The sequence below is a fragment of the Chiloscyllium plagiosum genome, chromosome 11 (genome assembly GCF_004010195.1).
Source record: "Chiloscyllium plagiosum isolate BGI_BamShark_2017 chromosome 11, ASM401019v2, whole genome shotgun sequence".
Taxonomy (NCBI): Eukaryota; Metazoa; Chordata; class Chondrichthyes; order Orectolobiformes; family Hemiscylliidae; genus Chiloscyllium; species Chiloscyllium plagiosum.
Window position 1 is genome coordinate 76,914,285 of NC_057720.1, and position 144,179 is coordinate 77,058,463.

The 144,179-nt window shown below is 39.7% G+C and overlaps 3 protein-coding genes across 16 annotated transcripts in view; 1 reads left to right on the forward strand and 2 right to left on the reverse strand.

Annotated features, from left to right (window-relative positions):
- The first annotated feature begins 1,212 nt into the window (after positions 1–1,212).
- Positions 1,213–84,820, forward strand: prrc2c (proline-rich coiled-coil 2C). 9 transcript variants are annotated; one of them, XM_043699861.1, is made up of 37 exons: positions 1,216–1,376; positions 10,521–10,586; positions 13,910–14,083; positions 15,271–15,445; positions 17,587–17,726; positions 20,548–20,664; positions 27,998–28,230; positions 29,853–29,914; positions 30,997–31,130; positions 31,212–31,299; positions 32,231–32,423; positions 33,234–33,320; positions 33,477–34,164; positions 36,906–37,078; positions 40,246–40,537; positions 41,206–41,416; positions 41,953–44,175; positions 44,425–44,442; positions 47,752–47,957; positions 50,649–50,803; positions 51,675–52,080; positions 53,080–53,165; positions 55,464–55,700; positions 60,046–60,297; positions 65,990–66,082; positions 73,046–73,232; positions 73,810–74,013; positions 74,925–75,046; positions 75,789–75,925; positions 77,573–77,807; positions 77,917–78,018; positions 78,658–78,768; positions 79,213–79,428; positions 79,610–79,713; positions 80,844–80,967; positions 82,379–82,612; positions 83,437–84,820. In XM_043699861.1, exons 3-37 carry the CDS (start codon positions 13,969–13,971, stop codon positions 83,704–83,706), a joined length of 8,430 nt encoding a protein of 2,809 aa, XP_043555796.1. In that variant the 5' UTR covers positions 1,216–1,376; positions 10,521–10,586; positions 13,910–13,968; the 3' UTR covers positions 83,707–84,820. The 9 variants fall into 9 exon arrangements, with proteins under 9 accessions (XP_043555802.1, XP_043555796.1, XP_043555803.1 ...); XM_043699868.1 differs by having other exon boundaries at positions 84,374–84,820; XM_043699864.1 differs by having other exon boundaries at positions 1,217–1,376; positions 47,797–47,957.
- A 92-nt stretch (positions 84,821–84,912) lies between these two features.
- myoc (myocilin) lies at positions 84,913–92,725 on the reverse strand. 3 transcript variants are annotated; one of them, XM_043699873.1, is made up of 4 exons: positions 92,121–92,725; positions 91,110–91,166; positions 90,808–90,933; positions 84,913–87,536 (listed from the first exon to the last, which is right to left on the reverse strand). In XM_043699873.1, exons 1-4 carry the CDS (start codon positions 92,542–92,544, stop codon positions 86,749–86,751), a joined length of 1,395 nt encoding a protein of 464 aa, XP_043555808.1. In that variant the 5' UTR covers positions 92,545–92,725; the 3' UTR covers positions 84,913–86,748. The 3 variants fall into 3 exon arrangements, with proteins under 3 accessions (XP_043555808.1, XP_043555807.1, XP_043555806.1); XM_043699872.1 differs by having other exon boundaries at positions 84,913–87,533; positions 92,115–92,724; XM_043699871.1 differs by having other exon boundaries at positions 92,115–92,724.
- A 28,772-nt stretch (positions 92,726–121,497) lies between these two features.
- The window catches only part of vamp4 (vesicle-associated membrane protein 4), a 58,106-nt gene continuing 35,424 nt past the window's right edge, over positions 121,498–144,179 (reverse strand). For 3 of the 4 annotated variants that reach the window (XM_043699876.1, XM_043699875.1, XM_043699874.1), the window contains exons 5-8: positions 138,536–138,636; positions 134,028–134,107; positions 126,916–126,967; positions 121,498–126,324 (exon numbers count right to left, since the gene is read on the reverse strand). In XM_043699876.1, the coding sequence (XP_043555811.1) occupies positions 126,296–126,324; positions 126,916–126,967; positions 134,028–134,107; positions 138,536–138,636 (262 nt within the window). In that variant the 3' untranslated portion in view covers positions 121,498–126,295. The remainder of the gene's footprint in view (positions 126,325–126,915; positions 126,968–134,027; positions 134,108–138,535; positions 138,637–144,179) is intronic. The other variant, XM_043699877.1, reaches the window with a different exon arrangement.

Here is a 144,179-nt window from a genome sequence, read left to right on the forward strand (position 1 = left end):
TACACTTGTGGGAGAATCTAGCATTACGGGTAGTAGGTTAAAAATAAGGGGGCAAGCATTTCAAACAGGGATGAGGAAATAGTTTTTCTCTGAGGATTAAGAGGCTTTGGAATTCCCTTCCTCAAAAGGCAATGGATGTGAAATCTTTAAATATTTTAAGGCAGGAGTAGTTAGATTCTTGATTACCAAGGGGATGAAGGATTATCGGGGATATGCAGGAATGTAGAGCTGAGATTAAAATGAGATCAGCCATGATCTTATTGAATGGTACAGCAGCCTCAAAAGGCCGAGTGGTCTACTGTTGTTCCTTGTTCACTTGTTAGAAAGTATGTACTTTCTAATGAAAGATTTCCAAAATGTAACTCTTTGAAAAGATTCTGCACCGACCTGCTGACCATGTCTACCACTTTCTCTTTTTATTTCAGATTTTCGGCACCTGTAATTTTTTTTTCCTTTTGATAATAGGTCCTCTCTTCAAAAAAGGGGTCCCAACAATAAAGATCAATTAAGAAGTGATAACCCACTTGCAAACCAATCAGCACTCTCTTTCAAGCAGTGTATCTTGTTGCTCCTTCATACTCTTGTGATTGATCAGTTGAGCGCAAGGCCAAAAGCTTTAACAAAGTGTGGTTAACAAAACACTATTTAAGAAAGCTAATTATTGTAATTTTCTGCGGAAACAAACGTTGATTGGGAGAGAGAATGGCATCACTCATCAGAGCTGACTTTGAAACTTCCTCCCTCTCACCTGCAGGGACAGTAACAGGAACCTCATCGAGAGCCGTGCGCGTTGACGTCACTAGAGCGCTGCGGTGTTGACCCAGCGGGCTGACGTTCTACTTCCGATCAGTGTTGGAGCGATGGGGGTGGGGGATGGGCTTTGACGTCATACACCGTCCCTTTCTGGGATCGTCGACTGCAGGGCGCGCTGACTTATACTTCCGGCTAGCGTGGGTGGGAGTTGAGGGGGGGCGAAAACGGGTTGCACAATGACGTCAGAGCGTGTTGACGTTTAGTCCCGACCAGCGTGCGTGGGTTGGGATGGGGGCGCGGCGCATCGACGTCATACGCCGTTGCCCCCCCACCCCCAACCAAGGCCTGGGCAGACGGACGCAGAGCGAGCTGACGTAAACGCGCTGTCCTCTGGCGGACGTCTCTCTTTGCGAGTCGCAGTAGCGTCTGATTGGTTGGCTGGAGGAAGAGGAGGTCGCAGCCGCCGACTGAGTGACAGCTTCTTGATCGCGAAGTCCGGCCCTTCTGAACACCGGCCCGAGCCACATCCGGCTTCTTCGCCGACACATTTTCTTCAAGCAGCGCTCTGCTGTTCGACGGAGAGAAACCCAGCAAAGCGGGACGATCCAGGGGCACGCCGAGTGGTAAGTGGGCAAGTGTACTGGGGGGGTCGGGCCTCGGGCCTGACAAGCCGGCTCTTTAACGGCGATCTCTCCCCCCCCCCATCCCCTCCCCCCCCCCCCCTTTCCTTGTTTTACCCTAATGTCTACCCTGGGTAACTCTGTGAGCCCGGGGCTGCCCTTTCCCTGGCGGTGACGGGGAGCGGGGAGTATGACAGAAGGCCCGGAGGTTGCCGCACTGCAGCTTTGCCTTGTCTGTAAGGCCTCTCCATCCGAGCCGATCCCTCCCGACTCCGCGCCGAGGCCTTGCTTCGCCTTCCGCCGGGGATCCTTGTGCCTTTGTTCCCCAGCCCCTGTGTTTTCTCTCTGTTGCGCGTCCGTTTTCAGCCTCCCGCAAGGGGGGGGAAAAAAGCCATCTGGCTGGTGAATCCGAAAGGGCATTTCAGGTTACATCATCTGTGTGTGGGGGTTGGGGGTTTGGGGGGGGGGGGGGGGGGGAGAAAAGCGAGGAAAGGAGGGAGAAGGATTTCCTTCCTTTTCTTTTCTATCTGGTTCCTTCTCCTCCCTACCTTTCTCCCTCTCCTCTCTCTCTCTCTCTCTCTCCATTCCGCTCCCCCCCCCAATCCGCAAGACTGCAGCAATGCAGCAGAGTTTGGGATTGATTTTTTAGCAGTGAGTTTTATAATCCATATCTGGACGAAAGGCTTGGGTTTCGACTTCGCGAGCCGCTCAGTTTTTATTTTAACGTTCCCGTCGTTTTGAGGATGCCTTTGTTCCCCCCCTCCCCCGAGGGGAGGTATAATTACGGAAGAGGAAGCGCGATTATGTTGGGCCTTCTCCAGAAGGGTGCAGCGTGCAAATATGGTTGTTAAGTTTGGTGAGCGTTGGATGAGCAAGATGTGCTGTACAACTGCATGAGTAAGCGGATATAACTTCCTTTTCAAAAAAAAAACCCCAACAAAACCGGGGCAAAGCACAGTCAGTATTTATATCCAGTTTTACACCAGTGGTTGCTATTAATTGTTCCAGTGACCACCGTTTTAAAATATTCCGTAACATGATTGTGCCGTACTTCGCAATATTCTCCGAATCAGAAGTGCAAAAGCATGCTTGTGTAAATATTTTAGATTATGGGCTTTTGTTTTCAACACAAAATATTTTTAAACTTTCGGTGCTTTGACAGCCCTGAAACAATATCTTAGCTTCAGAACTTTAGTTTCCATTGCTTCATATATTTTTGTCACCACAATGGATGTGATTTCTTATCCCTTTTTCAAGAAAAGTTCAACCTCTAGTCAAACGTCTGTATCTATATATTGTAAAAATAAAGGTTGGTATAAATAAAAATCCTGGAATAGCCCAGGATTTCCTTCTGATTGCTGTTCGGTTACTATTGCTGAAAATTATGTAAATAAGCATCGGATGAGTACAGAATCTCACACCATTATGATGTTTTCCTGGTTGAGTGGCTTCGCTGTCTAGGGGCACAATAGCTATTCATTGCATGAAGTCTTTTTAAAGGTTCGGTTATCAACAGTAATTCCATTTTTTCTGGTCCTTGCCAAGCAGTGTTTAATATTCACTATTGAGAATTTAATTTCTCCTTTTAATATCGTTGTTCCGGTATCTGTGTCTTAACAATTACCCCTGAAGAAATTCATAACCTCTGCTGCTTTCTTCTTGAACAAATTTTGAGTGACAGACCCTTGTGCTGACTGAACAAATATTATAATTTTAAACACTTAGAACATAAGCTGATGCTGAAGGATACCATTTGGCCCATTGTACCTGGACGGTTATTTGCAAGAATTACAGCTCTGCAAACACTTTTTCCTTTTCGAGACTTTATTTGATTCCCTTTTAAAAGGCAATGTAACTTAGGTTAGATCTCCTGTAAACACAGTTTTTTAGTTTCTTTAGGTTCTTGGGTTACAGTCAATCCCAACATCCCAAAAAACCATAACCGAGCCAACGTATTCATTGTCATTTTCTTGCATTTGATATCGAATGTACAAATTCAAAATCTGTTTAATTTCTATACGCAAATTTCTTTTAAAGATCACATATACCTAGTGATAATCTCTTTTACTCACTTTATTTTCCCAATTAGAAAAATATCCATTTACTTTAACCTTGGCCCAAAGCTATCTCTCAATCAATGCTAATGCTTCACCTTTGATACCCTGGCATGATTCTTAGCAGTCACTTTCTTCTGTGGTGCTTTTGGATGACCACGTACCATACCAACTGTACTTATTTTGACTCTAGGAGTCAGTGTATGCTATCCAGTCTGTAAAGTCTTTTCAACCATTTAATTTGACCATGATGATCTGTACCTGTTACTTGTAAGCCATTGTTCCACATCTATGATACTCTTGCCTTACAAAATTTTATTACTTATTGTCTAAAATTGCAATTCATGCATGGTCCATAACTTTAAGGAGAGTGTTCCAGAATTCCACCAATCTTTTCCAAAGAATGATCTAGCATAGAAGGAAGCATTTGGTTCATTGTGTCCCTTTTTATGGTGCTGCTCTAGTTTTGAGGATATTGGAATATTATGCTTAATAACTTAATAATTGTGTTCATAAAGCACCTATAACACTTCAAAGGATTTCAAAAGGTGCTTTGTGAACACAGTTTAAAATTTTGGATCCCCAAGATGCCAGATTTGGTGGAGCACAGATTTTTAAAGACTTGTAGGACTGGAGTAGATCATAGACATAGAGATAATGAGCCCATGAGCAGATTCAAAAGCAATAATGAGAATTTTATCAGATTTGAGATGACTAATTTGTGAACTGGGGAAATAGAATTTGGTACAAGTTAATATGAACCCAGCTTATCCAATACTCTGCTTCGCTTATGTAGGCTGGAAGGTGATGGTCATCTCAGACAGTTTTGGAATAGATAATTAGGGTTGCGAATGAAGGTTTCCATAACAGGAGAGCTGCAGCAGAAACAGAAATTGGTAGTCTCACTGAAGTGAAAGGCGCTTCCTGCAGCTAGAAGCTCAACTCAGTTATGATTAGTTGGCCTGGGAGAGGTTTGTGATGGCATTTAAAACAATGATGTTAATCCTGAAGGTTTTGGATAGAACCTCTGTTCTCCCGACAAACAAAATGAAAAGTAAGAGTCAGGTAAGGTGCTGGCGAGATGACATCGTATTCCACACTTCGGCTGGTTTTGCATTGCAAGTGATAAACGCAGAAGTTGCAACAGCCAGAAATAGTTCCTTGGGGATCTTCAGTAGCAGTGAAAATTTAGGAGTTTCTGTCGTTGTGGATTGAAGAGGTAAGATTGTGAGCATGCCTATACAGTTCAATCTGTGTTCAAGATTGTGAGAAATTTCAGAAGTCGTAGTTTTCTAAGGTCATGGTCTGAAACCTGTGTGTGGAATGATATAATAACATTTTGGGGGAAGGGGACCCCATTTTCAGAGTCATAAAGATGTACAGCATGGAAACAGACCCTTCGGTCCAGCTCATCCATGCCGACCAGTTAACCCAATCTAGTTCCACCTGTCAGCACCTGGCCCATATCCGTTCAAACCCTTCCTATTCATATACCCATCCAGAAGCCTTTTCAAATGTTGCAATTGTATTAGCTTTCACCACTTCCTTTGGCAGCTCATTCTGTACATGTACCACCCTCTGAGTGAAAAAGTTGCCTCTTAGGTCTCTTTTATATCTTTCCCCTCTCACCCTAAATCTATGCCCTCTAGTTCTGGACTCCCCCACCCCAGGGAAAAGACTTTGTCTATTTACCCTATCCATGCCCCTCGTGATTTTATAAACCTCTATAAGGTCATCCCTCAACCTCTGACGCTCCAGGGAAAACAGCCCTGGCCCAACTCTGGCAACATCCTTGTAAATCTTTTCTGAGCCCTTTCAAGTTTCACAACATCTTTCCGATAGGAAGAAGACCAGAATTGCATGTGATATTCCAACGGTGGTCTAACCAATGTCCGGTACAGCCGCAACATGACCTCCCAATTCCTGTACTCAATACTCTGACCAATAAAGGAAAGCATAACAAATGCTGCCTTCACTATCCTATCGACCTGTGACTCCACTTTCAAGGAGCTTTGGACCTGCATTCCAAGGTCTCTTTGTTCAGCAACACTCTCTCGAGGACCTTACCATTAAGTGTATAAGTCCTGCTAAGATTTGCTTTCCTAAAATGCAGCACCTCACATTTATCTAAATAAAACTCCATCAGCCACTTCTCAGCCCATTGGCCCAGGGCAACAAAACATTCAAAGAACTTAAAAGGGAGGTTGTGGATATGGTGATTAGTTCACAGTGAGAGAGGGATCAAGCTATTTTTTTTTGTTAGGAGAGGTCTCAGTGGAATTGCAGGGGTGAGAGGCAGCATTTAAGAAGAGAACACACAAACATTTAATTAAGGGCAGGAGGGAAAGCTGCATGATCAGTTTAATGAGAATAGATTGAAAGAGCAAGAACCTAGATAATAATGTGAGCTCAGAGCTCAGACAGGTAGAACAGAATTTAGAGATATGCATGAAGTTAGGGATCATGCAAATAAAGTTTAAAAATCACACACACCAGGTTACAATCCAACAGGTTTAATTGGAAGCACACTGGCTTTTGGAGTACCACAACCACCTGATGAAGGAGCAGCACTCCGAAAGCTAGTGCGTCCAATTAAACCTGTTGGACCATAACCTGGTGTTGTGTGATTTTTAACTTTGTGCACCCCAGTCCATCACCGGCGTCTCCAAATCATGCAAATAAAGGTTCTTTTTGCATTCCACTTTATTCATGAGAATAAACAATAGCAGGGCCCAATGGTGTTCCATGTAGTCCAGCCAAACCTGACGGTGAGAGTCGGCCATTGGTGACTGTGGACTTGAAGTTGATATTCCTTCGGCCTGTGGGAACTAGGAATGAGAATATGTGGGAAATGACTATAGTGAGGGTATGAAGCCTGATTGAGTAGATCAGTAGCTGCAGCAATGTTCTAATGAATACTGTGCTGCAGGTGGTGAGGGAGGTAAAAACAATGCAGCTGGAAATTGAAAAGAAAACAATTTTAAGTCGCCCATTTGAGGGATTTTAACAGAGCGGCATTGGGATGAAGAACGGGAAGAGGGTAAAAAGAAATCATTCTGTCTGAGTTTGATATTGACGGACATGTAATTACAGCATGAAAAGGGTGGCATGTAAAAATGTCTGAAATTATATGGAGGGAGAGATCTTGAGATGGGCATTGAAGTCAGGAGAGAGGACGATGAATTTAAACTGCCACAGGATGGCCCCAAATGCGCTATATAAATGCCAGGTGTCTGTCTTTTTTTGCTCGGCCCCCCACCCCCCCGTTCTCTGCCCATCCTCTGGTGCCCTCCTCCTCTGGTGGCACGCCCTCTGTTCTGCCCTCCTCTGGCACACCAACCCCTCCCCAGCCCTCTTCTGGCACCCCCACTATCTAGTTTCATATGTGTATTTGACCCATGTCTGGCCAGGTACCAACTACTATAAGTCTAAGTGATGAGGTGATAGATAAGAATGTCTCTCAAAATTATTTATCTCTATCTGTTCACATCATGTACCCAATTCATATGGCGGGCCACCCCCTCTGCCCTTCTCTGGCACCCGCCCTCCTCTAGCGCTCACCTCCTCCTCTGGCACCCCAACCCATTGTCTGGTGCCCCCCACCTTTCTCCTCGTCTGGTGGCTCCTCCTCACCCCCCCCCCTCCCCCAACCTTCCTCTGCCGCCTTCCTAACCTGCAATCTCTGCGGCCTGATCTCTCCCCCCCCCCCAGTCTGCCCTCTCACCTGAATGTTCTGCCTCATTAATTATCTTTTGCACCTACTTGAATGTAGTTTTTTTTTTGTTGTACATTTTGACTTTGTTCAACTCAACTGTAAGAATCATTTTGGAATCTGACACCTCTTGCCCCTTACTTTTTTTATCCTTGCTCTGTTTCTCCATTCTCCCTATCTAGTTTCATATGTGTATTTGACCCATGTCTGGCCAGGTACCAAGTACTATAAGTCTAAGTGATGAGGTGATAGATAAGAATGTCTCTCAAAATTATTTATCTCTATCTGTTCACATCATGTACCCAATGCACTGCACCATGTGACAATTTTCAACAATTGGGACTCCAGAACTTGAACCAATAGCTCTGTTTTTCCCTCTAACTCACAGTACGTGCTGTGTTAATATAGTATGTGTTAATATCTACAGGAAAATTAAGTTACTTTGTAAAAATCCAGGTGATGAAGCATAGAACTTAAACCCATCCTTAGTGCTTTTTTTATCATTTATTTGTGGATAAACATTTCTACAGCCGTAGACTGTGCAACCCAATCATCATAGTTTTGTCTCTTCCTTTTTGTAAAAGTAGTTAGTTCTCACAAACTGAAAGCAATTAAAAATGCCTTCCTTTAGCTGTATTCCCAAAACTTGAGTTTTCACATCAGCTATATGTTACACATCAGCCGTCACTTAATTCAAGCATGACATCTAAGTCACTAGATGATCTGTGGTTCTAGGAAATGACTTATATTAATTATAGAACAGGTTTTATAAAATTATATACAGTATGAGGTTCTTTCCATAAATTGTATTTTTACAAACATCGCCTGCGTATTTCTAATTAGAATGTTGCCAATCCCACAGCCCAACAGTAATTCTCATTTTATCAGCATGATAAAAACACAACTCTTATTTTATTTAATTTGAAAAGGTTAGACAATGTTAAGTAATTTGACCAGAAAAAGTTCTATTCTGCAAATTAGAAAGTTCATGTATGTATTTATCGAAGTTCACTTCAGATAAGTATAAAATATTTTCCTGCTGCGTTTTTAAATGTAATAAAAATCTCAAAGGTATTTGTAGTGCGCAATGAAACATTGTTGTTAAAATCATTTCATTTATCTAAACAACTTTGTGAAGTTCCATTAAATTAGAACTATTTGAAATATAAGAACCAGGAGTAGGCAATCTAGTCCTTTGCACCTACTCTGCCACTCGATAAGGTCATGGCTAGTGGGCTCAGACCCACGTACCCGTGCTCCCACCATATCCCTTAATTTTTTTTGTTAAACAACTACCTTAGCTTTAATTATATAAGCAGAAAGCTCAATAACTTAAAACAGTCTATCATTTTGCAGTTGCTGATGACATGAAACATTAAAATTGTAAGAGTCTACCTTGCAAAGTGCTTTGGATCAACGCACGGGCAAAGAATGAAACAGAATTCTAATTTCAGGATGGTTTTCTGTTAAAGAGGAAATGGGCAAAATTAACTACCATCTAATTCAGCTAGCAATGATGCAAAGGTGTATTTAAATCTTAACCTTTTGGTTTCAAATCCTAGTCTGGGATCAGTGACCTTTTTGTAGCCTAAATAATCTTTCTAAGCATGTCTCTCAAAGTTTTCATTTTAATACAAAAATTTGGCATTTCCAAACCATGTACAGGATGATTGGCAAGTTACACTCTTCAATTTATGTATCAATAGAAAAGTTAAAATAATAATCTGTTTTGTCCTTTTAATATAATTGTCAGTAAAGTTATCTTTTAAAAGAATAATTTTTTTCATTATTTGTTCTTGTATTTACAAAAGCCTATCATTCAGTCAGAATAATTTATGATCATATCATTGAAATCCAATGATTACCATTATGTTACCTGTCCTCAAACTAAAAGCATTATCAATACCGTGCTCTGGCAATAGTGCTGAAACAAGTTCATTTTTTAAAAAAAATTCATTAAAATAATTTGCGACCACAGCATAGAGCATCAGGATTCACATTTTATCAGCATGATTAAAACTCAATTCTTATTTGTTTAATCTTTTCAACTTAAATAAGTATTAAGTAATTTAACTAGAAAAAGTTGAACTGCAAATGACTTGCTGAAGAGTCCCAGGTTGCAGACCCATGTCCTAATCATTTAAATGATGCTCTAACCCTTCTTCATTGTAGATATGCTAAGATATTCTGAAATGGAATTAAATTTCTTCTTTTAATATAAGTTTGTTTAACATATGGTGTTGCACTTCAAATGCTGGAAAGCCTTTTTGTAAGAAACTTTACAATATATTTTCATTACCACATTTAAAATTGAAACCTGATATCTATTTCAACTGTTTTTGCTAAACTCTTTTTGTGTCATTTGAACAAGGGTGGTACTCTTGAAACCCCTGAAGCTCGAGTGTTTTGATTGATATTTCAGCGGATTAAGGGGAACTGATGGGTAGAAAGTAACTTCAGTGGTGGCCCCCCAGTGCTTAACTCCACAAAATCCAAAAAATTAAGAGTAGAGCCTTTTCAGAAAGACGTCAAATACCACTACATGAACAGGTGCTGAAAGTTTAATATTGTGTTCTGTAAATGGCAATTGATGCTGATCAGTTATTAATTTTTTTAAAAAGCTCATGAATTTGTATTACCCAAAGAAATTAAGAAGATGGTTCAAGAGTGGGTATATGGAGTTAGGTCATACATCAGCCATAACTTCATGCGAGGGCAAAACAAATCTGAGGGGTTAAATGTTCTGCTCCTATTCATAACTGAATAGGTACATCAAGGGAGAAAAATAAATCATATTTAAAAACAAACTAAATTGTCACAACATTAACCTTGAAGTACTGACAGATGACAGAGGTTGTTAGTTGGCCATAGAACCCAAATTAATATGCATGTCTTTCAGTGGACTGTTGTATCATGAATGTTGCTATGCAAGTTTGTTTCGAGAACATGAATAATTTGTAAGGAGGTGGACTGCAATATCTTCCATCAGGTGTTGTTATCTTTTTTTCAGCAGACTTAATGTCTTTTGTCATTAGTAACTAAAAGATTCTGAAGCAGAGCTAGATTATTTTGTCACAAGCAAAATACTGTCAGCAGTAACTGGGTGCATTACTAAAGATATAATCCTTTTCAAGCAAGACCAAGCTGTTTTGATTCCGATATTCTGAATGATAATTCCTTGCTGGCTGGCTTATTTTTACTGGGTAAATTGTTACCTGGACATATGTGGCTTCACTGGACTGGTTATGGACTTTAGCCACATAGAAAACAAATATAACTGGATCATAGGAATGCAAGTAGCCAAGCTTTGGAATAGCTTGTATTGGTGGGTCTGAATATAGATATGGTATGGGAAAAAAACACTCTAATTGTCATTTACAGATTGTGATTAAGACTTGCGACCTTGAGCGAGAGACAGAAAAGAAATACTTTTCTAGTAGATTACAGGTAATTATCAAATATCACGTAAGTTTTATTTCAGCTATATATCAAGGTATTTTCTCAACATGCAGATGTACAAAATGTTTGGATACATTAAATATTACCATTGATTATGATCATCTAAATTAGGAGCAGAAATAGACCTTCCCCCTTTATGCAGAGCTGCATATAAGCTAGATTTTCCTTATTTAGATCGTAAGCAGCTGCATCACACCCATTGTCAAAATACTGTAAAAAATATTGGCCAGATTTTATGGACACTGGGAAAACTAAGATGCTTGCAACTGACTTCCAAATCGTCTGCAAAATGCTCTAAATACTGGGCTGTCTATTTCATTTTTTCTGAAATTAAAAGTTAAAGTTAAATTGAATTCGTTGTCAGATCAAGAAGATTTTCAGACAAGATTATAAGATACTACCATACATGTTTTTCATAACATATTGAGCTTTTCTGTTTTCAGCCTAAAATCGGCATTACAAAAATGTTCTCAGACAACAGAGGCTACTCAGTTGTACTTATGACTTACATCATAAAAACCTAGTTACACCTCATTAACAGGATGTGCCTCTTTAAGGACCTCAAATTGATTACATCCTTCAAAGGCTACATAAGAAATGGGAAGCAAAGGGAGGCCATTCATTGCACCAAACTTGCTTTGCTATTCAGTAAGATCATAGCTATGTGGACTGGCTGAGCTTCACTTTCCTTCCTGCCCCATTTCACCCTTAACTCTTTGGTGATCAACAAATAATCTTGCTCAATCTCGAATTTGCTCAATTACCTAGCCTTACTACTCCTAACAATCTTTTGAGAAGAAGTTCTTCCTTACCTCCATCTTGAATAGGAGACTTCTGAATTTAAAGTGTTCTCCCCCCGCCCCCCAGTTAGTTTTAGATTCTTCCAAAGAAAGTACAGTCAAGCCCCCTCATAATAAGCTCATCTTTGACTCTTCTAAACTCCAGTGAGCGTAAGCCCACCTGTTCAACCTTTTCTCATCGTATGGTGCATTCATTCCAAGAATCAAGCCTTGGTGAATCTTCTCTGAACTTCTATTGGTTAATTTATTCCTCCTTAAGATCAAAAGTGCAAAGTACTCCAGAAACAATGTCAAAAATGCCCTCTACAATTATATTTAATTTTCCCAACTGTTTTGCAATAAAGGTCAATTTCTGATTTGCTTTCCTGATTATTCTGTCAGCATGCTAAACTTTAGTGACCCATGTGCAAGAGCACTTAGATTCTCTATTACAGCTTTCTGTATTCTCACCATTTAAAAAATCTGCAATTTAAACATATTTCAACAATTTTTGAAGCTGTTAAATTCTCATACTCTCTTCAGGTTCTTTGTAATTGTGTTAACTTGCTATCCTGTCAATGTGAAACTGGATGCGGGGGAAATCTCAACTCCGTCTCTTGGTTACTTTTTGATATACATGACATTTTAACATAGGCTAATTTGCTTCAGTCACTTCTGGTCCTGATGCTTATTTTGGATTAAGCACATGTATGTAGTTTGAAGCTATTATTAAGTATTTCTTCTGACAAATCATTTAGAGTCATGGAGATATACAGTACGGAAACAGACCCTTCAGTCCAACTCATCCATGGTGCCCAGATATCCTAACCGAATCTAGTCCCATTTGCCAGCACTTGGCCCATATCCCCCTTAAACCCTTGCTATTCATATACCCATCCAGATGCCTTTTAAATGCTGCAATTGTACCAGCCTCCTCCACTTTGGCAGCTCATTCCATATATGCGCCACACTCTGCATGAAATAGTTGCCCTTGGGTCTCTTTTATAACTTGCCCATCTCACACTAAACCTATTTACCCAATTCATGCCCCTCATAATTTTAAAACCTCTAAGGTCACCCCTCAGCCTCCGCTCCAGAGAAAACAGCCCCAGCCTATTCAACCTCTCCCCATAGCTCAAATCCTCCAACCCTGGCAACATCCTTGTAAATCTTTTCTGCACCCTTTCAAGTTTCACAACATCCTTACAATAGGAAGGAGACCAGAATTGCACACAATATTCCCAACCCCATACTCCATACTCTGACTTATTGAGAGAGTTGCATGCCTGTTGTCCACAGCTGATTTTAATTTTTGTTCATAATGTACAAGGGTACCAACAAATGATAATGAAAAGCCTTCTCATTTAACCACCAATGCCCATAAATGAATATGAAACAGAGCAAGAAAGACTTTCAGAAATATGAAACTGCTTGATTAATGGAGAAGGGAGTGTTCCTTGGCTGGTTCCATATGACTTAATTTATTCTGTTGACATTCAAGGTTTTGTACAGTTGTTTTGGGTTCCTCACTCCCCTCATTCCACCCCTAATTGCTCTCCTGACATCCTTCGTTCCAAATGCAACACCTTCCACCCCAAACCCCACCTCACCATCAGCACCAGGAAATCATTCCCTCTAGGCAATGAATCATGCATTTGGCAGTGTCTCAGAACAAGAATCTGCCATGTGTGAACATGCTTGTGTTATCACAGTTGCAGTACTGGAGATGCTGCAGCTGAGCTCATATTTCTACGCTAATCCTTGACTTGAAACTCCCAGTGAAACAGTGGTACTGTTTGGTGAGGACAGAGTTGGATGTGGCTGTGATTCATCCTGTGTTGAGCAACCTGACATGAGTACTAAATTGATGCCACTGAACCAACATTGTTGCAGTATCCCTCAATTATTGTCAAATGTGCTGCGTGTTCTTGACGTAGCAAAACAAGTACAACTTTAAGTCTTAGAAATGCCTTGTTATTGAACTGTATGAATCACCTGTCAAACTTCAGGATTGACTGTTTTTCTCCATGTATCATGTATATGGAAGTATATCTGCATTTGTGTGGTGTTAAAATAAGAGTGAAAAAAGTTTCAATGGAAGTGAAGACTTTAAGTTTGTTCATAATGTATAAGGGGTACCAACAAATGATGAAAAGCCTTCTCATTTAACCATCAGTGCCACAAATGAGTATGAAGCAGAGAAGGAAAGATTTTCAAAAATACAAAACTGCTTGATGAGCGAAGGGAGTATTCCTTGAATCATCTGGCTGGTTCCATGTTGACTGAAATAATCTTTCTAATTTGTAGTTGGTTTGGCAAGTATAATTTCTCCTCTATTCCTGATGAAGGGCTTTTGCCCGAAACGTCGGTTTTCCTGCTCATTTGCTGCCTGACCTGCTGTGCTTTTCCAGCACTACTGTAATCTAGACCCTGGTTTCCAGCATCTGCAGTCCTTGTTTTTAAACAAGTATAATTTCTCATTAAGTGAGAGAAAGGAATTGGCTTATCATTTCTGGCATTGCTTCCTTGCAGGAGGTGGCTGGTTCTGAGGGTGATCCGAGCTGTGCCAAACTAGATGAATTTCCATTGAAATGTCAGAGAGGTCAGGCCAGAGCACAAAGGTAAAGGATGGGAAAACCAAGTATGCAACACTTAACCTGTTTAACACGTACAAGGGGAAATCAATAGAGACTCAGAAAAATTCAGGTGAGTTTATTTTAGCTTGAGTAAGTTATTTCATCATTATGACCATCAATATTGTTGCACCCTTTGCCTTGGCGTTTTCCTGGAATTTTGAGTGGACAGTCGAACTACTTCCTTACCTCCTTGGTGCTGAAGATCTAGATTACATTGTTATTTTTCTCTCTTGCGTGCACACCACATGTACACATCTCACTTTTCTCTTCCAGAAGAGCTGTTTTCTTGGTGCCACACCAGAATTAGAGAGTGTACACATTGTGATGTGAATTCTTAACATTTCTATAATTAGTATATTGTAGCAGTGGCATGATTTTTGTTGTTGTAACATAAAACTGTCCACATAAGTTTGGGGATTGGCCAAGTACCTGAAAACACTGGACCATTATGCTACTTCTATTCTGATACGAATATAAGAAATAAATGTAAGTTGTTGCAAGGCAAGAACTATGTGCACATATTAGCAATTTTGAAAAAAAAGCAACAACCAACATTTTTAAGACCGAGTCCTAGAACTATACGACATGGAAACGAACCTCTTGGTCCAACTCCTTCATGCTGACCAGATTTCTTTAAGTTATCTAGTCCCTCTTGTCAGCATTTGGCCCACATCTCTCTAAAGCCTTCCTGGACGGGTTGGACCGAAGGGTCTGTTTCCATGCTGTACATCTCTATGACTCTATTCATGTACCCATCCAGATGCCTTTTAAATGTTGTAATTGTACAGGCACCACCACTTCCTTTGGCATCTCATTCCATGCACGTGCCATGCTCTGCATGAAAAAGTTTACCCGTAGATCCCTTTTATATCTGTCCCTCTCACCTTAAATCAATGCCCTCTAGTTTTAGACTCCCCCCACCCTGGGGATAGGACTGTAGCTATTTACCTGATCTATGCCCTCATGATTTTATAAGCCACAGTCAACTTTTGAAAGTTCTTGCCTAATACCATCAAAATTGTCCTTCCTCTAATTTAGAACTTTAACTTTTAGATCTGGTCTATCCTTTTACTCCAGACAGTGACGGCAAGTTCTTGATAAAAGATTGCACCCATGTTAACAGTTATTTGTGATGCTGAGAAATTGAGAAGGAAGTCCTGTTACATTAGAAACATGGCTGCAATTGTCAAGGAAATCTGTACTGCAAAATGCAAGTCCTTCATCTTTTGGCTCTTAATATTTAGTTATTGTCCTCAGTTGCAGCACGACATGGATTACAGAGCCTGGGCAAAGTGGCCAGCTCGCGGCGCATACCACCACCTGCAAATCTTCCAAGCCTCAAAGCGGAGAACAAGGGAAATGATCCTAATGTGAATATTATACCAAAGGATGGGTCAGGATGGGTCACCAAATCTGAACAACAAGAGGAAAGGTAGGTCTGCAATAAAGATGTCTTCATAGAATCATATTGCACTCAGTATGCACAGGTTAAAATGAATGTACATCTAATTGCAGCTTGCAAAGTACACTACTTTAGTTAATAAACAAAGTTAATGTTTTTATGTTATGAATATGGTTGTTTGCTGTCAAGAACACTAATTGGTGTAGCATCCGTTGAGGCTAGGACATTGTCATCTCAAGAGGATATATTACAGAGGTCAATTATTTTCTTTCCCTGAGGAAAATGTCTTTCTTTTAAAAAGGTTGAATTTTACAAAGTGTTATGTATTCTTCAAATTCCTGACATTACAGCATTGTCATATGAGAAATTTGAAACTCTTGATTTTATTTAAAGAATTGTTATCTTATTATCTCATTTCCGAGAACTCTGTGGGAAGCTAGAGAAGTAATTGCTGGGCCTCTTGCTGAGATATTTGTATCATCGATAGTCACAGGTGAGGTGCCAGAAGACTGGAGGTTGGCAAACGTGGCGCCACTGTTTAAGAAAGGCGGTAAAGACAAGCCAGGGAACTATAGAGCGGTGAGCCTGACCTTGGTGGTGGGCAAGTTGTTGGAGGGAATCCTGAGGGACAGGATGTACATGTATTTGGAAAGGCAAGGACTGATTAGGGATAGTCAACATGGCTTTGTGTGTGGGAAATCATGTCTCACAAACTTGATTGAATTTTTTGAAGAAGTAACAAAGAAGATTGATGAGGGCAGAGCAGTAGATGTGATCAAAATGGACTTCAGTCAGGCGTTCGACAGGGTTCCCCCTGGGAGACTGATTAGCAAGATTAGATCTCATGGAATACAGGGAGAACTAGCCATTTGGATACAGTACTGGCTCAAAGGTAGAAGACAGAGGGTGGTGGTGGAGGGTTGTTTTTCAGACTGGAGGCCTGTGACCAGTGGAGTGCCACAAGGATCAGTGCTGGGCCCTCTACTTTTTGTCATTTACATAAATGATTTGGATGTGAGCACAAGAGGTACAGTTAGTAAGTTTGCAGATGATACCAAAATTGGCGGCGTAGTGGACAGCGAAGAGGGTTACCTCAGATTACAACAGGATCTGGATCAGATGGGCCAATGGGTTGAGAAGTGGCAGATGGATTCAGATAAATGCAAAGTGCTGCATTTTGGGAAAGCAAATCTTAGCAGGACTTATACACTTAATGGTAAGGTCCTAGGGAGTGTTGCTGAACAAAGAGACCTTGGAGTGCAAGTTCATACTTCCTTGAAAGTGGAGTCACAGGTGGATAGGATAGTGAAGAAGGTGTTTGGTATGCTTTCCTTTATTGGTCAGAGTATTGAGTACAGGAGTTGGGAGGTCATGTTGCAGCTGTATAGGACATTGGTTAGGCCACTGTTGGAATATTGTGTGCAGTTCTGGTCTCCTTCCTATCGGAAGGATGTTGTGAAACTTGAAAAGGTTCAGCAAAGATTTACAAGGATGTTGCCAGGGTTGGAGGATCTGAGCTACAGGGAGAGGCTGAACAGGCTGGGGCTGTTTTCCCTGGAGCGTCGAAGGCTGAGGGGTGACCTTATAAAGGTTTACAAAATTATGAGGGCATAGATAGGATAAATAGACAAAGTCTTTTCCCAGGGGTCGGGGAGTCCATAACTAGAGGGCATAGGTTTAGGGTGAGAGGGGAAAGATATAAAAGGGACCTAAGGAGCAACCTTTTTACGCAGAGGGTGGTACGTGTATGGAATGAACTGCCAGAGGATGTGGTGGAGGCTGGTACACTTGCGACATTTAAGAGGCATTTGGATGGGTATATGAATAGGAAGGGTTTGGGGGGATATGGGCCGGGTGCTAGCAGGTGGGACTAGATTGGGTTGGGATATCTGCTTGGCATGGACCGGTTGGGCCGAAGGGTCTGTTTCCATGCTGTACATCTCTATGACTCTATGATAATTAAATGATTGACAGGTTTTCATTTATGATGGATAGCATTGAAGTTTTCAAACTTCTTGCGCTAAAAGATGGTTTTAAATAAGACAGTTAAGGAAATAGTTATAAGAGTGACCCAAATTAGTATACTTGCTGCTAAATGTCTTGCTTTTGGTAGAAAAGACTGAAACTGTGTGTTCCTGTAAAGGGACTAATAATAGAAATTGTGATTTCAGTAACAGTACTACTGAAGCCCAAGTACAAGAATCCCAGCCACCCAGTTCAGAATCCCCGGCCCCAAGCACCCAGGAGGTACCAACTCCAGTTGTGAAATCCTGGGCCCAGACTAATAACAAGCACACTGGCCAAGGAGATGGTAAGCATCTACAAACTCGAATGAGCCAAGATCTGACTTTGGTCCTCGGAAGCTATATTTGTTGTAATGTATATGGTATTTGAGTAATATTAGGAGATTGATGAATGAGTATTTGTGTTGAACTTTCAAAGTTTGCGTGCTTGGAGAGGGGCAATCTTTTTCTCAAGTCCCATCCAACTAATCGGTCCAGTTTTCGTCAGAATCATTCTTCAGTCAATCACTGGCACGCACAATAACAAGTGGTATCAACTTTTTAAATTTTTTTTCCCTTTTGCATCCCTAACACTACAGTGGAGGATGTCTGATCTTCACTGTCAAATAGGCCATCCTACCTGGATCACTACATTAACCCTCCTTCAGATTATTGCCACTTAAATTTCTCTTAATTTATTTGACGTTGCGAAACAGGTTCCATGTATGAAATGGTGACGGAAGTAGAACCTTAATTGGCCTGTTGCACAAGAATAAAAATGCAAAATTTTCACTTCCTTGAAACCACCCTTGTAAAGTACCCTTATAACTTTTTGTTACCCAAGCACAGGATGTTGAGGAAGTTAAAGTCTGGCACATCTGTGGATAGAGAGTGAGTGAAGATTCCAAGTCTGGTATGACTTCACAACTGAATGATGTTGGAAAGTAGATTCCCTTATGTTTTTGACAGAGGCAGATGAGTAAGAGATCAGGTAGTTTAGAGGCCCACTGTAATGGACAAAGATTTTGTTTATCATGGAGAATGGAAAAATGTAAAAATGGTGTAAATTAAGGTGTGAAAGGGAGAGATTGGTCCTTTCTACGAAGTACAAAGTAAACAAGACACAAACACAACATGGCTGAGAAGAAAAGGATATACAATAAATGGAGAACATGCATATTTGGATAGTTTCTGAGATTGTTCAATTCAGTATTGATACCTGAAGGCTGTAAGAGTGCCTAAGTAGAAAATGAGATATTGTTCCTTGTGCTTGTGTTATACTTCATTGGAACATTGCAACAGGCCAAAGATACAAATGTTTTGGCTTTGTGATCTACCGTTCCACATCATTCTCCTGTTTCTGAAAAGGATGGCATTGATCTTCTACAGATCTTGTCAACTAATTCATGCCGCCTGCAATTTTGGGTTTGATTTTAAACTGATCATTGCTTCAAATTCAGTCTTAACTAATTGAATGCGTATAAAATATGCATGCATGTAATTTAGGTCATATCTGTCTTGCAATCAAAACTGACCAATAAAATTTGCTAATCTTTGTTTCACTCTTTAATAACTATTATAATTCTACTCTTACTTTTGGACCCTCTGCCCTTTTCAACTTGTCTCACTCTAAGTTCTGCTGATACTTACCATGTCTCAGTGCACTCACTTCTGAGTCATAAGGTTTTGAATTCAAGTACCGCTACTGTGATTTGAGTGCAGAAGTCTGAGCTGGTCTAATACTGAGGGAGTTCCATGGTGAATCTACGCCAATAGTTATCTCTTGGATCAATTGCAAAATACATTGCCGGTCATCATGTTGCTATTTATGAGAGCTTACGTGCAAATTGGCTGGAGGATTAACTACTTTACAATAGGGACTACATTTCAAAAGTACTTTCATTGACTGTAAAGCAATCATGATAAGCAGTATACTAATGTAAATAGAAATGTGTTGCTACACAATTCAAGGTTTCTTTTTAAAATCTTGACTCCAGATTTCGCCTTGTTAACAGCATGACGAACACCTTATGACATCCTCAGTGACTGCCATTACACCTAAAGGAGACTGCTCTTTTTTAGTTCCATTCATGCTCTTGCACAGCAAGCTATATCTCCAGCAAAGACTTCTAATTACATTTCTATTATGTGTTCTTCTCTGGAAATTAAGTTTCCATCCTTGGCAGCATGCAAAATAATCAGACCTGCAAATGATGTATTATCAGGTGTATGAAACTTTTCATATACTGTGTTGACAGTGCTTACTTAGTCTGATCAGAATTGTCAGCAATTTAATAGCTGATTCTTTTCTGTCAGACTTGCAATGTTTGTCATTGGAAGAAATTAAAATTACATCATTTCAGGTCCTGATGTTAGTGGAACACTTTTTTGCTCCTGGTTTTACCCACTTCCCTAATTGACCACTTTTACTCATCCAAGCAGTTCATAATCAGTGACCAATTCAGTCTTGAGTGGGAGATACAAACTATATTTTGCTCCCTATCTAGAGTCCATCTGCCACCTAAATCCTGTTGTAGCAGAAATCCTTATTCATATGTTTCTTATCCAATCCTGACTTCCAAAACATCTCAGAAAAACACCAAATTGTACTGGATTTTTCTATTTGTGTGCTCTTCCTCTCGCTCCTCACTTTGTCCTTTGTAACTTCTGCTGCTCCCTGTCTTCCAGTGTTACAGATTGCATTATGTAACCTCTCTGGTCTGCAAATCAATTGTTCAGAAACACCTGCTGTCTGATTTATATTTGAGCAAATGTGGAGCTTGAATATAGTCCAGTACTTGGCAGAAACATGGAAAATATGGTGTTTAGATAAACGTTACTGTAATATTTTAAACACCTTTTTTTTTGTTTCATTGTCAATGTCTGTATCTGTGGTGTGTTCTGGTTCTGTCACGTAGTTAGGCATTCTCATTCCATAATGCGGGGATACTTTGGTCTCAAGCATTCTGGACTGGAAATCTTACAGATTTTACTAATTTACAAATCCTTTGACCTCAGCGCATGACTTCTATTGTCCTTGCCTTCTGAATTTGGAAATCAGCGGAAATAAATGTAGAAATATATGATCAGGGATATTTATTCAGTTACTTTTAATCTGTTTCATTTCAGGAATCCAGTGTTTAAACAGTCACTTCCAGCATGAGTTCCCTAGCCTGCAGGCAGCCGGAGATCAAAAGGAATTGCCAGATGAGGCTGTTGGACCTGGACCTAACTTGCGTCCACCAAGTAGGTGTTCCGTTTAACATTTTTTTTAAGCTACATTACCATTTCTTGAGTCTTTCATTTGCAACTTTCCATCATCTTGGTTTCTTTCAGACAATTGTAGTAGCATTATCTCATGTACTAGATATTAATATGGAGCGGTCATAAATTTTGATAGCTATTGCTATTGGCTGGATATATTAAACTGTTGAAACTTAATTAAATTCTTATTACTAGTATTGGACCAAAATTAAAGAGCAGTGTCATTGTGAGAACAAATAGAAAAATGCCATTGAGGCTCACCAATCTACCTTCACATTGAGCTAGCTCATCAAATCTTTGTGTAACAATATTTACTTGTATTTGATCCATATTCCTTGGTAATGTTGCCTAAGGTTCACTAGGTTGATTCTGGAGTTGAGGGGATTGGTTTACGAGGAGAGACTGTGTAGATTGGGATTATATTCATTGGAATTCAGAAGAATTGGTGGGGGGGAGGGGGAAGCAGGATCTTATAGAAACATATAAAATTATGAAGGGAATAGATAATGTAGAAGTAGAGAGGATGTTTCCAGTGGTGGGTGAAATTAGGACTAGAGGGCATAGCCTCAAGATTAGAGGGAGCCGATTTAGGACTGAATTGAGAAAGAACTTCACCCAGAGAGTTGTTAATCTATGGAATTCATTGCCTATAGTGAAGTAGTTGACGCTACTTCAGTAAACGTTTTAAAGCTAAGGTAGGCATGTTTTTGAATAATAGAGGAATTAAGGAATACAGTGAGAGCAAGGGTGAGTAGATCTGAGTCCATGAAAAGATCAGTCGTGATCTTATTGAATGGCAGAGCAGGCTCGAGTGCTGGATGGCATACTCCTGCTCCTAGTTCTTATATAAATAATTTATTGCATGGGGTCTGGAGTATCAGAGCAGAGATACTTAGCTACAACTATATAGGGATTTCATGAGATTATGTTTGGAGCACTGACCACACTAAGGAAGGAGACCTTGGAAGCAGTACAATGGATTATTTGGTTCCTAGGATAAGACAGTTTCTTATGATAGAATGTGTAAATTGAGCTCATTCCTTTGAGCTTGGAAGAATGATGTAATCTTATTGTAATATGAGATTCGTAAGAGGTTTGATAGAATAGGCACTGAAAGGTCATTTCTCCTGGCTGGAGAACAGAGCCACAATCTCTGAATAAGAGGTTGATCGTTTAGGGATTTGTTTTCAGAGTTTCATTGCCATACTAGGTAACGTCAGTGAACCTCTGGATGAAACATTGGTTTCTATTTGCATTTAAGTTTCCTTGGGCTGGTGAAGTCATTTCCTGTTCTTTTTCTCAGGGGGTGATACATGGGATCCAAGTCAGTCTGTTTGTTGATAGAGTTCTGGTTGGAATGCCGTGCTTCTAGGAATTCTTGTGCGTGTCTCTGTTTGGCTTGTCCTTGGGTGGATGTATTGTCAACAACAAAACCTACAGACAAACCAACAGAACACCCATGGGATCTCCGATATCAGGGTTCTTAGCAGAGACAGTGATGCAGAGACTCAACAAACAACTCTGCCAACCATCCAACGCAAACTTTGGGTCCACTACATGGGTGATGCCTTTATCGTCACTAAACAAAACAAATTAGAGGAAACCTTCAAGACCATCAATAACACCCTTACTGGCATAAAATTCACTAAAGTGGAGGAAAACCACAACAAACTGCCATTCCAGATGTTGCAGTAGAGCGAACAGCCAATGGGAAACTTCAAACCAGCATCTAAAGGAAACAATACATACTGACCAAATACTCAACTACAGAAGCAATCATCCCAACACCCAAGAATGAAGTTGCATTAGAACATTATCTCAATGAGCCACCACACACTGCAGCACGGAAGAGCAACGAAGAGCAGAAGAAAATCACCTATACAGTGTATTCAAAAAGAATGGGTACCCAATGAACACAGTCTGCCGATTTCTCAGCAACAAACCCCCAACAAGCAGGCAAAATGCGTCCAGAAACCCTAGCCACTCTCCCCTACATCAAAGACATCTCAGAAATGACTGTCTGACTACTCAGACCCCTTGACATCGTGGTAGCGTACAACCCCACCAACACAAAAAAAAGCAGCTTAATGAACTTGAAAGACCCTGTACAGAAAACAAGCAAAATTGATGTTATTTCCAAAATACTTTGCAAGAACTTGGACAAACAGGCAGAAAACTAGCCACAAAAAAAATGACCCACTCTCACTAGTATCCTTACATACAGATGAGGAAGGATACCACTTTGACTGGGATGACACATCTATCCTAGGAGAAGCCAAACAGACACGAACGAGAATTTCAAGAAGCATGGCATTCTAACTACGCCCTGAGGTGAAGAACTGGAAATGGCATCACCACAGGAAATGACGTCACCAACTCAAGGAAATCTAAACCCATAAATAGAAAGGGGGCCATACCACCAGTGTTTCATCCGGAGGCTCACTGATGGCAGAAAGGTTTAAACAGTGTAGGAGTGGTCCACGAAATGGCTGATGAAATTCAACATGAGCAAATGCAAGGTCTTGCACTTTGGAAAAAATAATACAGGCACGGATTATTTTCTAAATGGTGAGAAAATTCATAAAGCTAAAGTACAAAGGGATGTGGGAGTGCTAGCCCAGGATTCTCTAAAGATTAACTTGCAGGTTGGGTCCATGATTAAGAAAGAGAATGTAATGTTGTCATTTATCTTAAGGGGGTTGGAATATAAAAGCAGTGATGCGCTTCTGGGACTTTATAAAGCTCAGGATACTGAGACCAATTTTGGGCCTCACATTTCAAGAAGGGCATACTGGTGCAGGAGTGTGTCCAGAGGAGATTCACACGGCTGACTCCTGGAGTGTTAGGCTGAGGATTCTGGGATTGTATTCATTTGTGTTTAGAAGTTTGAGGGGAGATCTAATAGAAACTTAGAAGATAATGCATGGCTTAGCAAGGGTGGATACTGGGAAGTTGTTTCCATTGGGCAGGGAGACTAGGACCCGTGGGCACAGCCTTAGAATTAGAGGGGGTTAGTTTACAACAGAAATGAGACATTTCTTCAGCTGCAGAGTGGTGGGCAGCGGAAGCCAGGACATTTAATGTCTTCAAGGCAGAGATTGATAAATTCTTGATCTTGCAAGGAATTAAGGGCTATGGGGAGAGTGCAGGTAAGTGGAGTTGAAATGTCTTATCAGCCAAGATTAACTGGTGGAGCAGACTCTGGGCTGAATGGCCTTCCTTCCACTCCTATGTCTTGTGGTCTAATGGTTGCTTCGTATGGTGACAAAACATCTGAAAATGAACCTTCCAGCTCAGCGAGCAAATCTACATCCAGAACCTCAACCTCAGCTACAAATCTTTTCAAGACACATTGATTGTTTATGCTGAGGTGAAAAATTTCTTAACTCAGAGGATTGTGAATTTTTGGAATGCTTTACCCAAATGGGTGTGGATGCTCCATCATTAAGTATGACCAAGGTTGTGACTGATCTTTGATCTTGAGAGTCGAGGTACAGGGAGTTGTTCAGAAACTGGAGTGAAGTAGATCATCAATCATGATCATACTGAATGGTAGAGTAGGCTCAAGAGACTGTATTGGCTATTCATAGAGTCATAGAGATGTACAGCATGGAACCAGACCCTTCGTTGTCTTGTATTCTAATGAAAGTTTTTGACTTGTATCTGGAAAATCTGTTGCCCACAGCAATATGACAGAGTTTTAAATTTCATCAGCTCTTGTGTAGCAAAGCACTTGCTAGATTTTCTCCTGAATGGCCTAGTTCTAATTTTATAGTTGTTCCCATTGTTCTTTTCTTCATCAGTAGAAAAGGATTCTTTTTCTGATGTTATGGAGACATGAATTCAGGAATCCCACCTAAGCCTGTGTCGAGGTGGTCTTATGGTACAGTGGGTACCATCTCTTTCTCTAAGCCAGAAGCTCTGGGTTCAAGTCCTATGCCAGGTCTTGCCCATTGGAGGTGTGTTCAGAGAACTTTAGGTATTAAGTTGCAATCATTTCCAATGTACGTGATTGGTGGGTGGTAAGAGCAGGAGAGATGCTTGGTTTACCTTATGATGGCCAGAAACTTTGGCCTCGACCTATCAGTATTCATGGTTCCAGGCTACAACATTGAAAAAGTATATCTGGTCAATGTAATCTGAAATCCCACAACCACCACAGCAAACTTTAGATTTCACCTTCCCTAATTTTAGCCATTAACGTTGCTGTATTTGCATCTTCTAAGACATAACTTATGGGTCTCAGTCACTATCTCATTCACCCATAATTCCCCGATTGTAAGTCAAGAACAATTCTTAAATTGCAAAAGTAAAATATCGTGCAAGCTGCAATTTTGAAATAAAACAGAAAAAGTTGGAAATACTCAATGTCGGGCAACATCTGTGGAGAAAGTTGTCATTTCAAGTTTGTGATCTTTCATCAGTTCTGACCAGTGGCCAGTAACGTAAAATATTACAAAACACAAAACATAACTTTGTTTCACTCTTAATCCTTAGGATTTTGTTTTCGGTCATTAATTGCTGTAAGCTTAGCTCCGAATTATAGATTAAAGTTTCAAAAGAAAAGCATGGGAAAGCATGGACATTGTTCAGCATTGATAATGTGGCTGAAATCCATTATTTTGGTAATGAGAGAAAAGTACTTTTCTACTATTGATAGTGATGGAAGAAAATAATCAAAACAACTGCTTGTATCTAAATCTATGTGCATTGAAAGGTAATTTTCTTTATGAATAGTCTGTTGCTATACTCCTGACCTTTTCCTCTGTTTATAAGTGTCGATTATATGGGCATATTGTGGCATCAGATGTGAGGAAAAATGCAAATTTAAGGCCTGGTGCTCAATGAAAGGTTTTGACCTCCATTTGTCCTTCACCTCTTTGCTCCATTTACTAATACGAACAGCACCATATTTTAAGTTTTATCTTTATGACAGGTGCTTAGAAATCTTAAGACACAGTGAGGGCTGTATCGTTGGAAAGAGAATCTGTTAGGAAATGAGTGCTTGTCACAACTGGGTAGGGGAACATGTCATGAGAGTAACTATTGTGCAAAGGAATCGTTGCATGAGAAAAGTTAGTGAAGCAGGGCATTTATCCAAGGGTCAAGAAGAAGAGCTTTGCACCAGACCCTGTAAGAACTTTGACTTAACCTGGTAAAGACCAAGCAAATGTTCATTTGCATTAAAGTTTGTTTAGATTTGAGACTGAGTAAGCATACTTTCATAGTAACTTGCAAGGCCATATCGTGTACCCAATAAAGATTTTTGAATTGGAGTTTGTCAGAATGCCACCTGGTCGCCTAATTTTGAACACATTAACATGTGAAGTAGCAATTATTTTGTGTAGGGTTACATGGAAATTATACCACAAAACAAGTCATTCTGCTAAACTGGTATATGTTGATGTTTGTACTCCATGCAGGGACTCCTCTGAGATTACTTTATCTCACCCGAATAGTGCATTTTTCACACTCCATGATGACTGGAGTGAGGTCTCACAAGAAGCAATATTGGGCCAAATGCTTTCCTTATGAGCTTTAATGCAGCTGTATAAATTTGCAGTTTATGAATGACGCAAAGTATGGCAACTAGAGTAGAATGGGCATCTGTTGTCTGGTGCTCGAAATAAAGAGGTGTAATTGTATTGAAATACACACAGTTCAGAAATGGGACTCCACAGTTTAGATGCTGCAAAACTGTTTCACCTGAACTAGCTGCCATGGTCTTGTCCTAATGGGTTGGATATTTGGATCTGAGATAAGGTATTTTTACATCATTGCAACTCTTTGTACATCCTCAGTTCTTGATGGTAGTGAATTTCAATGAGTGTAGTCATGATTAAGACTAATTAGTCTTTTGGTTATGAAAAGAATCTAGACATGGGTTAAGGTGAGAAAATGGAGGTAAAGTTCAGTCATGATCTTATTGAGTGGTGGACTAGACTGGAGAGGCCAAATGATAATGGCTTATGCCCAAAACGTCGATTCTCCTGTTCCTTGGATGCTGCCTGACCTGCTGCGCTTTTCCAGCAACACATTTTCAGCTCTGATCTCCAGCATCTGCAGACCTCACTTTCTCCTCAAATTATAATCATCTCCACCTATTTCTTATGTCTTGTATAATTTATATTGAGTAAAATAATGTTCTCTTTGGGCAGAGACAGACTGGTGGAAGGAGCAGACCCTTGACCAATACATTTAGTGTGAATACATGAATTGATGTGCTTCAGGATAAACGACATTGAGAAACTTAATTGGTTAACATTTTCGTGGTGCAGGCTTTCACTGAAGCATTATCACCAGTTATGAAATCTATTTAATAGCAAGAGGAAGAAGTAGTCTTATCACTTGAATTGTGAATGTTCTCACTGGAGAAGAGGAAATTGGTTTTGTGAAAGAGCACCTTGACAGTACGTGTAGAATTGTGATGACAATAAAAGCAAAACAGGGGTCACTAATGCATACCATGCAGGACTGTTTCATCTGGTCTGGAAGATGAAGACGAAAATGTTAACCAATTAAGTTTCTCAATGTCGTTTATCCTGAAGCACATCAATTCATGTATTCACACTAAATGTATGTACATTTAAAACCAGTATACAAGAGCATTGTTTTAAAAAGGGAGGTGCTAATCTAGCTGCCTTGAGGCATTGATGTTAAAAAGTGTTGACCAGTTCAAATTAGATACTGCAATGGCCTTTGACCTTGAAACATTACCATAGACTCCAGGGTTGTAGGCCAAAAGCTGCCAAGTGGGATTATTACTGTCAGATCTTTGATCAGACGGACATGGTGTGCCAAATCACTACCACCTGTGCTGTAAACATCTGAGTCAATGCGTATAATAAGCTTTGTTTTGGTGTTCAGACCAGTAGAGTTGTGGGTTTATTCCATTTTGGATTTCCAGACTTATCAACCTTTAACAAAAACTTAATGCTCCCTAACCACAGCATGCCATGAATTGGGGTTCTGCTCTGGGGCGGTAACGTTTAATCTTCATCTCATTGAACAGCCTCTATAATCTTAAATGAGATGGTTTTGGAAGGACCTGAGCAACAAAAATATTTGAATTTAATCATTTGGATGAAGCCATCAGAACAGTTAAGATAATTAAATATTAGGGAGAGAGAGAATCTATATTGATTTTCCAAATGAATCCAGATATATGCCAATATACATTTTGAACCTGAAAAGCAGTAGGCAAGTAACATTTATGTTTTGGATGGCATATCCAGTGGGGATCATATGCTGCTACTGAGTGATCCAGCAGGAAACTCTAATATATAAATGTGTTAATCTTTATTGCACTCTACAGATGTTACTAGTTGGCGAGATGGAGGGAAATCTCTTCCCATAATGCCTGGATGTCTGGATCAAGATGGCAAGCCTTGTAATTTAGAAGATGGAGGGACTGGTACATCAGAACTGGGTGACAAAGCTATTGACAAACGGGATGGACGGGAAAAGGCAACATTACCACTCTCTAAGATAAATGGACAGCTGATTATTCCACCTGCACCACAATTTAGAGGATTAATGCCACCTTATGTAAGTATTGGTCTTTTTTAGTTGTTTGATAGTACAGACCTTGAGTATTGCTGAAAAGCTATGACTGCCAAATTGTTAAATGTCACACCATGTAGATGTCTGATTAGCTTAACAGATGATCCTGAGAATGAGTGAAACCAATTTTAAAATAGGTGGAGAGCTAAGGTGTTCTTTCTGTTGAGAACGATACCCATGTGTACAGTTGCTAGTGCAATCAAGTGCTCCATACTATGAGCCCAACTGATAATCCTAATTTGGCTGTCAGTATAAGCTATTGCACAATCAGGTTTATGTTACAAATGTTGTCCAATTGTGAAATAACATCGAGTATTAGATACTTGTGTATTTTGTGTGGGCTGGTTGGGTATAGGTGCTGTAAAACAAAGGATGCTGGAAACCAGAAAGCAAAAACAAATTGCTGGAGAAACTCAGCAGGTCTGGGAGCATTTGTGGAGATTTCAAGTCCAATGTTCTGTTTTTTCAAGGGTCAGTCACTGGACTCCACATTTGAGTCTTTCTGTCCACAGATTTCTCCAGCACTTTCTGTATTTGTTTGGGTACAGTTGGTCCCTTGTTGTGAATGGCTGAAAGGATGTGCTATTTGACATAATCTGCCAAAATTTGAACCGTCCATCCTATGTACCTTGTGTCGCATCGATCCTGCCTGCTTTAAACTTTAATCAAAGTTTTACAATTAACTGTCAGTCATCATAACTAGCTAGCACTTTCTCTGTGGCAGTCTTCTTTATCAATATGTTAGCTGTTGACCTATATCAACTTGTCATCTCTTGTCCCCACCTCCTTCATGCGTGCCCCATCCCCACAGCCTCCTTTCAGGTGGTGTACAAAAAGCAGTAAGAAAAATGAGCATTATTTTAGTGTTTCAAGGATGAATTTTGTTCAGGATATGAGGATTAACAACCTTTTCAAAAAGGGACATGACATCATTTCGGTCATCTACCTGAATAGGTGGCATTGCTCCTCTAGAAGCTAGCATTTCTGTCTCAGAGGGAGTATTGATGCTGAAGTAGGCTTATTTTTAAAGTGATATTTGGAAAATGAATATAATTGATGGGCAGCTGATAAGGCAGAATGGTTTGATCAGTTATCTGAAGAAACCATCCTCTGCAGAGTGGTTATGATCAAATTACTGTTAATAAATGTCTACCAAGTTAGCGTATTATTCAGTCAATTATCTGTCTTGAGACTATGTTGAATCTAATACAAAAGGTGAATCTCTTAATAATTTGCCTTGAATGACACGTAACGGTAACCCATATCCTTAAACGTCAGCTCAGCCTTGGGATTCTGCATACCATGTGCGCACGCAAACAACTCCACCACTACTTCCCATTTAGCCTCATGTGAACGTTTTGAGGTTGGGTGACGTCTGATTAACTTTCTGTTAAATACCGTGGCATATTTTACCAAATTTGCGAGGCGTTGGGTAAATGCAACTCATTTTTGAAGTCTACATTTAAACCTGTGTGTGTTACTGAAGTGCATCTGAACTAGTGAATTTATGAAGGGAAGTGAAATGGAATTTGTGAAGAAAATAATTTGTCTATTCTAATTTATAAATTAAAATAGTGGATCAATTTTTTTTTTCTCTCAACTTTTAGATGTCTAACTCCTCTAAAATGCAAATACCACATCGTCTATCATATCCCGCACCAAATATCAAGTATGTATGCTATAAGATATGATTATTTATGCTTAAGTGATGTATACTGCTGTTTGCTCAGGTCTCTCGCATTGTTTACAAAATAACTTTATGCTTTCATGGGTTGATGTAGGTTTTCTGCTTTTGGAAATTTTTTTTGTCAGTTAATTTAATGCAAACATCTATATTGCCTTATTGTACACAACTGAGCTAAAAACAAATAGAACAGAGGGCAGGAAGCATTGGTCTGGGTTTTCATGAGAAAGGGTGGTCTCATGCAGGTGCCATTCTGACTCTTTATTTGAAAGAAGGGAGCTCTGCAGTTTTGAGGTAGGATTCTGCTCATGGTTTCTTCAGAAATACAGAGCTGTACTTTCATTCTGACAGCTTTGTGCACCATAAGAGCTTTCAGAGGAAGGTAGACTGTCCTCTTTTTTTTCCATCAGTCACCTGCGATATTTTGAAAATTTAAAGATTGCAGGTGTGAAGTGTCAGTTCAGGGTTTGGAGTACTACAAGTGTTCTGGGGGAGGTGTCTTTGGAGATATAAGTGTAGGAGCTATATAATAATTACTACTAAGGAGGTGCACCATGTATCTAATAGATTACTTTTCCCTGAGTGATTATTTTACGTAATTTCATCAGAACTATCCAAAGTTTCTGATTTAAATGGAAACATTCAGAGGGATCCGAGCATAGTATAACCTCCCAGTGGAAAGTTTGATTTTCTGGGCAATCCCTTCAGAGTGCACTATGATGGGAGATTCACAGGATCACCTTGTGTGACTCACATGTTAGTCTGGCCCTGAGAAATGGTAATTGTTTAATTTCCAGGTTGCATGCAGCTGAATAGCCACACAACCCTTTATGTAGGATTCTTGATAGATCTTAAATTTTACTTTTGTTTTTAGTATTTGAAACATTTCTACAGCTTTTCTCTCTTCCATACCCTGCTACCCTTTGCACTTATGAGTTTTCATTTGCATTGTATGTTATTGATTTAAGTTACTGTAGGACACCTAAACGTTGTCTTCTTCATCAGATGTTGTTCCTCAGTCTGGATATTCTAACTTTTTTCTCTCCATTTTTTCCAATATTGGTTAGGAACCAAAGTAGTTCCTTAAGACAACAGCAATCTCAATGGTGTCAAGACCTTCATGAGCGACCCTCCATTATTAGTGCAAATGAATTGAAGGAACTTGATAATCTGGACACAGAAAATGATGATGGCTGGGCAGGTAACATGGAAAAATGTTGCAGTTCAATTTTCAGCTGAGGCTTGAATGAAATCATTCAGTTCAATGTTTCTTGCATTTCAGGAGCACAGTCTGAGGTGGATTATACAGAGAAACTAAATTTTAGTGATGAGGATGAGGGAACATCCACGCAGAAAGATGATGAAATCTGGTATGGTTTAATTTCTAATTGTTGTGTAATTTCTAAAGCCGCAAATTTGTTTGCTAGATATTGACTTGCCTTGTAATAAGAATTACAACATTTTAAAGAAGTTATTCCACCTTTCCAATATATCTAAAAGGCAGCCATTAAAATCTAAAATTCTAACCTTTGTTTAAAGTTCAAATTTGGCTACTTTTGCTGATGTTCTCCTGATCTGAAAAGCAATAGCTTGGGCAACAGGAGCAGGAATTCAGTCCCACTGCAGGATATGGTGTAGATCTGCCTGTTAGTTAATTGTTCAAGATTTCTTGCGACAATTCTACTAGTATACATACATATCTGCTTGTTTGTTTCCTTATTTGTTTGCTTCCTTCCCTGTCTGTTTGATTGAGCAGGTTTCATAAAATGAAACCATTTTTATTGTTAGAGTTGAGAGTTCAGGTCGAGCAGTTGGTACTTTACAAGGTGTATCACTCACTCAAAACATCATTAATAAAATTAGAACATTGGTGGGTGCTATTCGGGTTGTCTTGCCCATGTTTGACCTGTTTTCATGGGCCTGAAGTTGACGCTGAGGGCTCTTGACTTTCCATTACTCTGCCATATCTTCTGCAAATGGGATAAGGTATACTGTAGATGTGGCACATAAGGCAACTTCATTTATCCACTGAAATTGGCTAACTTTCAGTTCAGCATTTTAATTTGGAAATGTTTTTTCCTTCTATTTTTCCATGCAGAATGATGTAGTTGAGCTGCTTTGGAGTTACTTGTTCAAAATTTATCTTGGCTGAAAATCAAAATGCTGTTACTAGTTTCTGAAATTACAACAGATGCACAGTTGGAGGGGAATGGATGGGCATAACAACTAATCCGTGATTAAGTATGTTGTGATCTCATGTTTTTGAGAGTGCTGCTGTTCACTGTTTTAATTTGTTTTCAGTGATGACCGGGATGAACAAGTCAGCAGAGCTGAACAGCTTGGAGCAAAAACTCCAGAGAGTTCTAATGACCAGAAAGAAATCAATGAGTGTCCTGGAAATAAAACTTCTTCAAATGAGAGTCCAACGATGCAGGCAGCCTCACTGTCACCAACCAAGATCGCTTCCATCAGAAGCCTCCAGACTGATCGTCAGGTAGACTTTCAATTTAGATCTCATGACAATGTGACACCTTTGATATATAAATAATAATATCCACATTGGAAAGAAAAACTTGGATTTGCACAGTGCCTTTCAGAGTTTTGTAGCATCCCACTTCATTGGGCATAACGTTTATTGAAGTAGCAGCTACATGTCCTTGACTTGTGCATTTTTTATTTCTTTAGGTGTGTTTCCTCCTCTTTCCACTCGTTTAATGGCATAAAACATTCTTTTTGAAAATCATGTTAAATGTTAAACTCCAGTACTGTTAGTCTGTACTTATAAAATTAACCTCATAGTTTTGACTTTGTTACTTGAGTTATTCTGTACATTTCTGTTTGAAATTTCACGTCACTCTTTATCATAAATAAATCTTTCAGTATGAAAATTTAAAAAGCGTGCTATTCTGAATCAAAAATAATTCATATGCCTGTTTTGAATACAGACTGCCAAAGGTGCCCTGAATTTAGATTGTAAATAATATTGTATTATTTACTCTCTAATACTGAAGACAAGACTAAAAGATTTTGGTGACTGAGTGTATATTCCTAATTTTTCCTTTCAGATAAATGGAAAGTTTGGGTAAAACTATGTAACTGACATGCATGGTCTCATTTGTAATTGTTTAATTTCTGATAAAAGTATTCTAATTTTGGTCCTAAATGTCACCTCAGTTCTGATAAAACACCTGACTTATGGTTCTGTTCACCTATGTCTAAGTATTTGGATCATTGACAAGTTAAATTGTTCTGATCTTCGGGTGTAAAAATTTAGATTAAAGACTGATATTTGTTTACACTTTAGGAAGCAGGACGGACAGCAGTGCAAGCTGTGGTACGTGAATTGCGTGGACTAGGGAATACGCCTGTCAATCAGAAACCAGCTCCCCAGGTATTTTGAAAACAAAAAAAGTAATGCGTTTAGTATTAAAATTATGTTAATATTGTGTCATATCTATATTTAGCATAGTGAGATCTTTTGGTATCAAGTCAGTTTTAGGAATTTGGTTTAAAAACTCCTTCGTTATGCTTTTCAATTAAATCACAGCATCCGCCACCTCCAGCTCGTCAGATTGGACCTGCAAAATATGCCCCTACCAAACCTTTATTACCAAGCGATGGTGATGAAGCTTGGAGACAAAGGAGGAAACCGTCAATGTCTGAAGTTTCTGCAGCAGTTGAAAGAGCTAGAAAACGACGTGAGGAAGAGGAACGACGAATGGAGGAGCAACGTTTGGCAGCCTGTGCAGCAAAACTGAAGAAACTTGATGAAAAATATGGAACTCTTTCAAAAGACCGAAAGGAAAATGCAAAGGAGAAGGATAAGATTAAAAGAATTGAAAGAGAAGGTACCAAGGACATTGAGAAGGAAAATACAAAGGACAATGAGAATGACAAAGTTAAAAAGAAAGAAAGTGAAAATGAAAATCAGAAATTGAAAGAAACTGAAAAACAACAGGAGAAAGAGCAAGAACAGGAAAAAATTATAGAACAGCCAAAGGAGAAGGACCATGAGAAAGAGCATGAAAACAAAGAGCAGGAGGAGCAACAAGGACAAGAGGAGAAGATAGAAAAGGAAAATGCACAAGAACTAGAGCAGGCACAAGAGCAAGAAGAGGAATGGGAAAAGGAAGAAGAGAATGAAATGGAAAGGGAGACTGAGCAGAGGCAGGAGGAACCTCAGAGCGAATCTGATGACATCAGAGGCCAGGAAGAGGATTTGAAAAAAACAGAGGGTAAGAGCAATATTAAAACTGATGTAGATACTTAATTCATGGAAAGTAATTTTAAGGAAAGCTGAATTATTATCTACAGTGTTTAGATTCTCACTTCGTGCTTTATTTTAACCAAAGTTTAATTTTAGTTCACTGCTGATGTATCATCAACTTGATGCACAGGAGTAACCTAAAGCTTAACAGTAATGCAAATTCAAAAGTTTTAAATTAATTGAAACTTAAAAGACAAAGGATAAGACAGTCTTGCATTCTGAGAACTAATTTGTTTCTGCATGTGCATCTTATCCTTGTCATCCATGGGGAATCAGGGCACATACGATAAATAAGCTAAACTTTCCAGTTGGAGGATTTCTGGTTAGAAACTATGTTAACAAGCATTGACTCAAATATTGGGATAGAGTGCAATCCAGACCTATAAAACTGCAGATGATAACAGATGGGAATCCCCTATATAACCTGATGGACTCAGAAGTACTGCACGATCTGTTGGAACCTGTTAATGGATGAGTCTGGGGTGGACCTCGCCAGTTTGTGGATCCATGTATAACTATGATCAAGAATGATGAGTACAAAGATTTGTTTAGTTTCATGCATTTTTTGGCCTTGAATATTTTCATATTTGTTTGGATTATGCATTTGGTGCAGTCAAATATTATTGATTTGGAATTAATTCTCAATAGTTGATATACCTGTTGTATTGTGTATTCAAGAGACTGTGATAGTTTATGGATTTTGTGAAGAGAAATCTCATAATCTGGCGTATTTTAGGTTATTTTGAGATGCCATTAAGGATCACGGCGCACAGTGGTTAGCGCTGCTACCTCGCATCGCCAGAGACCCGGGTTCAATTCCCGCCTCAGGCGACTCTCTGTGTGGAGTTTGCACATTCTCCCTGTGTCTGCGTGGGTTTCCTCCGGGTGCTCCAGTTTCCTCCCACAATCCAAAAATGTGCATGTTAGGTGAATTGGCCACGCTAAATTGCCCGTAGTTTTAGGTGAAGGGGTAAATGTTGGAGAATGGGTCTGGGTGGGTTACGCTTCGGCGGGTCGGTGTGGACTTGTTGGGCCGAAGGGCCTGTTTCCACACTGTAAGTAATCTAATCTAATCTAATCACCTATTACATAAAAATGTAACTGGAACTTAATCATCATATCTTCTCTATGTTCTGTTTCTTACTCATGCACCCATCTACATTGGGCTTTATTTAGTTATCTGTTTATATATAGGATGCCGTGAAAGTGTGCATTGGCCATCCAAGAATGATGGTCATGGTGCATTGGAAGCTTCAGGTTTGCTTCGCTCCTGCTTGAAAACTTATTGAGTATAGGTCTGGATTGCATTCTATCCCAATATTTGAGTCAATGCTTGTTAACGCACTTTCTGACTAGAAATCCTCCAACTGGAAAGTTTAGCTTATTTATTGTATGTTTTTGTGCAATCATGCTACATGATGCTTTATTTTATCTCTTCTGTTCATTTTCTAGGTTTGTTTGAGTTAATTTCTGGACTTCTATTCTTCACTTGCATAATAATGAATCACCATCATTGTCATTTCTTGCCAGTTTTGGGCCTCTTGCTCACCCTCATTTTAAATCCTCAGAATTGTTGCTCCACAATGCTTTCAGCTGCCTCGTCCCTAACTCTCTTGCTAAACACCTCTGCCTCCTTGCCTGTCTTTCTATAAGACATTTGTTAAAATCTAGCTTTTTAATCAGACATTTGGTTCATTCTTTTTTAAAATAGAAAGCAGTATCCTCTTTCAGAGATTACAGAACTCTGAAGTACAGAAAGGCCTCTGTATGCAGGTGCAGAAATTGATGAGAATTTATTGCAAAGGAAATAAAACAGAAGAGGTTTTTTATATCTATACAAGGCACTACTGAACACTGTAGCTTTAGTCTCCTTATTTGAAAGCATAATTGCTTTAGAGCAGTTCACAGAAGGTTTGCTTGACTCATTTCCTGAGCATATGAACAAAGATTGAGTAGGTTAAACCTTTATCTGTTAGAGTTTGAAAAAATGAGAGGTGTTCTTACTGAAGCGTAAACTTGATGCGGTGAATGCTGCATGGATGTTTTCCCTAATGAGGGAGATAAAACTAGTTTAAATGTAGAGGTCTCCTTTTAAATTCTAATATCTTTCTGGTTTGGTGTCACTATTTGTTTGATAATATTTCTATGAGGTGCCTTGCATGATTCAGTCTTAAAAATATTACACATGTTCAAGTTATTGTTGGATCAGAGATTTTAAATGTCTGTGAAATCTTTGTTTCTTGCTGTGTGGTGTCCATGTTGCTTGGACATATGGGCAGTTCTTTGGGCAATTTGCCTTTCAGAAACTCCTCAGCAAAGGCTGCCAGGAATCTGGAATTGACTCAGTGGTACAATATTTAGTAGTACCAACACTTTTTGTAATTAGGCACTTCAGAATTTACTTCAAGCGCCACAATAATTCTGTTCACTTTCAATGGAGGGTTTTATCTTCCCTTGACATTCTATTATATAAGATTACTATGCATTCGAAATTGTGAAGGAATCTAATTGCTTGCTTTTCTGCAGCCTCCTGAAACAGAGTGTGGTGTTCTAATCGCCATCCACTGAGTCAAGTTCATTTTTTTCTAGTCTAAGTTAATATTCTGAACTTGTCTGTCCATATGAATATGGTTAGTTTTCATATTGAGGCCTAGTATTGATCCTACAATGCACAAACTAAACATCAACATTACGTTGCTATATTGGCAGATGATATTTCTCCACCTAATGATCAACTGGACAGTGCTTTAAATGAGAAGGAGATTATTCCAACATCAAATGATACTGATGGTGATTTGGGGTCCCAAACACGACCTGCTGTTCCCACAGGTTATTCAAAGCAGTTTCAGAAGTCATTACCACCTCGATTCCAACGTCAACAGGTAAGAAGTGAATTGGCATTTTGGGAGAAAAATATGTGGGTCAACTCTGATCCAACTAGGGTCAAGCTCTTCTAGATCTAGTAAAATGTTGATTTAATTCATGACCTGAGTGTAGAAGATCCCAGGGGAAACTGTGACTATGGCATGGTAAAATTTAGAATTCAGTGAGAGAGAAACATGAGTTGTTAGCATCTGTGCTTAGCTTAAATAAGGGTAATTATAAAGGATCAAAAGGCAGAACTGGATGAAGTGGACTGACAAAGAGTTTAGCAGATCAGCCTGTTGATGAGCAAGCATGGAAAGAAGTAACCACGGATAATAGTGAAATTGAGGATTGTATCAAATTGAAAGAAAATAAAACGGCATTGGTAAGCCAGAGAATTGAGAGTTTTAAACCAACAAAAGATGACCAAAACTTTAGAGGAAAGTTGACTTTCAGGATGAGCTAGCAAATAAGATATAAATAGACAGAACTTGCTTAAATATATAAAAATGAAAAGAGAGGGCAAAGTGAACCTTGAGGCTTAGGAAATAGTAGTGGGGAGCCAGGAAATGGCAAGGAAGTTGAATAAAATTTTCATTTTTCATAGCTGAGCACACTAATACCATTCCAAAATTATGAAAAAGTCAAGGAACAAATGACAAGCTAACAGTAAAAATATATAGTCACTATGAAAGGGGATGCACTGTAATCTTCCAAGAAAGTTTAGGTCCTAGAAAAGTCCTATAGGATAGGGCAACTATAACAGTGTATTACCTTTATTCAAAAATTGAAGGAATCAAGGAAATAGGTAGCTATATGCCAGTTAGCTAAAGTCGGTGAAAATGTTAGTGTCCATCATATAAAGGATGCATTGGCAGAGCATTTAGAAATGCATACGTAGGATCAGCAGGCTGCATAAAGGTGAAATCATGCCTGACAAATCTGTTGCAATTCTTTCCTGGAGGTGAGAACCTGGAGAGAGAAAAGGGAACCCGTAGGTGTAATACGTTTGGATTTTCAGAAGGCGTTTAAGGTACCCCAAATGAGGCTACTTAGAGCTCATGGCGTAAGCATGCATAGAGGATTGGCTAACAGAAGGCAAAATCAGGATAAGAGGGGCACTTTCAAGATAACCTGTAATCAGTGGAGTGCAATGCCATCGGGCCATTGCTGTGGCCACATTTAGTTACAATATGAATGAGCGACCTGGAGAGGAAAGTGAATGTATTGTCTCAGTTTGTGGATGAGACAAAAGTTCATGGAAGCAAGTGATGAGAATGACAGAGTTTACAGTGGGATACAGACAGGTTAACTTAGTGGATAGAAACTTAGCAGCTGGAATATAATTTGGGGAAAGGTGACAATGTGCATTTTGGTAGAAAGAATAGAGGGAAGGAATATTATTTCAGTCAGTCAAGAAAGAATGCTGTGAGACAGGTGGATTTGGGGGTACTCATCCATGAATCACAAATAAGAGTAGAAGTTCAGCAAGTAATAGGGAAGGCAAATGGGATGTTGACAATTTATTTCTGAGGGAATGGGGTTTGAAATAGAGAAGTCTTTTGAAACTATGCAAAAACTAGTGAGACAATGCCTAGATTACTGTGAATAGTTTTGGTCCCTCTACCTAGGGAAAGGAATTAGAGGCAGTCCAGAGTGGCTTCACTTGATTGACCTTTGGTATTAAAGGATTTTTCCTATGAGGAGAGATTGAGTAGATTGAGTCTGTACTTATTGGTGTTTAGAAGAACATGAAATGTGATAGTCTTTGGAGGTTTGACAGGGTAGATGCTGAACATTTGTTTCTGCTTGTGGCACAGTTTAGGACCAGAGGGCATAATCTCAAGGCAGGCAAAACTATCTGAGTATTGAATCGGGGGAATTCTTTACTGCAGAGGACGGTAGAGGCAAGGTCATTAATTACATTCAAGGCTGAGATAGTCTACTTTTAATCAGTAAGGATTCTGGAGAAAAGGCAGGAAAGTGGAGTTGTTCACACAATCAACACTGATCTCATTGAATAGTATCGCAGATGTAATGGACTGAAGAGCCTTTATCATCATCTTAAGGTCTGATGGATTAAAAGATTGCTGAATTAGTACGAAGGTGGATCTCACAGCAGGCAACATTATTTTAATTTTTTTTAATGTTGTTAGTCACCTGTTAAATCAAGGGCTTACTAGTGCCATGCATTAGTTACTCTGTTGCCATTGTGATCCAGAAGTGGAAATTATGTCTGACAAGTAAGTCTCAGTTTGACTTTGAATCCTGGAGCTGTAACTCATTCCTTTTAGCTTTGCTTGTTACATTTTCTGTCACTGTCACCATGTCGTCTCTTCTCTCCTTTTCCCCCTACTCCAGTCTGACAGTTAGATACACCATTGTTCTGCCATGCTCACATTCATGACTTGGAGGTGCTGGTGTTGGACTGGTGTGGATAAAGTTAAAAATCAACACCAGGTGATAATGCAACAGGTTTATTTGGAAGCACTAGCTTTTACAGCGCCGCTGCTTCATCAGCTCGTTGTGGAGGTTAAGATCATGCCCACAGAATTATAGCCAAAGGAGTCCAGTATTATGGAGATGTGATACAGCAAACAATCTTAGATTCTTCTTAGAATTCTCACATTCAGATGATTGTAATCTGAAGATAGCCCCGACCTCCACCCCCAGCCCAGCATAAATGCTGCCCCCTCCACGCTTCACTTTGGCTGTGATAAAGAGTCATCTGGACGCAGTGTTAGCTTGCTTCCTTTCTATGAATGCTGCCTGACATTTTGTAATCCCCAGCATATTTCGTTCCCAGTAAAGATGCCAGCGTCTGCAGTAATTTGCCCCTCCTTTCTATATGTTTGTTTATGCTTCGGTGACTATTTTATGCCTGTCTGAGTTCATAAAATTGTACACCTTGAAATAGGCAAGTTTGAAGTAAGCATTTCAAGTTGACTAATAAGGATACCTATTTTTATGAAATGGCAAATTCTCGCCTGCCCTTAAGTTTTGATAGCACCACCAAAATGAAAATGATGTGGAAGTGCTGGTGTTAGACTGGGGTGGACAAAGTTTAAAATCACAACATCAGGTCAATATGTATTTTTATAAGTGTTTGTTGCAACTAAATTACTATTAACATATTATAACCATTGTTGCATTAAAGTGTTTTAATTAAGTTTGCTCTTTTTAGGAACAGATGATGAAGCAACAACAATGGCAACAGCAACCATCAGGTGTTCATCAGCAACAAACACAGTCTCAAACTCCAGCCCAACCTCAACCTCAAGCTCAGCCTCAGCCTTCTGGAGCTCCTGTGCCACCTCCACAGCACAGGCCCTTGTACCAGACTCCATTAGCCCCACCTCATCACCAACATTTAGCTTCTATGGGATTTGATCCACGTTGGATTATGATGCAGTCGTACATGGATCCACGAATGATGTCTGGAAGGCCACCAATGGACATGACACAAATGCACCCTGGTTAGTAATTTATAGGTAGCAGTTTTTTTTTGTCACCTTTGTTTTCTCCAAGTGCTCTGAGGTAAAGCTCAGCAAGAGTATCTTTGGAGTTGAATGTTAATCTTAACAAATGCACAGCTATTATTTTAGGTGTTCACTACTAATCGCTTAATACTAACTGTAGAGAATTGGAATGTTCACAGCACAAAAAGAGGTCATTTACCCATTGTTCCAGCTCTCAGCAAAAGCAGCTTAGCTAGTTCCATTTCCCATAACTTTTAGCCATTACTGTTTTTTTTTTGTTTTAATTAAGGCCAGTAATAGAAAAAAAAATTGCGTAAGACTGAGAATTAATCATTCACAAACTTGCTTTTTCAAGAGAATAGGTTTTTTTTCAGAGCTGAGGATCACTATTGCTTTAAGCATCAGCACTGTTGTGCATCAGTACTTCAACATGACATTTTCAAAATGTTATTAGCATTGCACGTGCAGCATGAAGCATCTGCAGGCTTTGGAAATGTATTTTTAAGACTTTCAAAATAAGATGGTTAGTTTTCCTATGATTATCTTGATGCTTTTCAGATTCTAATACGGATTTTTTGTTGAATAAAATCTGTATTCTAATTCTTAGGATTCTAACCGTCAGCTGATACACATTTAACACTTCCTTTCTATATTGTGTCTGGCAGGTATGATGGCACCAAAATTAATGAGAAGAGATCAGATGGACAGTTCCGGTTCAGGGTCTGAATCATTTGACCATCTGTCACGGCCAGCTAGAGATCATACCATTCAGTCCACTGAACCTCGACTTGTGTGGAGCTCAGAATCTTATCCTCATACAGAGCCACAGCAAGCTACTACCCCTCCAATTGTAATGGAAGAATCCAAAGATCCCAGGTAGGTTTCGTGCTATGATTTGCCATAAAGGTTTTACTTGTTTCAAAAACCACTGATTTTACGAATATGAATTAATTTTTGGTCTGAGTGAATTTATTAATCTTATCATCCTTTTCATCAATCTGGTTATAATTTGATCTAGTGCCTCTTTCGCTAGGATATGTGGGGTGAGAGAGGTAAAAATCCATCTGGCTATCTGCTTGTAATTATTCATTATCATGTGTTAAATAATTTTTGGATTCTGGATGAAGGTAGGAAGGATTCCGGCATTACGTCCTGTCATAGTGAGATAGCTTGCCAATGCTGTTCAGGCTTTTGTGCTCAGATGGGGATGCCCACACCCAACGTGTACGATGTAGCAGGAAGCCTTTGTATAGAACTCAAGCTGGTGCTGATTAAGAAATAGCAGTAATGCTTCTCAGTGACACAAATATAATTGCTGATTTAACAGTGGGTTACATGAATATGTTCTGCAGTTCAGACATTTTGGCATTTCTAAACTCCATGCAACTTCAATCATTTTATTCTCTCTTTAGGCCTGAGATGACTGTGGAACAAGAGAGAAAGACACCTTATTCCACAGAGAAAAGACAACTGTCTCCACACTTGAATTTACTGAATCAAGAACTCTATCGGGACAAGACTGATGAAGAAAAGGGGAAGTTTGCAAACAAATCATTGGAAGATATTCAACCTGTCCAGTCTGACAAAGTGGCTGATACTGTAAAGCTGGAACCTGTGGATTTGGCTGTGACCCGGGGTGCACAGGAAGAACCTGTACTACAAGCAGAACCTCGAACAGTCTTAAAGAGAAGTTTATCTCATGGATCAACTCACTCATTGAAGTTGGAAGTCGAGAAGAGTGATCCTCTCCCAGTGGCAGTCAAAATACAAAACCGAACTAATGAATCAAAAGATCAGCAAGACAAACCAGAAGAAAAATCAAAAAAAGAAAGTAAACCATTTGAAGGAGTAAAGAATGAAAAGCAGTTTAGAAGAGAATCCAGGCATGACACACGTTGGGGTCCTAGACCAGCTTCTAGGAGAGATGAAGGTTACATAAGACCAGTGCGACGTTGTGGCCCAATTAAAAAGCCTGTACTAAGAGACATGAAAGAAGAACGTGAACAAAGAAAGGAAAAAGAAGATCGTCATTCCATTCCAATCAAAGGTAATAAAGCTCCAAAAACTGAAAAGAGAGAACCTTCTCAGGCAATCAATAAGAGCAGCAGCAAAGCGGAACCTGAAAAGTCTCTTCCAGAGAGTTCTGTGCCAATTGTTAAAAAGGCATGTCAGGATGTAAAACCGTTAGTAGATAAAAGTGAGACTGTTCCTCCTGTTCCGCCAGTTAGTAAAACTGTAAGCAATCAAGCTACTTCGGTTCCAGCACCAAAGGATGAGAAGCACGAGAAGCCACATGTTAAGAATCATCTCTCCGAAAGGCAGCGTATTGATAACAGGTTTCCTATCAGGCGAGATTCTGGTTTGCCCCCACGTAATTACCGCAAAGAGGTTAGGGAGCAACGTGACTGGATTCCTGACCAAGGTTACAGGGGAAGAGGCCGTGGAGAATTTTATTCTCGAGGGCGCAGCTTTAGAGGATCTTATAACGGCCGTGGTCGTGGGGGAAGAGGTCGCAGCAGAGAGTATCCTCGTTACAGGGAGCCAAGACCGAGGTTAGAACATGTGACAAGTGCTCCTTCATTTCGGCAAAGAGAAGAAAGTGAAACACGCAGTGAAAGCTCTGACTTCGAAGAGGTTCCTAAACGTCGCAGACAACATGGCTCTGAAACAGATTCTGATACTGAAGCTCATGAAAGTGCAAGCGATACAATTTCTGACAAAGAAAATCCAAATAAAGGGAAACGTCTGAAGAAAGAAGGTCGGCCAGAGAGTAAACCAATTCAAAAGTCCTTCAAATCTGAAAGTAACTTTAAGGTTGACAATAGATCATCAGAAAAGCCCCCCTTAAGAGAGGATGACTCAAAGCCAAAACCTGGTTTTCTTCCAAGAGGGGAACCTTCAAGGCGTGGAAGGGGAGGAATGTTTAGAGGAGGCAATAGAGGTGCTGGAGGCCGTGGTGGCTCAAGATCTGCACCATTAAGGAAGCCAGGGCCTTCTAATTCAATATGGCCTCCAAAGTTAGAGACTTCCAGAAGAGATGATGATGTGAAAAAGGTCGATCATTTTGAAACTCCTCCTTTTGAGAGAAGACATGTTAAACCGGATCGTAAATTTGACCATAGCAGAGAACGTCTTCGTAAGCAAAGACCTACACGCCCACCAAGACAAGACAAGCCACCGAGATTCAGGCGTTTGAAAGAGAGAGAAGCTGCAGCTAAAGTAAATGAAACCACCCCAACTGTTGTGACAAATGCAACCTCCAGCAGTACTGTGCAGGAGCACACAAATTCCTTGGATGTGGCTGGGAGCAAGTCACCGGATTTATCTAATCAGAACTCTTCAGATCAGGCTAATGAAGAATGGGAGACTGCTTCTGAAAGCAGTGACTTCAATGAGAGGCGTGAAAGAGATGAAAAGAAAGTGATGGATGTCAACTTGCAGGCTACAACCAAGTCTGGAGAAAATAATCTCCTTCCCAAGCGGGATGCTGCAAAGAGAAGTTTTTCCAGCCAACGTCCGGGCGCCGACCGGCAGAATCGTAGAAGCAATAGTGGAGCAAACAAACCGAACAGAAACTACTCTGGAAGCAAAAATGAAAGGCGAAGTGGAATGTCGTCAAAGCCTGGTAGAAGGGGGTAGGTAAAAAAAACGCTAACTTTTGGACAATTTATTCAAGCCATTTGTTTATCGACACATGATTTTAAGTGACTTCTGAAACTTGACACAATTAACATTTCACTTGAAATCTAACTACCAGTGTATTTTAAGATACTTACTGATTAACAGTAACCTGCCTAAGTTAACTTCCTGTCTAACAAAAATATTGTTGATGTTTCAACTAGTAAAAATTGGTAACAGGCTGATTTTTGTTTCTTCCTTTTTAGCTTATCAAAGTTAGAACAGTAAGTATTGTGCGACTTTTTTGTCATAATATTGGTACACCGAGACTATCCACCATTTCTCCCCATTCTTACTGAGGTGCTCATTTTTATCTTGTGCCTTCAATTTCTTTCGGTTTCTAGAATTGCATATGCTACATGAGTTGACTTGGGCAGAGAATTTGGGTGATACACACGTGCTATTCTTCCCTGGTTTTAATTCCACAAATAATAGAGTATTGCAAACTGTGTTTGCTCTCTGTGAAGCAGATATATGTATTTAATACCCAGTTAAAGTGTATTGGCATCGAAAGCTGCCGTGTTGCACAGACCCGAAAACAACGGTAATGTTTTAGGCATTATCAAAAAAAATGGCCAAGCGAAAATCTGATGGGTGTCCATGACTCGGTACCAGGATAAAGCAAACAGACATTTCATTGAGCTTAAGCTTATGGGCATGAAAAATGGGAGCATGGCCAGGGAAACCAGTGGTGTGTGGTTGCAAAGCATATTTCAATAGAGAGATTGCCTCAGGTAATGTTCGTTGAGCTGAAGTGGAACGTTTGTGAATTTGTATTAAAGGCATGTGTGAGTGCAATAGAAAGAGCTTTTCTCTGCTTAGTATATCAAATAAAAGTCTTTTGTTACTGATATCTTGACCAAATGTAGAAAGTGTTCCTCTTCATCAACAGATGTACCCTTGAACTCAAAATTTCACTTTTAATAAAAAGTACACATTGAATAACATTCAGTATGTTCATCCGGTAAATGCTTCCCTTCATGTAGGAGCAATACTGTCACAGTTGTACTTCAGTTTATATTATGACCACTGCAACCTTAATGTTTTCTTTGTGTGGCTTTTGTTACATTTTGTGAAGAATTTTACCCACGATTTTGGATGTGGGAAGCTTTATAATCAATTTTGGATATCATGTTTGTAAATACATGATTGAAGTGGCCACTAGGAGCAATTTTCCTAGAAAGAACCTTAATTGGGTTTTGATTATTGCCTGTAGGTGACTCTTGCCCATCTTTTGCCTTTGCCCATGTTTGCCTTTGTTTTTCCCTTGATAACAACATGGAAGTGGACTGTGCCAAATGAAAACTCAGTGTTAAACGTCGGGGTGCACTGTTTCGGTAGAGTACTGAAATTGCTGTGAATCTAACTTCTGTTGGGGATGATTAGTGCTGACATCGGAGTGCTCTGCTTAACCCCAAGTTCACAAAAAGGTTGAGGGGTCGAGATGGGACAGAATTTGTTAGTTGCATTCTTGAAACAATATGTAGATAGTCCATCTAGGGAATGGCTGCATTAGGCCTTGTACAGGAAAATGAGCCTGGCCAGGTGATTGAGGTTTCAGTGGGGGCGCATTTTGGGAATGGTGATCATAATTCTGTAATTTTTAAGGTAGTTATGAAGAAGAATAAGACTGAAGAAAAGTAAGGAGATTGCTGAGGCCTTGACAGAGATCTTTGTAGCCTCTTTTGCCACAGGCAAGGTCCCAGAAAACTGGAGAATAGCCGCTGTACAGGAAATTAAAGGCTGCTGAGCCATACATCACCAGTATGGAAATTATTAGAGAAGATTTTTAGAGACCGTATTTACTCACATTTTTGAAGAGAGTACACTTATTAGGAATAATCACATCACTTTATGCAGGGGAGGTCTTGTCTCAAACTTGATTTATTTTTTGGGAAGTAATGAAGATGATTTGAGGGTAAGGCATTGGATGTTGCTTACATGGATTTTACTAAAACATTTGCCATGGCTGGTCCGGAAGATCAAACCGCATGGAATCCATGGTGAGTTGGCAAGTTGGATATGAAATTGGCTTGGAAGACAGAGGCTAGTTGTGGAGGAGTGTTTTTCTGACTGGAGGTCTCTAACCAGTGGTTTTCTGCAAAGGTCAGTGCTGAGACCTGTTTGTAATATAAATGTGTGTGTGTGTATGTAATATGGGTGAAAATATTGGCCTAGTTAGTAAGTTTGCAGATAATACAATGCAAAAAGTTGGTGGAGTTGTGGAAGTGAAGAAGCATATCAAAGGATGCAGCATATAGATCAGGGTAAATTGGGTGGAGAAATGGGCAATGGAATTTATCCGGACAAATGAGGTGATGCATTTTGGGAGGTCAAATGCATGAGAAAAGCAAATGGCAGGACACTTGTGGCCATTGATATACGGAGGGATCTTGAGGTGTGTAAGTCCATAGCTCACTGAAAGTGACAATGCAAGTGAATAAGGTGGTTAAGAAGGCATTGGACATGTTTGCCCTCATTGGTCTCAAGATATTGAGTCTAAAGATTGACAGGTCATCCTTCAACTGTATAAGACTTTCAGGTGATATTTCAAGTATTGTGTGCAGTTTCTGGTTGCTGCACTATAGGAATGATTTGGAGGCTTTGAAAAGGGTGGAGAAAAAATTTACCAAGGTGTTTCCTGGATTGGAGTGTATTATTTACACTGAGAGATTGGACAAGCTTGGATTTTTTTCACTCGAGCGTGAGAGGCTGAGGGGCAATGTGATACAAAATCATGAGGGGTGTGGATAGTTAGTCTCTTTCCCAGGGTGAGGGGAAACTGTAGAGGAGATGTGAGGGAGTTTTTTTAAAACACAGGGTTATTGATGCCTGGAACATGCTGCAAGGGGAGGTGGTAAAAGCAGATATGATAGCAATGTTTAAGAGGCATATAGACTGATATATGAACAGGTCAAGAATAGAGGGCTATGGACCAAGTGCAGGCAGATGGGATTTGTTTAGAGTAGTATTATGGTCAGCATAGATATGTTGGGCCAAAAGGCCTGATCCTGGGCTGTACTATTCCATGTATGCTGGGTTGAAGAAATGCAACAGGCACCTTTGTTTTAGAAAGTTAGTCATGGAAAGAACTGTTAGAAAGGATAACTCCAAGAGATGCATTTTGAGAAGGCAGTGGGTATTAGTAGATATTTTGGTATGAAGTCTAGGTAATTGAAAACAAGATAATGGATAGTGTGAAGAAGGGAGAGGGAGGATGTACAAAAGACAAGACCAAAAGGATTTATTTCATATGTAGTTTATGTCAAATCAAAAATGGGACATTTATATAGCAATGTCATAAGGGCTTAACTTTGAACAGTTAGAACTTCTGGGATAGTTGCAAAAGATTAAGAATTAATGGGTGTATCTTCACCTTAAGATAATTGCATTGTAGAGTTGTTTTTATACCTGGTGCTTTTTTCAGCATGACCTATTTCCCTATTGTATTACCTGGTTGGGCATGTAATGCACTGTATGTCTTTAGGGGATGGTGGTTAGTTTCTTGTTTGTTTATGGTTTGTGCAATGTAGGCCTTTTGAAGAGAGAACAGCAATGATTGGTATTGATCCCACCAGCAGTAACATGGCTCATCATCCAGGGGAATGTAGTAACACTGGCTCAGCTCCAAGGTCTACAAAAGACGCAACTGGCAAGAAACGAGAAGAATCCAAATCAACAAAGAAACCAAAAGAGAAGCCTGATGCTCTGTCGCAGTTTGATCTGAATAACTATGCTAGTGAGTATTACCATTGGCATTACTCTAGATCATGCCTCAATAATTGAAGTGTAATTCAGTTTTGAATTAAAAACTTATTTATGATTAACCTCTTATATGCAGTGGGCTTATTAATCAACTTAAATAAATCAGCTTCCAGATGTAATGAGTTATCTTGTGTCCTACTTTCGAGATGACTGCTATGAAGTACACAAAGTGGGAAGGCATGTTAGAGATCAGTTCATGTGTGCGGGCTGTGGGTTTATGCTTTATCAGATCGCTGAATTTTTAGCATGATGGAAAAGTATCAATTTAAAGCAAGTGATTTTTCCACTGGGGAGTAACCTATCCATAATTGCTCCATGGAAAGGACGCTATAGACAGTTGTTGCGAGTGATGCATAACTGTGTTCCTCTGAGACAGACAAGAAGGGGTAAGATAAAGGAACCTTGGATGACAAGAGCGGAGGAGCTTCTCGTCAAAAGAAAGAAGTCAGCTTATGTAAGGTGGAGGAAGCAAGGGTCTTACTCAGCTCTAAAGGATTACAGGCAACAAGGAAGGAGCTCAAAAATAATCTGAGGAGAGCCAGGAGGGGGCACGAAAAAGGCTTGGCAGGAAGGGGGTAGAATCTAAAGGCATTTTACATGTGAGGAATAAGAGAATGATCAAAGAAAGAGTAGGGCCGATCAGGGATAGCATAGGGAACTTGTGTATAGAGTCTGAGGAGGTAGGGGAAGCCCTAAATGAATTTTTCGCTTCTGTCTTTACTAAAGAAAAGGACCTTGAAGTGAATGAAACCATTGAGGAGCAGGTAAGCATGCTGGAACGGATAGAGATTGAGGAAGCTGATGTGCTGAAAATTTTGACAAACATTTAAGATTGACAAGTCGCCAGGGCCAGACCAGATTTGTCCTCGGCTGCTTTGGGAAGCAAGAAATGTGATTGCTTCGCCGCTTGCGAAGATCTTTGCGTCCTCGCTCTCTACCGGAGTCGTACCTGAGGACTGGAGGGAGGCAAATGTAATTCCTCTCTTCAAGAAAGGAAATAGGGAAATCCCCGGCAATTACATACCAGTCAGTCTCATGTCTGTCATCTGCAAGGTGTTAGAAAGGATTCTGAGGGATAGGATTTATGACCATCTGGAAGAGCATGGCTTGATTAAATGCTTTGTGAGGGGCAGGTCATGCCTCATAAATCTTATTGAGTGTTTTGAGGATGTTACTAGACAAGTTGATGAGAGTCGAGCAGTGGATGTGGTGTATATGGACTTCAGCAAGGCATTTGATAAAGTTCCCCATGGTAGGCTCATTCAGAAGGTCAGGAGGAATGGGGTACAGGGAAATTGAGCTGTCTGGATACAGAATTGGCTGGTTGACAGAAGACAGCGAGTGGTAGTGGAAGGAAAGCATTCTGCCTGGAAGTCAGTGGTGAGTGGTGTTACACAGGGCTCTGTTCTTGGGCCTCTACTCTGTAATTTTTATTAATGACTTGGATGAGGAGATTGAAGGATGGGTTAGCAAGTTTGCAGGCGACACAAAGATTGGAGGTGTCATTGACAGTATAGAGGACTGTTGTAGACTGCAGCCTGACATTGACAGGAAGCAGAGATGGGCTGAGAGGTGGCAGATGGAGTTCAACCTGGATAAATGCAAAGTGATGCATTTTGGAAGGTCGAACTTGAAAGTTGAGTAAGGATTAAAGACAGGATTCTTGTCAGTTTGGAGGAACAGTGGGATTTTGGTGTGCAGGTACATAGATCCCTTAAAATTGCCACCCAAGTGGACAGGGTTGTTAAGAAAGCATATGGTGTTTTGGCTTTCATTAACAGGGGGATTGAGTTTGAGCCGTGAGATCTTGTTGCAGCTCTATAAAACTTTGGTTAGACCGCATTTAGAATACTGTGTCCAGTTCTGGTTGCCCTATTATAGGAAAGATGTGGATGCTTTGGAGAGCGTTCAGAGGAGGTTTACCTGGAATGGAGGGCTTATCTTACGAAGAGAGGTTGACTGAGCTCGGACTTTTTTCATTGGAAAAAAGAAGGAAGAGAGGGGACCTAATTGAGGTGTGCAAGATAATGAGAGGCATAGACAAAGTTGATAGCCAGAGACCTTTTCCCAAGGCAGAAATTGTTAATACGAGGGGTCATAGTTTTAAGCTGTTTGGCGGAAGTATAGAGGGGATGTCAGAGGCGTTTTTTTTACGCAGAGAGATCTGAGAACATGGAATGAGTTGCCAGCAGCAGTTGTGGAAGCGAGGTGATTGGGGATATTTAAGAGACTGCTAGACATGCATATGGTCACAGAAATTTGAGGGTTCGTACATTAGGTTTACCTTACATGAGGATCAGTGGTCGGCACAACATCGTGGGCTGAAGGGCCTGTTCTGTGCTGTGCTGTTCTATGTTCTATAAGTTACCACAGTAACTGTTCCATTCTATGACTGGTTTAGAATGGTGTAGATGTCAGATAACAGGTTACTCACTCTTCCTGTCTTTAGTTTAACTACTTTATAGCACAATTTGGACTCTTCTTTCAGTTTTCGGTTCAAGTGAACCCCCCTGATTTTTCTATGTTAAATATTTTGTTCTCCTGTTGCATGACAAATTCTTGCCCCTTTGTTTTGTGGAGCTATCATTGTTTCACATTTACGTTCTATAGAGTAATGTTGGAAATCAAAGTGGTTTATGCTTGACAATTCGATGTGTCATTGTAGGTGTGGTGATCATCGATGATCACCCAGAGGTGACAACTGTTGAAGATTCTCAGTGCAGCACAACCGATGACGGATTTACTGAAGTTGTGTCAAAGAAACAACAGAAACGTCTCCAAGATGAGGAACGTAGAAAGAAAGAAGAGCAAGTTGTACAGGTGACTGACAAATATTCAACTTTGTATTGATGTTTAGAGGTCTTCATAAATTGTATTCAAAAGTAACTAATACCTTGCCCTGATGCAATAGTATTAAAATTTCTGTAGACTGGTTTGCTGGATTTTGCAGGATTAGATTAGATTAGATTACAGTGTGGAAACGGTCCCTTTGGCCCAACAAGTCCACACCGAGCCGCCGAAGCGCAACCCACCCATACCCCTACATTTACCCCTATACCTAACACTACGGGCAATTTAGCATGGCCAATTCACCTGACCTGCACATCTTTGGACTGTGGGAGGAAACCGGAGCACCCGGAGGAAACCCACGCAGACACTGGGAGAACGTGCAAACTCCACACAGTCAGTCGCCTGAGGCGGGAATTGAACCCGGGTCTCTGGCGCTGTGAAGCAACAGTGCTAACCACTGTGCCACCGTGCCGCCCAAATGATATGGTTGTGATTTTTCTGAATCAGAATGAAATCGAATGGAAACTAAGATTGGTATAACTATTGTAGTGTTGTAATACACTTAATACTGAGCTTGGAACTGTAAATTAAATAATATAATGCCATAGTTCCCCCCACGCATTCCATAATGCATTATTTAGCATGTAATAGGAACTTAAGTACTATCATGTCATGTATAGAATATTAAATCAAAAATTGTCTATGCTCAAATATAAATTCTGAAACATTGATCTGATGAATTGGCTTTTGCCATAATTTATTTTTTAAATTTTATTTTTTAAATTTTGTTTTGAGATTTAGATCTATGAATTGAAGTTCTCTGTGCTGCATTCTGATGTTTTAAGAATTTGTGCACTGTGCAGTTGATGGGATTTTTATAATCATTTGGTTGTTCTTACAGAATTGGAACAAAAAGAATGTGAATGACAAGGGGAGAGGCCAGAATTCTAAACTGCCTCCGCGATTTGCAAAGAAGCAGCAACAGGCAGCCCAACAGGCTCAAGTGCAGACACCAACTTCAGTTCCATCACAAGTTCAATCTCAACAACAGGCTGGTACTCTGACTTCAGTTGCAGTTCCAGCTCCAGATCCAGTGCTAATTGAAATTCCTGCTCCGACAGCATCTCCAACTGAGACTGCCATTACAGTTCAAGAACAGTCCAAGGTGCAAGGAGAGAACTGTGCATCAGGAAATAATGCAGAGAATAAAGCAGTGACTCCTCCACAAATGCACAGCACATTGGAAGCAGAGCTGTGGGACAACAAGATGAATTCATCCGCTGTCCTTTCTGAAGTCACCACAAAATGTTAGTATGAATTAGGTTTTCTGTAAACTGTTCGTTATCTTGCTTCCTTCCTGTTTTATGTATGTGTTTTGTATGTACCATTTGTGTTAGCTATTTCAAAGAGCTGTTGGTATAATCTTATTCTCTTGCCTGTTCTCCATATTCTTTTTAATTTGTAATATTTGTCCATTTTTCATTTTAAAATGTACTTAAGGGTTTTGCTTCCACCTTTGGTTTTGTTAGAAAATGCTGTGCTCTGGCAAAGCACTTTAAGAGAATTTGTCTTAACCTTGCCCATTTTTCTTTTTTTTGCTCTTAAATGTTATACCTTCCATTAATGGCTCACTAAGCAATGGATATAATTCATCCCAATTTACTTGAGTTTACAGTGGGCAAGTTCATATCCATTCTGCTAAGGGATTATCTTGATATCATTCTATATCCTCACTGTTTCTAAGGTGTAGATCTGCCCACCAAGTTGTCAACTGACCTCTGAGCCACAGCTGGCTGCTACATTATCTGTGTCTAACGTTCTTTCAGTTTTTGTATTGCCAAATTTATAATTTATTTTTTAAAATCTGTATACTTGCTGTATTTTGTTATCCCATATGATTGCTAGCTAAAAAAAGTTCATCTATACACTTTCAAGACTTTGTTCTGTGCTCAACTGTTACCAGATCTTGTACAAATTTTTTTTAAAGCCATTACTTGCTTGAAAATGTTAGAAGTTTCTCTCAGTTGTGGTTAATATTGGAAATTAGTTCAAAAGTTAAAGTTAGTTTCTCTAAATATTAAAATTGCTTGATTTCCAAAGGCTCTGGTGCACTTCTTTGAGTTAGTGTTTGTGTGCCAAGGATTTTCTACTATTTGACTGCTACAATTAGAATAAATTCTTGGGTGGAGCTGGTTGCCTGGGAAAGGTACTGCAGCTTGAGGCAAAGCCAATTGCAAATCTGTCTTGCGTTTCCAAATGAAGAAAAGTTCTGAAAATGCCTTTTCTCATTTTTGTTTTTCTTCTAGTGGGACCGATTAGTCCTCCACAGCCTCCACCTGTCAGTGCATGGAATAAGCCCTTGACCTCATTTGGATCTTCCCCAACACCTGAGGCAAGTGTAATTATTTGCATAGTAATGTGTTGGATTTTAAAAATTTATCGTGTGCTGCTTCAGCAGTCCTAACTCTGGCAAGTTGATGTACATTATTTCTGAACGAGTAATACCTCATTTTTGCCAGAATAATACTGGCAATGCTGGTCAGGCAATATCTGAAATGAGCATATTAATTAATGTTTCTGGTCAGTGGTATTTTGTCAAAACCGGAAAGTGTTAGCGATGTAATGATTTGAAGAGTTATGTAGAAAAGAGGACAAAAGAGGTCTGTTATAGGGTTTAAATGACAAGATAGAGATGTAAATCAGATGTATGATGTTATTATCTGGTTATAACTAATTGTTAAACCCATTGAGTTTGGAGGGTAGTAAGATGCATAATTGAAAGATACTGTTCCTTGAGCTTCACAGTGCAGAAGGCCGAAGAAATGAATTCTCTAGAATCTGATGATTTTGTTGTGGTAGCTTTTGCTATTTTATTTCCAAATGCCTTCCCACATAAATAAAGGGAATAAAGTTACTTCAAATAGGTTTTAAGCGCATAGTATATTTTTGCATGTGCAAATAATGGGTTGAACATAGTTGAAGTGCAATACTTTTCATGAACTGCGAATAAACTATTCAGCAACTTACAGCTATTGTGATTGCTGCCTCTCAGCAATTTCATTGGCAGATTTTTGATTAATTTCCAAATGAATAGGCAAGAATTAAGCAGGATGTCATCTATCCAATATGACTGTTTGCAGCATAGAAAGTGCTGGGGCAGAAAGGCCCAGAAAATATGTATTAAGAAAATCGGATACAGTAGATTGGTCTGTTTAGGTCAAGCACTGAAGTGGTATAGCATGTTCTTTATCTTTGTAATAAGCACCGGTGGCTCAGTGCTCAACACCACTGCCTCACAGTACTAGGGACCCAGGTTTGATTCCACCCTCTGGTGACTTTGTGCATGCGTTTGCACATTCTTCCCCTGTTTGCGTTTGTTTCCTCTGAGTGCTCCGATTCTACCCGTAGTCCAAAGATATACAGGCTAGGTGGATTGGCAGTGCTACATTACTCCTTGTGTCCAGGGCTGTGCAGGTTATGTGGGAAATGCAGGATAACAGGGATAGGGTAGAGAGTGTGGGTCTGGGTGGGCTGCTCTTCAGAAGATCACTGTGGACTTGTTGGGCCAAGTTGTTTGCTTCCACACTGCAGGGCTTCTATGAATTGTAACAAATGAACTGACATGTTCTGATGGTGACTTATTCTGTATACTGAGCAGAATAATTTGAACCAAGCGTCCACTTATCCAGTATCAACAATAGAGAAGCAAGTGTAAAAGTCGCGTCTGCTTAAGGTTGCAAGAGGCTCTATCATTTGCACTGGGACGTGGTTTTTTTTATATATAGTTAGTGGAGAAATTGAGTTTGAGTCAGCAGTGTATTGCTAACAAGCCTGACTTTGTGCCCATATATGAGCGTGTTCTTTTCAGAAGGGATAATGCAGGAAAGGGGGATACCCAGTGGATGTTCTCCTATTTCATCTGCCTTAGCAACAAGCCCAAAGAACAATTATACCACCCTGGTTGAAGTCAAGGGTCAGTGCTGGTATCTTGCTGATTTGTATGCTGAGTACCTCACTTCAAAATGCACTTATCTCTGCAGTAACACATTGAGACTATTTAAGGCATATTATGCAGCCCTATTCTGCTCTTGGAACTTTACATAAAAAGTTGAAGCATATTCTGTTCTCTGGCATTGAAATCATAATGCTTCTTTGATAAGCGAAAAGTTTCCAAATTAAATCATTACTAATTTTCATGAATGCCACTCTCTAAATCTGATTTGAAAAATTTCACTCAACATTCAAAGGTAAGTATTCTTGCTTACGTAGATGACTATCTTTTCTTGATTCTACTTAAACATGCGCAAGCTTCCTAGGAACGTTGTCAAAACGTAACTTTTGTATTTCAAAAGAGATGTTTCAAAATATGTTTTCTCGATTGTATTTGTTTGCAGTCAGCCAGAGGTTGTTAGTTAGCAAAGCCAAGGGTTTTCATGATTCATTTTTACTCTATTATTTCTTCCCAGATTTTCTTGGTGAGAGAAAATAAACCAATTACCTGTCTTTTGTTAGACTTGTATTTAATTTCTTATTAATAATCATTCTTATCTAAATTTGCAGCATTGGAATAACTGCAGATTAATCAAATGTTCATATTCATCACTGACTTAGAAAGTCAATTGGGATTACTAATTAATACAATAATTTAATATAACTGCATCAACTGTATTCTCCATTCTCTTCCTTGTAGGGAACAGGTTCCAGTCAGGAGAGTGGAAGTGAGCTTGGTATTGATTCTGATCAGTTGGCAGCAAAAATTAGCACCACCACCAGCACCACTATAACAGCTACTCCCAGCACCACTACTGCAACAGCTGCAACAGAGTGTGAAGTGACCTCAGCGGAAAAAGCTGCTGAAAATAAGTTGCCAGAGCCAAAAGAACAGAGACAGAAACAGCCTCGGGCAGGTCCGATCAAAGCACAAAAGGTAAACCACCTTTGCTGTAATTTGATGGGAAAATTGTAGTGAATTAATATATATATCCTGCAGAACATAGAACATACAATGCAGTACAGACCCTTCTCTCGATGGTTTCACAGGTTGATGCAATAATCTGAAACCTGTCTAACTTACACAATTCCATTTTCATCCTGATGTTTATCCAGTGACCATTTAAATGCCCTTAAAGTTGGCAAGTCTACTGCTGTTGCAGGCAGGGCGCTCCATGCCCCTACTACTGAGTAAAGAAACTGTCTCTTGACATCTGTCCTATAACTATCACCCCACAATTTAAAGCTATGTCCCCTCGTGCTAGCCATCACCATCTGAGAAAAAAGGCTCTCACTGTCCACCCTATCTAACCCGTTGATTATCTTGTGCCTCAATTAAGTCACCTCTCAACCTTCTCTCTAATGAAAACCGCCTTAAGTCCCTCAGCCTTTCCTCTTAAGCCCTTCTGTCCATACCAGGCAACATGCTGGTAAATCTCCTCTGAACCCTTTCCAAACCACATCCTTCTATAACGGGGAGACCAGAACTATCAGCAATACTCCCAAGTGCGGCCGCACCAAAGTTTTGTACAGCTGCAACATGACCTCATGGCTCCGAAACCCAATCCCTCTACCAATAAAAGCGAACACACCATATGCCGCCTTAAAAACCCTATCGATCTGGGTGGCAACTTTCAGGGATCTATGTACATGGACAACTAGATCTCTCTGTTCATCTACACTACCAACAATCTTACTATTAGCCCAGTACACTGTATTCTTGTTGCTCCTTCCAAAGTGAATCACCTTACACTTTTCTGCATTAAACTCCGTTTGCCACATCTCAGCCCAGCTCTGCAGCTTATCTCTGTCCTTCTATAATTTGCAACTATCGGCACTATCTACAACTTTAGTGTCATCCACAAATTTAATAACCCATCCTTCTACTCCCTCATCCAGGTCACTTAAAAAAAAAAATGACAAACAGCAGTGGCCCCAAAACAGATTCTTGCAGTACACCACTAGAAACTGAAATCCAGGATGAGCATTTCCCATCAACGACCACCCTCTCTATCTTCTTTCAATTAGCCAATTTCTGATCCAAACCCTAAATCACTCTCAATCCCGAGTCTCCATGTTTTGTGGAATAGCCTACCATAGGGAACCTTATCAAATGCCTTACTGAAATCCATATACACCACATCAACCGCTTTACCCTCATCCACCTGTTTGGTCACCTTCTCAAAGAACTCAATAAGATTTGTGAGGCACGACCTACCCTTCACCAAACTCTGTTGACTATCCCCAACCAACTTATTCCTTTCTAGATGATAAATTCTATCTCTCAGAACCTTTTGTAACATTTTACACACAACCAAAGTATGTCCCACTGGTCTGTAATTCTCAGCATTGTCTCTATTCCCCTTCCTGAACAAGGGGAGACAGCATTTGCTATCCTCCAGTCTTCTGGCACGATTCCTGTACACAATGATAACATAAAGATCAAAGCCAAAGGCTCAACAATCTCCTCCCTGGTTTCCCAGAGAATCCTGGGAGAAATCCCATCTGGCCCAGGGGATTTCTATTTCCACACTTTCCAGAATTGCTAACACCACCTCCTTGTGAACCTCCATTCTGTCTCGTCCTGTCGCCTGTATCTCAGTATTCCTCTCGACAACATTTTTTTTCCAGTGTGAATACTGACGGAAAATATTCACTTAGTGCTTCTCCTCGGACTCCACACACCATTTCCCACTACTGTCCTTGATTGGCCCTAATCTTGCTCTAGTCATTCTTTTATTCCTGATATAACTATAGAAAGCTTTAGGGTTTCCTTGATCCTATGTGTCACAGACTTCTCATGTTCCCTCCTGGCTTTTCTTAGTTCTCTCTTTAGTTTTTCCTGGCTAACTTCTAACTCTCAAGCACACTGAGCCTTCACACTTCATCCTAATGTAAGCCGCTTTCTTGCTCTTGACAAGAGATCCAACTTGTTTAGTAAACCACAACTCCCTCACTTAATCACTTCCTCCCTCTCTGACAGGCACATAATTATCAAGGACATGCAGTAGCTATTCCTTGAATAAGCTCCACATTTCAATTCTGCCCATCCCCTACAGTTTCCTTCCCCATCCTATGCATCGTAAATCTTGCCTATTCGCATTAATTGCCTTTCTCCCAGCTATAACTCTTGCTGTGCAGTATATACCTATCCCTTTCCATCGGTAAACGTAACCGAATTGTGGTCACTATCACCAAAGTGTTCACCTAACTCCAAATCTAACATCTGGCCAGGTTCATTACCCAGTACTAAATCCAATCCAACCCCTTGTTGGCCTGTCTGCATACTGTCAGGAAGCCCTCCTGCACACATTGGACAAAAACTGACCCATCTAAAGTACTTGAACTATAGCATTTCCAGTCAATATTTGGAAAGTTAAAGTCCCCCGTAACAACTACCCTGTTACACTCGCTCCTACCCAGAATCATCTTTGCTATCCTTTCCTCTACATCTCTGGAACTATTCGGAGTTGTATAGAAACCTCCTAACAGGGTGACCTCTCCTTACCTGTTTCTAACCTCAGCCCATACTACCTCAGGAGACGAGTCTTCAAACTTTCTTTTTGCCACTGTAATACTGTCCTTGACTAATAACGCCACACCTCCCCCTCTTTTGCCATCTTCTCTGTTCTTACTGAAACATCTAAATGCCAGAACCTGCAACAACCATTCCTGTCCCTGCTCTACCCATGTCTCCAAAATAGCCACAACATCAAAGTCCTAGGTACCAATCCATCATGCAAGTTCACTCACCTCATTCCAGGTGCTCTTGGTGTTGACGTAGACCTACTTCAAACCACCTTCCTGCTTGCCAGTGCATTCTTGCAACCTTGATACCTTATTTCTGACCTCACTACTCTCAACCTCCTGGACACTGAAACTATAATTAGGTTCCCATCCCCCTGCTGAATTTGTTTAAACCCTCCTGAAGAGCATTAGCAAGTTCCCCCCACCCAGGATTTTGGTACCCCTCTGGTTCAAGTATAGACTATCCTGTTTGTTGAGGTCCCATCTATCCCAGAATAAGCCCCAATTATCCAGGTATCTAAAACCCTTCCTGCACCATCCCTGTAGCCAAGTGTTCAACTCCTCTCTTTCCCTATTCCTTGTCTTTTTATCACGTGACACAGGTAACAAACCAAAGATAACAACTGTTTGTTCTAGCTCTAAGCTTCTACCCTAGCTCCCTGAATTTCTGCCTTAAATCCCCATCCCTTTTCCTATCTGTCATTAGTGCCTATGTGGAGCACAACTTGGGGCTGCTCCCCTTCCCCCTCAAGGATCCCAAAAACACGATCCAGGACATCATGAACCCTGGCACCTGGGGACAACACATCAGCTGTGAGTCTCTCTCATTCTCACAGAACCTCCTATCTATGGAGTCCCCAATGACTAATGCTCTGCTCCTCTACTCCTTTCCCTTCTGAACTTTAGAGGCAGACTGTGTGTAATTTACAGACTGTCTGTAATTGGTGTGTAAATTGTCCAGTTTGTCAGGAAGATGTACACTATTTTGTGGAATGATTTATATCACTCCACCGTCCCTCTCAAATGAGGTCACCATCAGCATTTTGACAAGTTTCAGGGATATGTATGTGCACTAATCGTTTGCTTAACACACCATAGAATTTTACGGTTGCCATTTAACACTAGCATCTTTTTAATGCAGACACTTCTGTTCTTGCCAGGTTACCTAACTGCTTTGGCACAGAAAGGGAATAATTGAAACTAGCGTTTCATTCCCACAAATAGTGAATGGTTCTTAGATACGTAAAAATGTTTTTCATATTACGACTGTGTCCTTTATCAGACTTTTAATTTGACATTAATTCACTCTTGTCCATGATTTATCCAATTGTTGACCAATGCCCCATGATCAACACTTTCAACCAACTGTTTGCAGTGGTACTTTTGAGTTGAAGATTGGCATAAAATATCAACAGTATATTACAGTGTGACCCATTTCAGCAAATTCTGGGCCAAAAGTATATTTTGAGGTCAGTTTGGTTTGTAGTCAAAATATGATGCAAATCTTGAGATAAATCTGCTGAAAATTACTTTTTCCCAACCTATTAAACAGTGCACAAAAATCAAAGTATCCAGTAGATGGCAATGGCCAAAAAACAGTACCCAGGCTTTAATGTTAACAGATTTTAAACTTGACAGAAATTCATTAGTGTTGGTCACTGAAGCTGCATTTACAGCACGTCATTTTCTGGGTGACTTGTTACATTATATTTGGAGCTTCTTATGTCACGCTTATGGTTCAAACTTATCTTTAGATTCCAGATTTGAACCCAGCGGAGAACAAAGAACACAAACCTGGCCCCATTGGTAAGGAACGCTCAATGAAAAACAGGAAAGTCAAGGACGTACAGCAGACAGAAGTTGAAGGAAAAGATGAGCCTCCGGTTGGTAATATTGGGAGCCCAGAGCCTGCAGTAACACCGGAACCAAAGGTGGTAACTGATCTGAGCACGGAGGCAAAGACTGTGATCTCTGTTCCACCACCAGAATTTGAAGAAAATTCAAAGGTAGTTATGCAAAGTGGCTAATTAAATTTGATCATTAATAACCTGCCTTAATGTTATCCAACTCCAAGCATACCTTTTCATTTCATTTGGCAGCCAAACCTAAGTAATGGATTTGGCTTTATAGACACAAGCTGGCTGTCAATTATTAACATTTTTAAATGACCACTTTCTTTTAGATATTTATCCACTAATATGTAGAGTCATAGCTAGTTCAGACAAAAGAAATGTATAGATAATGGTACGTGTCAGATTAATGGTTGCCATCTGTAAAATGACAGCTTTGATGTCTGGGCTCTGCTGAATTAACCAATCTCGACCCAAGATGCTTATGGAGTGGCGTAGGTAATTTGCTTTAGGAATTGCAGAAAATGGGAGCTAAGGCAGGCAACTGAGGTCTGCGAACCTGTTCTGACATTCAATATGATCATGTCTAATCATCCAACTCCATACATTTGAGGCCTTTTAGCCCCAACAACTATATCTAGCTCACCTGAAAGCATTCAATGTTGTGACCTCATCAGCTTTCTGTGGCAGAGAATTCCACAGGCTCTCCACTCTCTTGGTAAATAAAGTTCTCTTCAACTCCGTCCTAAAGGGCCTACTACTTTATACTTTGATATGATTCTTGATTCTGGGTTCCTCGGTCATCAGGATAATCTTTCTACTATTTACCTTGTCTAGTTCTGTTGCAGTTTTTATAGGTTTCTATGTAAATCCCCTTCCAGCTCTTCTAAACTCTCTAATGAATGCAGTTTTACCTGAACCAATCCATTATAACGCATCAGTCCTGCCATCCCCGGAATCATTTTGATGATGTGTGGTTGTGCTGCAGTATTATCTCCATGATTATGGATGATTGCAGCAAGCCATCCTCACTCATGTCCTCAAAGCCTCTCACTATGAAGGCCAGCAATCCATTTGCTGTTTTTGCTGTCTCCTACACCTGCACGCTTTCAGCGTCCGGAGTATAAGGATACTGAGGTTTTGTTGCATCTCTCCCTTTGCAAATCAATCACCATTCCAGGTTATCTGCCTTCCTGTTTTACCAATATGGGTAATCCCTCATTTATCCACATTATATTTCATCTGGCATACGTTTTCCCATTCACTCAATTTGTCCAAATCACCCGAAGCATGTCTTCATCTTCCTCACAGTTCACCTTCCCAACTAGCTCTGTTGTCTGAAAACTTGGTGATATTTCATTTCCATTTATTCCCACTCTGTTCCCTGTCTATCAACCAGTTTTCTATCTAAATACACTATCACCTGTCCCCCACACATTAAGTTGATGTGCTAGTTTCTTAAGTGGGACCTTACCAAGTGTTCAATTAAATAACATTCATAATGGCTCACCCTGCTAGTTATATCTTCTCAAATTCCCAGTGGATTTGTAAATCTGTTTTGTAAATCTAAGTTGACTCTGCCTGATCCTGTTAATTTTTCCCAAGTGTATTACTGTTAAATCTTTTGTTATGGATTGTAGCATGTTCCGTGCTACCAATGTCAAGCTAACCAATCCATAATTTCCAGTTTTCTCTCTGCCTCCTTTTAAGTATTGGGGTTACAATAGCTATTCTCCAATCTTGTGGGTGCTGTTTCAGAGTCTATAGAATCTTGAAAGATGACCACCAATGCATTCTCCATTTCTCGGGCCAGTTTCTTAAGATGTAGATTATTGGACTCTGGGGATTTTTCAGACTTAATCCTGTCATGCTGATTTCCTTCAGTTCCTCCCTCTTAGTAGACCCTGAGCTCCCCAACATTTGTGATTTTTTTTTTCCCCTCTGTCCTGTTTTGTGAAGGCAGAACTGAAGCATGTATTTAGCTGGTCTGCCATCTTTGTTCCCCATTATAACTGCTTCATTTCTGACCGTAAAGGAACTATATTTGTCTTCACTAATCTTTTTACGTTTCACGTACAAACTGAGTGTAAAAGCCTCTTCCTGCAAGCTTGCATTTATACTCTATATTTTCCCTCCTCTCAATCACTTTATTTTCCCTTGAAACCTAAACTACTTGCAGTCCTCAGATCTTTGGCCATTTTATATGCCTGCTGCTTGGATCTGATGCTATCCCTAATTACCCCTGTTTCCCATGGTCAGATCATGTTTCCTGTTTTATTTTTGTGCTCGACCAGAATGAACAACACTTTTTTTTTCAATTCAAACAATTAAATTCTCATGAGATGTGCTGTCAGTAGCTGGACAAGCATTTATAGGCTGTCCCTCGTTGACCATGAGGTGGTTGCGGTGATCCTAATCCATGGAGACTTGAAACTTTTTGTCAGTGTGTATCCACCATCATCCTTTAAATAGCTTTCACCAGATTATCATAGCCAACTCTAATGTTAAACCATTGTAGCTTCATTTATTTAGATTCAGCACTTTAGTCTCCTAATTAACTAAGTCACGCTCCATTTTAATGGGTTTTATCATATTTTGGTCACTGTTCCCATGGAGCATTGTATAGATAGATAGATTGAACAGGTGATTGGCACATTATCTAGCCCTGTATGTGGACCTGTATGGTTTTTAACCTTTTATTCTCTGCCCCTCTTTTTATTATTTTCCATGCTGTCTTTCATTTTTTTTCCCTTGCTTCCCTGTCGTCTGCCCCCCAGTATGAGTTCCTCCCCCCGCCCCATTTTAGTTTATACCTTTCCCTAACTGCTCTCCGAGGTCATGACTTCTGGTCCTGATCAAGTGTGTTCAGGTTGTGCTGATCCCAATGTATCAGGAATCTGAAAGGCTCACACTCACCCCATCCCTGTAGCCATGTATTCATCTGATACGTGTTTTTCCTCTGAGTAGCTCATGGCATTGGCAACAATCCTGAGATCACTACCTTTAACATCTGACTTTGTAACATGCGTTCTATATAGTCCCTGTATTCTGCTTTTAGAACCTCATTCCTCTTTTTACATGTCACTGGTACCAATGTGCCACAACCACTGACTGCTCAGTATCCCATTCCAGAATGTACTGCAACTGCTCCAAGACATCCTTGAACCTAGTACCTGGGAGGCAGCATCCTGGAGTTTCATTTAGTCACACAAACATCTGTCTATTCTTTTATGATTGGATACCCTATTACTACAGTGTTCCCAAAGTTATTCTTTCTCTCCAGTGCAGCAGAGCTAATCATGGTGCAACAAATTTGGTTGTTGCTATCTTTCTCTGAGAAGCCATTCTCCCCACCCACCCTAAACAGTATTCAAATTAGCACATCTGTTCTGCAGGGAATGGCCTCAGGAAATTTATGCACTGCCTGCCTAGTCCTTTTACCTTGGTCATCCATTCCCTCCCTACTGGTGGAGTTATAGCCTGCAGAGTGACTACCTCTGTATCATGAACAGTTCCAACCTCGTAGATGCTCCACAATCTTCAGCAGCAGCTCTAATTCAAACACTCAGCCTTGTAGGAACTGCGGCTAGAGACACGTGTAGCACACATTCTGGGCACTGAAGCTATGTCTGACCACCCAATAGAGGGGGAGGAGCATGTCACAGCCTTGACCTCTCCTTCCATGTCATAAAACTTTCAATTAAATGCTTAGTTTGCTCTTAAATCAAATAATGTTAATTACGTCAGGCCTTTCTTGTCTAGACCTAGACCTCTGCACTACCGTTTACAAATTAAAAGCCCCAAAATGAAGACCTTACAACTATATTAGCGATTAAAACCGTATAAATACTCATCTGACCTTAATCAGACAGTCACCTATTTCCTCTTGCCCCATGTCATTGTTTGAATCCTGATGTTACCTCAGGAGCTCAGTCTCTGGTTTCAATGAAGCTTTGTTGTGTTGCTCCTTTTAAAGTTGTTCGACCACTCTGCTCAGCTGTTCCCCACTAGGTTTACCCTCTCCAGCCACAGTGCTCTATTCCCTGCTTAACAGTGATGCTGACTGCAGGACTCTTACCAGACTCTGAGTTAAGAAGAGGAATTATTAACAGGATTACTGCACCTTGTCACTACACAGTGAGAGCTATTAGAAATGACTGTATGTAGATTCCTTGAAGGCACAATGAGGTTGTGCTGTGACATTACCTTGTGGCAACATTCACTGTCAAAGTTCACAAATAATATCACATCACTGAAGATGTAACATCTTAAAGGGTAAAGAAGAGAAAATTGGTGAGAAGCAATGGTGTATTTTGAAAACCTGTCATTTAAATTTTTAAGTCTTTATATAACCTATTTTTCTAATCAACCTGTTCAGAGTTGTTATTACACACCTCTGGAGCAGGTGGGACTTGAACCTGGAATCTCTGGTTCAGAGATACTACCACTGTGCCACATGAGCCGTTGAAAACTTGTCAGTTACATGTGTTGTTGATACCCAACATATTGTCAAATGCTAAAGAGGGTTGGCTAATTAGAATGTTAACTGGTCCACTGTGGTTTGTGGTGGTGAAATGGGACTCTCGACAACAGCCCCAAATTGGATAGACAGTGGAATAATTCTCAAGCACATAACGAGCATTAACATTGCCAGATGTCTTGCTTTATCTTAGAGTCTTCTCCAATCAGAATAAATCATTAGCTCTTCATATTGGAGCATCTTCATTTGCTAGTTCCACTAAAATGAAAATGTAGATTTGATTTTCGTGCAAACTTAAATTCAGAAGTTTCTGCAACCCCCAGAAAAAATCTGTGTGAATGGAGAGAAATATCAAGAAGACATTTGATAGCGATTATTGAACAACTACATCCTAATCCCCAACTTTGTTATTTTGAACCTGTTATTCCAGGGCAAGCTGTAATCCGGACTTTGATCTAGTTACTGCAAATGTACAGATTCATCCTTTTATTTAAGATGAGATTCTTTTACAAACAAAACTGCACTATATAGGTTTTAGTGTTGTGCCTTATTTATTTTAATAAACTTGTCTAAAGTCCCAAGAGATCTGTTCAGACTTGTAAAATACAGCAATTAAGAAAACCCTTAAGTAAATTTCTACGGTGCACTGTAGTAACTTGCTCAGCATCCTTTTGATAACATGAGCCTGCCTTCCGGAAAGCACTGCAGGTGTATTTGATTCAAGTGCCCAAATTGCATAGACTACAAAGCTCAGAGAAGGCAGCTCACCAACACCACTTCAAGAGCACTGTTAGCCAGTGAGGCTAATACTCCTGGAGAAGAAAAAAAAGTCAAGTTTAAATGCGTTTTAAGTTATTAGCACTCTACCATCTTGTGGAAGCACAGATTTTAGTTCTTTTCAAACCATTGTGCATGGAACTAGTTCACCGCTAATAAGCAGCAAAAGTAAAAAGGAATTAGAGACATAGATGGAAGAGTGCCTGAACTCTGATGGCCATCATATGTGGGAAATCTGGATATCCCCAAATTGCAATATTTCCATTCATGCAGTCGTGAAGGAAAATCAATAAAGTTCCAAATCAGAATGGTGTGTGGTGGAGGGGTTTCCATTCATTTTGCACCCTGGAAATTTTGAACTGCTATTCTAGATGGTTTTTAAAGTGGCTGGTTTTGGATATGTTGGCACACATTTCCAAGTAGTGGGAAAAAAGATGAGAATATTTGATATTTACATAAAATTGATAAAATAAGGTAAAACATTGATTAGAGCAAATGCATTTGTATTTTGTATATTTATGTTAATGTGATATCAAATGTACCGTATGATGATTTTAACGTAAATTCTGAACATGCAAACTTAAATTTTAGGAATCCATGACTGATTACACAGCACCTTCTTCCTCACTGTCAGATTCTGCTTCAAATGACAGTGGCAAAATAGAGGATTCCCTGGTCAGCAATGTAAGTGAGCCGATACAGAGGATGTTCTTATTTTCTTGTGCATCTTGAATTACAGTTCCACTTCTCGAATGCTTATTATCTGAGGAGTGTTGGCTGAGTAATGGATTTTATGCTGAGACCTGCACCTATTGTTTGAGTAATCTCTTTACCAGGTTAAGTATATGATGGCTGTGTATAAAATTTAAATCGAAATGACACCAAATGTTTATTCACATTTGTAACAATTACTCTTATTTTACTTTTGGAATAAGACTTACTTTAAAGTTTGTTTATTTGAATAAACATAGCCTAAATACAATTTAAATGTTCCTGCTCCCTAAGCACATTTTTGAAACATGGTGTAAATAAAATTGGCCAAAATTTTGAGTCATAAATTAATCAGAAACCTACATTGCTCTGTACCATCACAATCCTCCTGTGTAAACAAGAATAAGGATAATACTTGTAGTATTATATTAAATATAATTATTAGTTGGGGATTTTTCTAAACCTTTTCGGATACTGTAGTTTTTGTAGTGCTAGTGAGAGTGTGTGTATTGCCTGCATTTCAGGTACCCCTGCCCCACACCCTTCCCATCCCCAGGAGGGAGACTCTGCAACAGAGCTCCAGCCTGACACCAGTCTCTCCCAGCACTGTCAACTTCACCCTCAAGGTATGTACTTGATCCCTATAGGGGTATTTTGATGTGCAGGGAGAGCTGGGTGAAATGCATTTTATACATTGTTTGTGGAGTTTGCGCATTCTTCCTGTGTCTGCGTGGGTTTCCTCCGGGTGCTCCGGTTTCCTCCCACAATCCAAAAATGTGCAGGTTAGGTGAATTGGCCACGCTAAATTGCCCGTAGTGTTAGGAGAATGGGTCTGGGTGGGTTACGCTTCGGCAGGTTGGTGTGGACTTGTTGGGCCGAAGGGCCTGTTTCCACACTAAGTAATCTAATTTACCCTGCGTTTTACCTTCCATCTACCTGATTATCCCATGACCATGAAACCTTTCATAGTTTGTAATAGTGGCTAATCCTTAATATTTCTAATAATCTGATATATGCTTTAAGGCTGAAGAGCAAAAATATGAGGTGATTGTACTTTATCCAAAACAAAGGTACTTTACCTACAGTGCTAGGATTACTTCAAGCTGTTTTTTTTTCAATTTAACTGCAAATGCAGATAGATGACTGTACACTGAGGTTCTCTTGTAAGTTGCATTTGTGTTGTCAATAATTTGCCTCATAAGATGCGCTCAACTTGTTGGAACACCTCTGGAAGGCAGTTGTATTTGTTATCTTCTGTGAATCACTTTCTTTGAAAGCCAGATAACATTAGCATTCTATCAGTGTCCCAGCAGATAGTGAGAATTAATCCTCTTGATTTCAGATCGGATTATGACTTTCGGTCCCAAGTTTTAATGATTGATGAGGACAAGGTATAAGGAGATGAAGTGTTTAAAGAAAAGATATACATACATACTAACCTTTTTCAGTCATTGCAACAAGAGGCATGAATTTAAAAATGTGACTCAAACGAAATTTGTGAAATGGCAACTGTTCCAGTGTGTTGTGAGGCTTTTATATGCTTCTAAAGGTGTCCAGAACGGTACACAATTATCCAACTGACACCTAATAAATCTGTAAAGGTTTATCTTGACTTCCTTGCTTGCTTCATTTGGTGTCCATGTTTTGTCCTACGAAATAAAACATCCCATATGTTTTCTTAATGACCTTAACAATTTGCACTGTTACTTTGTGCGTATGTACCTCGGATCTTTCAAAATAAGATTATGTTGACCCTTCCTCCCGAATGCATCACTTCGTACTTAACCTACCCTAATTTGCATCTGTTGTGTCTGCCCATCTCCATGAATGTCCTTCTGAAGCCAGTTGCTATTCTCATTATTTGGTCAAAAATTGTACATCCTAAACCCAAGTCAATCTGATTTGTATGAAACAAGAAAAACAAAGGTCCTAATGCTAATATTCTATAATATTTCAGAAATATTGGTTCTGTTGAATCTGTCAATATGTTTTTCACTGATTCCACACCAAGGTGACAGGATAATAGAGAATTCATGGTGGGGTTTAGGGGTTCCAGAGGGTTCTGAGATAGGGAAGGATTACACTATTCCTGGATTTAAATTTAAGGCTGAGACAAACCAAGGGAATTAGAGTAATTAAGTTTGAAGGTGACAGACATAGATGAAAATTTCAGCAGTATTTGGTTTCAGGCAGATGTAGAATTGAGTGTTCTAGAAACTCACTTTAGCAATTTGTAGAGGATATGGCATCAGAAATTCAGCTTTCTTTGAGACAGGCATCATTTCAAGTGTCAGTTGTCTTGAGATAGATAGTGTGGAGTTTTTCTGAAAATGTCTATCATCTTGTTTAGCTGGATGAAATTGCATCTGAATGAAGACAAAGGTATGGTTGGTAAGTGTAGGGAAAGCTGGATGAGTAGAGAAATTAAGGTTTTGGTTAAGAAAAAGAGGAAAGCATATGTCAGGTACAGACAAGAGATCGAGGGAATCCTTAGAGTATAAAGTAGGGGAATACTTAATAGGGAAATCAGGAGGGCAAATAGAGTGCATAAGATAGCTTTGGCAAATAGGGTTAAGGAGAATCCAAAGGGATTTTATAAATATATTTAAGGACAAAAGGGTAACTCTGGAGAGAATAAATAGTGCCCCTCAAAGATCAGCAAGGCAGCCTATGTGTGGAGATGGGGGAGAAACTAAACGAGTATTTTGGATCAGTGTTTACTGTGGAGAAGAACGTGGAAGATACAGAATATGCAGAAATAGATGGTGACATCTTGAAAAATGTCCATATTACAGAGGAGGTGGTGCTGGATGTCTTGAATTGCATATAAGTGGATAAATTCCCCAGGACCTAATCGGGTGTACCCTAGAACTCTGTGGGAATTCTGGGCCCCTTGCTGAGATACTTGAATCATTGATAGTCCCAGGTGAGGTGCCGGAAGACCTGGAGGTTGGCTAACATGGTGCCACTATTTAAGAAAGGTGGTAAGAAAAAGCCAGGGAACTATAGTGGAGTGGGCCTGATGTCTGTGGTGGGCAGATTGTCTGAGGGAATCCTGAAAGACAGGATGTATGTGTATTTGGAAAGGCAAGGACTGATTAGGGATAGTCAACAAGGCTTTGTGCGTGGGAAATCACGTCTCATGAACTTGAGTTTTTTTAAGAAAGTAACAGATCAGATAGGCTAATGGGCTGAAGATTGAAGGAGTGGCAGATGGAGTTTAATTTCGATAAATGCAAGGTGCTGCATTTTGGAGACGCAAATCAGAATAGGACTTATGCACTTAATGGTAAGGTCCTAGGGAGTGTTGCTGAACAAAGAGACCTTGGAGTGCAGGTTCATAGTTACGTGAAAGTAGAGTAGATAAGGTAATGAAGAAGTCGTTTGTTATGCTTTCCTTTATTGGTCAGAGCATTGAGTATAGGAGTTGGAAGGTCATGTTGCAGCTGTACAGGACATTGGTTAGGCCACTTTTGGAACATTTTGTGCAATTCTGGTCTGCCTTTTAGAAGGATGTTGTGAAACATGAAAGGGTTCAGAAAAGATTTACAAGGATGTTGCCAGGGTTGGAGGGTTTGTGCTATAGGGAGAGGCTGAATAGGCTGGGGCTATTTTCCCTGGAGTTTCAGAGGCTTTGGGGGGGGGGGGGGTGACCTTTATAGGTATTCCATCTGCCACCCACTAAGTGTGAAGTTGAGAGGAGTCTGAGGAGAGGCGCTAAATAATTTTTTGTCGGTATTCACACTAGAAAAAGACAATGTTTTCAAGAAGAGTACAGGCTACTAGATTAGACAGGTTGATGCTCACAAGGAAAAGATTAGCAATGCTGGAAAATGTGAAAATAGATAAGTCCCCTGGGCCCGAAGGGATTTATCCTAGGATTCTCTGGGAAGCTAGGGAGGAGATTGCAGAGTCTTTTGCTTTGATCTTTGTCATCATTGTCGACCGAATAGTGCCAGAAGACTGGAGGATAGCAAATGTTGTCCCCTTGTTCAAGAAAGAAGATTAGCAATGCTGGAAAATGTGAAAATAGATAAGTCCCCTGGGCCCGAAGGGATTTATCCTAGGATTCTTTGGGAAGCTAGGGAGGAGATTGCAGAGCCTTTTGCTTTGATCTTTGTCATCATTGTCGACCGAATAGTGCCAGAAGACTGGAGGAGAGCAAATGTTGTCCCCTTGTTCAAGAAAGATATTAGAAACAACCCTAATTATAGACCCGTGAGCCTTACTTCAGTTGTGGGTTAAGTGTTGGAAAGAATCATAAGAGAGAGAATTTGTAATCTTGAAATGAATAATTTGATTAGGGGTAGTCCGTGCTGTTTTATGAAGGGTAGGTCATGCCTTACCAACTTTGAGTTCTTTGGGAAGGTGACCAAACAGGTGGATGAGGGTAAAGCGGTTGATGTGGTGCATATGAATTTCAGTAAAGTGTTTGATAAGGTTCCCCATTGTAGGCTATCGCAGAAAATATGGAGGCATGGGATAGAGGGTGAATTAGCAGTTTGAATCAGAAATTAGCTTGTTGTGAGAAGACAGGATGGTGGTTGATGGGAAATGTTCATTTACTAGTGGTGTACTGCAAGGATCTGTTTTGGGGCCACTGTTTATTTTTATAAATAACCTGGATGAGGACGAAGAAGGATGGGTTAGTAAATTTGCAAATGACAAGTCGGTGGAGTTGTGGACAGTGCGGAAGGATGTTGCAGGTTACAGAGGAACATAGGTAAGCTGCAGAGCTGGGCTGAAAGGTGGCAAATGGAGTTTAATCTGGAAAAGTGTGAGGTGATTCACTTTGGAAGGAGTAACCTGAATAGAGAGTACTGGGCTAATGGTAAGATTCTTGGTAGTGTGGATGAGCAGAGAGATCTCTGTCCACGTGCATAGATCCCCGAAAGTTGCCACCCAGGTTAATAGCGTTCTTTAGAAGAGGAGGCATACAGTGTGTTAACTTCTATTGGTAGAGGGATTGAGTTTTGGAGCCATGAGGTCAGGATGCAGCTGTACAAAACTGGTGTGGCCACACTTGGGGTATTGTGTACAGTTCTGGTCGCTGCATTATATGAAGAATGTGGAAGCATTGGAAAAGGTGCAGAGAAGATTTACCAGGATGTTGCCTGGTATAGCGCGAAGGTCTTATGAGGAAAGGCTGTGGGACTTGAGGGTGTTTTTGTTAGAGAAGAAGATTGAAAAGTGACTTAATAGAGACTTACAAGATGTTCAGAGGATTAGATAGGGTGGACAGTGAGAGCCTTTTTCCATGGATGGTGATGGCTAGCACAAGGGACATAGCTTTAAAATGAAGGGTGATAGATATAGAACAGATGTCAGAGGTAGGTTCTTTACTCAGAGTAGTGAGGGCATGGAACATTGTGCCTGCAGCAGTAGTGGACTCACCATCATTAAGGGCATTTAAATGGTAATTGGATAAACATATAGATGAAAATGGAATAGTGTAGATTAGGTGGGCTTCAGGTTAGTTTCACAGGTCGGTGCAACATAGAGGGCCGAAGGGCCTGTACTGCGCTGTAATGTTCTATGTTCTACTTGCTCATTCTCCTATTGTGTCCTTCTACAGCCTCTCTGCCTCCTCAGCACAACCTGTCCACCTGTCTTTGTTGCTAATTTTGCAGATAATACAATGTACTCAGTTCCTTCATCCATATCATTAATATGTAATGTGAATAGTTGTGGTCCCGACCCTGACACCTGCGGAACTCCACTAGTCACCGACTGCCATCCTGAAGAGAACCCTTTTATCCACAAATTAATGGTATTATAATTGTGTAGTTACCATTTACACAGGCATGAGAGAGGAGCTGGCCAGAATTGTTTGGGTTTCGGTTGTGTTGGCACTCAGGCTTTATCTTGTTTTTATTTGTGTATTTAAATCCTTTTAATCAAATTGTGAAACCCAGCTAGATTTAATGGCTGTAAAATCTGCCACCGTGCCTGTCCAACAGTGGTACATATGAGCAGTCACTGGGTCGCAATTTTGGACAGCATAGCTTATTTGCAGAACTAATGCTAGCCTTTGAGTGCTAACTTAAAAGACCTGGAATAATAGAGAATCCTAGAAGAAGATTCATAAATCCTGCTTGTTAATTCTATCTCCACATACAAAGTAAAGTCGGAACTACAGTGGAAATGTGTCAAATAACTTGTGTTTAGACAATTTTGCATTTCTTCTGTACAATGCCAATTCCACTAAAACATAATAAATAGCAGTGATCTATGATGTAGGTGGATTAAGCATAGGGATTGTGAATGGGGTGATCCTTTAAATTGTGGAAATCGAGATAGGGATTGGAAATATCTTATTCAAAAGATAAGTAATAACATTTTGTCTAATTTGACTTAAAATATTACATTTTAGAAATTGCAACAAGATTGATTTTGGGCATTTTGTAAAATATTTGGACACATTAATCCTTCTACTCTGCAAAATGTTTGAAAAGCTCGTAATTCTAAACTATGTTTGGAACTTGTGAGCATGTCATTAACAGTACTGTTTAATGGAATGCAATAATCCAGTGTATATGATATTTTTAACATACTTTGAGAATCTATCTTTGTAGGCTAGGGCAATGTAGATCAACTTTGTCCCCAGGGTTTTCTCACAACTAGCTGCTGTTCCGTGTAGCACTATGGTAGTTAATTTTTTTTCCTGACCTTTGACTGAGGATGGTTATCATTGAACTTTTGAATATAGCATCAGATTATTTTGCAAACTGGTATGAGATGCGCTATTTTGTTGATTTGCATTTCAGTAGCTATATACCATTATATTTCTATCATATGGAAATCATTTTGTCATCTCATTTGTATTATTTATGTGTTAATGTTTGGGATACAAAATTGTGATGTTAAAGATTCCTAAGTAAGGAGAAAGATGATTTTGAACATGAGAAAAAAATGAACACTACATTTTTTTTTAAGATGGAATGTGCACGAAAGGCATGGGAGAATTCACCAACTATAGGAGAAAAAAACTCTCCAGCGACATCTTCAGCACCACCAATCACCAGTGCTAATGGAAGTAGCAGTAGCACTTACAGTTCCTTCTCCAGTGCTTCCATGCCTCCGATTCCAGTGGCCTCAGTCACTCCCACAACACCCTTATCTGGTAAATAAGTAGCAGCTCTGTTTTGTATAGTACTTCATGACTGCTTTATGTTACATTTTGTGATATGCTGATCATTTTCCTTTTCACATTGATTTAGTTTTATTTCAAAAATGGTTTATCTGCAAAGTTATTTGACATTTTCGGCCTTAGCAAATTCAAAAATTGATGTTTCCGCTGGTTTTGCAAGACCTGATTTGTTGGAAGTTGACCATACTATCGATCCAATTCGCCAAAAACAAAAAGCAGTTTTACTGTGTTGATGTTTCCCCAGTAATTAGATTGTCGAGTCATTTACCTGTCCTGAAATGGGGAATTTTCATGCATTATTCATTTTTATAATTAATTTTTGCTTACTAAACCTAGAAATATTTTCACAAATCATTTTTGTCTCAAATGCCTAGAATCCAATTGTTATAGATATCTATAATGAAACAAAGTTGTGATCGTATTTGCCATTTACACTATCTTTACAACTGCATCCTATCTTTTTTAACTTGAATAAATTTAGATAACTGCTAAAATATACATTTATATGTATTTGTATGTATAAGTGATGTGATTATTTTGCTGTCACTAGGAGCAGGGACATATACTACCTCCTCGCTGAATACAAAAGCAACTACCACCTCTGACCCACCCAACATCTGTAAAGTAAAACCTCAGCAGCTGCAAAATGGTAACATGGCTCCAGCAAGCCATTTCTCACAACTTAGCTGTGTGACATCACTCATCCCTCCACAACAACCAAGTCCACAGGTGTATGTCTCCCAATCTGCAGCAGGTACGCAATGAAAATTCTGTTCAGCCTATTCTGAAGGTGCTAGTGCAATTAAGTTTTTCAATTCAAATTGTTGAATTTCAGTTAAAGAGCATCTTTATACTGCCCAGTGCACTAATGATCTGTGAACTTCACGAGAAAATACAGCATACGTTGACCTAATAGAGTAAACCTGATTTCAAAATTCTACCCAAACTATTAGCAGCCCTTGTTTGTTGAAAATCTATGTTCCTCCATGATTATTTACTTTGCTTTGATAGGAATAGCAGTTAAGGATGACTGGCATGGTCTCATGGTTATTAACTACACACTGTTTTGTTCCTTTAGTTGTATGTACATGTTCTATCTGAATTTGGAATTAATCAACTAATCTGAATCCATCAAGCCTTGGCTTATCTCATTTAAAGCAATTATTTATCTTGGCATTTTCACAGCCTAGATAGTTATTAAAGAGTACACAAGTATGGGCAGTATTGATGCAAGCAAAAACTTGTTTTTTGTTGCTACCTAAAATTTATTCCATTAAGAGGAACTATTTAACAGGCAATAAAACTTTTTGCTGTACATATAAATGAAACTACGATGTTTGCTTATTTTGTGAAAACCTCTTTAGTGAAAACATCGTTTAGTACAGTTAATATTAGTCTAATGATTCTGCTGGGACAATTGCAGCTTAGTGCATCCACATAGTGGCCGTTCTTCAGCCAGCAGGCAGAGGTTCATTTTTAGCTCCTTTTAAAATTGAGAGCATTTCCATTAAGTATTGGTATCTTGTCTTGACTGTTTCAGTTAGTTTGTCTTGGTCATACCTGCCCTTTTAGGGTGAGTTCAATTTGTTTTATTTTGAAAATGCACAGCAATCATTTTTATGAAAAAATGAAAGGTGTGAAAATCATTTTTGTTTGGATTAATAGGACCTGGGGCACAGATCCCAACCTTCTATATGGATACCAGCCATTTGTTTGGTACACAGCATCCTCGCTTGGCTCCCCCATCTCTGGCACAGCAGCAAGGCTTCCAGACAGGTCCTTCACAAGTAAGACATCATTCTATTGATAGAATCTTGAAAATTTTTAATTTTCATTTGGACTGGGTGTCATGCTCTTGCATAAGATTAGATTTTTCTGTCAAAGGAAAACGGAATGATATTTAGTGAACAGGGAACTTCCAGTTTTTTTTTCCCCTTTAAACCCTTTGAAAGCTTTATGCCTTGTTTGAAGTATTTGATGTTTGAAGTTAATCAGTAATAAAGATTGGGAGATATTATTTTATTATTCTCAAATTACAAGTGGGTCACCATCTTCCTGGGCCAGTTACTGAAGTAGTGTTTATGATTGCTTCCGGTTAATTTGGACAGTAATTGCCTCACCTTCGTATGACTTTCCAGGGAAGAAAACAACAAAATATTGCAAAATAATATGTTCATAAATCTGTATTATTGATATTTAGATGAGAGCCTATAGCTGTCTATTTGACTGCAAGAAAGTCACTACAGCATTTTGGTACAGTCAAGAGTGATGACTGTTGCATTAATCTTCCATTGTTGCATATATTGGAGCCAGGGATGCTGCTTTCCATTCCTCTTTCCAAAAGGATGGTTATTATTTAGAACACATACTACTAAAGTTGCCAAAGACTGTCATGACTGGATAACGCAAGCTGTGGATTTATTAGAATTGTGTACTGTTTCGTAACCTTGATTTTACTGTGGCAGATTTTTATTGAAGATGTAATGCTTCTTGAACTTAGTGCTTTTCTACATTTTTTTATTGCACCAGCCAACTGCAGTTCAACAGATCTCAATACCTATATATGCACCAATTCCGGGTCAACCACAGGCTCAGCTGAGCTTAGGAGGGGGCCCAACTGTCTCTCAGGCCCAGGAAATGTTCAACACATCCTTGCAACCTTTTAGGTAAAGTTACTCCCTTGCTTTTTTTTTTCCAAAGCTGTTGTTCTATTAGGACTTTGAACCATCTGGTGTTTGTCATTAAGAACAGTAGATCAAGCTAAATGTGAAGGTTCAGAAAGGAGGTGAAAAAGCAAGGACTTGCAGTTAACACGAAAGGGAATCCCGGGATTGTCTTTAAGCACATCCGTCGTAAAAGTGTGGTAAAAGGAGGAGTAGGGCTGATTAGAACATCAAGGGGATTTACACTTGGAGGCAAGAGGTGTGGCAGAGGGGTAAAATGAATGCTTTTCATCTGTCTTTACATATGAGGCTAGTGCTATTTAGGCCATGGTGACAGGGGAAATTCAGTCACTGGAAGGGTATAAAATCGATGATGTGTGTTGTATACACTGGTGGTAATTAAAGTTGATGCAGTGGGACCAGTTGAGATCATCTGAGGTTATTGAAGAAAATGATAGTGAAAAGTTAGATGCGCTGGCAATTACCTGTCAATCTATCTTGGATGTTGGAGTGTGCTGGAGGATTGTAGGAGTAGCAGATGGAGTTTAATTTAGAGAAATGTGAGGTGTTGCATTTTGGAAGGGCAAATCAGAGCAGGACTTTCACACTTAATGTGAACAAAGAGACCTTGGAATGCAGGCTCATAGCTCCTTGGAAGTGGAATAGCCGGTAAATAGGATAGTGAAGAAGGCATTTGGTATGCTTTCCTTTATTGGACAGAGTATTGAGGACAGGGGTTGGGAATCATATTGTGCTGCATAGGACATTGGTTAGGCCAATTCTGGGATAATATGTGCAATTCTGGTCTCCCTCCTATCGGAAGGATGCTGTGGAACTGGAAGGGTTCAGAAAAGATTTACAAGTATGTTACCAGGGTTGAGGATTTGAGCTACAGGGAGAGGCTGAGTAGGCTGGGGCATTGGAGGCTGGGGGTATCCTTTTTATAGAAGGTTATAAAATCATGAGGGGCATGTACAGGATGAATAGACAAGGTATTTTCCCTGGGGGGCTGGAGTCCAGAACTAGAAGGCATAGGTTGAGGTTGAGGGTGAGGGGGGAAAGATATAAAAGGGACCTAAAGGGTAACATTTTCATGCAGAGAGTGGTGCATATATGGAATGAGCTGCCAGAGGAAATGGTGGAGGCTGATAAAATTACAACATTTAAAAGGCATCTGGATGGGTATATGAATAGGAGAGGTTTGGAGGGATATGGGCGAAGTGCTGGCAAATGGGACTAGATTACGTTAGGATATCTGGTCGGCATGAACAAGTTGAATTGAAGGGTCTGTTTCTGTGCTGCCCCTCTGACTCTAATTGCAAATATTTGCCCTTTTTCAACAAAGTGCTAATGTAAATATCAGCTGAGCAATTATGGTGTTGGGAAACTTCTAGAAGCAATTATTTCTGCTAGCACCATTGAAATGTTTGGAGAGCCAGTGCAGAGTGACTTCCAATGCTATAATGATTCAGTGATGAGGGCATCGTTTGACAGAGATCCAGTACTAGTCCATTTGCAAGTGTTCACAACATTAATGGCAGCCCCTGATCAACAGAGAATATGCAAGTAACTTGAAAGTGTTATTAAAATCCTCCTTCATCTTTCCGCAGCAATCTTTTTGATTTCTTGCTACATTGTTTCATTCTACAGGACTCAGCAGGCTTTCATGCAAAACAACCTTTCTCAGCCCTCACCTGTCGTTCTCTCGGGTACGGCTTTGCATAACTTTTCAGCTGTTCAAGCCCAAGACCTGGCTAAGGCTCAGTCTGGTCTAGCATTTCAACAGACTTCCAATGCACAACCCATTCCCATCCTTTATGAGCATTCATTAAATCAGGCATCAGGCCTTGGTGGTTCTCAACTTATCGATACCCATTTGATACAGGTATGTACAATTTACATATTAGTTAGGTTAATAAGGGCAATATTGTTTGCATTGAAACTTTTCAGTCTGCATTTATGATCAAAAGTGTTGCATGGGTCTGCTTTTAAAGGGGAACTCTAATCAGTGGCATGTGCAGGGTCTGAGAACAGGAGAAGCCGAGGCAGGCAACTACAATATATGCTACCATACCTTTCAACATTATCATAGGAAAGTAAGTACCCCATCTCAAGAAATATTTTAAAAAGCAAAAAACATGTACATTTTCTGCATTGCTGGTAATTTAATCAGAACTTTTTAAAATTTGTGATTTTTGTTTTCATGTTTTTTTTATTTTAACACAAGTACAGAATAATGAAGTAAATTAGGCTGAATATAATTTTGGGGGCATGAATGCCACCTTTTTTTTGCACGCTTATGGCTCTACTCTACTCAAAAATTACACATTTCAATATGTTATTCACCAATACAGGCACTTATCCTGCTTCTCCTAGTACATGCTTCTTTATTGGAGTTATTCAGCTTGTAACAATGCTTTTTACTATTATATTTCCTTGGTTCTTACAGCTCAACATGGTCAGATTTCCAGACAAAAATGTATTTATACTTCCATTTACTGGTAAACTGGCTACTGTTGAGTCACAAATGTTGCTTTAATGTGCAAAGTAATACAAGCTGAATTTCTCTGGGACACAGGATTGTGGTGGTGAGTAGCCTATCAGAAGTTTTCCAGTTTTTAAATAGAGTAGAGTTCCCTTTTAACAAATTGATTTTAAAATCGTGTGGCAATTAAAGTAGTTATTCCTTGTGCCATTGTACTTAACGTTAACTTGACCGACCTGTTTCTGTGTAGGCGAGGCCGGGTCTTACTCAGCCATCTAACCTCTACACAGGACAGGTTCAACAACCTGGCCAAAGTAACTACTACAGCACAGCACAGTCACCCAATGCTGCTCTTCAACAGGTAAAAAGCTTCAGGTGTCTTTGTCTGAAATGTCAGAATATCTTAAGAGGAGGCAATATTTGTAATGTTAAAATTAAGTGCATGTTCTTCGATATCTTACGCATTTGGTAAATGCTCTGGTTTGGAATTTTTCAAGTAATTTATTTCCTTCTGATTTTGGGCCCTGTGCACTTCCCTCAGTAATGAGGATTGGTTAGAGGCCAGTCCCAGGTCTTTGTCCATCCACCATGATCTATAGTTGGCTGTCTGAATGGAGCCATGGAGCTGGTCCTTTTTTTAAATTTCCATTCTTCCTGCTGAGAAGTATCCGAGTTAAGGGAGTTTGCTACTTTTATTGTTAGTATTCAAGTTAAGCAGAAGATTGATTTCTTTGACGGCCCCAAATATCATTACAACAAAGAGCCTGTTATTGCCAGTCTGAACCATTTTCATTTTCTCCCCAAGGTGACTTTACCTCTTCCAGGCTCTCCGCTTTCCTTACCGAACTTTGGATCTGCAGGACAACCCTTGATTGCTTTACCCCAATCCCTACAACCTCTACAGCACACTCCGGCACAGGCACAGCCTCACAACCTGAGTAGGCCAACACAGATCAACCAACCCTTCAGGGGTTTGATTGCAACAGGAGCACAGGCTGGCATGATTCCTGCAGCAGGCAAGGTAGAGATATGAAATGAGCTGATCAGCAAATTAATTCAAATTGTCAAACTTAGTATGCTTAATTTGTAAATGTCCAAGAGTTTAGTTGACATTAATTGTATAAAGCATTTTTTTTGTCAATATTAAGCTTGCAGTAGTCACAGGATGTGTTAATTAACTGTCAAATATTTGTTTTTCTCAGATGGCTGAGATGGATCTAAAACCTTATGGATGTAGTGTAGATGTAAAACCAGGTACACCACCGATCAGCGTACGAAGTATTACACCGACCTCCAGTCCATTCAGGTAAATTCTGGAAAATTGACAAAATTGTAATAACCACAAAATTCTGCATGTGCATGGACAGCTCCCAACTTTATTTCACAACCACATTTCATGACCTCTTTGGTCAATCCACTGATCCACATCCCAAACACCATTTGGATCACGTGGCAAACTCCATTCTCTTGCACCTGAGTCCATTCCTGATCTTGAGTTGCCTGTTTCAAGCTCAGCTAGCCAGCTCATTGTTGCCATCCTACTTGATGCTGTTAAGCTTCTGACACCACAGCCCTTTTGGTTCTAAGATTGCTTACATCCACCTCATAATGCTCCTGCTTTGGCCTAACAACTACTGAAACCTTCATCTCTGCTATATTTCCTCCAAATTCCAGTATACTCCTGGATGACCTTTAGCCTCTACAAACTTGAACTCAGTCTGTACTCTAGCCTGCACCACGTTCAATCTAACATTGCTCCCGGTCCCACAAGCAACTCTATTTTTATAATTATCATCCTTATTCAGACCTACTGTGGCTTTGCCTCCCTCCTTACCTCTGTAGCCTCATCCTTGCAGCCCTTTAAAAATATTGCATTTCTCATTTGTTGGCCTGTGCCTTCAGTCAGCTAATCACTGACACCTGGAGTTCCCAGCCCGAGCTGCTCTGCCCCAGCCTCTCTGTACCCCTCCATTTTTTTGATTCTCCTATCTTTTAACCAAGCTGTTGTTGAATTAACCTGAGCACCTTCCTTTTGGCATATCACACTGCTGTGAAGTGCTTTGAGACATTTTCTTGCATTTGAGGTTCACTCTAGGACAAATTGTATTGCTGGCACTGTGGCAGACCTGTTTGTGATAGTCTGTTTCTAAGACCAATCGATATGTATGTCAGTGTTTGCCATCCACACAATTTTATCTCTCTCATTTTTTGGGGAATGTTAGTACATTTTAACTTGTTAAAGGTGTGGTTGGAAATTTGCATTTTAACTATTACTTCACTTTTGCAAAAAGCAATGCTGTGTAAGGAAACCTATATTCTTTATCATATATGGCATACATAATATCTCATTTTGTCATAGCACTACAGACAAATGCAAATGTATTTTTGTTAATGTGCACTGCATTTTATAATTCCACCACCCCGCCATTTTTTTAGAGCCAGTTCCACAAGTCCAAACAGTCAATCCAGCAAGATAAACAATATGGTCTATCAGAAACAGTTTTCCTCTGCTGCAGGGGTTCGGATTGCACAGCCATTCCCAGCACAATTCCCACCACAGGTATGTGTTTCAAGCGCAAGCCACAGATCCTTTGACTAATATCTTTGTAACATTTTTCTTTTTGGATTGTGTGTTTTCAGATGATAGCAACACTTCAGCATCTGTGAAGTTCATGCAAAGATTCGGATGTCATTATGACTGACTCAAAATGTTTCGTGAAGAATGTATTTTTCTCTTTTTTAACCTTTATCCCCTACAAGAAAGGCGAATCCTAACGTTAGATTTGTAAATTGGAAAGTTTTTTTTAAAGTTTTAAAAACACCCAGTATGTCTACAGGATGACAGCTTGCCTGTAGTTGCGTTTTAAGTTTTAGCTTGCGTCCATTGGTGAAACATTCTGCTTCCTTACTCTCTCCCTTCCACATCCCCACCCCCCCAAACATGACTGACTTTCATTTAATTTTCGAATTTCCTCCCCATGTCCAAAATGCTTTATCCCATAAAAACTAAAACCTGCAATTTTCTTTCTTCAAGCAAATTGTGCTTTGATGACTGATTTCAAAGAAAAGAAATTCTGGATATTGTCATTCTAGCACTGGAAGAACAATTGCATAAATAAATGTGAAACAAGAATGATCGGTTTTTCAGAAGGCGGCCCTCAAAAGAGGAGCATAGCCAAATGGATAAATTTGTTTGAAACATGCTGAGAGCTAACGCTCTTCCTTCCAGTTCTTGGAACATTACAGACACCCCAGTAGAATGCTTAAACTGATTAGTTTCAACAGAAACTACACTAATCATTCAACTGATATCGGGTAACAAACCTGCTTTGTTGCCAGGAATGTGTATTTATTATCAATTATTTACTGTAACACATTAAGGATTAACAAAACTGGTATCAAATCCCTTTAATACCTGTCATGAAAGGAACTGGTTTGTAAATTAAATTAATATTCAGGCAATCAAGTCATCTGTTTTGTTTCTAGATTATCCAGTTGGAAACACGTATTTGTGTCACCTTTCTTGAATAAGCTTATTGGACTTGAAGTATGTGCTTACACAGGCAACTCTGATATCTTAGTCATGTGGACATTCTTCACATGGCGAGTGCAAACAGTAAATGTTGCCGGGGGAAGCATGACTTGGGGAAGCATCCCAATTCTGAACCCAATTCTATGATCATTTAATATCCATATACAGAAAACTTAGAGTAAGAGTCACCGAGTGGTTGTCAGGGACAGGATTCGGGTTGATCTGCCTGTGCTCCTGTCTTTTTATTAGCTAGGAAACATTGAGAATTACTGCATCCCCAGTGCTATCCTAGCCATTCTGATATTAGAATCCTGTTTTGCCATGACCTTTTGTATTTTATATAGTTGAGTGTTAAAATGGTACTACTGATTATAATGCAGTCACCACACAGCACAAATGTAAGCAGGGAGTTAAATTCCATTCTAATTGTTTTCACCAGATGCTTTCCCAACCTAACCTGGTCCCTCCATTGGTAAGACCTCATGGAAATACTTTTTCAGCTCCTGTTCAGAGGCCTCCAATGCCCCTGGCAAATCAGATGCAACCTCAAATGACCACAGGTATTATCTGCCATACTCGTCCTCAGCATACACCAAGGGTTCCTTCAGGACCTGCACAGGGGATCCGTGGAAACCAGGTCCAAGCTGCAATGATGGCTGAACAGGATTTGAAGGTTAGCTTTACTGGCAGTTGTCTAGAAAAAAAAGTAAATAAATTATAATAGAAACCTTGACACCAAATGAAACTGTGGTCTTAACCAAAACTTGAATTATGCACAGTTGAGATTCTGCGTAGAAATATATTCCAATATTTTTTACTGTTATTTCTTGTTAACCAATTAAACTGAAACATTTACTAAAAGTAGCAGTATTTTTTTAATTTTAGAAATTTCACCATCAATGCTAGCAGGTGTTTTGTAACCCACCGAGAGATTCTTAAAGGTCTGACTTGCCTAAGTACAGATCTGACACCCATCAATCCACCAGTTATTAGAACTTGACAGTTTATAAGCACATGTATCTTAGTAGCTTTATAGTGTAGGCACATTGGAAATGCACTGTTTTACTGGTAGTCTAATCATCGGAATTTTGTGGGGGGAGTGGGGGTGGGCAGGAAGTTTGAATTCCAGCACACCAGTGTCCGATTTGTGTGGCTTTTCTTTTCCTTGAAATATTGCTGAATTTAGGTAAAAGTGGCCTAGCTGGTAAATGGATGCTGACCAGTTTTACCCAAGTACAAAAGTTTAATCATTCTGAAGTTGATGCAACTATTTCTGTACACTGGAGGCGTAGCAGCAAAACCCTGCTCCATTGTACCTCTCTGGCCATTCATTACCCACACCCTTGGTTTACAATGCACCTTGAAAGAGAGGCAATTTTTGTGAGTGTTTTTCAGCTCTTTGCCACATGTCTGGACTTGGTTGTTAGCGTGTGCTTGCAAGTTTCTGTCCAAAAGAAGCATCAAAACTCTCATTTGTTTTCCCCCTCTATGTCTAAGGCTAAGCAGCGTGCTGAGGTACTTCAGTCCACACACAAGTTCTTCTCTGACCAGCAGCAGCAGCAGCAAGTCAAACAGCCAGTGAGCAAAGGTCACAAAAGTGACAGCACTGGGGGTAAACCAACTGAGAGCGGCGGGTCAGGCATTTCAAGCACAAGAGAAGAGAAGGTGGAAGAAAAACCCAATTCAAGTCAGGCTGCCTTGTCAAAACCCGTTCGAACTGGACCAATCAAACCTCAGGCAGTTAAAACAGAAGAAACAAAATCCTAAATAGCTGATAGAACAGAGTAGGTGTTCTAAGCATCCTTCGGGTGCAACGGGAGCTCTTCTCTGTGAGATAAGAGCAGAAAGGTATAGCTCAAAACATGAAATTTCTTTTATAACAAAGAAGTGAGATGTGAAGTAGTGAAGTGAAAGCTGAGCTGTCTTGCAATATGCAGAATCAGATGGATCATAATTTTGAGCAACAGAAACGCCCAGGTGTGTAAACTAATCCTATGATGAACATTTAATGTTGACTTTTGAACCTTGAAAATTTGAAAAGGCAATGTCTGACTTGTGTGGCATTTCTTTTCCTTGAGATAATCACTGAAATTATGTAAAAATGGCCAAGCTGGAAGCTGACCAGTTTTACACTTTTTAAGGCAATTTAATAATCCTCTCATTAAAATGTTATTTAAATTTTTTCACGAGCTTAATTACAGTAAAGACTGCAGTGAATGAGTTAAGCTCCCTTTTTCAACCTATTAATTTGCAATTGTGTTTATGCATAAACCATTTTAATCACAAGTCTAATATTGCCTTTTTTGATTATGCTAGTATTATAGTTGTAGGATGTACTGTATTATACTGTGTGAATGTAAGATATCTTGTCTATCTGCTTATGATCAATCATTACTTAGTGACTGTGCTAGTAACACAGCTGTTTTTATTACAGAAATCTTGCCCAGGTTTGATACAAATAAGATTCTGATGAAGGTACAAAACAATTGACGATTGCTGTTATTGGTATTCTGAAACCTTGGCACAAAGTGTGAGCTAAAAGATTGATTTATTGATATGTATATTTTTGTCACAGGGCTGGGGTGACACTGGGAAAGCTACACTGCTGCAAAACCTGCTTACCATCAGTAATGTGTTTTGACAAGTCAGTTTTATTTGCTTACTTTGAAAACTCAGCTGTGATGTCTGATTTTTTGAGATTTGTATTCCACCTGTACTGTGTATTCGTTTGGCATTGTACAGAAGTTAACAGCCATATTGGTATAGAAATATTATTCTTTAATTTTTTCATTTGTACAGGGTTAACGCACTATTAAATATGTACGATCTTATTTACGATTAATTTGGTTTGGTTACATAACTAATAAAAAAAATGCTCAAATTTTTTTGTTTGTGTATTATGTTTTAATAGCAATGTATTTCCTTTCCTCTGCTTTCAGTTAGTGTTGTTTTCAGAATGCTGCCAAGTGCTGTGTGTAATGTATTTCACATGATCAAAACATGCCTTTGAATGGCGAAACACTGACTTGCATCTTCATTTCTCCCTTGTTCACTTTTCCATACACCCTTTTTCAGTGCGTTTTCTTTTCCCTAGAAGCAAATGAAGTATGGATATGTGGAATCTGAGGGTGAAAGTGACACACTGTTTGTATTGTGAGATTACTTGGGAAGTGTAAAGTCACCATTCACTTTCTCATTAGAGACAGCTGGTGCTGAATTTGACTCGAGTCCCCACTCCTTTATTGAGGGGCAAGGGTGCATAGGCATGATTTTCCTGACAACCTAAGCCAGTAGGGAAATTAAACCTCTGCTGTTGGTGTTGTTCTGCATTGCCAGTCAGCTGTCCAGCCAACTGAGCAAAGGATACATAGCAATGATAACAGGTCATTTGGCCCAACTGCCCGTGTTGGTGTTTATTCTTCACTGGAGGCTCAGATACTCATCTGGCTTCCCCTTAAAATACATCAACTAGTCACCTCAACCCTCGAGAGCAATCAGTTCCACATACCCACCCACTGTTACCTCTGAACTGCCTTTTGTACTCCTTGGTCATATATAAATATTGATGGCTTCTAACTATGTCCTTTCCCACAAGAGAGATTCTCTCGCTCTATCCACTCCATTAAAATCTTTTATTTGAAAACCTTTATTACTCACTAGTATTTTCAGGAGAAACCGAACCTGTCCATTCTTTCCCAATTATGTATGCCCATGCATTTTTGATTTCCTTGCAATCATCTCTCTGCCTCAACGTTTCTATAATATGGTGCTCAGACTCTTAAGTGCAGTCTAATCAAGATGCATTTGAGATTAATGTAGATTAATGTAAGGTTTTCTAATTCTGACAGTTTATATTGAAACTCAATTCATTTTCATCCATAATGCTCAAAGTTTGAGGCATCCATAAACAATGCTGATTAATGTCACTTGTAAAAGAAAAGGAACATGTGTAAAAGTTTATACCAACTTTATTTTTTAAATTTTATAAAGGTAAATAGAAAATCCAGTGCTGGTCCTTGGAAAATGATGATGCATTTGGTACACAAATACAGCCTTTTAAAACTTTATACATGTGTCTTTCCTTTGGCAATTAAATTAATTCCTAGCTCAATCCAAGAATACCCAGTCCAGCTTGAAACACCGTAATGTAAATGCATCTTAATTTTCTGTCTCAATACACCTACTTACCTTGGTTTTCCTTGTATCTTTTCAAAATACTACAGGTTTAATTTTTTGAAAAATATTGTTTATTATAATGCTTTGGGAATATTGTTTATTAAGTTTAATTCTTTTTGCTCTGGAGATGGCTAAAACAAGATTATAAAAGATGTTAACTTCAAAAAACACTTTTTTTTTCATTTTGAGAAGTCAAGTCTTCAATTTCATACATGCTTTCACAAAGAAATTAAACAACTTGATTGGACTGAGTTTTCTTAGCAAGTATTGATTCTTTCAGATCTTTCCCTACTCAAGTTTTAACAGTGATGCAATTGAGCTGCATTTTAAACAAATATCCTGTTCTCAGTTTGTTATATACTCAGGTTGGTTTGCAGTGAGACTCTAGTCAAGAATGAGTGTTTTATTTATGCATAATCAAACAATCACTTTATAGATTTCCAAGAATTAATCAAATCTAGCATAATCTGATCACAGATGTTCAAACTTTTATCGTTTAATATATGGTTCACAAGTTTGTCTTCTGTGCTCTAGATTAATGCTCAAATTGCTTGTGTTGTAACTAGCCATTATTTATACATACACTTGTTAAAAAGTTATTAGTTCCCTCTGCAAAGATACTCTTGAGGGTCTTCATAATTTGGAAAGCCTAATGTCGTACATGACCATGTTGAAATTGTCCCATGCTAGGATTTTCTTTTCTGCTGGGTTGTAATCAGTCATGCAGTTGTATCGATAGCGGTTCTCAAATGGGATATTCATCACTTTGCTGCTGTTTGTGTTAGTGTTGTAGGCAAAATTGATTATGGCATGGCGATTGGAATAACTGTTTAGAGTGTAGAGAATTCCACAGATCATGAAAGAATTAGCAACTGATCTTCTGCGTATAGTTGTTGTCCACGTTTGTTCGGTTTGCAGGGTTTTTGGATTCAATTTGGAAATTACAATGGCTCCTTGAGCCTGGTTGGTACTATAGGTTACCCAAAGCCCCATCTCATCTACAGCAAAATCGATGTCTGTGTAGCCACCCCAGGAGTATGGGTACATTCCTTGAAAACCTGCATTTGGTAAATCCCTTTGAACTAAAATGGTCTCAGTTTTCATTTCATATCTCAGTAAGGTCCTTGATTTGCGTTGCTGGTAGTACAAGCAGCCCCTGTAAATCACACTTCCTGTGCTTTCCACTGGTTCTGGTAACATGTAAACTTTGCTGGGGTGGCCCTTCATGAATTGATCCAGGTCACGGTATTCGTATAGCAACCGAACGTCTGTGCCAACTGCGTTCATTCTCCAGATAGTTTCCCTGGTGTGAAGTGGCATAGGCTCAGGATCTTTCATCCAAACTCCATACTTGCCCAAGATGGTGTCAGCTTTTTGGAATGTAACTGGATCTCCTACCCATTCTAGCATTCCACAACCTGCTAGGGCAAGATGAAGAAACAAGTCCATTCAGGCTCTGCATTTTTAACTGTACATTAGAGATGACTTTCCTAAATCACCTAATTCAACATGAGAATTGTTCTCCTGATTTGAGGAGTGCATTTCATCTAATTGTAAAGTGTATGTGTGCGGAGAAGCCCTTCCCTATTGTGGGCTAATCGAAAACAAGGGGATATAATTTACAGTTGAGCCATTGAGCTCAATGATGGAAGTATGTAATTCTCAAAGTTATGGGTCTTGGTTCAGTTGAAGCTTCCAAGTTAGATCACCAGATTTTTATGGAGTTGATGTATTAAAGGATATGGATGGATCAAAGGTGTGTAAATAGAATTGAGGTATGTATCTGACAAACCACAGTGGAATGGCCAATTCCTTGCCAAAAGTTTGTAATTTGGCATGGCAAAGTTGTCCAAAGTTTAAACAGGGCTTTCTGCAGAGGTTACCACAAAACAAAAATAAAATTCCTTGAATTTATTGTTAGTCACTTAGGAATAATGAATCACAAGTTGGAACACTTTGTATTGTACAAAGTGTAGCACTGGTATAATATGAATCAGTACAAATCAGGATCTAAATGAGCTGGAAAGTTTCAGTCACCTAAAGAGATCAGGAATTTAAAATTGTCCCTGATTTGACCTGGATTTTTAACAGTTTTTGTTTGGCCTTCTAATAACTAATAACTTTTTAATAGGTGAGTGACAAGAGTCTGTTATACAAAACAAAGAACCAATACAGCATAGCAACAGGCCCTTCAGCCCTCCAAGTCTGTGCTTGCACAGTTTGCCCTTTCATATTAAAATTGTCTTCACTTACAGGATCTGTATTCTTGTCTTATTCTTGCATTTGTCCAGGTGCTGCTTGAATGCTGCTAATTTGTCTGCTTCGACCATCACCTCTGGCAGCGTGTTCCAGGCACTCACTACCCTTTGTGGAAAATATTGCCTCTCTCACCTCTTAAACTCCAAGCCCCCTCCCCACCTCACACCTTGTACCTGTGTCCCTTAGTAATTGACCCCTCCATCCTGGGGAAAAGCCTCATACTTTCCACTCTATTCATGCCATTCACAATCTTTTAAACTTCTTCTTGGTCACCCCCCTCAACCTCTTGAGTTCCAGTGAAAACAAATCCAGTCTAGCCAACCTTTCTTCATAGCTAAAATCCCCCATACCAGGCCACATCCTGGTAAACCTTTTCTGTACCCCCTCCAAAGTATCTACACCCTCGTGGTAGTGTGATGACCATAACTCTACGCAAGATTCTAAGTGTGGCCTAACTAAAGTTCTGTAAAGCTGCAGCATAATGCCTATTATTATATAGGTCGTTCTGCTATAATGTGTGTTGTTAACACAAATTCACCATCTAGATTGACAATTTGGAGACACTTTCTAAAGCGTGAAATTTTAAAGTGTATATTGATTATAATGCAATTCTGGCCCCATTAGTTTTAATGATGTTGCTGCTATTATCCAATTTTCTTAACATTGGATTGCACATGAACAGAACTATGGCAAAATAGCAGAACTGACTGTACTCCATACCCCTTCTAATGAAGGCAAGCCTTAAGCCTTTTTACTACCTTCAGTGAGCTGTGGACCTGCACACCCAAACCTTCTACATAGCAATACTCCTAAGGTTTCTGCTATTCACTGTATGGTTTCCAACTGTACTTGATCTTCCTCACATGTATCACCTCACATTTGTCTGGATTAAACCCCATCTGCCATTTTTCTGACCATGCCTAACTGATATATATGCCTTTCCTGAAGAAAGGCCTGTGCCCGAAACGTCGAATCTCCTGTTCCCTGGATGCTGCCTGACCTGCTGTGCTGTTCCAGCAATAAAGTTTCAACTAACTGATATATATCCTGCTGTATCCTCTGAACCCTCCTCACTATCTGCCACTCTTCTCCAATCTTTGCAAACTTATTAATTAGATCAGCTACGGTTCCTTGCAAATCATTTATGTAGATCAGGAACAGCAGAGGTCCCAAACACTATTCCCTGTGGGATACCACTAGTCACAGCCCTCCATTCCACAAAGCATCCTTCCACTGCTACCCTGTCTCTTGTGACTAAGCCAGTTCTGTATCCAGCTTGCTAGCTCACCCCGATACCATGTGACTTCACCTTATGATGCACAAGACATCGCGAAGGTTGACCAGATCTCTACTTTTTATTGCGCTGTGGTAAATGTAAAAAAAGTCGATGGTAACCTTTCGCCACCTGCCGGTCGCTCGGATAAGTTAAGCAAATTGACTCTCAGCTAAATCAACTCTCGGAATGTAGCTCGCCCACAGTGCGTGTTGCTTGTCAAGAGTGTCTTTCCCATCTTTAGGTCGTATTTTGGTACCTCAATTAAAATCCGTCTCATTTTGCATACCATTTCCCACTAAGCTGCAAGACGAGTCCGTCTGAAATGCGCTGACATTGGAAGTATTGACACCTTTTCCGTTCAGTTAAACCTATACACTGACAGGCCGAATTGAACAGGCTGTTGTTCTCAATCTAAAAGCTCTGTAAAGCCTCTCCCCAATCTGCCTGACCCGTTGTGATCCTCCAGCATTCTGCTGTCTTCAGCACAGATTCCAGCATCTGCAGTAATTTGCTTCTCCACATCTCTACCTCACTCCTAAACACCAAGCTGACAGATACCTGGTGCAATCTCCGTTGGAGGAGTAGTGTCCGTGTTTTGTTAACACACTCTGGAACTTTTTTGTCGCATTAAAAATACAAACATCTAAAATTGCTGTAGATGCTATAAGTAAATGGTACCCTTTCGCCACCTGCCGGTCACTTGGCTAAATTGCGCATTTTCAGCCTCCTGACTGTCCACTGGTATGAAAGAACAGAGCAAGCCAGGCAGCATCAGGGGGTGGAAAGTCAACATTTCGGGTATAATCGTTCTTCAGGACCCTTTCTCCACCTCCTGCTGCTGCCTGGCTTGCTGTGTTCTTCCAGTCTCCTGTCTGGCTACCAGCATCGGCAGTTTTCTCATCTCATTTTTATCTCTGCTTCTGCTGTTTGATTTGAGATCCCCAGAACTATCTCATCCCTGGCAGGGTGAAAGAAACATTCCGCAGATGCTGGGAAGCTAATTAAAGACGAGACACAGCGAAATGCTGGAGAGAGACCCTCGTTTGACGAAGTCGTATTAGACTCGAATTGTTAACTCTTTATCTCTCTGTCCATCCCGTTCATCCACCAAGCTGTGGGGGTCGCCTGCCTGTCTCTCGGACCTGATCTGAAGGTACCTGAACTGTGCGGCGCTGTGTCCCGGCCACTGGGATCGCTCCCCTGTATTAACCTGGAGGCTGGGACCTCCGTGATCTCCGACTTCAACTCTTGGAACCCACGATTTTCGAAGCTCCAGTTGGACACTGGGGAGGGGTGGGGAAGAGACAGAGACCATTATTCCGGACTTTGCAAGTCGCCAAAAAGAAAGTTGTGGCAACTTAAATGTCACGTTGCAAGCTTTAGATTATATCTTCCCTTTCAAAATAACTGCAAATAAAAAGTTCCTTCCCAAAGGAAATCCTTGGAATGGGGGACTTACCACGTACATCAGGCTGCGTTCCCTGGCGAGAGGGTAGGCTGGACAGATTCTCTCTACCTGGAACAGAACACATACCGCGTTTTAACCAGGGCCTGGCGTTCTCCCCGCTCCCAGTCCCTGTCTGTCATTCTTAAAACTAAAAATCGCACAGCACCAGGCTATAGTCCCAACAGGTTGATTTGGAAGCACTAGTTTTTTGGAGCGCTCTTGCCTGATGAAGAAGCAGCGCTCCAAAAGCAAGTTCTAGATAATCCCGCTGGACTAGAACCTGGTGTTGCGCGATTTTTAACTTTGTCCACCCCAGTCCAACACCCAGCACCTCCACATGATTCTTAAAAACTGAAATTAAAAGGGCACAAATCAAACGGACCTCGGAGGAAATAAACGTCCGCTTTTAGCTTTCAAATACTAATCAGTGCAGGTTTTAAAAAAACAAAAAAAAATCCTCCTCGAAATGCAGAGCTCTCCAACCCCCCGAGACCCTCCCCCATCCCTGCCCGGGGGTGCCAGTCACTCCTCATTTCCAGTATTCGGGCAGTATTTTGTCCATCACACCCATGGAAGGTGGCAACAGTTAGATTAAGGAGCGGGTGATGTTCCGAGTGAAGTTACTGGTGTGATCGATTACTGGGGATTCAGGGCAAGAAATGGTCTGATCAATGGTCTGATCCCGGGTCAGAGAGAGGGGGAGAGGGTGATCCCGGAGTCTGATCCCGGGTCAGAGAGGGGGGGGGGGGGGGAAGGGTGATCCTGGAGTCTGATCTCGGATCAAGGAGGGGAGATATTAATCCTGGAGTCACAATACCCAGGGTTGAAGAGGTACTGAGTGCTCTCTCTCTCTCTCCTCCAGTGCCCAGTTTAAGGGCTGCCCTGGTAGGGGCTCAGTGCCGAGGCTGTAGGTTTTGTTCTGAGGAGCCAGCCTGTGGGTGGGCAGGGAGGAAGGAGTTGGAGTCCCTTTTTGCACATCCCTGAGCCCAGTGTAAAGCCATGGCCCGGCGTGCTCACCCCGACCTTGCTGTGAGCCCCGGCCAGAGTGCGGGCACTGAGCGGCTCGGAGCTGCTTGTTCTCCTGCTCCAGCTCCTGCAGCCTCCGCAGTAAGTGCAGGCTGTTCCCCCGGTCCTGCTCCTGCTCCTGCTCCTGGTGCTGGTGCTGGTGCTGGCCCAGGGAGCGGGCCACCCAGCCCTCCAGGAGGCGCAGGCGGTCGCCGAGCTCGGCCAGCTCTCGCCGCTGGCTCTCCCGGTCACTCCGCAGCTCCCTCACCGCCTCCAGCGCCTCCCCGGGCTCCGAGCAAGCGTCCTCGGGCGGCCCGGCCACGCTGAAGGAGTAAATGCAGCGGCCGTCCCTCCTCAGGCTGCGGGAGAAGCTGGGCGACGATTGCCCCCGGACCTGCAGGAGGAGGGAGGAGGCGAGGGTCAGCAGAAAGGGGCCGAGCATTGTCTGGCTTTGCTTTGCTTTGTCTGGTTTGCAGAGCGCACGGGTGGCTCGGGTTTATATCAGCTTCATTTCCAAAAGGAGGGGCGTTACTGTCAACCCCTCGGCTCTGTGCACCTCCCACACCAGCCCTCACCCACCACCCCTCCAGGCTTTAGTCTGTCCCTGCTTCCCAGTCTGCAGGGTTCTCCTCAGTTTAAACATCACACAACTTTTTTTCTGGTTATTGTTAATGTACGAAACCTTACTTTGTGTTTTGGTAGTCTATAGAATAGATTAGTAGTTAGTTTTCTTAATTCTATATTGGTACTGTTATTATATTGTAAAGTGGAATACACTATTTTGTACTAATTTTGTAAAAAGAATCTCAAAAATCTTTTTCTCAATAAAAATATTTATATTTAAAAATACACACAGCACCAGGTTATGGTCCAACAAGTTTATTTGGAAGCACTAGCTTTCGGAGCATAAACGGCTGTAGAGCATAAGATCGTACACAGAATTTATAGCAAAAGGGTTCTCCTAACAGAAGGGAAGTGGCAGACGCTTGGGCATCTGTCCGTGTCAGCGAGTTTTGAGAAGCTTTGTAGTTCAGGTTGAAGTTCAGGATGTAGGTTTGCCCGCTAGAACATTATTTCAAACGAGCTACCACACACTGCAACACAGAGGAACTGTGCAGAGCAGAGGAAAATCACCTATACAGTGTATTAAAAATGAATGGGTACCCAATGGACATAGTCTGCCGATTTCTCAGCAACAAACCCAAACAAGCAGACAAAACGCGTCCAGAAACCCTAGCCACTCTCCCCTACATCAAAGACATCTCAGAAATGACTGCCAGGCTACTCAGACCCCTTGGCATCATGGTAGCCCACAAACCCACCAACACACTAAAACAGCAGCTAATGAACTTGAAAGACCCCATACAGGCAAGCATGAAAATGAACTTTCCAGCTCAGCGAGCAAACCTACATCTGTCCGTGTGTGTGTATGTGTATGTGTGAGAGACTTGGAACAATGGAACGAATGACCGCCCCAAAATGTTTTCTCTCTCTTGACTGGGACTGAGTGTTCCGCACTTGCCCCTGAGCCAGGAGCTTGTGTTTGAGGGTCTCTGCTGGAGTTGGTTGTGTGAAAGGCACTGTCTGAGCACTTTCAGGTAAATCCTTTAAACCCTGGCCTCAGCTGCTCCCTCCTGTGGTTTCCTCAGCTGTTAACATGAAAGCAATTTCACTGTCAATGATACCAATAGCCACACTACATTCATTCACGATGTCAGATCACATACAACTGGAGCCTGAGTGAAGAAGATTCTAGAAAAGTCCTGCTCAGCCATGTCTCCATACATGTTGACAATATGCTCTTCACTAGAGTCATAGAGCCATAGAGATGTACAGCATGGAAACAGACCCTTCGGTCCAACCCGTCCATGCTGAGCAGATATCCCAACCCAATCTAGTCCCACCTGCCAGCACCCGGCCCATATCCCTCTAAACCCTTCCTATTCATATACCCATCCAAATGCCTCTTAAATATTGCAATTGTACCAGCCTCCACCACATCCTCTGGCAACTCATTCCATACACGTACCATCCTCTGTGTGAAAAAGTTGCCCCATAGGTCTCTTTTATATCTTTCCCCTCTCACCCGAAACCTATGCCCTCTAGTTCTGGACTTTAGAATGGTGTCCAGTCCTCACCTCTCAGACTGTGATATTTATGCAATTATTACTTTGGTCACCCAGTTTATAGCAGGAGCTATGCTATGTGCAATTTGGCTCCCACATTTCCTATATTACAACATTGTCTACACAGGAAGGTACTTCATTAACTCTAGGGTGGTTTTTTTTGACATTTTAGGGTCATGTAAGGTGCTACATAAATACAAATGGTCATGTCCCCTTGTCTCCTCTCCACCTCCCCCAACCCCTACCCACGTTTGCTCCGAACTTACTAATGGCACAGAGCTAACAATCAAAACACTGCTAATGACTTTCTGCTCAGTTATTAAGGTGCTGACTGCTTGGTGTAGTCAGAGCTGAATGCACAGAATCCCAGTTTGGCCCGATTTCTTAATGATCCCTGGAGTGATACATACGCTGCATCTCTGCTCACTGTCCAGGGTAAAAGGCTGGAGGCAGTGGAAAAAGAGCATCGTGTGTGCATGGCTTTCACTTGGTGATGCTCAGTGAATGTCATTGCATGGTGCAATGTTGTCACACGGACAGTTTATGGGTCACCAGGGTACAGGTAGCAGTTGTCTTGTGTTTCCAGATGTTATCGCTGAAGTCAGTTTGTACATTGAGAAAGAAGCTGATCAGTAACTGTTGGATTCTCCCAAAGTGATGGTCTTGTAGCAGGAGAAGCAGCTATTGCTCAGTTATGCTCGATTGGCTATTGTTATACACAGAGCAATGAAACCCTGGGACATTTTCCCTTACTGTTTGTAATCTGTTTTTGCTAATGGAGGCTCTATGTGTGAGTAATGTAAACAACAGCAGCAAACTGTTATGGAGCTAAATACAGAGGGTTATTTGGAAATGCATTGACCCCATAAAATTTAAACATTACCTTATGTCCACATGTGCAGTTATAGTTGAAGAGAATACAGCACTTTTACATTCAGCATGAGAGTTCACAGTTCACAGTGTCAGGGACCTGGATTCGATTCCCGCCTTGGGTGACTGTCTGTGTGGAGTTTACACATTCTCACTGTATTTGTGTGGGTTTCCTCCCACAATCTAAAGATATGCAGGTTAGGTGCATTGGCCATGCTAAATTACCCATAGTGTTAGGTGCATTAGTCAGGGGTAAATATTGGGTAGGGAATGGGTCTGGATGGGTTACTCTTCAGAGGGTTGGTGTGGACTTGTTGGGCTTAAGTTTCCATACTGTAGGGAATCTAATCTAAAAATAATTGCTGGAAAAGCTCAGCAGGTCTGGCAGCATATGTGGAGAGAAATAGAGATACGCTTTTGGGTCCAGTGACCCTTTAGAGTTCATAGTTCATCTGTTTGACTTGTCACAGGAGAACAGACATTTACTGAAGACAGTGTTTTCACTCTCAGAGGGACATTTGAGTGGTTCCAAATAGTTGGGAAATTTTCTATCAGGATTTTCTTGAGCAGATGATTGCTCAGCAAGTTCCAAAGTTAATTATTCATTGTTTTTCTGACTAGGAGGACACACTTCTTTGCGGGTGAATTTGAAATAGAAACCAGCCTTTTAAAATGCAGCAATCTCCAGGTTCAAAAAAGCACAGGTTTTATTGCTTTCTTGTGCAATTGATTTTCTTTCCAGACCATCCTTATGTAGACTGATTGGTTCTTTTCTCAAACTTTTGGGATGATCTGAAACGAGTTTCAGTTGCATTGTCAATTGCCTTTTTCCACATAAAATGGTGTAAAGCTGCTGTAACAATGTTGAATTTCTGTGTTGTGGGTTGGGATGGGGATGGGGGGTGTGGGTGGTGGGAGGTGATGTGTCTATTCACACTCACTTATGAAAATTGATATTTGCAACTTTCCTTATCAAGTTTCCAACCTGGAGAAACATGGAGCCTTGAAGTCCATTGATATTGAGTTTTGAGCAAATGACCAAAAATAACAAGTGTTACTTCCACAGATGTTTCTATCTGGGTATGCCCATTTAAGGTCCTCCCATCTTGGCAGGGATAATCAATTCAGAATTTTCTCAAGACTTGAGATACTTCTAAGTCTGTACAAAAATTGCAAAAGTCACAGGTCTCTTTGCAGCCATCTTTGCAACTTTGTTGGCATCCATTTAAAAAAAATAAGAATTGTAGGGATTGTATAATCAGTTCCTTAACATGATATCCTGGGTGCCCCTCCATGTTTAAAGGTGGGGTGGGTCAATTGAAGGAAAGTTTTAAAAGAGACAAAAGAGCAGTGCTCAAAAGTAGCAAATCGGTGAACAATAATTAAAGCATAACAGGTAAGAATAGCAAACAAATGCAGAAGAGTTCATCAGAAATTAGAACAAGAATAAATGATAATGATAAAAAGTCAAAATGTATCAGAATGCACACAGCAATTATAACAAGTTTGACAGCAGAAATAGAAATGAATATGACTTGATGGCTATTATGGAACTTTGGTCACAGGGAACTCAACATTTAAGGATATTGGTGTTCTACAAGAAATGGCAAAAAAAGGAGAAGGAGGTGGTTAGTTTTGTTAATAAGGGAAGGTATCAGTAAAGTGGTGAGCAATGACTTAGATGTAATAAATTGAGATGTGGAATCAGTGTGGCTGGAAATAAGGGGAAAGTGAGGACTGCAGATGCTGGAGATCAGAGTCAAAGAGTGTGGTGCTGGAAAAGCATAGTAGGTCAGGCAGCATCTGAGGAGCGGGAAATCGACGTTTCAGGGATAGGCCCTTTATCAGGATTCAGGCTTGTGAGCCAAGAGGGTTGAGAGATAAATTGGAGGAGGATGGGGCTGGGGGAAAGATTGCTGGGAATGTAATAGACAGTTAAAAGTGGGGGTGAAAGTGATAGGTTGGAGAGGAAGGTGGAGCGGGGTGGGAAGGAAGATGGACCGGTAGGACTGTTCAAAAGGATGGTGCCAAGTTGGAAGGTTGGGATTGGGATTGGTGGGAGGGGAAATGAGGAAACTGGTGAAATCCACATTGATCCCATGTGGTTGGAGGGTCCCAAGGTAGAAGCTGACGTGTTCTTCCTCCAGGCATCGTGTGGTTAGGGTTTGGCAATGGAGGAGGCCCAGGACCTGCATGTTCTTGGTGGAGTGGGCAGGGGAGTTAAAGTGTTCGGCCACGGGCCGGTGGGGTTGATTAGTGCAGGTGTTCCAGAGTTGTTCTCTGAAACATCTACAAGTTGGCGTGCTGTCTCCCTGATGTAGAGGAGACCACATCCAAAAGTTCTGTGATTTACATATGAATGAAGTGAAACTATCGTGGTATTCTAACAGATGAAAGACTCAACAAACAATCATGGTATTTTTCAACATATAACTTCAGTTACATCACACTGTAAAATTTTGCTATAAATTCTGTGTCTTACAATGTGTCCTCCACAACCACCTGATGATGGAGCGGCGCTCCGAAAGCTAGTGCTTCCAGTTAAACCTGTTGGACTATAACCTGGTGTGTGATTTTTAACTTTGTACACCCCAGTCCAACACCAGCATCTCCAAATCAGATAAATTCAAACTTTGATATTCAGAATGTACCACATTGTAATCTTATATCATACAACTATTGTTTTTATGAGTCCTGTGTTTCTGCAAAATTCTACCAATTTAGAATAACATACATAATAGAATAGAATTTCCTTTATTGTCACATGTACTCAATATAAAAATGTAAACTGTACATAGGCGCCATTCACACTGACTTAGAATGAAATTTTAAAAATAACTTAAAGAGAGTACAAGTTTTCCTTCTCCGCTGTTACAGCAGGGTCACACTCCAGGCTTCCCAGCCCACACCACACAGCTGAGAGGGTTCCTCTCCGAGTTTTCCAGCCCATACCATGCCACCACCAGTGTTCCAATTTTCCGAGGCCAGGTTTTGGCTTTGCTTGTTTTTTTCCATGGCCACTTGGTCCTTTGCCTTTGTTGTCTCTTCCTTCTCTGATATTACCATTCCAATCTCCCAGAACAAGCACAAAGCTGCCAATTGTGTCAGTTCAATTCTAGCAACAGCTTCAATTAACATGTAGGGTTAATCTCTCCTTTCACTTGAGACATGGTGACCCACAGGTAAAACCACCTCAGTTCTACTGAGACAGCACCCCTATGGTCTAGTAGGATTAGGGTAACTTTACCTTGTTTCTCAAGATGTTCTCTTGAATAGTGTCCACTGGTTGTCCTTTTAATTTCACTAGCATCAATTTTGTGACTTCTATCTATCAGTTTTGCACTAGAAAATGTGAAATAGTTTATTTTGGAAAGGAGAGTAAAAGAACAGAGTATTATTTAAATGGAGAAAAGCTGCAGAAAGCTGCAGCACAAAAGAACTTGGGGGAACTTGTACATGCAACACAGAAAGGTAGCATATAGGTGTAGCAGGTAATCAGGCAGGCTAATGGAATGATGGCTTTTATTTCAAGGGAGTTGGAGTATAAGAGTGGGGAAGTTTTACTGCAACTGCACCAGATGCTACTGAGACCACATTCAGAGTACTGTGAACAGTTTTGGCCCCTTTATTTAAGGAAGGATATTTTTCATTGGAGGCATTTAGAACAAGTTCACTAGGATGATCCTTGGTATGGAGGGATTGTCTTGTGAGCAAAGGTTGAACAGGTTAGGACCTACTCATTGGAGTTTAGAAGAATGAGATGTGATCTCACTGAAACAAATAGGATTCTTAAGCGGCTTGACAGGGCAAATTCCCTTACGGGAGAGTCTAGGACCAGAGGGCATAGTCTCAGAATAAAGGAGCTTCAATTTAGGGCTGAGATGTGGGGGACTTTCTTTTCTCACTGGGCTGTGAATCTTTGAAACTCCTTGCCACACAGAACTGTGGGGGCAGAGTCCTTGTGTATATTTAAAGCTGGAATAGATAGATTCTTGATCAGTAGGGGAATCAACAGTTATGGGGAATCAACAGTTATGGAGAAAGGGCAGGAAGGTAGACATGTGGAATGTCAGATTAGCCATGATAGTATTGAATGGCGGAACAGGCTGGAGGCGCCAAACTGCCTCCTCCTGTTCTTAATTCTAATGGTCTTAGATAAGGTCCTCATGGTTTTAACACATAAAAGAAGACAATACAAATATTTGACAACACAAGAAGATTTCAACAGGACTTTATAATAACGATGAGGCAAAAATAGGGAAATAATGTTTAGCAACTTAAAAGCTGATCTGGCAGCCCATGCAAACTCAGATCATGATCATGAACATAGAATAAAATCATTGAATACAGAAAGAGTATATTCGCTCTGTTGTCCGTATGCTAGCTCTTTGAGAAAGATAACCAAACAGACCCAGTCACCTGCTCTTGCACCAGAGCCTGGCAAAAAAAAATTCTTCAAGCATTTATCCAAACCCTCTTTGAAAGTTACTATTGAATCTGCTTCCATTATCCTGTCAAGCAGTTTATTCAGATTATAACTATTCAATCAGTTAAAAAAAAGCTCCTCTTTGATTCTTTTCCAATACTTGCCAACAATTTCCATTTATACATTTCAGTGCATACTTAATTGTTTTTATTCAGACTTATACAAGTTCTGTGCAGATTTTAAGAGGATCATAAATGTTTGGAAAATGGTACTTTAACAGGACTGAGCCTTGTACAGTTTGGAAAACTACTTAATGTTTTATTGAACAGCCCCCTGGCCGTGGTGCTTCTGAGGTACAAAAGGCCATTCATTTCAAACAAGCAGTGCTTTGTGAGGTACCAGAGTTGGAACACTGCACGACAAAACTCTGCAGAAAGGACTCAACCGAGATTTCAGCCTTTTCAAAGACCTGAGCACTGCATTCCAGTGCAGTACTGAGGGAGTGCGACCCTGTTAAAGGAGACAAATTTTATAACGTATGCAATTATAATTTCTAGAAAATAGACTACATAATACAGCTGCCAGATCCAATTGCAGAATTGAATATGCCAGGAAGACCAGCGGTGGATTGTTGAGTGGCTGATGGAAAATTGGTCACACAGAGCTTTGACTTGTTGCTTGCTCAGGGTACAAAAAGTGCCAATTTTTATCACGGCTCTGAGGGTTTCTGATTTAGAGTCATAGAGTCAGAGATATACAGCACGGAAACAGATCCTTCATCCATGCCAACCAGTTATCCTAAATAAATCTAGTCCCAGTTGCTAGCACTTGGTCTATATCCCTCTAAACCCTTTCCATTCATATACCCATCCAGATGCCTTTTAAATGTTACAATTATACCAGCCTCCACCACTTCCTCTGGCAGCTCATTCCATGCATATACCACCCTCTGTGTGAAAACGTTGCCCCTTAGGTCCCTTTTATTATCTTTACCCTCTCACCCTAAACTTATGCCTTCTAGTTCTGGATTCCCTGACCTCAGGGAAAAGACCTTGTCTATTTACCCTATCTATGCCCCTCAGGATTTTATAATCCTCTATAAGGTCACCCCTCAGTCTCCGATGCTCAGGGAAAACAGCCCCAACCTATTCAGCCTCATCCTATAGCTCAAATCCTCCAAGCCTGGCAACATCCTTGTAAATGTTTTCTGCATGTTTTCAAGTTTCACAATGTCCTTCCTATAGGAGGGAGATTAGATTTGCATGCAATATTCTAAAAGTGGCCTAACCAATGTACTGTACAACCGCAACATGACTTACCAACTCCAGTACTCAATGCTCTGGCCAATAAAGGAAAGTGTACCAAACTCCTTCTTCTCTATCCTATCTACCTGTGACTCCACTTCTGAAGAACTATGAACCTGCACTCCAAGGTCTCTTTGTTCAGCAACACTCCCTAGGACCTTACCATTGAGTATATAAGTCCTGCTCTGATTTGCCTTTCCAAAAGGCAGCACCTCACATTTATCTAAATTAAACTCAATCTACCACTCCTTGGCCCATTGGCCCATCTGATCAAGATGCCATTGTAACCTGAGCTAACCTTCATCGCTGTCCACTACACGTCCAATTTTGGTGCCATCTACAAACTTACTAACTGTGCCTCCAATGTTCACATCTAAATGATTCATATAAATGATGAAAAGCAGTGGACCTAGCACTGACCTTACGGCACGCACTGGTCATAGGCCTCCACTCTGAAAAGCAACCCTCCACCACCACCATTTGTCTTTTACCTTTGTGCCATTGGCCTAGGGTTTTCACTTGTGCAGTTTTTTTGGGAGAGTGGAGGAATGATGTTGGCATTGGTAAATTGTTGGCATTTTTAATTTAAGCTACCACAGTCACCATGAGGAAGAATGACATAGCTCACATCTGTCCTAGTCCAGCATCAATATCTAATTCCGTGAAATATTGAGAATGTATTGTTTTTAAACGAAGTGTTAAACCTGGCTGCTCAAGTCAATGTAAATGATCCCATGGCACTATTTTGCAGGATCTCAAAAGAGTACTCTGGACAATATTTATCCCCGAACCAACCCCATTACAACAGATTCTAGTCTTTCTTTTTGCTGTTTTTTGGGACTGTGCTGTGCGCAGATTGACTGTAGTGTTTACTAAATTGTAAAAACAACTGTTAATACCGTGGCTGTTCCTGTTAAGTGCTTTGGTGCATTCTGAGATTGTGAAGGGTGCTGCATAAATGCAAGCTAGACTAGTATTTAACAGCAGTTGCTACAGATAGGAAGATGAGTGACTGGCTGGTTCTAGTACTTAAGTATTTCTTTGCTCAGAACCAAGTATCTACAGCTGCTTAAACATGCCAGAAGATAGCTTCCTTCACTGTTTATGGGAGGCAGCCATCACATTGAACAAGGCCCACAGAGAGTCCAGGACAGCACGTATTGGAGCTGTTAAGGTGGTCATTGCTTTGAACATGAAGAGTAGCACCATCATTCCCTGCTTATGTCTCAGCTACTACAGTGTCTAATCTAGTTGCCTGACTGTGTCGCCCGACTTATCAAATATTGCAACATTGAATGGTCTTTCACCGACTGTGAAGTGCTTTTGGACCTGTGGCCATGAGTGATGATATATGAATGCAAGGTTATTTTATTTATGCAATCTAATATAGTGCTCCCTTCAAATGAAGAGGAAGTGTGGTCATTGGCTATTGAGTGCTAGTCCAGATATATCTGCTTGGAAATGTTCCAGTACGCCCTGTGTTGGTCCATCAGATATTGTTGTTATTCCTGGCCACTGAAATCTGATACTGTTTTTAATTCACTTGTGAGGTATGGGTGTTACTGGCTGGGCCAGCATTTATTTCCCATCCCTAGTTGCCCTTGAGAAGGTGGGGGTGAGCTGCCTTCTTGAACCGTTGCAGTCCACTTGCTGTAGGTGGACCCACAATGCCATTAGGGAAGGAATTCCAGAATTTTGACCCAGCAACAGTGAAGTAACGGTGATTTCCAAGTCAGGATGGTGAATGGCTTGGAAAGGAACTTGCAATTGGCAGTGTTCCAACTCACTGCTGCCTTGTCCTTCCAGACAGAAGTGGTCATGGGTTTGGAAAATGCTTTCTTAGGATCTTTACCGAACTTCAGCAATGCATCCTGTTGATCATATACCCTGCTGCTCCTGAGCATCAGTGGTGGAGTGAATGCATACTTGTGAATGTGGTGCCAGTCAAGTGGGCTACTTTGACCTGGATAGTGTCAACCTCGTTAAGTGTTTTTGGAGCTGCATCATCACACCCCTGGCTTGTGCCTTGTAGATGATGGACAGGCTTTGGAGAATCTAGAGATGAGTTACTTGCTGCAGAATTCCTAGCCTGCTCTTGTAGCCATTGTATTTATATGAAGAGTCCAGTTGAGTTTCTGGTCAATGGTAACACCAAGGATGTCAATAATGGGGGATTGAGAGATGGTAACACCATTGACTGTCAAGAGGCAGTGGTTAGATTGTCCCATATTGGAGGTGGTCATTGCCTGTGACACGAATGTTACTTGCCACTTGTCAGGCCAAGCCTGCCCAGATTTTGCTGCATTGGTACATGGACTGCTTCAGTATCTGAGGAGTTGCCAATGGTGCTGAACATTGTGCAATCATTAGGGAACATCCCCACTTCTGACCTTATGATGGAGGGAAGCTCATTGACGAAGTACCTGAAGATAGTTGGGCCTAGGACACTGCCCTGAGGAACTCCTGCAGAGATGTCCTGAAGCTGAGATGACTGACCTCCAACAGCCACAACCATCTTCCCAAGTGCCAGGAATGACTCAACCAGCAGAGAGTTTGCTCCTGACACTCATTGATTCCAGTTTTGCTAGGGTTCCTTGATACCATACTCAGTTGAATGCAGCCTTGATGTTAAAAGTGGTCACTCTTACCTCACCTCTCGAATTCTGCTCTTTTGTCTATGTTTGAACGCATGCTGTAATGAGGTCAGGAGCTGAATGGCCCTGGTGGAACCCAAATTGGGCGTCACTGAGCAGGTTATTACTGAAGAGGTGCTGCTTGATAGCACTGTCAATGACACCTTCCATCACTTTATTGGTGATCGAGTGTGGACTGATGGGGCAGTAATTGACTGGGTTGGATTGGACTCAGTCTAGAAGCTGGACCTAACCAGCTCAATCAATAATACTGCTGCTGAGCCACCCTTGGTGATAGACATTGAAATCCCCTAGCCAGAGTACATTTGTGGTCTTAACACTGTCAGTGATTCCTTCAAGTGATGTTCAACATGGAGGAATACTGATTCATCAGCTGAAAGCAGACAGCATGTGGTAATGAGCAAGAAGCTTCCTTGCTCAGTTTGACCTCATGGGATCCGGAGTCAATGATGAGAACTCCCTCCTGAGTGTATACACTGTGCTGCCACCTCTGATGGGTCCATCCTGCCAGTGGGACAAGATACAACTAGGGATGGTGATGGTAGTATCTGGGACATTATGTGTAAGATATGATTCCCAAATACGACTATGTCAGGCTGTTGCTTGATGTGTGAGACAGCTCTCTCAATTTTGGCACTAGCCTTCAGATGTTAGGCAGGAGGCGTTTGCAGGATCGATAGCATTGTTTCTGCCATTGTCTATTCCGGTGCGTGGTGGTCCATCCAATTTTATTTCTTTGTTGAGACTTCACAGTCATTGATACAACTGAGTGGCTTGCTGGAACACTCGAGGGTCAACCATACTGCAGTGTACCTGGAGTCAGATGTAGCCCAGACAATATAAAGATGACAGATTTATATTTATAAAGATGACAGAGGGCAGCATGGTGGCTCAGTGGTTAGCACTGTAGGCTCACAGCACCAGGGACCCGGGTCTGATCCCAGCCTTGGACGACTGTCTGTGTGGAATTCGCACATTCTCCCCACGTCTGTGTGGTTTCCTCTGGGTGCTCCGGTTTCCTCCCACAATCCAAAGATGGCAGGTCAGGTGAATTGGCCACGCTAAATTGCCCATAGTGTTATGTGCGTTAGTTAGGGGTAAATATAGGGTGGGGGAATGGGTCTGGGTGGGTTAGTCTCCGGAGGGTCGGTGTGGACTTGTTAGGCCAAAGGGCCTGCTTCCATACTGTAGGGAATCGAATAATCTGAAGATTTTCTTCCCTGAAGGACATCCAAACTATTGACAATGGTTTCACGATCATCAGTACATTTTTAACTTCAGATTATTATTGAATTCAATTCCTGCCATCTGCCTTGGCAGGATTTGAACCCAGATTCCTGGAGCATTAGTTGAGTTTCTGGATTAATAGTCTGACAATAATACCATTTGGCCATTGTTCGCAGATTGGCTGGTCCAATTGGGAACACGTGGAATGGGGGCTGGGAACAAGGTGGAGTTGACCTTCTGAATTCTGTTCCTGACAGGTATGTACAAGCAGAGGGTGGAGGTTAGAATGTTGGCAGAGTAACACATTTCTTCAAACAGATCCCAGCCTGAGTGCTTTGTAGCTTCTCTCCATGAAGCTGGACCATATCAGGAGTGAGCTCTTGCTGCTAAGTCATCATTAAGTGCTATTGTAAAAGAAAATTGGCAAATCCCAGAGATTTCCACCCAGGCCACCCTCCTGCATCCAGAAAATGTCTTTACCATCTGTTCCGGCGACCAGTGGGTAGCGAGACTATTTTCCAGCTTTTTACCAGCTTCAGTCGACAATTCGGAATAACGAACCTAAATGAGCTCTTGCTGCCCTGAGATGAGTGGACTCCTCCTTGGTGGCACTGTAGGGATTAAGATGCCCACAGCATCATTCTGAAAAGGTTCAGTCCGCTCAGTAGAGTCAGACACTACCAGCTTCAACTGATGGCACAGACCATCATTCGTTCAGTGGGTAGCTTTGCTTTCTCTGTGAGCATCATTCTGTGGCTGATCTGAAAGATATACCATCCATCCTGTGCCTCTCATGTACATAGACACACACACACACACCTGTCAGGTATGTAGACACACACATTCAGTCACCTCTTTTGTACATAAACACACACAAACAGACAAAGATCAGACATCTCTCTTGTACACAGGCACACATGGATTGACACAGCTACATCTATCCAAGTTGATCAGAAATGAGCAAACACATTCTAGAGCCAGAAAGGGTAATATCAAATTCAATTAGATCAGCGAGCCCCTTCAACACCTGAAATAGCTAAACCCCCACTAAAAGCAAAGCCAAATGTATTGCTAAGTGTATGTACAATCAACCAAAGTTACAGCCCTGTCCTGCAGCCCATTTCATGACTACACAAAACACTACATTTTATCTACATCCATTATACCTATACTCGCTTGAAAATTTTAAAGGCAAGTCTATATTTACTAACCTTAATAACAGTTTTATGATAATTTGGACAAAATTCTTTAGGCATAAAAACAGTCAATATGTTACAACAAGTCAGGTTTCCTATGTTGCACTTTTGGGATCTGGGTTCATGTGAATACTCATCAATGTTGTGAGAAAACTCTGTGAAATGATTTCCGCAATTTCACAGTGTGCAGAATGTGAAGACATTGCAACATCAGGGCTAAATAAATGTGCACACGCAATAGTCAGTGTGGAAATCAGAAAGGTGAACAATGGCTGGGGGGGTCAGAAAAAAAACTAATCTGAGATTAGGGCAGAATTTTTTTTTTCCATTTAACACCCCAGGAGTTAATTTAGAGGATTTCTTGTGGAGAGCAGTGAACCTGTGGAATTCTCTACTTTAGAAGGCTGTGGAGTCCAATCACTGAATATATTCAAGGAATCCATGGATACATTTTTAGACTTTAAAGGCATCAAAGAGGAAAGCAGGAATATGGCAATGACAGAGAGGATCAGTCATGATTTTGTAGCAAGGCAGAGCAGCTTCAATGCACTGGATGGCTTACTCCTGCTTTTAGTTTCTACAGTTCTGTGAGTTAATCTTTAAGACATATTTTGTTTACCCACGCTGAAGTTAACAAGTCCAGGCCACTTTTCCAAACATGTGCTGCCAGCAATAGACGTGAAATCAAAGGAAGCATTCCTAGAATAATAGGGGAGTCTAAAATGTCTCCCCTATCATGGCAAGTGTGCATTCTGAAGATTACTCTTGTGATACAAGGAGAATACTTTTGCAAAACTCCATGAGAATCTTTCCCCAGAGAGAAGCAGGGTAAGGGGGCGCATCAAATCTGCAGCACCAGTCCTAAGATTAGGATGTTTACTGCTGAACCTGAGCATGTTCAGGCTCTGACTCTAAATTGGCTGCATTTCACTGAGGAGATGGCACAGGCCACACCAGGCCCTGAGGAGAAAACCAACTGGAAGAATCGGAAGGAATGTGCAATAAAATGACTCCACAGCTGTTTTCTGAATAACAAAATCAACTCGTAAATGCATGGTTATAAAACATAGGCATGGCTGGCTAGTACTTCAATGCTGCTGACTGTATCTAGCAAAGTGATCAGATTGCTGGTAGACACGCTTCACGTCTGTGCCTGTGATGTCACTTTCGGAGCTTGTTATTACTCTACCTGACATCGAACGTTCAAATGATCAGATAACAATCACATTTTCTTTTAAACCTGAGAGCAGAAGCCTTTGCCAATGTCTAAAGCAAATGCAAATTCTCTGGCCCATTTTCAGGTGTTGCAGTGGAGTGTGTTAGATGAGCGATTTGATACCGACGCAGCACCCCCTGACTACTGACTTCCTTTAGCAGTGGACTTGGCTTTAGATAATAATGACAGGCTGATAACCTGACAAGTCCAGTGCCTGATGAAGGGCTTTTGCCTGAAACATTGGTTTTCTTGCTCCTGGGATGCTGCCTGACCTGCTGTGCTTTTCCAGCACCACTCTAATCTTGACTGTAATCTCCAGCATCTGCAGTACCCACTTTCGCCCTGACAAGTCCAGTGCCTGATGTCATTCATTGCACATTTAGGCATGCTCTCAGGAAAACAATGACTCGTGCAGAGTGTGCATTAATCTTGCTTTTTTACTGAACTGGCCATTTTTGATGAGGGAATTTAGCAAATCATCTTTCATCGAAATACATAGTAAGAAAGGCCCAAATTGAAACTCCAATCTCTGTGCGATCATTTTCTGCTGGATTCATTTTGACTGCTCATTTCAGCTTTAAATGGTTCAGCCCCTTTCCTGAGATGATGTCCTCTGGTTCTCACCTAACCAGCTGGGAAACATCCTATTCACTGTGTTGTGCCTGTAAGAATTTCATAAGTTCCAATGAGACTTACTCTCATTCATTGAGACTCCAGGGAATACAGACTCAGTTTCCTCAATATCACCTCATAAATCCTCATAAGGATTAGTCTGATAAAACTATTATAGTTGCATTATGGCCAGAACATCTACAGTGCTCCACAAGCCTGCCAAGCTGAGAATGATCTATTTATTCCCATTCTCTGCTTTTTGTTAATCAATTCTCAGTCCATCTCAATACATAGTACACCCCCATCCCAACACATCCCTCCCACAGGCTCTATATTTGTTCACTAATCCTCTGTATGTTTATCAAAATTCAACTGAAAATCCAAATGCAGCATGTCAAGTGATACTCCATAATCTATGCTATAAGTAAGATCCTTACAAAGCTCAAATTTGTCAAATATGATTTCCGTTTCACAAATCTATGTTGACTCCGGTCCATTTACCCATTCTTTCCCAAGTGTCCACTTATGACATCCTTTGTAATAGATTCTAACAAGTTCGCTACTACACATGCCAAACTAACTGGTCTGTACTTCTCCATTTTCCCATTCCTTCCCTTCCTAAAAAGTAGTGCTACATTTGCTGCTGTCCAATCGCCAGGAACCTTTCCTCAATCTACAGAATTTTGTAAGATAATTTTTAGAATTTAACAAGATGACCCCCTCAAATGCACCCATTATCTTTCTTGGCATCTCCTTCAAAACTTTGGGATGTAGTTCATCTGATCCAGGGTATTTATCAGCATTCAATCCAGTTAACTTTTCATGAACAACTTCTGTATTAATGCTCATTTCCTTCAGTTCCTCTGTTTCACAAGTCTCTTAGTCACCTGGTATTTCAGGGATATTTTCTGTGTTCTTCTTCCATGAAGACTGATTCAAACTAACTGCTTTTTTTCCCCTGTTCTCCACTGTAAATTATCCTGAAACAGGCCATGTTAGTACTAACTAATTTCTTTCTTTCCATACACCTAAAACAACTTTGACACTTTGCCTTAATGCTTCTTGTTAGCTTGCATTGATTTATATAGGCGATTCCCTAACTTTATCAGTCTTGGTCCTCATTTTCTAGATTCAAAACTATTCCCAATCCTCAGACTTTTTCTTTTTTCTGGCATTTTGATAAGCCACTTCCTTTGATCTATTTCAATGTTTAACTTCTTTCATTAGCTAGACTTGATTCCATTTCCCCTTTGGGTATTTGTGCTTTGAGGAATGCATACCTGTTGTAGATAATGTAATATTTCTTTAAATACTAGCCATTGCCCATCTATCATCCAATTTTAAAATGTAATTTCAAAATCCACTTGACCAACTTGCCTTCAGGGTTTTAAGATGTTAGTTTCACAATAAATGATGTCACATTCAACCTTAATGTGAAATTCTAAGATATTATGGTTACTATTTCCTATACAGCAAGGTTACTAATATACTCTTTCTTATTGCATGATAATAAATTTAAAGTAGCCTTATCCCTAGTTGGTTCTTCAATGTTCTGCTCCAAAAACACATCCCATCCACACTCCAGGGATTCATCTGCTACAGCATTAGTGCTGATTAGGTTTACCCAGTATATTCATAATTTGAAATTGTCCATTTTTTCTATATTATCCACATTACACACAGCTGTAAGTTCCATAATTTTTGAGGGTTGTTAGATGCAGTTGATTTTACTGTTACTTGAGCACATTGAAGAGATACTTAGTGACAATGGTGGGAGAGTTAGAAAATATTCACTTGGAATATTTCACTTCATTAATCAATCAAAAACTGAGTGCTTCTTCACCAACTGTCAGGAATTTAACATCTATCTCTGTGGTACAAAACCTATTCTGGGCCAGCGTTTATATGTTTATCTGTCTTTTTCACTGTTAGGCAACATGCTCCCTTCCTCTCTATCAGTGTCTCTCTCAGTTGGTGTGCATAGCATTATCATTCTGTAGATCCCTCTGTGCTTCTTTCCTTGAAGCATCACACATTATTTGAACAAATAATCTTTGATGACTGTAATGATTTGTGAGGAGTATATTTGATCAACGGATTGGATATTTTGAGAATATATGGAATAAGAGTAGAGGTAGATCATTCAGCTCTTCATACCTGTCCTGTCACTCAATAAGATCTTAGATGATCATGATGGATAACTGCCCATCAGTTATTTATCAATTATTCAGTCATAAATGCTGAAATCCCTGCCTTAGTGATTGTGAAGCTTTCAGTCGTTTAAAGAATTCAACATCTTCAGCTGATCTACATTGGAGTTATTGAACCTTTCTATACTAATTATTGAAAACGTTTGGTTAGAATAAGACCAATCATTTAGGTAGGTCTGATTTATTTTCAAGAGAAATTCATTGCATTGAGCAAACCTGTCAGAAATTGAGATTGTGATTCACTGTAATATGATGAACCAGTTTTGACTTTGGTATAATATGATAAGGTAAATTAACGACGATTTGATGGAGCTCAAATAAATTAAGAGCTCCAATTATTAAAAGACTTCAGCAAAAAAGACAGATCCCTGCAGATATTCCAGTGAACATGACTAGTCCCTTCAGATTTTCCAGAAACAGGGCTCATCCTGTTTCATAAATCTGTCTGTAGTTAACGATTATTTAATGACTCAACTTGATCAAAGAAATGAGGTGATTCAAAATAGAATTCTGTAATGAAATGAATTAGGATTGCGACAACTTTAAAATGGTAGTTTGCTTTTAATGAGCTGTCTCAAGATGCTCTGATGTTCACTGTCCTATGCAATGCTCAACAAGAATTTATTTTGACTCAAAAATGCAAGTAGAAACTGAAGCTGTAAAACATTGGATTTTTTTTTCTGTTCTCCAAGACATTGTATATGCCGTGTATACAGTCTAAAAGTGTTTACAAATGTTTGAGGATAATTCTACTGTAATTATGACACATGCAATGTTACAGTATTAATTGAAATCATTATCCAGCCATTCACTTACTCAAAAATGTTGGCAGGTCAAGCAAAAAAAATGACTAAATTAATGAGATTTTTTTCCTTATTCATAAAGTTACAAATGCTTTGTAAAGAGTTTGTAAGACTTTACAAGTATTAATACAGATAATTCCTATAAATATATAGTACATATTAACAATTTTGAATGGTTTGATGGAGCATATCTGAAAAACCCGATTGTAACATAATTGCAGTTCTCCTGAGTGTTTCACTAAATGGCCTCTAGCAATACAAAAGAAGGACAGAAAAAGAAACAAAAAACACTAATCATTCAATGTTTAAAGAGAATCTGTTTTCATAGAGAACTGACCTTAGGGTGAGTGATGTTGTAGAAAATGAGGTTTGCAGTACCGACCTCTTTTGAAACTAGCCACAAAAGGTCATAATCAAGCTACCACAGTACCCAATGCCTAATCAGCTTGTTGGCAAACAAACATCCTGCCAGATAACTGCAAGATCTTGCCTTAAAACAGAACCACAAAACGGTATGGGATAATAATATGGTAAGACCCAGACTTTTAAGGCAATTATAACACAATGTCATGTTGTTGCTGATGATTGTGATTCCATTTTAATGGCTTTATTCCAACAGCAATGTGACATATAACTGAAAGAATGCAAGCAGATTTTAAAAGAACATTCATCCACCCTTCTACTAAAAATACTGGTATACAGTGGCTTATTTGTTATTAAAGCACCAGCTTCTTTATGTACAGCGTTGATGGATAAGCAGCAGAGTAATTCAAAAGGCGCAAATGATTTTTATGGCTCTTACACAAATAATATGCTAAATACATTCAGATTATGTAAATATTATATAAATTATTATATAAATAATCACTAGCTGCAGCTAAAGCAAAATGGGGTTGTTGGTGGACCTCACTACGAAGAACATAATTTGTCCTTGTAAAAGGCTGTGGTTAGATCTCATTAGGATACTGTGGCCAGATGTGTTTCCCTCTTATAATGGGAATATTGAGGCTCTGTAAAGGAAGTCAAGCAAGATTATACAATTTGGACACCTTAGATATTCAGCTAGGAGGTAGGTAGAAGACCAAGAAGACAAGTTCTGCAAGGGGAGTATGAGGTCAGATATTAGGCACCTCTGTCTACACAGAGAACATTGAACTAGGCTACCAACTTGTAGATGGAGCCTGATTTCTTAAAGGCAGAGCTATTGTTTGGGGCAGAGATGTACACATTGCAAGGCAGGTAGCTGCTTCTAGGGCAATGCATCAAAAAAACGTAACTAAATGAGTTTGTTGGTCTGTCATATTTAGCCATATATTGTAACAGGTCAAGTTACTGAAAATGGTGTGAATGATCTTCATTCTAGGGACCATAAATGATTGAAAAATATAAATCCCAATAGGCAGTAAATCATTTAATGCACACCAAAAGTAGTGTTTTTCCTGACAACTGAGTTATAAATATTTGCAAACAGAGCTTAATGTAACAATTAAGTTGGCAGGGAAGAATGATCACGGTCACCTACTTCATAGCACTCACTAGCTTCACTCATGAATAAAGACACCTTAAGTGAAGTATGTTACAGTTCCACAGTCACCAAAACTATTTCAACACACTTCAAGAAAAGATCAATTGTAAAGAATATTGACCATTTCATCCTTATCCTGCTTTTGGTTTACATTGTGATATTATAAAAGAATGAGAAATTACAAAGCCCACAATATCACAAATGTCTATTATGAATGTGAGAAAGTATTGGGAAATGTTCTAACTAGCAGTTGAAATGTGTTCAGTATGTACATATCATGGTAAGATTTCTCTTAAAATATTGGATAGTAAATTGGACATCTTAACTTCAAATGGATATTGATTCAAAAAACAACAGCAATTAGCTCAAAGCAACAAGTTACTGCTATTAATTTCTTTCTTTGGGTAAAAGATGATTGAGAAGCACTGAGATTCAGGTCTACAAATATGAGGATCTTGGAATAACATGCTCAACGACATAATTCATGTGACTGCAGAAATATAGTTAACAAATTTCATGCGAGATTTGTGATAGGGTTTCTTAAGACTAAATGACAGTTACCACTTATGCGTTGAATAGTCATTTCAAAAATGTATGCTAACTGGTTTAAATAAAAATGAGTGCTGTTTGCTGAATGAAGATAGAATGAAGATAGAAAGAAATATTTACTCGAATAGGAATAAATTGAAAAAGTACTTGGCAAGCAAAGAAAAGTTTTAAAATACATCCAGACAGTCCTCCATTTTGCACCTCTCCCATTCCCTGCTCCACTGGTCTAAACCACATCCCCCTCCAAATGCAATAAAGACAGGGTCCTTTGTCCTCACATACCACCCCACCAGTCTCCGTATCAACGTATCATCCTTAAACACTTGTGCCAACTCCAAGAACACCTTCCACTCCCCACCCCTCTCTGCCTTCTGCAAGGACCGTTCCCTTCGCCAATCCTTGGTTTACACAACGATCCCCACCAACCCCCAGGTACCATCGCTGCAATCAGAAAAGATGCAAAACCTGCCAGCACACCATCCCCCTCACCCCCAAACAGTCCTTCCAGGTGAGGCAGAGGTTCACCTGCCTCTCCTCCATGTTTGTTTACTGTATCTGGTACTCCTGATGTGGGCCTCTCAGGGCACGTTACACCAGGCATCACAGCTGACCTCCCAGTCACCGCCTATTTCAATTCCTCTGCCCATTCCCTGTTCAACATGACCATCCTCAGCCTCCTCAGACTGCAAATTAGAGGAACAACACCTCATCTTCTGCCTGTGCACCCTACAGCCCAGAAAACTCAATATTGAGTTCTCCAATTTCAAATAAACTCCCTCCCCCTCCCTTCCATTCCTCAGACTGACCTGTCCTTCCAGCTAGGCAGAAGTGGGCACTGAAGATGCTGAGATCAGAGTCAAGATTAGAATGGTGCTGAAAAAGCAAAGCACCTCAGGCAGCATCCAAGGAGCAGGAAAATCGACGTTTCGGGCAAAAAAACCTTCATTGGCCCTTCCTTCCAGCTGCCGACTGGATACATTCCTCCCCTTGACCAACCAGATCATACCCTCTACCTACTTTCTCTTATCCCTACCTCACTACTCCACCCTTCTCCCTACACCCCTCCTTATCTGTTGCTCCCCATCCTGAAGAAGGGTTACACCTGAAACATTGACTTCTCCACATCTTGATGCTGCCTGGCTTGCTGTGTTCTTCCAGCCTCCTGCTTGACTACCTTGGAATCTAGCAGCTGCAGGGTTTTTTAATCTTTAAAATACATTGGGCATTGATGATTAAAATGATCAACTTAAAGGATGGGCAACTTTTGGAAATCCATTTAATAGTAGTTTATTAAGCCCAAAACCCATGTTTTAACATTCAAGTTGTATTTAATTTAAACCTGTTTTTGTATTCCTCATTTATCATCTTGTTGTCTTCTGCCTTTTCCTGAAGGTATTGAGTATTTACTGTTGTGGGATTCCAAGGTTGCAAGTTCCTCCAAATACCATGTGTCAGCTCACCAAGTTCCTCTCCTGTGATGCACCTCAGCCAGGTTTATTCAAGTGTAACTACCTATCTCTTCCCTCCACCCACAACACTCATTAACTGATGTGCACACACAAACACTTACAATGCAGATTCTGAAAAGCATTTTGCAAAAGGAGCCCAACAGTCAACGTTTCCTTCTACTCTACAGATATTATAAAGAGCCACAACATGACTTAACCCAACCAAATTAAATGAGCCAATGTTAGAGTGGGGATTACGCGAAGGACTTTGTGTTGAATGGCCTGACTCCTTCAACCAGATGATCCACTGGATAAGCTTTCATTTAAAACATTGAAACATTTTTGTTCAGTGGGGATTCAAATGTCAGAATTACTATACTTATGATATTGGCATAGGCTGTTAATAAATGACCTACTCCCTACTATTCTGCCATTCAATTAAATCACGACCAACCTTTGCCTCAACAGCATTGACCTATGTTTTCCCTTTACAATTACTTTATAAACAAATTGATGTGCATTGAGAGTTTCAATTATCACAGCATCCAGTCTTTTGGAAAAGTGAATTCCAGATTTTAACTACCCTGTGTGTGAAGATATGGCTCATGATTTTATTACTGAATTGCCTGACCCTAATTTTAAGGTTAAGACCTTATTATTGAAAGTACTATTTGTTACCGTGGACCAACAGAAAATAGATGTGAAATATTTTCGAGTTACATACGTTGAATTTAGTTGATATAGTAAACACGAGTTGCTTTATGATGGTTCCGTAATAAAGAGAACAAGGAAAGGATTTGTGCCTTTCACAACCTCAGGACACCCAAATGCAACTTACAACCAATTAAATACATTTGAAGTATCGGCAGCAGGAATCACAGGAGCCAATTTGCACACAGCAAGACCTCATCAGCAGCAATAACGTACAGGAATTGTTGACATGTTTTTAATTAATGCAGAGCAATGAGTATTTCCTGGGACATCAGGAGAGTTCCTCTGTTCTTCTTTGCATTGTGCTGTGGAATCATTCAGACCCACTTTCAGGTGAAGGGAGAGGGACAGCCCTCAACATCAAGGCTGCATTTGACCAATGTAACATGGGAGGCCGTGCACCTTCAGCAATACACCCTACTCTCGATTCTGTACTGAAGTACTATTGTATTGAATTATGCTTGCAAATATCTACCACAACTTCAAAGTGATAATGTAATAGTTCCCAGAAATAATTAACTGAAACTACTGCACACATGATAAAGAGGGAATCAAGCATTCATTTAGCCTGGGAATTTTATTTTAAAAGTCCTATCAGACTATCAAAATACAGGCACTTGTTCTGTAGAACAAGCTGATTAAATCCCAAATGTACTTTAAATGTCGTGTTAACAATGTGTTATTTCAATCATGTAGTGGTAACTGCTGCAGAAAGGAAGAGTGTTTAAATTAGGTCAGTACTGGGCAAGATATGAGGCAGTCTTACTGTGTTAATACTGCCAACATCGTAATGAAGGTAATTAACAGCATCAAAATGAATGTGTTCTCTCTCATGTAGCAGTATAACAGATTGAATGAGCAAGAAAGCAGAACAGGGAGATGTAGATATAAACCATTCTAAGAAATGTACTTATAAAACACAGTAATTCATCTAACAATTTATGTAGATTAAAGTTCAAAGCTTAGGTAGCATATCTAAAGCAAAAAAAAACAGAAGCTCTGAGATAAACATCACTTGGATTTTTTATGAATTAGCACCAGGCTTTGACTACTGTGCTGTGATGTTTCTCTGATTTGTATTGACAGTGGGTGCTTTGACCTTTCTGAGTGAAAGGAGACAGAGAGAGAAGCACAAGATTTTACCCCTGATGCAGTTATATATCATTCAACATTGCTGTGACAAAACAGTTACTTGAAATGCAGCTCATTCATACACTCTGGTGTCAGGGGGCTTAGTTTCTAAGTTGCATTGCAATACACAAGTCTTTTATCTCCAATATGTGAAATCTATCGTACAGTTGCAAACTTAAAATAGGTAATGAGAGTTTCTGGTTTCAATATTTTTTGAGAAATGTGCTAAATTTTCAACCAAATCAGTTTTATTCACATTAGTTTCCTGTAGTTTAGCTCAACCAGTGGTCAGGCCATTTTTAAATCAGTGCCTTTCCTTCTTAAAACTACGACAGGAGATGAACGTCCCTGGCATCAAATTCAGATGATGGTAATCAAACATTAATAGGCCATATTTCATACTATTGTGACACAGAAGACTCAGAAGCAGGAGGCAAATGCTGTGACTGTTAGAAATACAAGGCAGAGTACATCCAGCTAATATAAACCAAAATTGCTGGAAAAAAGCAGCAGATCTGGCAGCAGCAGTGTTCTCATTCTCAAGGACAGCATGCAAGTGAGAACTAGGAAAAGGCTATTGATGGATTCTTTGGGGGTACCAGAGATAGCAACACAGGAGTAGCAGGAAATGCCATTGTGGGGGCTTCCCTACTCACCAGTGGCATCCTAAGAACTGTTTTGTTATTGGCTGAAATGGAAACCTGAATGGAAGAATTCAAACTGGGAAAAAGTTGGAAAATATTTAACAGGCTGCAGATAATTGGTACACAGAGATTGCACTAGCAGTAATGAGATTAATGACCTGATAATCAGGGACAAACATTGACCAGAACACAACACAGTATTCATCTGCTTTGTGAAATAGTGATGTGAGAATTTATGTCCACTTGTAAAAACAGACCAGAGACTTAGTATGAAAGATGGTCCTTTTTACAAGGCAGTGCTGCCATGAAGAGTCAACATGGATTAGTACAATACATGTAGCCTTCACACGAGGATCATTTTTCTCAGCTCCATGCTGGAATTAGTAGTTTTAGGTGTAGTAACCTAGGGACTAGATAAATCAATATATGGCCAAACTAGTTCAAAAAGGTAAGAAACATTCAGTATCTCAGTCTCTTTATGAAAGCACTCCCTCGCAAAATTGTGCACTTCTCTTCATCGCGTTTGGTTACTTTAACATTCATAAGCAGTAGTCAATTTGTTCAGATCAAGTTATAAAAAATCTGCTGTGACAAGTTCAATTTTTACATTTAGTTTTAAAAACATTAGGATTTCTCAGAAGGTGATTCAAATGCTTCAATATGAAAATAGTGTGATCCATGGATTTGGTGTAAAATTGCAAATATATTACAAAGGATGGAATTTCGTAAAAAATGAACGTAGCTACCTTGTCTATACTTCTTTGGATCAATTACAGTTCTCATTTTATCCAATTCATCAGTGTGTAATAACTCTTGAAAGTAAGATATATTCTACATTTGAATTTATTAATACATTAATCTGATTATCAATATAGATAATTCATTTGAAACTATTCTCTGAGAATAGGATTGCTACCCTTCCAGGTGTATACTCAAAATTTGCAGGATTTAAAAAGGAACATCCAAGACACTTATGAAAACAAAACAGGTAAAGAATTATGGGTATATTTTTAACCACTTCTGGCATTTTGCTCCCTCTCCCACTCTGCCAAGGATATGCAAGTCCTGAGCCTCCTCCACCACCAAATCCAAGCCACCTGTTGCCTGAAGGAAGAACACCTCATCTTCCGCTTGGTACCTTCCAACCACATGACAATAATGTTGACTTCACCAGTTTCCTCATCTCCCCTCCCCCATCTTATCCGAGATCCAATTCTCCAACTTAGAACTGCCCTCTTGAACCATCCTACCTTTCCATCTTTCTTCCCATTTATCCACTCCACCCTCCGCTCTGATCTATCACCATCAGCCCCCACCCTTCATCTATCTATCACCTTCCCAGCCACCTTACCCAGTTCCACTCCCCTCCCATTTATCTCTCAGCCAAAGATTGGTATATATATTGGTAATAACATTAGCAAATTTGCTGATGATACTAAGCTGGGTGGCAGGCTGAAGTGTGATGAGGATGGTAGATTACAGGGTGACCTGGACAAGTTAGGTGAGTGGTCAGATGCATGGCAGATGCAGTTTAATGTGAATAAATGTATGGTTATCCACTTTGGTGGCAAGAACAGGAAGGCAGATTACTACCTAAATGGAATCAATTTAGGTAAAGGGGCAGTACAGAGAGATCTGGGTGTTCTTGTACACCAGCCAATATGAAGGTAAGCATGCAGGTACAGCAGGTAGTGAAGACGGCTAATAGCATGCTGGCCTTCATAACAAGAGGGATTGAGTATAGAAGCAAAGAGGTTCTTCTGCAGCTGTACACACACCTGGAGTACTGTGTGCAGTTCTGGTCTCCAAATTTGAGGAAAGACATTCTGGCTATTGAGGGAGTGCAGCGTAGATTCACGAGGTCAATTCCTGGAATGGCGGGATTACCTTACACTGAAAGACTGGAGCGACTGGGCTTGTATACCCTTGAGTTTAGAAGACTGAGAGGGGATCTGATTGAGATATATAAGATTATTAAAGGATTGGATAATCTGCAGGCAGGAAACATGTTTCCGCTGATGGGCGAGTGCTGAACCAGAGGACACAGCTTCAAAATACGGGGTAGACCATTTAAGACAGCGATGAGGAGAAACTTCTTCACCCAGAGAGTCGTGGCTTGTGGAATGCTCTGCCCCAGAGGGCAGTGGAGGCCCAGTCTCTGGATTCATTTAAGAAAGAGTTGGATAGAGCTCTCAAGGATAGTGGAATCAAGGGTTATGGAGATAAGGCAGGAACAGGATACTGATTAAGGATGATCAGCCATGATCATATTGAATGTGGTGCAGGCTCGAAGGGCAGAATGGCCTACTTCTGCACCTATTATCTATATGCTGAAGATGGTGTGGGTTATGAGTGTGTTGGGGGATGGGGGGGGTGGGGGGGAAAGAGTAAAAAAAAGGTAGAGATGGAGCCCAGAGAGAGAGAAGACCATGATTGCACAAAGAAAAGGATAATAAACGTTAGTCAGAAATGTTAACTCTGCTTTGCCTCCAAAGACGTTGCCAGATTGCCGAGTTTTTCCAGTAATTTCTGCTTTTCTTTCTGACTTCCAGTAAAAGTTTTTTTTTGTTTTCTTTTTCGTTTACTATTAGGAAGTCCTTTAATTAATTGCCTTCCATAAAACAGCTTAGACTTCCAAAAGGCCTTTGATAAGGTGCCACACGGGAGGCTGCTGAGCAAGGTGAGGGCCCATGGTGTTTGAGGTGAGCTACTGGTATGGATTGAGGATTGGCTGTCTGACAGAAGGCAGAGAGTTGGGATAAAAGGTTCTTTTTTGGAATGGCAGCCAGTGACAAGCGGTGTTCCGCAGGGTTCAGTGTTGGGGCACAGCTGTTCACATTATATATTAATGATCTGGATGAAGGGACTGGGGGCATTCTAGCGAAGTTTGCCGATGATACAAAGTTAGGTGGACAGGCAGGTAGTACTGAGGAAGTGGGGAGGCTGCAGAAGGATCTAGACAGTTTGGGAGAGTGGTCCAGGAAATGGCTGATGGAATTCAATGTGAGCAAATGTGAGGTCTTGCACTTTGGAAAAAAGAATACAAGCATGGACTACTTTCTAAACGGTGAGAAAATTTGTAAAGCCAAAGTACAGAGGGATCTGGGAGTGCTAGTTGAGGTTTCTCTAAAGGTAAACATGCAGGTTGAGTCTGTGATTAAGAAAGCGAATGCAATGTTGTTAATTATCTCAAGGGGGTTGGAATATAAAAGCACTTTTGTGCTACTGAGACTTTATAAAGCTCTGGTTAGGTCCCATTTGGAGTACTGTGTCCAGTTTTGGTCCCCACATCTCAGGAAGGACATACTGGCACTGGAGCGTGTCCAGCGGAGATTCACACGGATGATCCCTGGAATGGTAGGTCTAACATATGAGGAATGGCTGAGGATCCTGGGATTGTATTCATTGGAGTTTAGAAGTTTAAGGGGAGATCTAATAGAAACTTACAAGATAATACATGGCTTGGAGAGTGTGGACGCTAGGAAATTGTTTCCGTTAGGTGAGGAGACTAGGACCCGTGGGCACAGCCTTAGAATTACAGGGGGTAAATTCAGAACAGAAATGCGGAGACATTTCTTCAGCCAGAGAGTGGTGGGCCTGTGGAATTCATTGCCACAGAGTGCAGTGGAGGCTGGGACGCTAAATGTCTTCAAGACAGAAATTGATAAATTCTTGATGTCACAAGGAATTAAGGGCTACGGGGAGAATGCGGGTAAGTGGAGATGAAATGCCCATCAGCCATGATTGGATGGCGGAGTGGACACGATGGGCCGAATGGCCTTACTTCCGCTCCTATGTCTTATGGTCTTACTTTAGTCAATGTGAAGTAATCGAAGCTCTTTAAATATAGAGGATCTCAATGACTCTGCATTTTGATTGAAATGGGATATTTTACCTACAGTTATGGCAAATGATTACATTTGGAGTTGTGTACAATCTTGGACAATCCATCTCTGAATAGTCATAGTTCCACTGAGGAAGAGCTAAAGAAGAACAAATCCAGCCTATGAAGGAAGATTTACACCTCCACTCGCTTTTGTTTGACAAAAGACAGCCAAGAGGGAAAAAGCTTAAGGTCTTTAAAAATTCAATAATTTATATGACTGCATGCAGTGTTTGGTTCCCCACACCAAAAGAAGGACAATCTATTGAGAACCTCCAGCAAAATCAGCAAATGCTTTATAAATGGATTAAATACTTTAAAAAATGCCAACTGATGAGTAGTTAAGCATAATAAATAAGGAATTCAAACTACATATTGATAATCAAAATGTAGACTAAAATAGCTTCAATGTTGGTGAGAGCATAGAAATGCCAATTTGGAAAAAAGAATCTTTTCGGGTTGGAATGATATAAATTATAAATCTGGACTGACAATTTTAAGTCCTCTCTCTACAGTTGCAAAAGGTTAGAGTAAAATCTTCATATACTTTAACCTCAGTTTTTATTTAACTCTGTCAATTAAATTAATTAGACAAAGTACACAATATATAGGGCAGATTGCACACTGGTTTTGGTACTTAAGAATTTTCATTTCATAATTTAGAAAAAAGAAACTATTTGTTATCCATTCATCAGAGGACAAGAACAATGAGATGACAATATTGAATGGGAATCAGTTGTTACTTTGATGAATTTTATCTTGATAAAGAAGAGGAAACAACCTGATAGACCATTTAGCTTGGGAGATATGTTTCCTACTCTTACAGAATAAATATGCTTACTTATAACAAAATAAAAGAATTTAGAGATTATTAACTTTTTATTTGCAGTATTTATAGTCAATACAACTTTCAAAAGAATCAAAAAATTCAAATCATATTATCTTGCAACAATTAAAAGAAATCCAGCAATGAAAAGATGCAATATTTTACCTGGAAATTAAGTCTATTCTCAGTAGTTTCCCTCATAATTCAGGGAATACTATCAAATTGTCCCTGCATTCACCTATACATATACATAATAAGTTAAAGGTGGTCTGCACAATGCAATTATGAATAACAAATACAATTGCACTAAAACATAGTTACAACACAAAAATCAACAAATTCCTTAAATATACAAGTATTTTTACAATCTTTAAAAAGATCTTGGTGGTATTTTCACACCACATCACTAGGGTCACAGAAGTATTCACATCAGACTCCAGGCTTTGTGTAGCCTTTGAATTCTTCTCCAGTGCCATACCTATCTTCCTATCTCTCAGATCTGCATAGCCTGCCTGAACTGGCGAGTGAAGACATAGGGGAAGAAGCCCACACCGCTTGGATGAACCGCGAAAAAATAAAAAATAAACCTTTCACCTTGAATGTCATACTGGTAAATCAAAAGCCTGCACTACAGATTTTGTAAGCAACCAGTTTCCCATGGCAATGGGCCAAGGTTAGGGGTTTACAACAAAGGTGAGGAAAAACAATGTATAAAACAAAACCCAAGCCAAATTCCTCCATGTTGTTGGAGGCCAAGGACAGCATGAGAGGGAGAGAGAAGGTTGTACAAATATACAGTTGCAGACATATTGCAAACAAAATGAAGGTTCAAATACTGTACAAAGGGGTAAAAAGTAACCATGGTTAGATTTCCACAGCATGTGGATAATTTTAATTGGGTCAATAATGGGTACACATTAAACTACAATGTAAGAAAGGGGTTAACCTTGATTATGGCTATGAATATAACCCATTTCAATTTGGATTTTCTCTAGGTGATCTCAACAGGACTTGAACGGATCTGCAGACCAACAATCTATGACTGTGGGGAAGAACAGAGAAAAAACTGTATAAACACTAAAGTTTTACAAGAAAAGCAAAATGCTGCACTTGTTGGAAATCTGAAACAAACACAAAAAAAGGCTGGGGAAATTTAGCAGGTCTAGTAGCATCTGTGGAGAGAAAAAGAGTTAATGTTTCAAATCTAGTTTGACTGCTTCAGCATAGGAGTCAGACAAGACTCAAAATATTAACTCTGTTTTGCTTTCTACAGATGCTGCCAGACCTACTGAGTTTCTCCACCATTTCCTGTGTATGTTAAAGTTTTATAACATGTTCCTACATAATCTTCTGATGCTCGATCAAATAAATATGGCCAAACAATAAATTACTCAAATGGGCTGTTACTCCTGCTTTATTAAATGTCACCATTCACAAAGGCTTTATACACAGACCAAAACAATACATTTCTGCTAACAAAAAATCATTGAGCAGAAATGTGTTTCACTGTGTAAATATGAAATTACAGGTCAATGCGATTTTAAAGAAAGTACCTACTGTTTTACATACTTTAGCAGAGCAATAAATTGTTGTCTCTCTTTTACAGTTATGAACATGCATATATTAATTATTTTAGAAGCCAGAATTATCAGCTTATTAATTCTTCTAAGTCTACTTAATGTACTCGTCATGCGCAGGACTTACATTTGCTTAAAACACATTTTAAGGGAATAAGTTTTTCTATTCCAGAATAGGTGTTGTGGATCAAATGTTCATCCCATGCAAATAAAACAGGATGACATTTTCCACTCACCTGGATGTCTAAGCTACTACAGTCAATACAGATGTTGGTAAATGCCAAAGCTCCACTGACATTGAGGATCGGAAATTTCCAGCACTTGTGATCAGTCTAGGCTGACTGTACTGAATACTTTTGGTGCTGACCTTTAATAAGTCAGTGTAGTTATCTCAAGACAGCAATACTAAGCCATTCAGTTCATAGAATCTCTACAGCATGGAAGCAGGCAATTCGGCCCATCAAATTCAAAGAGCATCCCACCCAGACTCACTCTATCCCCGTAACGCTTGATTTCCTACGTTTAACTCACCCAACTGACACTATGGGACAATTTAGCATGGCCAATCCACCTAACGTGCACAACTTTGGACTGTGGGAGGAAACTGGAACATCCGGAGGAAGCCCACACAGAAACAGGAAGAATGTGCAAAGCCCACCCAGACTGTTGCTGAGGGCTGGAATTGAACCAGTAGCCACTGAGCTATGTTTCTTCTTGGGTTGCCTTGAAAGCAATTAAAAGAAGTTAGGCATATTTCACAAAAAGTGGATTGGAAAAAGACTGAAACTGGGCACAGGAACTGCTATCAGCCCCCATGGCTATATATTGGGAGTCTCTTGCCTGGCAAGAAGCATTCAAAATGCAGTCTTGAAATAAAATCCTGTGAAACTGATTTCCTTTGAGAGTTGTCTCACCCGCATTGCCAAAATGTAATGATTGTTTGCAGGTTAACGCTAATGCTTGCTACTAATTTCTGCATACAAAAGTAAATAGCATATTATTTTTAAAAGAAGCATCACTTCTACAACTCCTGACTGCTCCAATGCTATCATGAAGCTTGATTTTGAATGCCTCCTTTAAGCTGTGCTGCTCAGGGTGGTTTAAGTGATTGTGTGCCTGAGTGATTGTGTATGGATTCCATTTTATGCTCCTCACTAAGGACTACGTCATTTTGTTGTATACAGTAGTCATACAAAAATCTCACATCTTAATGGCAGTAAGTTTAAATAACTGCAACCCTGATTTATTTTCAACTGTTCTGAAATGTCATTAGTGACTATCACCTTTTGTTCAACACTTGTAACAGGTAAAATTATTAAAAGTGCATTGGAAACAAAGTATAGAATCATTTTCTCAAACTATGCTGAATTGTATCCTTTTTGGAATTTGATTTACCACACAAACCAACCCCTCAAATAAAAGATACATTTGTAAGCATTCAATGAGGAAGTCCACTGATGCACAACTTGCATTTTACTTGGCTACTTTCCAGAGTACTTGATTTTCTTGGTCTCCAAATCCATATGTTTCTTTTGACTTACATTTCAAAACCTGCAATGCCTCAAGGTAATTGGTTCAGCTTAGAAATTAATGCAGTGTAGTCTGTGCTGCCAATTCATCCACACTAAGAGACTAACCAACAGGCATAGTAATTAAATAAAGAAAACCCCATTGTATCAAGTCTAATTTATTAAAAGCCACTGTTTTGAAATTAAAATAGCATGTAAAGATGATGATACATCAGCGATCATCAGACCACTGGTTCAGGTTCTGAATTACTTATCCTGCGCTTTGAACAGACAATTGTAGCAAATCAAGGAAGAATTGAAGGAATTTATGTTTTTAAAACAGCAGACAAAATGAGCATGTAATTGGCTGCACACCTTAGCTTTAAGTCCCATTGCACTATACCCGGCAGCAAGTCTAGCTAGATTATTTCTCAGTCATGATTATGTTTCCAGCCATACCTTCTAGAGCAAGGGGACACTAAAGCTCTGCTTAACTGCAAACATATTTGATCACCAACATCAACATCAAAATTGAACTAGCTATTTTCAAACATTAAACTTTGAAAACAGCACAGCAAATGACAGAACACATCTATAACATAAGGCTTTAAGATCTGAAAAAGGTGACTTTTCACAGATGGTCACATGGCAGGTGATCAGTGGTATGATCTTTTAAAAGAATATTAGTTGAAGCTTATTTTCCTCCCAATGTCAAAAGCAAAACAAAGAAATTCCCCACTTCTCCAAGACGGATATAAGTGAATCCAGTTAGCGAACTGCAATCTGGCTGGTGTTTCAGGCTTTTTTGTTATCAAACTTTTTTGTGAAAAACCAAACGAATTTTGAAAATTTTTGAGCACAAAGAAGGGTTTCAAATAATATACTAGAATAAAACAGCACTCAAAGTAAAAGGGTTTGACAGTCAGAAAAAGGTTTCACGTAATTTATTATAAACTAGTCCATATATTCTCTTTATATTGTGCATGAATGAATAGATTCTACATAGAGATAGGATACTGTGCAAAAAAAAACAGTGACTCTTAGGTGTAGAATCTACTTAATCTTCCTTTACCTCCAACCATATACTTCATATGCTTCTCTAATAGTTTATTGGACTACTTTATCACCTGGTTCTGCATTGAACCACAGAAAGTGCAAGGTTTCATCCAGGATTATACAAAGTTAGCCAGGAAAGAAGCTTGGGCAGAACAATTAGCCTTAGTACCCTTTGGAATGGGGAGGGTGGAGAGAAGTAGTCAAGATTGCCCCATATGATCCAACCGCAAGAACCACATAAATGCTCAGGTTGAGAGAGGATAGGATTTAGCTTTACTGTATTGTGGTATAACGATATTTACTCACCAACTGAACTTTTGTTTAAGCTGGCGAGGGGGCTGCTATATCTGTGGAACCCATACTCCAAATGTGAACCAGTGTCCCTCACAGTAAACTAGAGGGAAAATTGTTCACACTATTTAGGTAGCCAATAGCAGGGAAGGGACAAAAATCAATACATCAGAAATAAAATAGACTTCTTTCTTGTAGACAGCAGCTTTATAATGCATTGGTCCCGTTCTAGGCAGGCACTCATCACACTGACTGCCCATAAATATTTTTCTTCGGTAAAAGACAGATAGAAATATACTTCCTGTTTACAATAACTGGGATATTTTACGTATATCTCCAGTAGTTTCTCGAGATTGAGGCAGTAACTTTCCTGTGGATGGATGCTGTGCGTGACTCGTCATCAGGAGCGATTCTTCAAAATTACAGGTACTGCAAGAATATAGAAAATTGCTTGTTAATAAAATATTAACACCAACTTAGAAACACTTGCTGACAACAGTCCCATTGCCCAATAGAAATCTTAACTCCCAGTAAATGTGGACAGTGGCTCTTCAAAACAATGAGAAAAACAGAATTTAAAGAATCCATTTTGTATTCTGATATATTTCATTTCCCCCAAATTAAACTGCGCTTTGATGGAATGCCAGATAATTAATTTTATCTTGCTTATTTAACATTTTTCCAAGAAAGTGCCTTTCCTCACCATCAGCTGATATATGAATTGCAGACTTAAATCATTCTTAGAATGCAACTCAAATGATTAGGTATTTTAGATAACAGATGGGATGCAATAAAGGAGAAGGTATTGTATAGCTAAGAGTGTGATGCACAGAGCATTGGGAATCAGGATTCTCATTCTTGATTCTACCAGAATATTGGGAGTTAATTAACATGGTCCCCCTTGATTCATATACTCCTGTACATAAATACATAGTACAGCTGAAGAAGAATTCCAACTGGAACCTGATGGCACAGAACGTGAGAGGCTGCTTTTATTTTTAAGTTGATAAACATACTTACTGATAATGACTAACAAGACAATTACAACGACCACCGCTATGATGACCTTCATCTGAAAGGAAAAAGTTAACAAAGTAAAAAAAAGCACAACACAATCTTTCCTGCACCTCTGTTTAAGAGCAATACCTGTAAACACAAATATAATTTGTGCCCGATTTAGGTACTGTGTATTGAGCCATGGTCTTAACTTCACCTTCTGCAGTTGCATCTTTTGAGAATCAGATTTTTAGTTCTGGAATGTAGTGTTTAGTTAGATTTGGGTTTAGAAAACACTGTTGTATAAGTAGACCAAAGATCAACTAGAATGGAAGCATTACTGTTGTATGCCTTTGAATAGATATATCAACTTATAAATTAAGAGAAGTGCATTTATAACAAAAACGTCAACATAAGTGTATGATTTTACTAAGCCTCCTGCATCCCTGCTATACTACTCTTTCTAGCAAAAGAAAGAACTTGCATTTAAGTAGTATCCTTCACGACTGCAGGATATGCCAGTGCTTTAGTAGAAAATATGGCAATATTTCGCACTCAAAAAGCTTCCACATCAATAATATAGTAGCAATCACAATGTAGACTTTAACTGATGTCGGCAGAAGGGCTAAATGTTGGCCAGAACACTGGTAAGAACTCTGCTGCTCTTTGTTGAAAATAAGGTATGGGAGCTTAAAGGTCAAAATGTGAAGGGTGATGGTGGGTCAGGTTAACAGCTCATCTGAAAGAGTACTGCAAAATAAGTCTAGATTTTGTACTCAAGTTTCTGAAATTTAGTACTGGCCCCATTTGTGCAGCAATTTTAATAAAGCCGTGTTACAATTTAAGAAGTAAATTTAAAAAGCAAACACTTAAAACAAATAAATTAAATCAAAACACCCATTTGAAATTATAAAGTGCTCTGTGAAATCTATTTTTTTCTGCTTGATGTTCCATATGTTGAAACACAGCAACGTGTATTGAATTAAGGAATTCCTTCAAATTACAATGACATTATAGACCTGTGTTTTTAAATGATAATAGATGAGATCACTAGGTATTTGAACAAAATATAGTATTTAGAAATGAAACACATGAAGGCAGCTCACTGCAAGTAATAAATCATAAAGTTACTTCCTTTAGTTTCTATGCCAATTAGAATTATAGTTACATGGGTCTTTAGTGGCTTGATCTCCTCCGAAGATACATCAGTTAAATTATTTTTATTCATCAGTGACTACATTACTATGCAAAACTCCCAAATAACTAATGGTTCAAAACGCTTTAACAAAAGCGTTCTAAAATTACACAACCTGATGTGATAAATTAGAACTGTTTTGTGAAAAAATATGGGTGTCAAAAAGGAGTCATGATGATTAAGTTTTAGACAGCTTGTTTCAATGACTGTTAAATGAACCTTTTCATGTTCTTCAGGATTTACTGATCTTGGTGCCAGAATGATGCACAAAATAATGAAAGGCATCTCTCCAACGGTGAAGAAAAGGTCAGCTGCCTACCAAGTGCAACAGGAAATCATTTTCCGCATTTCACAAACCTCTAATCCAGTCGTGTACAACAATTACAAATAAGACAAAAATATCTCCCAATCATTCATTTTTCAAAAGCTGATTTTACAGTGAACTAATGAATTTATCTCTAACAACATTATTAGAAATTTCATTTCATATATCTTGACTGACATTGATTAGATCATAGAAGTTAAGAATTCCATGCTCACTTTGGTAGTTAGAAAACAGAGGCATACACCACAAAAGGGGGGTAAATAAATAAAATGGGATCAAATAGAAACAGAAATAGTGAAGATAAAATGAAATTAACAGCTGTTGTGGGAAAATGCAACAAGGAGGAACAGGTAGCAAGTCAATCCAAGAGTTAACATTTTGGTCTCATTTTATAAAAATGTACATAGCTGGTAAGACAGCAAAAAAACGTTCCAAATATTCAGGTTGCCTACTGTTGCCGTAACATTAATGTGTTTGTTTCAAGTGTGTGAGGTAGAGTCTTTCAAAATAGTTAACTCAGGAAAATTGCAATTTCTATTGAATTTTATCATTCTACAGGTAAAAGGCATTGTGTATTTGTTCAGCAATATTATGCGCTAAATTCAAGTATAAATAACTCTCATAAGTTTCGTACACCACTGTCCACTAGCAGCATACGTTTACTTGCTATAACACTAAGTTATAAATAGGAAATTTAGAGTAACAATGCTTTGAACTAAATTGGCTGTATCCTTATGAACGTTTCTGTTCACAAGAGGATTATATAGAAATAAATGCAGTAAAAACGTTTTCAAGAACAAGTTGTAAAGCTTTGGACTATTCCCCTTTACCCATTGCAAATGACTTGTATTTACTTAGCTTCTTTAATGGCAAAGACATTCCAATGAGAGAAGGTAGGGTATAGTCACAGAGGAGTCTGAAAATTTAACACATTTGAATATGTGAATAAATGAAAACCAGGGAGGTAAGTAGTTATAGACTAGCATGATTTAGCTTAGGAAATAGGATTGAAATAGGTGCAGGGTGAAACTTGAAGTGGGTCCCTACAAGTAGATCTAAATTTTTCAAGGACGAAAAAGGCAATGATGTTTTCATCAGAAAATTGTACACTAACTTTGGTAAAGAATAGCATTCCCTCTTTGTTTGCAGCCTGTTCACTTAGTTGTCTTGCACTTTTAAATGTTTTTGTGTGGATACACATGCACACAATGTTAAAGACAATATCTTGTAAGCAGCTGCTCAGTAACCTCCAGGTTGTAACTTCAAGAGAACTTTAATACAGAAGTAATAAATCTGAGAATCCAGAAACACAATTCAGTAAAAGTATGAAAGTAAGACCATAAAAAAATGTTAAGAGTTTTGGGGTTTATTTCCAGAGGAATAAATTACATTGTCAAAGGAGGGAATATCATGTTAAATTTCTAAAGAACCATGGATAGACTATATTTGGAGTGCTAAGCACAGTTCTGGTTTCCATGGTACAAAGGAGTACTGGAGCACTGCAGAAAGTACAGAAAAGATTTACAAGAATTAGGTTGACAGGTAGAAAGAAAGATTGAACAGGTTGGGACCATTTTTCTGGAAAAGGGAAAATTTAAATAAGTCTTTAAAATCATACAAGGCTGAACAGGATGGATTGAGACAAGCCTAAATTTGGCTGATTCCAGAATAAAGAAACTTTTGAATAAAATACTGCAGATGCTAGAAATCTGAAACAAATACAGAGAATGCTGGAGAAACTCAGCACAGGTATGACAGCATCTGTAGAGTCAGAAACAGATAACATCCAGTCTAGTAAGACACTTCTTCAAAAAGATGCAGAACCTATTATATCTGCTGAGTTTCTCCAACATTCGCTGCGCTTGTTTAAGGAAATCTCTGTTGGTATAGTTGTAATGTTGGAAATGTGACAGCAAATGTACACACAGCAAGCTCCCACAGCAACGTGATAATATTGAGTCAATTCTTTTTAGAATTTCGATTGAAAGAAAAATATTGGCTCGGAGATGAAGAATAATTTTTCTACTCTTCTTCAAAATTAGTTTGAGGAGATCTTTTATATTCACTTGAAAGCAGAGATGAAACTTCAGTTTCTTCGCAAGGTTTGTAGCTCAGGTTGAGGTTTAGGGTGTAGGTTTGCTCCCTGAGCTGTAGGTTTGATATCCAGACCTTTCATTACCTGACTAGGTAACATCATCAACACTGATGATGTTACCTAGCCAGGTAATGAAACGTCTGGATATCAAACCTACATCTCAGCGAGCAAACCTACACCCTAAACTTCAGTTTCTTGTCTCCTCAAAGTTGGCACCACCAACAATGCAACATTCTTTCAGTAATGGATTGAATCGTCAGCCTAGAATTTTATTCTCCATCACTCAAGTTGGACTTGAAGCTCTGATGAAGAGTTATCTAGACTCAAAACATTAACTTGCATGACCTGCTATAATCTCCATCATTTTTTGTTTTCAGTTGTTTTCAGCACAACCATTTGACTCAGAGGTGAGTATGCTTCAACTACCACATAAACCTGGCAAGTATAAACACTGCTGTAGATCAGTTGAGCTGTGATGTTGATGATTCGCCACAATTTGACCCATGGAGTTGTTTACAACATAACCTCTAGATAACAGGGTGAGACAACCCACATTCTAAACATACAGGGCTTTCACCGCTTTTATTATTAAAATAACTCAGTTTCACATTTAAAAGCCGCAGTGCACTTAGAGGCTAAACATTCTGAAAATCAGTTGTGTCATTTTTAGTGTCTAATTCAAACAAAATTTAAACAACAGTGGTTCTTTCAAAATTACTGAAATGTATTAAAAAGAGAAATTGTCTTACATTTAATTCACAAGACAGTTTAATCCTATTAAGTAACAAAAAGCACTTAAAATATTTTTATGTTCTGTATTACATTCCTTTCTGTAAATTAAAAACAAATATCAAATTCTTTGAAAGTTATTCTTTGCATAACTTACCCAAATACTGGAAACTTCAACAACTTAACAAAATTTTTCTATTTGCCATCTTGCTTGCAATTAAATTGGTTTCCATTACATATATTATATTTTTTAGATATATGCATCTGAATAGATAAGGTAAAACCTTCAAAACTTTATATCCTCCAAGGAAGGTTAACTGTAATTTTTCAAAATGCAGATTTTTTAAAATGTCCAGAAATATTATTCACATGGAATCACACATATCAAAATTGTTAATATCAAAGGTTGTTATCACAGTGACCTACACAAGAGTGCAGCCCTGTAGCTACATTGCTCAAATAGTTAATTCTGAACAGTCAAATCTGTTTTCATTAGTCTTTTTAGAAGTAGACATTGCCCTCTACCATCCATACCTGGTTCCAGAGCCTATAATTAAAGATTATTTATGTTGGGCCAATAAAGGTTTAAAACACTGGTTCATTTTTGGCTTATGGGCTCCTTTATAATTTCATAAGATTATATATATATATATATAAAACCAGATAAATGTATAGATAAAATGAAACTTGAGATATATGAATTATTTGAGGAAGTTAACTTAACCACAAACACTTGTCTTTAATTTGTTGCTTCACTGTATAATTTTGCCTAAGTGTATGCAAATGGTACCTAATAAAGAAATTCATCTCACACTAAATTCTATTTTCAAATACAACACAAAACAATATCCTGCTACAGACTGATTTAGGGAGGCGATGGCCTGGTATTATCGCTGGACTGCTATTCTAGAGACCCAGGTAATGGTTTTGGGTACCTGGGTTGAAATCCTGCCACAGCAGATAGCAGAATTTGAATTCAATATTTAAAAAAATCTGGAATGAAGAGTCTAAAAACGATCATGAGTCCATTGCTGACAGTCAGAAAAGCCCATCTGCTTCACTAACATCCTTTAGGGAAGGAAACTGCTGTCTTTGACTGGTCTGGCATGTGACTCCAGATTCATGGCAATGTTCTTGACTCTTAACTGCCCTGTGGACAATCAGGGATGGGCAGTAAATGCTCTTGCTTAGCCAGCGACACCTTCATCCAAATAATGAAAAAAAACCAATTGATTCCAGGAAATGTTACTCAGCTTTTTGCAGCATGTCTCTCTCAAATGGCTAATCCTCATATAATAGGTCATACTGTGAAGGTTGACAGTCAATGCAACTTCAATGGACATCAGGACTGCATTTTATTCCACCCTTAGCCAGGCGGAAATGTAACACGAGAAAAGATAACTTGATAAAGATCAGAAATTGGAAAGTTTCAAAACTGAACATTCTTTGTCTAACCTGTGGCTTTATTTGAAATAAATAATTATGCGGACTTCTATATGCTCAGGATGCTTCAAAACACTTTACAAATGAAGTACTTTTGAAGTGTGGTTATTAGTGTGATGTGGAATTGAATTTACAAAAGGTGAACAAAGGAGATAACTGGCCAGATCCTCTATTGTTTTGAGTTGGTGGAGAGATAAACGTCCAGGACGTCTGGGAGAATTTCCTTTATTTTCTTTGAATAGTGCCATGGTATCTTTAACATTTACTTGGGAGGGCAGTCTGCCTCTGAGTTTAATACCTTTGCTGAAAAACAGCACCACAGATTGTCACACACCGCAATGCAATTATGTTGCATCTTCGACTATCATGAATGGAAAATACTTTGTTGCCAAAAAATTTCCACATTACTGAAAACTCCATTTCCTTTTATGTGTGTATTGAAAGGTAACTTGACATGATGACACGAGTTACTTAATTATCCATTTACTTCATACAAATAGTGCACTCAATTATTTCAATGGATTCTTCCAAGTTCCTGAATCATTATTTAATAATTAGACATGCCAAAACAGATCAGGTTCAATGGTCAAAGGAAATGGGAGCGGTATTGTTTTTTCAAAGAGTAAAAACAAAGCAAAATAACACTAAGGAGGTTTCATGATGAATTCAAAATACATTCTGCAGCATAATTTTAGAACTTACCTTCTTTCAGCTACTCTGCTGTGCTGTTTTAAGACCATAAGATAGAGGAGTGGAAGGAAGGCCATTTGGCCCATCGAGTCCACTCCGCCATTCAATCATGGCTGATGGGCATTTCAACTCCACTTACCCGCATTCTCCCCGTAGCCCTTAATTGCTTGTGACATCAAGTATTTATCAATCTCTGCCTTGAAGACATTTAGCATCCCAGCCTCCACTGCACTCTGCGGCAATGAATTCCACAGGCCCACCACTCTCTGGCTGAAGAAATGTCTCCACATTTCTGTTCTGAATTTACCCCCTCTAATTCTAAGGCTGTGTCCACGGGTCCTAGACTCCTCGCCTAATGGAAATAATTTCCTAGCGTCCACCCTTTCCAAGCCATGTATTATCTTGTAAGTTTCTATTAGATCTCCCCAAAGAATGTTTTACTTAGAACTATACTAATACAAATACTTATCAACATACCTGGACATGCAACTAGCATGGGATGGGACAAAGGACTCTAAATTCTTTGGAGAGACCAAGTTTTCCTTTTAGTAAGCCCTGTGGCCTACGACTCATTATCCTAGCCTTCCCCAACGTTTGTCTCAACAATTATCTCCAGTCCAGTCACTTTCATACACCTGCAAACTTTCGACATCACTCACCTTACATTCTCTCCACCACATCTGACGCCGTAACTGCTTTGCTCTGTTACTGAAAACCGTGGCATTATCAGACAAACTTTCTGCAAAAGAAATTAAACAGGCCCAAGGCAGAATGTTTAAACACAAATGAAAAAGATTAAAAGCCTGTGAGTCAGTTTAAATCTGATCAATAATCCAAATTCACAATTAAACTATTGTTCGTCACAATGATGCCCACGCTTCAAGGAAGCCCTTCCAGTGAACCTGGAGGTTAGGTAATAGATAATAAATGCAGATCATGTACCACTTTAAAGTTAACTTTTATTCCTGCAATGTTTTTAACAAAAACAATGGAGAAAGATTAAAAATGAAAATTCTATTGGAATTGGAAACCCCATATCTGGTGTAGTGGTTGAAAGAGTCAAATTATGGACAGCCTCATGCCCAAATTGTTAAACTTGTCAAAGCCCCTCAATGTCCTCAGAGAATCCTATGATTGCAGCTATCTACAAAGCAATCTGTGTTGAATTCTGGGACTTTGTCTACAAAAGATAGGTAGAAAGAAAATCAAATGTTGATCATTGACTTTCAAAGACTGTAAAGTTGGACAGGTAATTGTTAGCTGGATATCCAGTAAAACCTGAAGGCAGGTGGAGGTAATGTTTTTGCCCCTAATTGTTCGGTTTTTTTTGTCTCTCAAGATCCAAAGACTGGATTTTGACAAAACCTGATAAGCAGATAGGGAAAAGCCCACAAAAAAACTGCTTAGCTTTTAATGGACATGCAGATTCAGATACTGGAATCTTAACGATCCCTTAAAATTGGGAGATAGGTCAAATTGACAGAAAAACAGAAATGGCTGTCAGATTGACAGCTGCTTTACTTAGAACATTATAGATTGCCTCATCAAGTGTGACAAATTCCACCACTGCAAGGAAAATAGGGGCAGAGCTTGCACAGCAATTTGTTCAATATAGATAAACCTGAAGTTTCCTCAACAAGATGATGATTCTAAGTAAAAATAATCTCAGCTTTGAAGTTACAAAGCATCAATGAGGAAGAAAATGTCTCAAGGAAGAGCTACGTAATTGTAATAACAATAAGTTAACACAGCAAAACAGAAGTATGCACTCTGCTGTGTGTTCCCTTGTTTATGCAAGTTGATATTTACTTACACTCCTCCCAAAAGAAAAACCCATCATATCTGAAGCTTATCACCATTATAATCTCACTATTACATTATTATACAAATTGAGGACAGTAGACTGTTTAGAACTCCTCTACCACAGTTCAGCTAATCGTCAATGAATAATTCAAACAGAAATAGCACAAGCAGTTTTCTAATGCTAGCTAAAGTAAAGTGCTTGAAATTATCCAGAGGCCAGATATCAAAATACAAGTTGATATATCTGGGTTCAGTACTTGCTACAGTTGGATTGAAGAGAAGTGTGGAAATGCTGCTCATGTTCCACAGTGGGCACTAGTGGAACACACAGTCTGTGGAACAATGCCCACACATTGACAAGCATCAGAGCAGTAATATGGGAGGTAGAAGCAGTTTTGATGACATGGGTGCTACACGATTCAGATAAAGAATAGGTCATTTAAAAGTTACTAAACCTCATGTCATATAGTTTCAAAAGGATACAGACAATAGTCATGGTGATTACAGATTTTCGAACAAATTTCTTCCTCAGTTTTTCCTAACAGTGCTTGCCGCATGTTGCATATTTTCTCAGCTGGGGAGGATAGAATAATCTGATCTATGATTAGCAAAATATTGGCCAATGTTTAGTTATTTTGACAGTTCACTTCACAATTGAGATCAGTCCTGTTTATTACAGGCAAACAATTTCATTTTGACTCAAACCAACAATTTTCTAAGACAATAAAACAGAAAATAGTGGAGAAATTCAACAGGTCTGGCAGCATCTGTGAAGAGAGAAACAAAAAAGTTCAGAAGAAGAGTTATATTGGTCTTGAAACATTCATTGAGTCTCTACCCATACTCGTTGCTGCCAGAGCTAAGGAGTTTCTCCAGTACTTCCTGCTTTTAGTTCAGATTTCCAGTACTTTGTTTGTAATGTTCAATGGCAAGTTTGCATGTTCATAGCCTTTTGAATCATGTAACTGGCAATATGACAGCAGGTCTTATGCTTTGGGCTGTCAGAACATCTCTAAATTACAACAGCAATCCAAGATAAATTCTGGTATTAATTAACTGACTAATTAATACAAGCTCTTTACATAGTTTACACTTTATGTATCCTATTGCACACATAAAAACCATTTGAACCTAAGTGAACACTTCTTTAGAGAAGAAAAGACATTTTGGATAGATTCAACTAATGTGGAGACCTTTGAAAGATAACTAGTGGATTGCCAATGCTAAACTATCCCATCCATGGCGTGATGAGCAATTGATGTGGCTAACACAACTATGCAAAAATAGGTATGCTTGACTGTTCTGAAACAAACAGGTCATTATCTTCCAACCTCCGTTCAGGTAAATAGCATTTATTAGTTTAACTTCATCACAATTTCAATAGTTCTCTTTGCCAGGCAACATAAATCAACAATATCTTATTCAGAATCTACACTAAACATTGTTTACAGTAAAGTGAAGTGAAAAACATGCATTTCTTTCCTTTTCCAGATTGAAGAATCATTTATCCATATATTTTCTCATTCTCAAAATAGGGATTAAATCCCATCACTTAAGATTTACAATCTAAATGGTTTAGCTGTTGCTTAAATTCAAATAAAAAATCATTTCAATTATTGTTCATTTCTGTTCATCATAAGTCACAGTGCTTTTCCATTTGTTATTACAGCAATAACTTTGTAAATATCGCATCTGAAGAGGAGAAAACTTGACAACTTGCCATCAAATAACAACCTAACTGGACTTTTTGGTGGTGGGAGACATGGCCTCTGTGATGCATTGCTTTTTGACGGGCTAAATACATCTGATAAAGTTCACACAAAAGGTTACAAAGCAACACCAAAGCTGCAGACCTTCACTGTATATTTTGGGAATTAATACTAAAGTGGCTGAAGGGTATAAAAACAATGGGCATTTGTTACAGAAGTAATATTGATGGTGGAATTGGTGAGAAGCTATGAATGGGCAAGGGCTCATATTAGGGCTGTTCCTATGCAGGAATGCGACAAATTAGTTAAGTTCAGAAGTAGCAGCAAACAAGCTCAAATACGGAGATTTACCTAAATTATTCCAAGACAAAAAGGGTTAACTTACGATGGCCAGTTCACAGAGTAGTATTATAAATGGTTACAGCGCAGAAGGAAACCATTTAGTCCACCGAGTACATGCTAGCTCACTGCAACAACCATTTAGCTGGTTTATTCACCATCCTTTTCCATATGGAATGGAATTGTTTTCCTTTCAGCTGTTTACTCAATGCTTTTTTGAAACAAAGATCTATACTCCCTCCACTGTCCTTTTAAGTAGTCAATTCCAAATTGTAACCACTTGCTGTGCAAAAAAGGTTTTGCTTTCTCTCTCTTGCCGATTTTTTAAAATCTTTCTTCTGGCTGACAAGCCTTTCACCGATAGGAATAATTTCTTTCTCCAACTATCTTGACTTTGTGATTTTGAAAAGATTTATCAAAAATTCACAACTTTCTTTTCTCTTCAACCGCAGCTTCACCAATATATTCACTGAACTGAAGGTCCTCATCTCTGAAACCACTCATAAATAAGTCTGGAACCCTTCCCAGAGCCTTCAATTCCCCCTAAAGTGCACTGTGCAGGGATTTGGGGGGGGGGGGGGGGGGGGGGGGAGTTGGAGAACACTTTTTTCCGGTGGAGACCAAATCAAGGTTTTGTAAAGGCTTCTCATAATTTCCTTGCTTTTGTACGTTTTAGAACACTCAAGATCCTGTTTATCTTTTCAACTGCTTTCACAACTTGTTCTGCAACTATCAAAGGCAGTGGAAATCTGCAACTCTTGCCCCAAAAAGGCAATGGGTCCTGAAGATAAATTGAAATTTCTGTTACTGAATTTAACAGATTTTTTTTTTTCAGTTAAGGGTTTTAAGGAAAATTGATCAAAGGTATGTAGTTGGGAGTTGAGGTACAGATCAGTCATGACTTAATTACATGGTAGAAAAGGCCTGATAAACTGAATGCCTATTCACATTCTTACAAACACTGCATTTACTTGCATATATATCTGTCATTTACCTGTCATTCACGCTCCACTTCAGCTTAAACACATGTTATGAAAGGATATTTTCCATGTAATATGTAAGAAACTACTTAGTTTCGAGTTAGATGTGAAAGGTCTGGACCCCCACAGCATCCTACTCCTAATTTGGTACTAAGGTAACTAGTTTAAGAGGCAAACAGTGTGTTATATCAGTGCAGTGAGGGAATTACACCAGAAATTAAAACTAAGGCACTTTTATCAATATGAAACAGGTACTTAAATGATGAATTAACTTACTGCTGTATCTTAAACACCTCACCAAATTGAAGTGTAAATAAAATAAGCAACTTGCTTTACCAGATTTGTCTTGTAGTTCATCAAGTCGTTCCCCGCGTTCAATCACTCGAGTGATGTTCTCCTGCATCACATCAATAACTTCATCCACTTGAGTCTGGACACTAACAAAATAAGAAAAATCATTAATTCTCAATTACTTCAAAGTTTCTTAAAACTGGCCTTCTGTTAGTAATATCTATGCACCTTTTGTTTCCACCATCCCCTGACTCCCACTTCATTTGTGACCAGAAGACCACTGAACTTCTTTCCAGTATGTAATCCTAGATTGCTGATTAGTTATGGAATTAACCACCTACATACCAATTAAGAATAACATTTTTGAAGACAAAATTACTTGGATATTTGCAAATGGCAAACATTCAAATTTACCTTACATATTACATTACTTAACAAGATTAACTTTCATGGTGGTGCAAGCACAGCAGTATATTGTAAGCCATTATTTTGCTACACCATTATTAGCTCATTCACTACTCACTGGCACTTCATGACATCACAAGTCAGTCACTGCACTTAGTAATTACTTAAAACGTGTTTGAACTGAATCTAGCTAACAAATGTTTCTCCAGAAGGAAAACAAAGAAACAACACAAATAAATGTAAAATACTGTCAGTTGATTTTTCGATGATCTTCAATAATAAAGCTGATCTCAAAACACTGGTGGCTAGTCAATTCTCACTGTATAAAGGTGGGAAAACATAAACACTGAATTAGCTGGATGATTCCAGTTTAATTCATAAATTACCAGTGTCTTGCTCAACGGCCACACTTCTGAAGTTACTGGAATGGCACATTCAATATCAAACAGCATGAATTAGATCTTTTCTTCTCGCTATTTAGATTCCACCATATTTTGTGTTGCAATTTGCTACAAATAACAATGAGCATTGACACTGCGTGTCAATAGCATACCTGGGATCTCACGAATATAGTGATCAATGATTTTTTTAAATGAGAAAAAAAGTAACAATGAACAGAGGGAAAGGAAAATGGTGAATCAGAAAAAGAAATAAAAGGAAGGGAAAGATGGACTTAGAATGAAAACAATAACAAAAAAGAACAAGAATACTTTTTTAAAAATTAGCTACAGAATCTTGTACTTTTGTTGCGTTTAGAAAATGGTGTATTGGCGATCAATCCTGATTAAATGAGTACATAAGATTAGGCCAGGAGCAACACCAGGCATACCTAAAAATCCGATGAAGGTACCACACATGACTGACTACTTATGTGCTGAATAACACAAGTAGGACTTGACAGACAGTGCTAAGCGATTCCATAATCAATGGGATCAGACTTAAGATGTGCAGTCTTGCTACATACAATATGGATGGTGATAGACAATTAAACAAATCAATGAAGGAAGAAGCTTCACAAATGTCCTAAAAAAAATGATGGAGTCCAAAACAACAGTGCAAAAGACATGGTGGAAGTATTTGCAACAATCTTCAGCCAAAAGTGTTGAGTAGGTAATACATCTCTTCTGGAGCAGCCCAGCACAGATGCAGTCTTCAGCTAATTCAAGCCAGTCCATATGATATCAAGAAATTGCTGAAGTCACTGGATTCTGTAAAGGCGATAGACTCTGACAAATGCCAGTAAGATTGCTAATAACGTGTTCTGAAACTAGCAGTACCTGTAACCAAGTTGCTCCATAACAATTACGACAGTCATTCATCTGTCCCATACAGAACGCAGTCACTTACTGCCCCATCTGTCTCCTTGCAATCACCAGTAAATTGATGAAAAGGGCATCAACACTACTATGAAGCAGCACTCACTTAACAATAACCTGCTAAGTAATGCTTATTTGAGTTCCACCAGTTTCACTCAGCTCCTGTCCTCATGTCAGCCTCACATTCTGCCAAAACAACTGAATTCTAGGGGGAAATTGGTGGTGACATCTGTTAAGATCAAGATAACGTTGGACCAAGTATGGCTTCAAGCAGCCTGGTAAAATTAAAATTAGTGGGAATCAGGAAAAACACTCCACTGGTTGAAGTCATACCTCGCACAAAGGAAGGCTGCCTCTTTAGAGGTTGACAAAGTTAAAAATCGGACATCAGATTATAGTCCAACAGGTTTATTTGGAAGCACTAGCTTTCAGACTGCTGCTCCTTCATAGGTAGCTGTGGGGCACGATCAAAAGACACAGAATGTACAGCAAAAGATTACAGTGTCATGCAACTAAAATGATACATTGAACAAAACTAGGTTGCTGTTCAATTTTGCCACAATTCACTGGGTCCTTTTAAAGGAATTAGATTACTTACAGTGTGGAAACAGGCCCTTCGGCCCAACAAATCCACACCAACCCGCCGAAGCGCAACCCACCCAGACTCATTCCCCTACATTTACCCCTTCACCTAACACACGGGCAATTTAGCATGGCTAATTCACCTAACCTGCACATTTTTGGATTGTGGGAGGAAATCGGAGCACCCGGAAGAAACCCACAGACACAGGGAGAATGTGCAAACTCCACACAGAGAGTCGCCCGAGGCGGGAATTGAACCCAGGTCTCTGGCGCTGTGAGGCAGCAGTGCTAACCACTGTGCCACCCACAATATTTTGTCCATCAATTTTTTAGACTGTAAAAGGTTGAGCCTCATAATTGATGCTTAAGGCACTCCACTAGTTATGGTTTGCCAATCTGAAAATAACCTATTTCCACAGACCTCTGTTTCCTGTTAGATGGCCCTTACCCTTGCTAACACATTGTATCCAACACTTGAGCTTTTATCTTGTGTAGCAAATTAGGTGGCAATTCATTGAATGCTGTTTGGAAATCCTATTACAAAACTATCGGTTCCCCTTTATTTGTCCTGCTTATAACATCCTTAAAAGACATTAATAAATTTGCCAAAAACAATTTCCCCTTTTATAAACCTGTATTGCCACATTCAGGGGCATGACTATTGCTGAGTCCCCCATTAATATCCTGGGGGTTGCCATTTACCAGAAACTAAACAGGACCATCTAACCAGCCATACATATACCTTAGTATTACAAGAGTGGTTCAATGACGGCAGCAAGTAACTTCTAAGTGGAATCTCCAAAGTCTCTCTATTGTCAAAAGACAGGAGAGTGACTGAACAGTCAAGTGTGTGGCTGATGCAGCTCCAACACTACTTAAGAGGCTCAACACCATTCATGACAAAAGTCTGAGCCTAAATGAGACTATTAAAAAAGATTTCTGAGAAATAAATAAAATTCAGAAACACAACTGTATTCACATTCATTATAGGATGTTAAGTAGATCTTATTAAATAAAGATAGACTAATGAAACTGCAAGTGTAATTTCTTGACATTGAAAGCATCCTTGCATTTCAAACTAATGATTGCTGATTACATATTTGGATTGCAATTCAGAGAATTGAGATGTATAGCTATTGGGAAATTAATAAGATGGAAAATGGAGCACTTTGTTTTGGTAACCAGGTTATGAAAACAGTGCAAAACAGGTCAAAGGAGGACAAGATGATTTTATGTTTAAGACCACTTACCTAGAAAGATGATTCAGATCAGTCTTAGATTGGATTTAAAAAAGGGTATACGTGATTCTACAAAGTATGAGAGTGCACAGAGCGGCTGTAAAAGAATTATGCTTGCAAGTAATAAACAATGGATCATGGTAAAGTTGACTTCAGCAGTAACTTGTTCACTTGTCAAGTTGTTTATGGAACAAACTGCCATGTAGCATAATCAATGTAGACTCAGTTGAAGTACTCAGGAAAGGAAATGGAAATATTTCAAATTCAGCATGGGGGGTAGAGGCCTGACGCCAGAGCAGAAGGGAACTGAAAGTGATCTCTGTGGGTGAAACAACAAGGACTTAAATCAACAGGGCTAGTTCAATGGTCTTTTCTTATTGCTACATTCTTATTTTTGCAAGTCTGCTAACATTACATTTGAATCAATGAAGCTTATATAGTGAAAGTCTAAATGGTTCTTTAATTGCTGACAATTAAGACTTACCGACTTCCAGTCAATTTAATTTGATTCCCTGTGGTAGCAGGTTTAAGAGATGTTAAGTAAAATACCCACTATTCTACAAAATTAATTTCAGTTCTCAAAGTCCTTCTATTAGTTCCTCTTTCATTCTCCATTTCTAAGTTTTTAAAGAAATGATTTAGTAGCAAGCTAGAATGATGTTTGTTCACCTTGGGCATCTGGATTTGCATCCAGCCAGACTGACGTTTGGAAGTTGCCTTAAACACAATCCCAGGGGACAGTGCAAAACTGAACATAATTCAATGCTCTTTGAACACTGCTGTGCTTTTTTGGGATTGTCTCTTAAAGAAGGGTACATCTATGCTATTTCTGACCAGCAAATGTTTGATAAGGAACATGGAAACGGAATCATTGTTCGGTGTCTTGGAGTGTCCATTTTAATTTGATAAGCAAACGGTCTCTTAAAAAGCAAGTAACTTGAGATGTTTTAACATGACAAGGTAATTTACAACGATAAAGAGATAACCTTTGATCAAAGTACTATAAAATGTAAGTAATTAAAACCATATCACTGACAGCTCTTCTGCTGGCAATTTAGTAGAGAATCTCTGCCGAAATTGACCCAACAGAGTCCCTAACACGTCATGAGACTATACTTTGTAAGAATTCCCAATAAACAAACACTGAAGTTCACTCAATGTGCTAAAGCCACTCCCCACCACATATTTTCACATTCTTATCCCTATTTTAAAATTTAACTATTTATACCACAGCATTTATAATTTGCAACTCTGATGAAATAAGATGCAAAAAGAAATATGATGACCCTTAAACATTGTTGTGTTAGGGGCCAATGAAGCAACAAGTAATTCCTCCACCTGAAGACGTAATTATATCCATGAGGAATCTTATAATGTTTCAAAGACACCAGATTTCATTCATCCAAATTTTGATGCGTGGTGTCCCAACCTGTTAAGCATTTGCTCAACAAGACAATTCCTCCATATCAGGGATCGTTCTAGTAAATTTTCTCTGAACTGCCTCCAATGAAATGATATCCTTCCTCAAATAAGGGAACCAGAACTGCTCATAGTACTCCAGATGTGGTCTCACCAACACACTTTGCAGTTTCTGCAAGACTTCCCAACTTTTGAACTCCAAGCCACTTGAAATATGGGCAAATATTCCATTAACATTCCTGATTACCTACTGTACCTGTATGCTAGCTTTCCATGTTTCACGTGCAATAATCCTAAATCCCTTTGTGTTGCAGCTTCCTGCATTTCTTTCCGCTATTGAAATCATTCTGTTCTTTTGTTCTCCCTTCCAAAGTAAACAACTTAAAATTTCCTACATTATACTCCATTTGCCACCTTTTTGCCCACATGCCTAACCTATCACCTCTTTAATTGTTTGTATCCTCTTACTACTTGCCTTTCCAGTTATTTTTGGGTTCTCTGCAAATTTGGTGACAGTACATTCACTTACTTCCCCTAAGTCATTACTAAATATGAGTAGTAGTTGTGGTCCTAGAACTGATCTCCGTGAAATCCAACTTGCCAACTTGAAAAAGTACCCCATAACCCTAATAGTTCTTTCCTGCCCATTAGAAGATAGTTGAGATTGTTGGGGGTCAATCATTTCAGCTCCAGGACATCTCTGCAGGAGTTCCTCAGGGTAGTGTCCTC

Excerpts from the sequence above, each read along its gene's own strand:
- prrc2c (XM_043699861.1), top strand. The coding sequence starts at position 13,969 with ATGTCAGAGAGGTCAGGCCAGAGCACAAAGGTAAAGGATGGGAAAACC. Across the intron at positions 41,417-41,952 it reads GAAGAATCCAAAGATCCCAG|GCCTGAGATGACTGTGGAAC; the intron begins GTAGGTTTCGTG and ends TTCTCTCTTTAG. Across the intron at positions 78,769-79,212 it reads CCAATGCTGCTCTTCAACAG|GTGACTTTACCTCTTCCAGG; the intron begins GTAAAAAGCTTC and ends TTTCTCCCCAAG.
- myoc (XM_043699871.1), bottom strand. The coding sequence starts at position 92,544 with ATGCTCGGCCCCTTTCTGCTGACCCTCGCCTCCTCCCTCCTCCTGCAG. Across the intron at positions 91,167-92,114 it reads GGGCTCACAGCAAGGTCGGG|GTAGAGAGAATCTGTCCAGC; the intron begins GTGAGCACGCCG and ends GTTCTGTTCCAG. Across the intron at positions 90,934-91,109 it reads AACGCAGCCTGATGTACGTG|TGTCCAACTGGAGCTTCGAA; the intron begins GTAAGTCCCCCA and ends ACCCCTCCCCAG.